A 144179-nucleotide genomic window follows, 5' to 3' on the forward strand; every position below is an offset into this window, starting at 1 on the left:
TCTCTGTCCCTCTGTTTCCTCTTCTGTAAAATCAGGATAATAGAGGGCCTAACCATCTGAGTGTTATGAGGATTAAGTGAGTTAGCCCTTGTAAAATGCTTGGTAATCACTCAGTCAGTATTAATGAGGATTGTTGGCAGTTAATGAAGAACCTTGAAAGAATGTTGACATGGGTGCTTTAGGAAGATTTAGATGGAGATGGTTAGCAAATATTGGGCCGCCAAAATGTTCGTTTGGGTTTTCCGTAACATCTTACTTTTTGGCCAGCCCAATATTTACCTACTAGTTACCACAAAAATAAAGTTGATACTTATTCTGTATCGCATCATCATACAATTAAATTTCTAAGTCTGTTTCCTAAGAAGGGAAAAAAGCTTTCTTATAATTGTAGAAGGTCTTGTTATAATTGTTGCAAGGACATCTGACTCGAAACCTTGAGACCAAAGCATTTGGAGGCAGAACCAACAGGATTTGCTGTTGACTGGATGGGAGGAGATGGTGGGAGACAAGGCAAGGAATCAAGGATGACTGTTGATTTAAGCAACCAGAGCCCTGAGCCTGGAGGGTGGGAGGCCTGCAGGAGTTCTGGTTTGGACCTGGTACATCTGTTGGACACACACGTGCAGTGGTGAAGATGCTACGTGTGCTGCTCTGTCCCCTCACATCCTGAACACCGGAGTGGCCTTTCACCTTGCATTTAGCCACACGTGCTGGGTGAATACCACACCCCACCCTCAGCCATTTTTTGGATCAGTGATTTTGTTTCATTTTATTATGAAACGTTTCAAGCACAAAACGTTTCAGGCAGAAAACTGAAAGGATTTTACAGGGGAAAACGATATAATGGGGGAGGAGAGTCAAAGCTCCCATGCAGAAAAATTCCAAGAAATATATGTAGATACTTGCTTCTAAGGAGATGGAGCCTAACCCCCACCCCTTGGGTGTGGGCTGCTTATATCGACTGCTTCCTAAGAGGACAGAATTGAAAGAGGGAAGATGAAAGAGCAGCTTTGCATTGGAGAAACCTGACAACACTAGCTCAGCCAGATCAAGGTCAGCATCGACAGGAATAGGTCCTGGTGACACTGTGCATCCTTGATATGCTGTGATGAGGATGTCTTCCTCCCCTAAACCCATAATCTCATTCGCATCATGAGGAAAACATCAGACAAATCCCACCTACGGGAGATTCTACAAAATACCTGACCAGTGCTCCTCAAAACTGTCATCAAAAGCAGGGAAAGTCTGAGACTGCACAGCCAAGAGGAGCCTCCGGGGACATGATGACTAAATGGCATGTGTGATCCTGGGTGGGGTCCTGGCAGAGAAAAAAAGACGTTAGGGGAAAACGAAGGATACCTGCATAAAGTATGGACTTTAGTTGATAATAACACGTAAGTATTCGCTCATTAATTGTGACAAATGTCCCATCCTAATTTAAGATGTTAATAATAATAGAGAAACCAGGTGCGGGGTATAAGGGAACTCTCTATACTATCTTTGCAATTTTTTTCTGTAAAACTACAACGCTTCTAAAAAGTAACGTTTCTTAAAAAACACAACAACTATATACCCATCATGTAAATCCTGCCCTTCACACTTTACTATCCTTATCACACTTCACATCTTTATCACACATCTGCCCTAGCCTTTTTTTTTTTTTTTTAACAGCCTCGCTTGACTACCTCTTCCTTTTTGCTCAAAACGGCACTCAGGAAGCCCGGGACCACCCAGCACCCAACTGCCACAGGATCTCTGGGTCCCTTCACATTTGTTAGGCTGGATTTGCTTTCTGGATGCCCCATGCCCCAGGCTTGGCAGCTGCTGAAAACAAAGAGCTCTACTGTCACCTAGTGGATCTTTAGAGGTAAAGCGTTGAGTGCAGGAAAACGGGAAGGAGGCCCAGAGTTGATTCCACCCTAGTCCCTTCCACACTGATCCCCATCTCAATTCTAATTTAGACCCGGACATTTCCTAACTCTGGCCCCGATTCCCAACTGTGCAATCATTTTGTAGGGTCATACTATACTTTTCTAAAAAAACTCTTTTGGAAGCGGGCAGAGCATGAGGGGATTGGGAATTTCCGTTTTGCTAGCAGTTTTGACGACCGTGGAGAACAGTTTTGGGGCCGTGGGTGTGCCCTGTCCAGCCGCCCCCTCCGGCAGCAGCAGCGATGGTCCTGAGCGGCCTCGCTGTGCCGGCCACGGTCTCTCCCCGAGGCGAGCGGGCCAGGAAGGGAGTTTCCCGAGGGCGGGCGGCACTGCTCCGCCGTCCCAGGCCTCCTTTTTTGAGGGAGGCCCCTCACCTGGCAGCCCGCAGGCGTGGCAGTTCATGCCCCGGGGTTAGAAGGAACACAGCAAGCACGTCTTAGTGGGGTGTCCCTGTAAGCAGAGCCTGGGACCAGGGTTCAAATGCTAGTCATTTCCTTGGGTCTCAATCCCAGGAAACCCCGTACCGAGCGGGACGTGAGCCAGGGGAGGGAAAGCATCTAATAAAAGGTGTGTCAGCAAACCATGGACGCGGCGGCTTCGAGCCGAGTGCTGCTGGGGAGCACCCACCCCGGCTGAGGGGCCGGGCGCTGGCTGAGGGCAGCTTCTGGGGACAGTAACTGCTGTACTTCTGGTGCCCGGGGCCACAGCAAGCAGCTTCCGGAGAGCAGGAGGGGGTGCCAAGGGACTGGGGTGAGGCCCCGCCAGGTCCTCTTGGTGTGTCCGTGTGACGGGGGTCGCCACCGGCCCCCACCTACTCAGCCCCAGGGAGTTGGTCCCGGGCGGCCTCAGCCCAGCAGGACCGGGCGCTGTCGGGTTAGGAGCGGCGCCTCTGGGACCCTGGCCGCCTTCTGCACACGGGGGAGGCTGTAAGGCGGGGAGCTGCAAGGAGGGGCGTGTTGGGGGGGGGTTGCAGGGAGGCCCACCAGGGAGTAAGCAGAGGGAGCCGGCTGCCCGCCGCCTCTTAGGAAGCTTCCCTGGGCCCTGCCCGCCGCTTCCGCACGCGCTTGAATCTCCAACGAACAGAGGACCCAGATACTGAAAAGCGGAGCAGAACCGTGCTGCTCGCACGGAACAGCGAGTGTGCAGGTGATACAAGAAACAGGAATGCTCACGGGCTGCAGCTCATCTTGCGGAGGATGGTGAAAAACAGAAACCTTCCCCCAAATCTTGGTGCCTGTTTCTAGGGCTACCTAGAAACGTGTTTCATAACCTCAGAGCACACGACCTTCCGCGCAGACACCGCTGCTTGCCACGCTTGGGGACCGAGGGAGGGTCCCCGGGCAGCGCGCGGACACCGGCCTTCCGTGCACGCGCTGCACCCTACCGCCGCAGCGGGGACCGGAGCCGAGGTCCGGTGTGCGGCCCCCGCCCGACGGCCACGCGGGGACCCGGGCTGCGCCATCCCCCGAGGGTCACTGTGGGGCCTCGTGCAAGCGCGCGGCCCCCGAAGCAACAGCTGGCGCCCCGGAAGGCGTGAACTCCGGGAGGCGGCAGTGCCCGCGAGAAGGTGTAAGTCTCCGGTCGCGTTAACCGTCTGGGGCTAAGTGCCCGGCGGCTGCGAGGGACCGGAAGTGCGCGCTGGCGCCGGAAGCGGGGTCGCCGCTCGGCGGGAGGGAGCACCTTGAGACTGTGGTGGGGGAGTCTCACCTCGTCCTTCGTGCCTTCACCTCTCCGGAGGGAGGGTCGTGAGGTGTGGGGAGGACACAGGAGTGGCCGGTGCCCCGCCTCGGGGCCTCTGCGGGGCGCGCTGGGCGCGGGGACTCACGGCCTCCGGCGGCTTCCGCTTCCAGAACAAGCGCGTGAGCGCGGCCGCCCTCCTCGGGCCTTCGCCACCACGGTTTGTTTGACCGTCACAGATGAAGGGAGAAGCCGGGTAACTTCAGCTGCGGGCGTGGGGACGGGGGGCGGGGCGGGGGGCTGAAGGAGGAAGCGGAACTCGCGTGAGAGCCCGAATCCAGGCCTCGGTGTGGACTCTCCTTCCGCGTGACGCGCGGCTCCCCCGCTCACCCTGAGGAGGGGCAGCGTCGCCTGGTCCCGCCGTCGTCTTTGGAGAAGCGCGACAGACACGTGGGTCGCACTACCTATAAGAGATTATAACAAGCAAAACGCTGTTATTCCGATTTCAGACGAGTGCTTTTGGCAAGAACACGTCGGGGAGGATGAAGACCCCATCCGCTGACAAGGGTTACAAAAAAATAAACCTCGAGGGCAGAGTTGTGTGCCACGTCCTAGCAGGTGGCCCGGAAGACGGACCTCCTCGCAGGTGCCATTTAACACTGTGCTTCCTTTCATAGTTCTTTCAACCTTCATTATAGTTTCACTCAAGGGACTTCACCCGTGGTCCCAGGGTAGAGAATCCACCTTCCAATGCAGGGAACTCGGGTTCAATCCCTCGTGGGGGAACTAAGGTCCCACGTGCTGCTAGGCAGCTAAGCCCACGCAGAGCCACTACTGAGCTCCCGCACCTCAAGGCAGCAACTAAGATCCAACACAGCACCCCCCCCCCCCAAAAAAAAGAAGAAAATATAATTTCACTCAAGTAATTTATAAATAGTCCTGGCAAGCACTCACTTTTATCTTAGCGTATTAATAATCACAGAACCAGCGACAGGATCTACTCCCCAAATGCTACGGTCTAAGAAGCAACGCTTGTATAAGGCTTACTAATACTTAACTGTGAAAGGAAAGGCCAGGGAGCTATGACCTAAATGAAAACCACATTTTTGACAACAAAAATAAAACCTCGAAGGGGAAAAAAAAGACTTAGAGGCTTGTGTATTAACTGTTCCTGGGTACAGTTTGTGACAAAGTTTGTGCTACCGTGTCTCCTGATGGTGTTGTTCACAGTGACACAAATGAATTTATCTATGACATCATAAAACCAAAAAACCAATGCTGTTTCTCCAAAATTTTATTTTAATTTAAATTACAGGGCCAGCCAGATAATCTGATAAGAAATTTACTTTTCCTCGAGAGAAAGGAAATGCTTCCATGGCATTGTTAACAATTGTATACATCTCCACCTTTTTTAAGGGTTAAAAAATCACACATTGAGTAACTGACTTATGTAAAATGAAACCTTTATAACACAAAAAGAAACCACTTCCAGTATAATAGTTTTGGTAATATGAATATATTAAATGATCATAACTTCAAATGCAACTTTTCAACTTTGAATGTTTTCACATTTTAACAACAAAAACCCCAAAGTCTTAACTATCCCCAGATTCCAATGCAATAGTAATATATCAGTGTTTTCTTTGACACACTGCACCCCTGTCTTCCACACAGGCTCTAGTGCTATGACAGCACTGCCAAAGTGGAAGCTGTTGTTTCAAGTTCTAAGAACCAGCTTGGCAAGGAAACCTTTCTTCCATTTGGTGTAATTAATGTTTGCACACGGAATCCAGATACCCAGCACTGGACCACAAGAACCAGAATGATGCATCGCAGCCAAGTCTGCCTTCCTAAACATCTTGGATATTTTCATTTCAAGGAGCTTGGATTGCTTTCTCTAGTTCCGATAGAAAAACATGAATTATTTTACACAGATTTTGGTAAAGACAGCCTCAGGAAAACCAATTATAAGTGTAGACTGCCATTTCAATTAAACAGAATAAAATATATCTATGTTTTCTGGAGCTGTTTTCCTAACTGGTGCTCCTAGAAGGAGATCTTAAAGCCGCTGAAACATCAATTGGGAGTCTCACTTTACTGGCTGATAATTCAATTAGTAAGAGAGGCTAGCAAAGAATAATTATATAAATTTCTTAATCAGCTACAGCCATGCTGAATTCGAACTGACAAACTCTGATTTGTAAGTTGTTAGTTGTGATCTTCATATCACTAAGATGAACAGATACCATTCTAATAACTTTACATAGATATATTCTAGGAGACGTTGTTCTGCCGTGGTCACAGTAACAAAAAAGTGGTGCAAAATCAGTTACTTTATAAATACTGATAATTTGCAGCATTAAGGAACAGGACATTAAAAAAAATAAATTTCCCCATGACACCTATGACTAGGAACTCTTCTTTTCCTAAGAGAAGCCAAAGTTTTAATTATTCAGTTTCACAACTATTGTACTGGATTACTTTAAGAAAGAAAAGGTGCTCTACAGAGGTCTCCCCCACACACAAAGAATCGGCGTTAATTTAGCATAATCGGTATCATTCATAGATGTGGAGAACTCATGACTCATTTTAAATGAGTAAGGCCAATATTATGCAGGAAAGTGTAGCTGACTGAGTTCCAGATCTGTATTGTAGCCTACTGATGGCACCCCATTGGATAACTGAATACAAAGGACTGGTTTACTTTTTCTTTTAATGCTGTGATACTTAAATCAGCATTTTCAGGTGATCTGAAGTATTTCAATTACATATTATGAGCATTCATTTTTTGCAAAAACTCAATATTAGGTAATAGTTACATACTAATACAATAACATTCCTCTGCTGTACAAATTAAATCATTTAAAAGAAATGAGCATTCTAAGAATTATATACAAAAGGAAACTGTAAGCATTGTTGAAATGAAATGCGAGGTGTCGTTGCTAGCTCTACTGTTTTAAAATACCTTCAAAAAGTAAAATTAACAAATACCCTTCAACATATCCAGGTTTACAAGTCTCAAGAAAATCAAATGTCAAAAAATTCTAGAAAGCTGTGAAAAGCATATATACATTTTCCTTATGACCTTATGGAGCTTCACAATTTTGAGAAGCTGCTAAGTTTCAGTATCAATTTATTCGTGTGTCAACTTTATCCATCCAAGAAGCTCACATCTTGGATACAGTTCCCCTATGATTTCAAATAAAGCTCTGCACAGTCTTCCATTAGTGAAGGCATATAATCTTACCAAGAATCCACACCCAGATCTTTAACAAAGATAAATGCAAACAAGCAGGTCTGCTCTGATAGTATCAGTGCCCTCTTCCCCTAACACACACTATCATCTATGCATTTGCCTTCATGAACCTAGCCACGTTCAGAACTTCTACAGCAAACGGAGTCTTTGAATTCTGAAATGACACAGAGATCAAGAAAAAGTCCACGTGTGCTCTAGCGTGCAAGAAAGCAGCAGCTACGTTCTCCAACTTGGACTAAAAAACAAACAGGTAAAAGGAAAACCGTTCACTAACAGCAGATTAGCAGTAATGTTCCTCATGGACTGATAACAGTGCCTGATGCTGAATAGCTAACAGCAGATGCTGAATTTGGATTTAATATTTTAGATGTTTATAGGAAATTAGGCTTCTTGCTGAGCTGGTCTCTTCAAATCCCTGATCTGTTTAACTAAATAGGTCTTCTCATCGTTAAACTGTTCATCCTCGGTCCTGTCATTCTGGAACTTGCTGAGGAACTCTATAAGTTTGGTCTGGTTCTTGAGGAGGATGTCTAGGATGGGCTGCGTCTTGTTAGGATTGGCTACAAACACCTGCACAGAGAAAAATCAACATCAGCCAAAGGGAAAGAACAAGACACGGGGACATGTATGCCGCGGTTAGCAGAGCACGTGCTATACACATCCAATGCTTCCCTGGGGCCTGTGGTGAAGCCAGGATTATTAATTCAGAGGTGTTCGCTTTGGAAGACCTATTTTACAATTTAAAAAGGGGGGAGAATTACATGTTTTAGCACAAAAAGGACTGACATATTCACTCATGCTCTGAAACTAAGCAGTTGCGATTAAATATAGACTTTGATTGTAGAATAAAATGAGCAGGAGTTATTTCTGGGCAGAGGAGGTCAGAATGGATTTTAAGAACAAAAAGCTCCGTGGAAAGCATTAAGAAATGGATTACCCTTTACTTGAAGATTAATAATCTTCTATGCCAAAGATAAACGACACCCCTCTACAAATAAACTTTGCTTGTTCCCAAATGCGAATGGTATATACCCTGTTTCTGGGTCTATTTTTGTTTAAATGTTGTACCACACAACTATGAAAATTGACTGAACTGAGCTGTGTCACTGAGATTACCAAAATGAACCTAATAAAACTTTAGTAATTTGTAAATGAAATGGGATGAACAACTAGTGTTTATGCTTTTAGTACTCTACCTTAAAAACGTGGAAGGCCTCAAACTGGATGTTACGGCTTTTGTCTCGTAGAAGGTTCATCATTAACTTGAGGTTCTCAGGTTTACTGATGTATTTTGTCATAATTGTGAAGTTGTGTCTGTCTAATAGTAGCTCACCAAGAAGCTGAGAAGACAAACAGTTACTCTTGCATTATCATTTAAGATTTGAAGTAAACCAAAGTTTTAAAAACAATTCATTAAATTATCATCATTATTAAGCACAGAATATTAGTAGGCACTCAAAAGACTGATGAACTGAACTGAATTATGACCTAAAAGCTAACGAGTGCCTCCTATTTGTTACTTGAACACCTACCTGTTTCTTCTGGGGTTTAAACCTATGGTGAGTCTGACACTGCTCTCTGAAGAGGACATTCCAGTCACATTTGGCCCAGAATCTGAGACTGTCAGAACCTATTCTTTAAATATGCATTTGTGTTATCTCAGTAAAAAGAAACTGGTCAGACGATAAGTTACTGAATAACTATATACCTTAGCTTAATTTAAAAATAATTTTACTATTTCTTATTTTATTTATCTGAACTTTACAGGACAAAGGGTTTCATGTACAAAGTTTTCCACATACTTACCCCTAAACACACCAAACTTATCATTTTATCTTATCTGATTCAGAAAGGTTTATAAAAACAAATACTTTTCTGTTCCTTCTTAAGCAAGGTATCCTGAAGATACTCTAAGCTTTTCTTAGTGACTCCTCAACATTACTAAAAATGACATTAATTAAGCTAAAAAAAAGTTCATGCCTTCAGCTAAGTCTGTGCTTCCTGAGTTCTATGGAGTTGACTATACCGTATCAGCCCTTAATTTTAAAATTGTCCCTGCTTGTTCTAGATTTCTCTTTTTCTGAAGCCAGCAGTCACCTCTTCATGCTGTCAGTGTGCCAACTTCTAGTCAAGGACTAGTGTGCAGGTGGTATAACCTGCCTGGGGACAGGGAGCAAGCTGTGGTCCTTGTGGACACAGGCAGAAGCAGAGCAGTGGAGAGCCTGGCCCCTGGCACCAGCCTTCCTGGGTTCCAGTCCTGACTCCCTGCTCCCTGTGAGTTCTCTAACCTTGAGAATGTTATTTAACTTCTCTGTGCCTCAGTTTTATCATCTGTACAGTGGGAGTGGTTAATGGACCTGTATCTTATGAGAGTATAGTGAGAAGTAAAAGCATGAATACATGAAAAGCACGCTGGACCCGAGTCTAATAAGAGACATGGAGTGATGTCTAAGGGAAGGAAAATGCATGGATAGAGCTACTTTGCCATGGTTTACTTGCTGTTATTAATTCCTTTCTGGGTTCCTGGCTATGTTCTAGATACCTGAAGTTTCCAGATAACTGATCTCTAGATAAATAACATGTCATCATAGTAAATCAAAAATAACCTGATGTGCAGGAAAACAAATCTATTCTACTTAGGATTTATAAAGAATTTAGAGGCAGAATTCAAAAGCTCACATAGGTTTCACATCAAATCTGAATCAGAAAATATACAACTTTCAAAGTAAGAAGCCCAGTATTTACTCTTACGGAGGCTCAAAAGGTAGTATTAAGTATGCATAGACTTATTGGGTGTTAATTTTCTGTCACAGAAACCAAAGAAATACTGAAAATGACTCATTTCAATGTGATTATCTAGAGAAGGATGACCAGTAATTTAAAGAATTTCTTTGGACATAAAAAATTGGGGGAATTCCCTGGCGGTCCAGTGGTTAGGACTCCACGCTCTCACTGCCGAGGGCCAGGGTTCATTCCCTGGTCTTAGAACTAAGATCCCATAAGCCATGCAGCGGGGCCAAAAATAAACAAAAACAAACAAACAAACAAATAAATTGAAGCTTGGTACAGGGAATACAAATTTGCTGGTAAAATAAATATAGGGATAAATAAATGCCAATGTGGCAGCAAAAAAGAGAGTACAAATTAAAATACATTTTTAGAGTACCACTGGTCCTCAGAATTTCTCCATGTGTTCATGAGAAACTGTAGGAATGAAAGACTTGCTTCATATCCATTCCTTCGCTAGCCATAGTGTCTCTGGGGCAACGATTCAAATCTGCTGTTGTAGCCGAAACAGCCACAGACAAGATGTAAATAAAAGAATACATCTGTGTTCCAATAAAACTTTATTTACAAAAATACACAGTGGGCTGGATTTGGTAGTTTGCCAAACCCTGTTCTAGAGTTTTAAATATTTAAGTTTCAAATGGAATTGTCCACATCCTATTTTGATACAAAGCAGCCAAACTCGTCTACGGTTCACAGTGTCACTGCTCACGGCCACCCCTCTCCCCTCACACAGAAAGATTGTGCCATCTGGGCAGCATTCTGGGGAACAAAACACCTGCAGCGCCTTCAATTTGGTGATACGATTCTAAGTTTTAACAATAGGCTCCCAAATCTAAAATACCTCATTACTAAATGATTAAATCCTCTTCAAAATTCTGTATGTTCCATTTTGGTATCTCTAACACATGAGGAGGTGAGCAGGGGCAGCTGCCCCGCATGAACCACTGCTGAACCCCGCCTGTTCCTTTCCACAAAAATCTTGACCATGGGCAAGTGTATTTTCCCTGCAAAGGTCTAGAACCCATAGCACCATATCTCCCTTTCCCCAAACACACATTTCAAATAAGGGGTGGAGAGAAATGAATTACTTCAATAATTTGTCATACCTTGAGTGACTGTCTTTTTGTCACATAATTTTCTGAATGAAGTAACTTCTCATATTCACTGAAGAACTAAAAGACAAGAAAACACGTATCAGAGTTATTTTTTTAAAGACCAGTAATAACATTAAAAAGCTTGAGTACAAACTTCTAACAGCACAAAGGCCAATCGCTGCCCAAGCTCAGCCCCTCCTGTCTGCTTCACACCCATCCTCAAGGTGATACCCACTGGTTACCTCTACGAAGAAGGCTCCTGGCCCCCTCTCAGCTCTAGCCAGGTGCGCATATAGCTTAAATCTGGTCCTCTTCTGTCCAAACTCCATATGCACACAACAGAACTCCCTTTCCCCCCACTGTTTTCTCACTGTTGAGTCAGCTCTCATTTCCTGGTGTTAGATTAGAAAATTCCTATTTTTTTACAACTCAACTAGTCCAAAGCACAAGCACAAATAGAAAAGTTGCCTGTTCTTTCAAAGCAAGAAGAGAAAATAATTAAAAATAGAAGAGAGAAGAAATTCAGCACTTTTAAATAGGCAGGTGTCCCACAGAAGGTAGGACTTGAGCTCAAACTTGACTAATGGGAGAGATTTCGTTCGGAAATGGGGAGAAGAGATACTCTTGGGGAAAAGAAAGGGAAGAACACAGCATGAGCGAAGACCTGGAAAATGCAAAATGATACAGATATAAGAGCTGATGAATGTCCACTAGATTTACAAAATGGTGCTCCCTAACAAGAACAGTGTCCCTGGAATGGTGAGGAGCAGAAGCAGAGGAAAGCAGGGAGGTGGGAAATAGAAGTGAAGGGCACACAAGGGCTAGGGCCACACTTCCCAAAAGTTAGAAGAGAAGGCCACTTAGCTGTTTGTTTTAACTACAGACAGGTTTTAAAAGTTCCAAAGTTTTGCAGTACTAGTATGACTCTGCTGGGTATCAGTGCTTTACTGAGACCTTTCCTCGGTTGTGGTGGGTGGTAGAGAATGCCTGCTTTGTAATTTGTCCATGCTAAAACCGTTTCTACCTTTGCTTTATGATGGGTTCTCATCAGCCATTCGTCTGTGGTTTAGAGCAGGGGTTGGCAAACTACAGCTCATGGGCCAAATCCAACCCACCGTCTGTTTTTATACAAGTTTTATTGGAACGCAGCCATGCTCATTTGTGTATGGTAAACAAATTCAGTTTATGAACTCTTTATGGCTGCTTTTGCAGTAGAACAGACAGGAGAGCTGACAGAGACTGCATGGCTATGAAGCCTCAAATATTTACTATCTGGGTGGCCCTTTAGAGAAAACGTTTTCCAGCCCTTGGTTTAAAGCTAACCAGAACTGCCTACGCATTCATTCTGTTGCTTATCTCTAGGCAGAGGTGGGATGGCCATCTATTTAGTATGCAAGCAACTAAAACTTTTCTCTTCAGAGATGGCTGTTAACCCTACCTTCTCTCAAATGATCGTCAAGTCAATGATCAAACAATTGGGTCTGCCTTTAATCAATAATGCAGAAACAGGAACACCTCAAGTTCTCGACAGAAAATGCAAGTTACGATTTTCTGCTGCATAATTTTTAGGGTAAGCTTTGGTTGCAAGAAATTATTCTCAAGGAGAACTGCCTGGTTAGATTTTATCCCTGGGCCAGCAATAAAGGACTAGGAGAGACAGAGGTCAGGCACTGTTTGGCCCCCTCAAAGATTTGCTCTCCGTGAGCGCCATTCTATTTACTGCAGAGGCACGCTCGGTGACTGCGTCCACTACATGACACTGTAATTCAATTCCCGTCTAAGAATGTCGATGGGAGAAATTTGTTCCAGGTCCCAGTGCTAGAAAAGGCTGTTTCTTTTGAACAAGCTTTACAGATACTGTGAGCTTTTCCTTGGTTTTGTTTCCCTCTATGCTTTAATTATTAGAAAGCTCAGAGTCAAGTGTACAGATTCTAGAGCATGTGTTTTTGCCCAGTAACTCCACCTCGGCTTAATTTAAATTGCCTGCACCTCCCCACTTTCCTTCTCCTCCTTGGATCTGAGTGCACTGCACGCACATTTCTGTCAGCTGCTGCACATAAATTTGCTAAAATCCTGTTAACCAATGTCACCCATTAATAACATATAGGAAAATATTTTATCGCAAAATTAAAGCGACATCATTGCCGGTAGCAAATTTCTGGGAAATTAGTTTTTATCTTTGGTAGGTTTTCAATTAAGATACTCATATGTTTAATTAAAAAAAATACCCTTGAGACCATGTGGTAATAGAAATAATAATGCTAATGTTTATTAAATGCTTACTGTGTTCCAGGCACTGTGTCTTGCATTTGACACACACATTCTTATCTAATTCTCACAGCAACCCAGTAGTAAGAAGGTGCTATTATGAGCCTTCTTTTAGAGCTGAAGATCCTAAAGGCACAGAGGGTGAATGAAGGCTGCTGCCCAAGAGCTAGAAGCACACGGTGGAGCTGGGACTTGAAGCCAAACTCCACGCAGTCTGGTGCCAAAGCCCACGCTTCTAACTACTGTAAAAGGCACCAACAAAACGACTGTGCTTCCAATTTAAACCAACAAATGCACAGGAAAAAAAAACACACCCACATGCCAATGTACACGGGCAGAAAAAAAAAAAAAGACCAGCTATGTTTAAGCCATTGATGAGGCTATTTATGAGGGAATTAATATGTACTCAGCACTGTGTTAGGATGTTACTGGGAGTGGGAGGGAAAGACGGGAAAAGGAACACAAGGAATTAGAAAGCATAGGTTTTGCCTCCAAGAATCTTCTAATTTAGTTCAATGGCACAGTGAACAATGAAGTATTAACAATACCTGGGATTTTAAAAATTCAAACAACTAGTGGAAGAATGAAAACCTAAGCCAAATCTTGGGGGAGAGATAGAAATTTTAAGTGGATTGTTACTATCATAACTTCTCCAGGAGCACCTATGAGATCTTGGACAATGCCTACATTAAACTAGTATGGCATAAGGAAGTGCTCATGGGAATTGTGGAGAGCAGAGCTGACACATGGTGGGAGAGAACACATGACGCTACTGCTGTGATGATCAAGGGCAACCAGGTTATCAGAGCACCCAGCACTATTCACAAACCTCTGGGGGTTCTACTACTAGCTCAATCTGGAGGGGGCCTTAAGGCTGGGCTAATCCAATGTCTTCATTTTACAAATAAGGACAGACTTCTGAGTCCCCCAGCGGGCCTTGGTCTTGGTCACAAGGAGTCAGCAGCAGAGCAAGGGCAGAACTGGCTGCTGCATCCTCTAGGCTAGAGTTCTGCCCATCTACCTGCTGCTGTGCCCCTTTCTCTCTATTTGTAAGCAGCAGGAATGTGAGCAACTAACGGAAAGTAAGGGGAAGATAAGAAGTCAGACGGTAATTTTCTTTTTATCTTAACTGTATATTATCATTCAGCAGCAAAGTGCTTTATTTTCCTCTTCTAAAGCGAGAAAAGATGCAAAGTGCAGTGTGTCATCAAAAAGATAAAATGCTGTTCTGACCACGTAACGCTCTATACCTTGTTTTAGGAGAGAAATGATTACAGCACAAATTAAAAACATTGTATTTCCAAAATAAATACTCTGGTACAAAATCTAATTAAAATCTTTCATTTCTGGTAACAAAACTTACAATGTGCTATTTTAAAATAGTGTTTCATGTACTTACTCTATCATAATGTTGTTCCAAAAATTCTGCGCTGAGCAATTTATGTCTTGTAAGTAAATCCTAGGAAAAGAAAATACACTTTTTACAGTTGTTTGGCATTCAAGTTCTTTTAGAAAAGAGAATCCTAAACATTCCACGCCATTTTACCTGATAAAAACTGTTGTTAAAAATTACTATACTTAAAAACATTTGAGCATGAGTCGTACTGAAAATGTTGATTCTATGTAAGAGCAAATAAAATCATTAATAATCAAATTGTGATTGTAATGATTGAGTGTCACAGGTCTACAGCTCTTAGAAGGAAAAATTTTTTAAAAATTTATAAGGCAATGGAGATAAAAACTCAAAGAAAGGGAATCAAGAATTGAAATGAAATAAAAGTAAACGGTTGTGATAAAATGTCAAATAGTATACTGCTCCTGGTGGCGAAAGAGGACATTTCTTTTATTAGAAAAAGTACTGGAGGTTCCATCTTCTTCCTCCTAAATTCAGTTACATTCAGTTTCATACTGAATGCAATCTTTTTTCAGAGGTAGAATGTTTTTTAAAAGCCCCATCATATTATAAACATTAGCTCCTAAGTAAGCAGACTAATGCTGCAAACATGTAGCACCAGAAGTTAGTATGACCTAGAGTCCAATTGTGCACCCCTATGAAATCGAGCTTATGCCTCACCCCATGAATTTCCCTGGAAACAACTCAAGGATCATTCATTCAGAAAACACCTACTATGTGCCAGATAAAGTTCTAGGTGCTGGGGCTACAAAGACAAAAAGATATGGTCCTTGCCTTCAAGGACATAGAAGTTAGCAATCAACTAGGCTTGGTCTCACCACCAGGTGGGAACAAGAATGGAAACACGTGACAGCACGAACAGCCAATTCATCTTTGGTGAATTAATGAATTAAATTCCTTTACAGCTGCCCACTGGAGGTCACTGCCAATAATCCCCTTTCTGCAAACCAACTTTCCTTTAACTTGTTTTCTTTGCTGTGTATGTTTGACTTACCCAGGTTACAAAGAACTAGTGTTTCCTGAAGTTTGTCCTGAGAAGTACTCTAAGGAATGCTGCATGGTCAACGAATGAGGAAAGAGCTACAGCTCTGGTACCCTCGTGGGGATCCATCAGGCTTCAAGAGATTTTGCAGGGAGCTCTTTTACTGCCTGCTTGTTAGTACCCTTCCCTGAAAGGCCTCCTTTGCATAGGCTTTCCCCTGGCCTAGTTACTTCCAACCTTTGGACCTCGACTCAAACATCGCCTCCATGGGGGACCCTTCCTGACTGGTCACTGGCACCAAAGCATGGTCACAGTTATGACTTGACATCTGTGGGATTATTTTATTAATGTCTCTCTCATGATAGGCTGTAAAGTCTATAAATACAAGGGTCATGTCTATTTTTACTAATCTCTGAATCCCCAGCACCTATGCAGTATCCAGCACATAGTAAGAGCTTAATATTTAATAAATAAATGAATGAACCAACAGAATCAGGGAACATGTTTGGGAAAACAGCACATTAAGCAATCTTCAAAGTATGTTTTTAAGAAGGCTTCTAACTCTACCCCAAAGACTTACAGGTGTTCAAACTGCTGGATGGGGTATGTGTCCTATGCCCATGGAAGGTCTACCCAATTTTTCCTAAATCCCCCTTGGAGATTAAACAGGCAAAATTAGAAAACCTGGAGTTTGAGTACCTTCAAGCATCTGGAAAGAAATGCTATGAGGCTTCCCCACATGGAAAGGAGGAGATGGCAGGGCTAGAAGAAATTATCTATTGGTCCATGGGGTCAGATGTGAGGGAGACAGGAACATGAGAACCTTATGGGAATGTATCAAGCATGCTTGTTAAAGAGTGTGTCCCGCCTCTAACATGCAACTGTGTGGTCTATGACGGTCTCCCCTGAGTTAGGAGCCTCAAGGGCAGGGGTTTGTCTGGACAGATCACTGCTGAACCGGGAATTCCCTGGCAGTCCAGTGGTTAGGACTCTGCACTTCCACTGCAGGGGGCCCTGGTCAGGGAACTAAGATCCCCCAAGTCGTGCAGTGTGGCCAAAAAAAAAAAACAAGAGATCACTGCGGAACCTCAGGACCTAAAGACACGAGCAGGCACTCAGAGACTTGTGGAATGAACTGAATGAACAATGAAAAAGTGAATTTAAGGACTGCTGTGGCTAGATCCATGCAAGACTGAGTGTCACGTCTACTTTTTGTGGCTGGGTCTTTCTGAAGGCCACTGTGAGGAAGTACAGAGCCGGGAGCCAGGTGCTCACCGCTCTGTCATGATATGACGAATGAGAATGCCAAAGGAGGGGGTCTCAGAGACAACGGCTCTCCACTGGGGTTGGTTTCTTAGAAACAGGTAGGTAGAAAGTATTACCCTGAAAAGCAAAGATCCTAAATATGCTGCACCAGAGTTTTTTTCTTTAGGTCTGAGTAAGGTGACTATTTACCTTGAAAGCTGTATCTCCAGCAGCAGCAAGGGGCTCACAGTTGGGCCACACATGACAAGGGGGAACCTCAAACATCTCCCCATCAGAGATTCTACTTGCTATCATCTGGTTTAAAGAGACCAGGAAGCTCAGGAAACCACTGCCAATCTAGGAATCACTTCTCCATGGCCTTGGGGTAGGAGAGACTGGAAAGGGGTGCTGAGGCTGCTAAAGCAGCCCTTCTTTAAGGAGAGGAAAACATTAGCAGGGAAGGAACAATTGCTGGGAGCTGGCACAGAGTAAAAAGGCTGATACTAAGCTGGGAAAAGAGGAAGTGGGGACTTGCGCAGAGCCTCTGTCTCCTGAGAGGTGGGAAAAGACCTTACCCTTGGAACTAGAGCCGAGAGCTCTGGAGAGCTCAAACCAGGCTGGGGTGGGGTTTGGGGGGGGGCAGAAACCAACAGATCAGAAAACGAAGGCAAGTGGTCATGCAGCCAGCATCTGGTAAGCGACCTGCAGAATGGACAGGGTGCACGCGGTCCCAGATCAGCAGAGCTGCTGGGCCAGACAGCAGGGGGACAGAAAGAACCTGTTAAATTCCAGTACAGCCGAGACCCTGGTATTACCAGGAGAAAGGTCAGGGATTCATCTCCCAAGTCCAGCAGGTTGAGCAGCCGACTTTTAGGGTGGGCTGAATTAAAAAGATTCCTAAAAGTTATGTGAGTTTGGGTCCCGAACATCATGTCACAAAGACAGCCCTGGAATCCCTAAAGAAATGCTGCTCACCCGGGGGCTATTTTCACAGAGGCTTGGCAAGTCATGTGGCCCAATTTCATACTTGATGACTGTCTATGTCCAAGGACAAGAGACTCAGTTCTTCCAACTGTGTGGTTCACCTTTGGAGCTCTGAAAGTCAGAAAGTTCCTCCTGTGCTAGAGAGTCAAAACCTATCCCCAGGTTATTTCCAGAAAACTGTCAGACTCAACAGAACTAGGTTTAGTACATTTTCTCTAGGACCCACTTTAAATACAAGTGGTGCTCCCACACAAGTCCCTACCGAGTCTCCTCTTCTTCAGGCTAAATACGTCCAGTTCCTTTAACCACTCCTCGAATGACAGGTTCTCAGTCCCCCTCACCATCTACTGTCTTCTGAAAGTCATCTATTTGTCTATGTGCCTCTTAAAGTGTAGCGCCTGGAATGGAACACATTTATGTGTTGTTACCTTATAAGCTTATAGTGGGGTTGAGACCATCGACAGCTCCTTAGGTCACATGTTATGTGGTCACAGGTAGCTTAGGGGCAGGGCAACAACATCATACTGTTTAATTTTACTGGACATACTCAGAATTTTGTTTACTCAGGGTGGGCTCTCTAGTCAGACTGCCTGGGTTCAAATTCCGGCTTCCCCATTTATGGTCTGACTTCCCCCAACATTTCTAGGCTTCAGTTTCCTTATCTGTAAAGGAGATAATAACAGTATCTCCTTCATAGGGTTGAGTGTGATATGACGTTACCTGCCTTTTAGTCATTATTACACTCTGTAACAATTACACCTAGCATTACCTATTATTATTATGCCTTACTCCCACATCTCATATTGACAGAGCTGAGTCCTCTGGAGGACGACCTCAGTTCATCCGTATTTAATGTCAACCTGTTATCTTCTGGCCTCTCTGGATCTTTATGAGGCCTTATTTCAGGATCTCTGTTATCTGCCTTCTATCCCCTCATGGCATACATTTGTTATCACCCTTTATCTAAGTCTTTAATAAAAATGTTCAGCTGTGCTGAGTAAAGACAAATCCACTAAAAATTCTGCTCCAGGAGGGTGGCAATCCATTTTCTGGCTCCTTATGGATATGGCGTTCAATTATGAACTGCTACCCTGAAACTCCATCTAGCTCCTATCTTTTCATTGTTTCCATGAAAACAGACCTGTACAATTATTCAACATCTAATATATCCACATTGTCATAAAGGAATAATTCTAATAGCTACTGTTCACTGCACCCATACTATGTGAAGACACAATAACCCTGACATACTAGTATTACCTACATTTTGACAGATGAAAAGACTGAGGTTAAATCAGCAGCAGAGCTGGGAACTGAATCCAGGCAGCCACACCCTTAGCCCCCTGATCTACTGGCGTCTATGAGATTAGTATGACTGAACTTACTCTTAGTGAATCCATGCTGGCTGTGGGTACACGGTTTCCTTTCCAAAATGCTCAGAAATCATCTCTTTAGCAATACTTTCTAGTACCTTACACAGGTATAATATCGAGCTCCACCAGCCTCTCTGGGGAATCTACCTTCTTTTACTCTGGAAAATTGGAAATATATTTGTTGGCCTTCTGATGTCCCTCCCCATCTCCTTAATTCCTCAAAAAAAAAAAAAAATCACGAACAAATATTTGGCCACTGATTTACTATCTCAGAACCCCATTCGTTCAAGCTATCAATCTTAGACATATTTCACGCAGGTAGTTTTAATTTCCTTTTAAGACTCAGCACCTGTTCCTTGGACTTTAAATCCAGGGTTATGGATAAGCTGCATTTGTTTCAAAGTTTTTGTGTGTAGAGTGCACTTTCTGGGAAGGTAGCTCTGGTCATATTCTCGAAGGAGAGCACGAACCATCTACTCTTTTCTGATATAAAAATGTTCTTTGCAAAGAAGACATTAGCAAACCAGAAGAGGAGCGGTCCTCCCTCCCTGCTTGTCAGCACCTCTGGTGTGAAAGTGAGACCAGAGCCGACCAGACATTTTAAAGGAGGGGTGGGTGGTACCTTCGGCGTGTTTGGTAGGTCTGTGCCTCTCTTATATTGTCTTAGTTTTGGGCTCTACTTAACTTTGCTTCTTGGAGAGCTCTCCATTCAGGAGGCTCTTTAATTAGCTCTGCCCCTTCTGAGTCAACGGGAGCAGCTGAGATACAGAAGCCAAGCTCGCTCCTCACTGCTCTCTCTTCTAGAGCTCATCCTTAGAATCCTACATGGTTTTAAAGTTTTTCTTCAGGTAGGGAATACCTGCCTGACTCTGCCCAATCCTTCCCTCTCTGGCTACCACGACCTGACAGGGCTGCTTTACCCACAGTGATTCCATCACCACCGTTTTCTTCTTGGTGAGAATTTCATTCAAAAAAGCAATCCTATCTGAAATGGAATTATCAGCAAGGCCAATCAGGGACTCACATCTGTGGCACAGAGTTAGCACATCTCTCTCACCTCTGAGCCAACTGCGCCAGGAGCGTGTGACCTGTGCTCTTCTTGGTCAGGCGGTCTGGCTGCATTCTCCGACCCCACTGCTGCTCCTCTCCTCTGCCCTCACCCTCCTCCTCCCAGAGTGTCCCACGCTGAGGCTTCTGGCTTTCTTCCCACCCAGGAGTATCCCTTCCTGACATATGGTGCTGCTACATCTCCCTTCATTACAGGTCTGCTTCTTTTGAATGGGGCGTCCCCTTCCATCAATATATCCCAGGTCATGAGTCCCATCCCACCAAGTGCAGTGATACCTAAGATGTCATATTTTCCACTCTATGTTATAATCTCATATTCATTTCATTTTGCTTTGTACATTAACATATAAATATCTGAGGTCTTCTGACATCCTCTCTAATAATCCCTAGGCGGCCAAGTTCCCAGGCTTTCATCCCATTTTGAGGGTGTTCATTCGCTCTGAGGGACAAATTTTATTCAGAGACCAAGACGTGCTCATTATCTCAATGGCTCTTTATACATAAAAGTGAACCTTCACAAAAACAGTGGCCACTTCTCACTGTGACAGTGTTCATGGTTTCCGAGCACAGCAGTCTGCAGGTCAGTATATTAAATTCTGATTATATTAAAATTACAGTTCTAAATATTCACTTATGAGGTCAGACATTTTACATAAGGGAGTATAACATATAAAGGCTTGCTCTCATTGTGAAAAACACTAAAAAACATTACTGCTTTATCTACGTACCTTAAACAGCACAGAACTTTGCATTTCAAAACAAAAATGTGCATGTTGTACAGTGGTATCGTATCATCTGTGTATTTAATTTACACAACAGGGAGACAAGGTAGGCAGGGGAGGGGGGAGTAGTAGTGCTGGTGATTCTGCACCCCCACCCCTTGTGTTTAATAAACAAGCTCTGGCCTGAGCAGGAGATGGGAGAGAGAAGTCCACTGTGCCCTTGGGCCTGTCCACAATAGGGAAATCTCTGTCCTGAGTGTGGTTCTAGTATACTGCGAATTAACAATGGCCCTGAACAGAAGCCAACTACTTTGTCTGATGCTTAATCAAAGAAACTGCTGCAGTATGTTCCAACACAGGAGAAAAATCTGATTTTCACATGTACTGCATATCTATATACTGTACTTGATGGGTAATTTAACAGAAAAGTGTACTTTTGACCGTACAGGACTTTTGCCTTTTAGACAGACTTTAGAATCTAACTTTTCTACCCTTTTTAAGCTGTGACTCTACTGTGTATACCTGAGTCACAATACATATTTAAATATATCTTCTCTCTTCCCGCTAGAGGGCAGCCATGTATGGACTTGGAGGGTAGAGAAGGTTTAGGAAAAACAGCACACCTATTAATCTCACTTGTATGTATATTTAGAATTCTACAGTTTTTATGTTACCTTGAATGTGGCAAATGCATCTGAAGCTATATCAAATGTTGACATTTCGACATATCTGAAGAAATCATAAAACTGTTCTGACCACAAAATGATTTTTGCAAGTGGCTCATGTCTGATGCATTCTCTCAACATTATTCCACAATTCAGAGCTATTTCTGGAGACTCATATCTGCAAAAAGAAAAGACAAAGATGACTGCTTTTTTCCCCCATCACTGTTCTTTTAAAAACTCTAACAGTTCCAATTTTTAGAACAGGAAGTTTCAGACATGTCCTAATTAAGTGACAGAGCAGGTTACGAAATGCATCTCTCTCAGAGTAGAATATGTGCTCAGAGGGATTTAGTCTAGAGGGCACACACACATTAGTTGGTGGTGACTGCTTCAACCCGAAGAAAAATAACAGCCGTGAGAGCGATCATGAAAATAAAAGCTTATTACTTAAGCTAAAAGATCTGAAGAGACGTCTACAGGGTCACACCTCCAAATACGGTTTAGTTTTACATGTGGTGCTCTCACCACTTCAGAAAAACCAAAAGCTGAATCAAAAAACAATATGAAATAAGCAAAATAGTTTCCTAAAATTCATAGTATCCAAACGGGTCTATCAAAAATACAGCATTTATACTTGTTTCAATTCAGTACTCAAAATAGTACTTTCAAGACCGTTGGCAGCAACACATAAATGCTACAAAGGATGTCACCAAGTGCCTAGTCAGGGATGGCCCGAGGGCTCTCGCAGTGGACACAGGGGACTCCACTGCATCCCTCATCAGCTTTCCGCACAGCCTTCCTCTACACCCACCTCAATGTCTCTTGCCTCTTCCTTCCCCGTGATCAGAAAGAGAACCTTGTTTTCCTCTCAGCCCAGCAGACTCTTCCATTCTGATGTACATCAAACCCCTTGGACTGGACTCTGCCATTCTGCTCAAACACATCACTCTGTTCCTCCACCTCCTTCCAAGCTGCACACACAGGCTTAATCTCCTTCCCCACTCAGTGTCCTCTACTTTCCTGCCACCGAATCCATTTCCTAACGTTTTACGAGTAAATGCCTCCGCTTCGCTAAAACAAATGGTCTTTTCTCATAAATTCTGCTGTTTAATTTCCTGACAATGCAGATCGTTGCATCTCTCTCTTTAAAAAAAGAAAAGTTCTCCCAGCTCTCCTTTCTACCTCCTCTGTTTCTATTTCTTGCCTGGCTGAGGTCCTTCCTCTGTTGCCTCTGGCCTGCTAGTGAATGCTCCTACGACCTCATGGTTCCCTCCATGGCTCCTAAATTGCCCCAGCTCAGATCTACCCTGGGCTGTAGTGAGGCATTTTCTGTTGCTTCCGTACTTCAGTTAAAGGCCTACCATAAGCTCTACAAGTCTAATATGGCATCACTATTTTGCTTCAGATACCTGGGTCTAAAACAGGTTTAACAGAACTTTCTTTGATAATGGAAATGTTCTATAACTATGCGGTCTACTGAGCACTTGAAGTCTGGCTAGTATGACTGAGGGACTGAATTTTAAATGTCATTTAATTTAAATTAATTTAAAATTAAATAATTACATGTTGTTAGTAGATACAGTATTGATCAGCACAGTTCTAAACCTTCCCCTCTTTACCTACTCCCAACCTCCCCATCCTCAATGTCACCACTCCTTTTAAATACTTCTTTGCAATATCTCAGTTTCATTTTCTCTTATCCATTCCCAGTGCTGCATGAAGTCACACCTAGTCACTCAAGTGACCCCTAACCAGCACCTTTGTTCAAGCTCTGTCTTAACAAATCTATCCGACGACTAGTGTTATCAATAGCCTTTCCAGCTTAGGAGCTTATGATGATTTCTTCTTGCTAATCAAATAGACGAACTTTGATGCCCAGGCTTCCCCACATCATAGCTACTCTTCTGGTACAACTCCTCTCCCACTATGCCATAAAACACTCTATCTCCTTCCTGTTGTCAATCACTGTGTTCATTCCTGCCCCTGTACTCACTCTTTTTTCTGCCTATGCAAATTTGAAACTATCTGGAATCTCAATCCTAAGTCCATCTTCTGTTACCAACTCTTGCCTTATTGACTAAACCCACATTTTATCCCCTGAAATCCACTAGTAGTGTTATCTAGTAGAATTATCCTTCTGTTGTACATATGTTCATCATAGATCCTCAACAAGATCAAAACCACGTTCCTTTGTGTCACTTGTGGCATGGCAGCTAGAATGCTTACTGGCTCTTAGGTGTTATTAAAATGTCTGCTCACAACATGGCTGATCACACAATTCATCTCTGCTGATCTGTAACAGGCAGGAGACTAGAAAGACAAGGGTAAGACACTTTGGTACAACAAGTTGGGCAGGTTTTGATGGCAGTTTGTCAAGCCTGTCTTAAACGATTAAATGTAAACCCGTGAGTACAAGGTAAACAGTTACGCTGTACAACCTGTTAGCACATTAACATTTAAATCGCCAGTGGAAAAATGATTGCTCCAGATTTAGACTAACACTAGCAACAGGATTATTTTCAAATGCATACTAATATTGTTAGCATAACTCCCCCAAATGTCTAACATCAAAGTGTCAATACTTATAGCCCGAGTGGATAATCACATTGCGTTAAAGTAGTCCAAACTAATTCATCAACAAAAGCAGAAAAATCTTTTTATTTTTTATTTTTTTGGCCACGCTGCATGGCTTGCAGTATCTTAGTTCCCCAACCAGGGATTGAACCTGGGCCCTCAGCAGCGAAAGCGCCGAGTCCTAACTACTGGATTGTCAGGGAATTCCCAAAAAAGCAGAAACATCTTAAACAGGTAGTTTCAACAGGGCCTCTGGAAGAAATGGCTGTTTCCGGGTCTGAGGCAGGATCTGTACAAAATGAGCAAGGGACATCTTGTGCCAGACAGCAAGGAAGCCATCAAAGACGAATGGGGTCTTGCCAAAAGGACATAGGAGCCAATTTGAAGGAGCTCCCAATAGCCCAAGACGGGGCAATTTGGACATAAAAATTTGGTCATAATGACTGCAACGGACTGAGACACATCAAATATATTTAAAAAACCCCTAAAACTTGAGGTCATAATGGTGCTTAAGACAATAACATACTCATTGCTCATCTAAGGAAGTGGCTAGGGCACCAATCGATTATACTAAAAAATGATACAGTGGAAAAAATCAAGCATCTATTCTGTCTTTCCTATAGAAGTCACTGCTGAGGAACAAAACACATTTAATATACAGAGAAGGAATAACAGAATTAGGAAATCACCATTTTGAACCTAGACAATGATCCTCAGTGGATACTAAAACCATTAGGTGAAGGGTTGATGGAGAACTTTATAATGGACAGACTGACAACACCTACATCCACTGATCAATCTAAATATCACCAGAAGTAGGACAACCTGCGTTGCCCAACAGGAAGCAATCCCATCACAATCCCATTCATGAAGAATTCCTGCCCCCGCAAACTGAAGCTGAATCTAGTCAAACTAACTTGAAAGAATAGAGGATAGAGGAACATGGTTACAGGTGAAACCACAGGATGCAAATCCCAAATATGTGGTTTCCCTGCAAAACAAATGACCCAGATGCTTCAACAAATGAATGGTGTTAAAAGAAGGGGGCAGGAACTATTATAGATTAACAGAGAGTTAAGAGTCATATCAAACAAATTCAGTTTGTGGACCTTGCTTGAAAACTGATTTAAACAAAATGAAAAATGACATTTTTGGTGACAATCAAGGAAATATGAACAGTGACTGGGCATTAGATAATATTAGGTTTTTAAATGATATTATGGTTATGTTAAAGAATCCTTTATTATGTACTAGGGATGCATACTGAAGTGATGTTATGTTTGAGGAGGAAAAACAAGAGGCAAGGAATAGATGAAACAAGAATGTTAATAAATGTTAGTAATTGTTGAAGCCTGGTGACAGGTAGGAAAGGGGTTGTAAGCGGTGGGGGGACGGCTTCTGTGGGATCCCAACACAAATGGCTTCTCCTCGCCTCCCTAAACTGAGGTTTCTGCTCTGGTCAGCTCAGTTGAGAGCTTGAAACCTTTCTTTAAATATTACCTCAAAAGTCTTACTTTACATGACATTAAACAATGTTCATATCATACCCCTGGCCACTCTGAAGTGAAAACACAGGCAGAGTTAACTAATTCATAGATTTTAACAACCACTGCTTTCTATGGAAAAAGGAAGACTGGCTTTAAAAATACACAAAGGCATCTGGCAGCTGCTCTAAGAACACTAAAATTTCAGACTACTCACTACATGTTCATACACGCAGCTCTGGACTGATACAACAAAAAATCAGATGCCAAAAATTCCGTATGGCAACATCTGAAGAAGCAACATAGACAGAACTAGAAAGAAGGAAATAGAATGCTGGCATCCAACACATGCACTGACTCATGCTTTGTCTAAACGAGTTTGAACTTGGGGCAAGTGTTAAACCACAGAGATATGAATCAGAGTGAGGCAAGCTATAAAGCTGGGGTAGGAGAGCAAGCTGATTCACGCCACCAGTCATGCCAATAAAACAGCTGCCCGCCAATTTAACAGAACACCACCAGTGCACACGTACCCAGAGCTGGCAAACAACTCTGGTGTGAAACAACAGGAGGTTACCTTGCCAATCAGTGATGAGAGAGAAGAGGACTTTTTTTTAAACTTTTAGTTTTAAGGCTTTTTTGGTTTTTGTTTGATTTTTTTTTTTTTTTTTTTTGAAACTGACAGGCTACCCAAAGATAAATGCCTGCTTAGTCCAACAGTAATTCCAGGAAGATGCACTGTGAATTACCAGATTAAGTGGGTGAGTGGACACACACAGGTGAAAAGCAAAGGGAAGTACGTCATAAACATGTACTTTGTTGACTGTTGACTGAACAAGGTTAAGCTATATAGCATCCAAGCTCCATTTACTGGGAAGCCTTTACTGCAGTACCGTGTGCATGTACGTCCAAAGAAGATGTCTTTAAATACATGATTTAGCTGATATTTCAACAATTAAGGTTTTTACATCTTAGAGAACAGAAACAAGAACACAGAGGACTTATTTTTTTCTTCAGTCATGTATGGTTTGAGAATTTAAAGGCTCACAATTCACTTAACTTTAAAATCCCATGGGCATTTTCAAATTCAGTTTAGCTCACAGGTTAAATTTTAAGGAGGGAAATGTGTTCCAGAACTATGGGAAAATGAGCTGATGAAACTACAGAGGAAATGCTTTCTGACATTCACCATCCTGTTTTTGCCCAAGACCATCTTTCCTTTTTATTTTTCAAGTCAAAAATATAAACCTTATTACATTATACTTTATACATACCCTTTCAATAACATGAACAAAATATTCTGTTGGGTGCAGATGTATTCAACAGTAGGAGTTCTTGTACCAATTTGTCTTCTGAGAATATTGTTGAAAATCTGAGCCACGTCTTTCTTGCCCTATTAAGGAAGACAAAAATATCAAAATGCCTGACTAAATGCCAAAATGCCCTAAATAAACTCAAATCTAGGTACTGTATATTTATAATTATGACTGAATATCTGACTTTAAAATGTTCATAGACATTAAATTTTCTTATTTTATTTCTTCCTTCATAATTTCAAATTCTAAGTTTTAATAGTGAATTTTTTTTAAAAGATTTTTTTGATGTGGACCATTTTTTAAAAGTCTTTATTGAATGTCACAATATTGCTTCTGTTTTATGTTTTGTTTCTTTGGCCTCGAGGCATGTGGGATCTTAGCTCCCCGACCAGGGGTCGAACCCACACCCCCTGCTCTAGAAGGTGAAGTCATAACCACTGGACCATCAGGGAAGTCCCTAAGTTTTAATAGTAAAGTATTTTTGACATGAATAATGTGTTGACAAAGTGAAATCTTACTATATATAATTTCAATGATTTCTAACTCTCAGAATCATGCTGACTCAGATATGAAAAACAAAACCTTGCTATATGCTTACATTGTTCAGGGATCTGATTCCCACCCAAGCAGCTTTAAATAGGATGCTTGTATTGTAAACAATACATACAGCTTCCTTTTATAGTGGTGGAAGGAGGAGAAACTGTATTGTTAGTGTAATAAAAATGAAAGAATTCTGTAAGAAGTAGAGCTTTAATGGCAAGTAGACATATCCTCCTACTAAACTAGGTGTAATTGGGAAAAACTTTATATATAGATAATTAAGGTACTAAGTATCACATGATGCAATAGTTCAGAGATCAGAGTTACACCACTGTACTTCACTAAACAAAATAGTCCTGTTAACACAGTACAGCGAAACTTATAATCAGAAAGCTGCACAAGAAAGTAACAAATGCAGAAGTAGACCCCAAGAGATGTTTCAGAACTGCCACTTTATAAGGCTGACAAGTCTGCAGGAGAGTGAGTGAAACGCTAGCCTTCCAGCACTAGAGATGACCCTGGGGCCTGTGCTAGGTCAGGAGTAGTAATGGCAATCTCGAAGAACCAGTCTCAAGGGCACACATTTCTTTTAAATTAAATTTATGTCTCTAAAGTCCCAAATGAATATTAAGTTCAAGGTCCAGGTTGGGGAGTGGGGTGGGAAGACGAAGGAGAAGGAACTGGATGGTCCAATGCACTCCCACCTTTGTAGTGGAGATAAAAATCCTTGTTGTTGGAATTTGACACTCTATTAAAGATATATGAAACCAGCTATATAAATGGAAATATCATAGTTCTGTCTGTTCTAAAAGACAGAAGTAAATTTTTATTCTCTTTTATTATCTATTGATAATACATTCAAGTAACCTATGAACCACATCTTCCCCACCCTTCTCTAAAACTGAATCTAGCTACAGGTGTCTGTCATTTTCTCCCCTGGTTTTCCAAGTACCTGAATAGACATACAATCCCTCAGGACGATAAACACTGGGGCTTAAACAAAGCACAGCCATAACGAAGAGTCAAAGAGGAGACTGCTCACAACCATGCCAGAGCCCTTCATTACACACTTCTCAGACTAGTTTATTCAGACTGGTATCAAGGACCATTCTTCTCACTAATAAATGCAGTAAATATCCAACATGGGATGATCTGGCTGTATAAGCCTGGGCACCAATCTCAAACGCCTACCAGGGACGAGCAGGAAATGCAAATGAGCGCAGCAGGCCGAGGTAGAAAAAGCAAGCTGTGCCTTCTGTGGCACACCCAAGTGTGGATGCCAACGTCATGGGCTGAGGGGCCACACAAGACTACAAGGCCCAATGTTGCCAAATTTTCCAAGGGAAGCCAGAAATTCAAAATTGTGTATAAAATCTCCTGCTGTTTTAATGTTATCCTCATTTAAATGTTTAAAAGCAGTGCCAAGCAAACAAAACACATATAATCTCGACTGTAGTGAGTTCTCAGCAGGTTAAAAACAAACAAACAAACAAAACCTAGATGTTCTCTAAGATCTCACCTACCTCAAAAATTCTAACACTCTATGGTCTTCTTTAGATTGTTTTTTCCTTGAGAGCCAAGAACCAGTGAATTATGTAAACCAGCAGCTGTTTATTAAATATAGCCTAAATGAAAGGGCATAACAAATACCTAAAAAACTTCATATATGATGTCGTGAAAGAGGGGGAAAAAACCTGGCCTAAGTCCGAGATACCCTTGAGTTCCTGAGTTGGCCCCGCTAATTAGACAGGCAGCCCGGGTATGCTTACAGGTCAGTACCCCTGAGCCAAGAGCCCAACAGGAACCTTAAAATGTTTCAGAGGAGAGAACATATGGAAAATGACTACGAATAGTTAGTGTTTTTGAAAAATAAAAAACTGATTTCTTACCTCAAAGTCAATGAGCTGTAAATCAGCTACTAGGGTGCTAAGGAGCCCACTATTATACAGTTCTTGAGCGAGCTGTGCCACCGCTTCTGTCTGTGGCTCTTTTTCATTTGTGCCATACAGAATTTCTTTCATGGCAACCAGATTTTTGGAAACTTCTTCTGTAGCCTGATTTTGGGGGAGAGGAGAAAATTCATTTTCACAAACATATATAACATACCTACACTTGCTAAATACCTTCTCTATATATTACATACCCCCAGACCCCTGTACAAGACACAAAGGTGGGCAAGGCCCATCCTGGCCCTCAGGGGTCAAAAACTGCATGTGTGTGCACAGGTGGGGACTGACATATGTGCTCGACAGGGAAGGCCAGCAGATTCACAACCTGTATACTTGAACGCTGAAAACAATGTTGTTGTAGTAGAAACAGAACAGGGAGAAAAAGTTCAGTTCTGCTCAAATGGGAGGGAAACAACATGGAAGAGGCACCTGAGCTGACCATGAGAATGGAGAGACACTGACAAGCAAGAACTGGCTGGGGAGAAGGAGACTGAGGGGAACGAATGGCATGAACTGGGGATGAGGGAGAGGAAGCAGCACAGGGCCTGTCAGAGAAAAGGTGCGGAGGGAATAAGGGAGTGACAGAAGAAATGAAGCTGAAAGAGGCTTTGAATGCAAAGCTAAAATACTGGCAATAAATAAAAAGTCACTAAAAACTTCCACTTCTGGCAGGATGAAAAACAAGGGTCAGATTTACCTTCCCCCATGAAAAAGACCAAAAACTGGAGGGAAATATTTGAAACAATGAATTTTAAACACTGAACTTCAGGCAGCACAGGAGAGTGATTCCTGAGAGAAGGGAAACAGACGAAACGAACTTCACAATTGCCCCAGCTTACTGCCTGCCCTGAGAAAATTTCCAGGCCGCGTCACAGGGAGAGGGAAGCCAGGCAGAACAGGCAAACTCCACGTGAGGAGACAGAGCTGGTAATCTATGGAGGCCAAGGAGACTTGGAACATCCGCAGGGCCAAGTACCAGAGAGGAGACAGCTACGCTGAAGAGAGTGTTAGAGACCTGCAAAGACTCACTTGCTACTCTGAGTACTGGTAAGCACATGCATGCGAGTAAGTACCCAAGGCCAGGGAACAGAGCCATGGAGCTCACGCAAGGCTCCCATCAACCTGATGGAAAACCTCATATTCACAGGCATAAAGCAGAGCTCTCAAAGGGTTTTGTCTCTGCTGTTATAAAAAATTAGCCCTGGACTAAACTCTGCTCTCCAAAAAGCTTAAAAGCAAGCCTGGAAAGAATCAAAACTGGAAAACACAACCAATAATGAGGAGGAAAAACAGTCAACAGTAACAGCCCTGCAAAGTGGTAGTGGTAGTGGCAGATGGTAGAAATCAAACAAGGACATTAAAAGTTACTATAACTATAGTCAGTACATTCAGGGAAAAAACGAGCATGTTAAGTAAAGGTATGGAAGACGTAAAAAAAACCCCACCAAAATCAAACACTTAAAAATAAAAACTAAAATTTCTGAAATAAAAATTACACTGGATGGGATCAATAGCAGAGCAGACAGTGCAGAAGAAATGGTTAGTAAATATGATGACAGAGCAATGAAAGCTATTCAAAATGAAACACAAAGAGAGGGAGAAAAAAGACAGCACAGCAGTGAGCTACAGGATGACTGTAAGCAGTCTGATACATGTGTAACTGCAGTCCCCAAAGGAGGGGGAAGGACAGACAAAATATGTGAAGACATAATAGCTGAAAATTTTCCAAATTTGATGAAAACTGTAATCCCATGGAGCCAAGAAGTTCAAAAAAAATCCCAAGCACAAGAAACAGGAAGAAAACTATGCCAAGCCATAGAATAATCAAATTGCTTAAATTCAGTGAAGAGAAAATCCTAAAAGCAACCAGTGGGGGGAAAAACATTACAGACAAAGAATCAAAAAATAACAGACTTCTTGACAGAAATGATGCAAGTCAAAAGATAGTGGAGGAACATCATTAAAATTCTGGGGGAAAAACAAAACTAAACTCCCATTGTAGAATTCTATACCTAGTAAAAATATTATACAAAAATGAAGGTGAAATAAGAATTTTTAAGACACAGAAAAGCTGGAAGATTTTGTCACCAGCAGACCTGCACTATAGGAAACGTTTAATGAAGTCCTACAGGAGGAGATTCAAGATGAAAATCTGTGTATACAGAAAAGAATGAAGAGCACTGGAGACAGAAATGTGGATAAATGGAAACGATTTTTCCATTATTAAAAAAAAGTCTCTAAAAGACAACTGTCTGTTTAAAGCATAAATAACTGTATTTTGGGGTTATGCCATATGTAGAACAAGAATATGTGGCAACAATAGCTCCAAGGGGGGGCAGTGTTAAGGTTTTTATACATGAAGCAGTATAATATATTTCTTGAAGACAAACCACAAGTTAAAAGGCATACACTGTAAGTCCTAAAAGAACCACTAAAAAAACCAAAAGAGTTATAGCTAATAAGCCAACAAAGTAGAATACTAAAGATGTGTGAAAAACATAAAGGCTGTAAAAAGCTAAATAAACGGAAATATTTATGACCAGAAATTACTTCAGGAAGATTACTTAGCACAGATTCAGAGGACATCAGCCTTTAATGGTACCTAAAGAATCATCTAGGTCCACGGTATTCCCTTCTACAACCTTCTAAATCTTCTTACCAAATGACCACATTGCTTCACCTTAAATATTTCCAGTGTCCAGTAATGCAGGATTAGCAGACTTCAGAATCAGACAGCTGTTACAAAATTTCATAGTGAAACGAACATTGCCTCACTATAGTGTCGGCTGGTCCTGGGTCTGCACTGCAGATAAGGTAGTATCTTAACTTCTCTTCCACATAAAGGCTCCTCATTGAAAACAGCTTGCCTGTCTTCCCTAAATAGTCTTCTCCAGAAAAACCTCCTCTCAGCTACTTTAACTATACTCCTAAGAAAGACAGGATTAATGTTTGAACTCTATCCAGATGGAATGATGCACAGGACACCGGACCACCATTTCCCTGCAAATGTTGCAAATTTGATGTAGCTCAGGGCTACCTTTAAGAATTTTTGCAATTATATCATATAATTCATTCAAAGCCAGATCTTCGGAATAAACACTGCAATGATGGCTTTAACTCTTCTCACTATTTAATTTAATCTCATTAATAGCCCATCATTCAACACTGTGGAGGTATTTCTGAATTCTGAAGGACATCCAAAATGCCAGCTATTGTACCCATATTTGTATCATCTGAAATCTGATAGATAGGTATGCCTCGCATGGCCTCAATCATTAACCAAAATGCCGAAAAGGAAGTAACTGAATGGAGCCTAACATTATGCCTTTGAATCATCATGCTCTTTTCAGTAATGATCTATAAATAATCTTTGGGCATGGCTGCTCAGCCACTTACATATACACTTATTTCCAAATGATATTCGAAAGGCTTTTTGTTAAATACTCTGATAAAATAAGAATATACTATTTCCTCCACATTTCCTGAATATAAGGAAATGAAATAAAGTTAATTTGGTACGACCGTTTTACTTAAGTCTATGCTGATTTCTACTGACTACTGCTTTCCTTTCTAAATGCTTACAAAGTATCTTCCTAATAATCCCATTATGAAACCTTATTCAGTGTCAATGTAAGCAGACCCTTTACCTCTCTGAGTCTGCTGTCACTACCCTATTCTGTTAATGTCTTAGATTTCTGACAGCAGTTTGTTGTCATCCCATATATAAATTGTAAGTACCCCAGAATCTACTTTTTCTGGACCAGGAGATAAAAACCATTTATCAACAGTAAATGTTCTCTTATAATCTAATTACATGTGTTGCCTTTACAATTTCATTTTATTAATCTCTATTCTTGAGATGATTCTCTTTGACAGGGAAGTATCTGACATTTAGTAGGTTTTCTGAATATATTATCTGCTGAATTTACTCAGTGACCCTACTACGTCATAGACCTTAGCCCCGTCTGCTTCTCTGACTAGATCAAAGTTTTGAGGTTCTTAATAACCCTTCATGTGTCTCAGTTTATACCCTGCTTTGAAAATCTGAGATCAGACCATACTCTATGCTTTCTGATAGTAAAGGATGAAGAAGTGCTCACTATGAACAAAAGATGAAGATCAAAATGCTCACTATGTTGGGGGGAAGGGAAGTGATAGCTAAAGTATGGGGTTTCTTTTTGAGGAGATGGAATTTTAAAAATTGATTGTGTTGTTTGTGGTTGCACATTATCGGTGAATAAATTACAAACTACTGAATTGTACACTTTAGATGGGTGAACTATGATATGCCAGCTGTATCTCAAAAAAGCTGTTTTTAAAAAATGGAGGAGAGAAGCAAGGAAATAGAAAGCTACTTATGGTGCTTCTAAGAAGAAAGGCACCCTGGATTCAAACATAAAGCCCTCTTCTTCCCTTTCAGCAGATGACAGTCACCTACATTATGAGCGGGGAGGAAAACACCATCGAATTCTCTCCTCTGCTAACCATTATACTCACCTACCTTTATTAACCCTCCTTGCTTCTGGATTCCACTCATCTCTTGCCTTCTCAGGATCTCATCCTGTCTGTTACCTTATCTCCTCATATAGTCGACTCCCCTCTTACCTGATTCCTCCAAACTCAATTTTAAATATGATCTATTAGATTCCCACTAACAAAACTAAACAAGCTCTCCTTTGACTCCATAACCCCCTCCCAGCTACTGCCAGCCATAATTAAGCCTCTCAGAACACCTCCCTGTGTCTGTTACTGCCCACATCTCTTTCCCATTCACTCTTCAGCCCAATCCCGTGAGGCTTCTACAGCCAGTACTTTATAGCTTTCAGACAGCCACCAATGACCTGCCTGCCATTAAAGACAATTTCTAGCCTTCATCACACGTGAGCTCTCGGCAGCATTTGAAGTTGGCTACGCTCTGCTTTTAAAACCGCTCCTCCCTGTCCTCTGTGACTTACCAACACCCTACTTTTTTTCTTCCTGTCTCCCTGGTTGCTCCTCTGTCTCCTTTTTGGCTCATCCTCCTGGAGTGGGCCATTTAAATATTGGGAATTCCTCCAGGCAGAGTACAGGGCCCTCTTCTCATTCTATCATCTCTCCCTAGGTGACCTCATCCACACACACAACTTTAATGAACACCTCAATGCAGATGCCTCACAGATTCCTATCTCTAATCCTGTTCTCTTACTAGTATATTAAGCAACCTGCTAGAAGTGTCTCTACTTGGATGTCTCAAGGTACCTCAAACCTAATGCATCTAGAACAGAACTCATGCTCTTGCCCCAAAGCCTATGTTCTTCCCTTGTTCCCTATTTCTGGGAATGAGATGCCACTACTGATGCTTTTAACGTGTCAGAAACTTAGGATTCATCCTCGACTCTTCCCTCTTCCTCACCCTGACCCGATATCTAATCCATCACCAAGTCTCCAAAATCCATCCATTTATATTCCACCATCACCACCCAAGTCCCCATAACTCTTGTCTGGATGACTAAGGAGCCTACTGACTGGTTTGCTTGAATTCCCTACAGTCCATTTTCCACATCACAATTAGAATGATCTTTTCATAACACAAATGTGATTAAGATTTGTGCTTAAATCCTTTGTCTTAAAATGCTTAAATCTTTGTGTTTAAAATGCTTCAATTACCGATTGCTCTTAGGATGGAGAAAATTCCCTTTTAACATGGCCCATAAAACCCTGCATGGTCTGACCCTACCTCTCTGACCTCACCCTGCACTGCAATTCCTCCCCCACTATCTATACACCAATGCTCTGGTCACACTGGGCTCCTTTCGGGCCCCTGCACATGTGGGTGCCTATGCCCACAATGCTCTTCGTGCTCATATTCCGCCCCACCTCCCGGCCAACTCCCGCTCTTCCTTCACTGCTCAGTTCAACGATCACCTCCTCAGAGAAGTCTTTCCAAGTCAATTCTATCATACATTCTCCTACTACCTGGTACTGCTTCACAGTGTTTCTCACAGCTGTATATAACTCTGCTTTTCCTTGTATTTCTAATGAATGTCTGTTTCCTTCTGCTCCATTAGTAGCCCAGTGCGTGCAGGTGCTCCATTCATGCTCGACGAGTGGCTGAACATGAGTATACGTGATCACTGGGATACAAAATCCAGATGAACACTGGATGTAGGGAAATGTGATGTTCTCACACCATAAAGTCAAGGAATTCCTCTAAAAAAGTAGTGCAGATCCAGGGACCTGAAGGAAGGACACTCTGCAACACCTCACCAAGAAAAGTTGAGGGAATCTACCTGACAGTTTCAGTGGTGAGCAAGGAACCTAACTCCCTGTTTCCTCAGAGAAAACAGTCTGGAAGGATACACACCAAACTGAGTACAATATGCTCAGGGCAAGGGGAGGGGCAAGAAGAGTACTTTCACTCTGCACTTTCTGTATTTCAGATTTTTTTGAATGTTTTACAGTTCATATTTTAATTTTTTAAGAGCAAAATGACAAAGGGAATGAGAGAAATAGATCAAAGTGTTTACTAAGTTGGTAGCAATTGGCTTATCTAATTTCTGCTTCTGTTTCCCTCCTTTCACTCCTCCCCTCACATCACCCCTAAATTTTTAAGATTTCTAACAAATAACTAAGTATTGTGTATAGGTCTACACACGTAAATAGGCCGACCAACCACGCCTTGAAAACCAGTGCCACAAACACTGCCAGATAGAAAGCTAAAGGCTAGAATTGGGCTTAACAGGTAAAAGGCTACTCAAACTACTGAGAAGTAGAGAATGGCACTGGGGACAAGTGACTTCCAAACCTGGGTATTTCCATGGTTAGTTACCATCGACACAGGATAATCAGCAGCATGATATAAAAGAAAAACTAAAATTAATCAACTTTATTGTTTACTAACAGTCCTGATACATGAGAGCAATCAAGTTCATATTCCAATTGACAACTTCTAATTTTATATATATTTCAACCATTTGTGTGAGTTCTGTTCCCCATTACAAGTTGAACACAATTACAAGGTGATTTTTAAAAAGCTTGAAAAAGAAATAAACATGACCAAATATTACTAAAAGATGATCAGAAATGCTTATGAAATTAAGTGATTCACCAGAAAAGGCGATGCAGCAAGAATGTGCTGAATGAAGACGCCACATACAGAGTAAATAAACTTGGCTGTTCTTGTTTAGATTTCACCTGGTCCCCTTCATCAGCATTCACATTAGTGACCCTGCCCAGTCCCCCCTCTCCGGCCAGCCTGCATTATGTCAGCACGTTCTCTGCCTCTCTGGCCACATCCTCCTTATCTGCCACCCCCCTGCTTGTCTCCTCACACCTACTAAGTAAGCTGTTCACACAGCTCCTCACACACTGTGCCATGGTCAAGCTGCTGAGATCATGACACCTAATCCACCGGGCTCCCTAAGGACCACGTGACCTGTCCTGTTAAGACAAAGTTTCAGGGCTGCCCGTGCTCACAGCTCCAGGTCTCCTGCTCCCCTAAACAATGTGGGGTGTCCTTTACTGAAGACTTTCTCTACTTCAGCCCCCAGGGTAGAGAAGGTGATGGAACCTGTGCACACCTGGTTCCCTAAAATTCATGCTGTTCAACTGCTTTCACTCCAGCCAGAAACATTCCTTCAAACTGGAATGATTTTTCAACCAGTTACTCCCAGCAGCAAATACTTCAAAACTGCTTCACTTTCCACAACAGAACTTAGTTCTCTTTCTCTGTTCCGTATCTGAACATCTAGCTTCACCTCCCCCATTTGGAAATAAGACTTCCTAGTGAAAACATCTTTGACTTCTTTGATCCATCTTGATGTATTTCTGCCATCCTCTGTCTCGACCCTGGAGATACACCAGAATCACCTGGGGAAATTTTAAACAAAGATGCTCACTCCCCTAAGAGACTTACTAAATGACAAAGGAAAAATAGTACTTTTACACAGAGACGCCACTTAACCATGTGATCATCATGAATGGTACTGAGACTACTGGCCTCGTGTGCCTCCTGAAAGGACCCGCTGCAAAGGGCATGGCATCACTTCTGTGGTCTTTCTTGCCAAAAAGGCATCACCTGCATTGAATCATGAGGAAACATCAGCCAAACCCAAATTAAGGAACATTCTACAAAGTAAGTGGCCAGTATTCTTCCGAAGTGTCAAGGTCATGATGTCAAAGACAAAGAAACTGTTCCTGATTAAAGGAGAGTAAGTAGATGTTACAGCTAAAAGCAATGTGTGATCCTGAACTGCATCTTGGTCCAGAAAAAGGACATTAGCAGACACTGTGGAAATTTGAAAAAGGTCTGTGGATTAGTCAACAGTATTGTATCAATGTTAGCTTCCTGATTTGATCATTGCACCGTGGCTACATAAAATGTTAACATCTGGGGAAGCAGGGTGAAGGGTACTCTTTTGCAATCATTTTATCAGTCTTAAAAGCTAATCAATCCTCTTATTTTGCTTCTACTTCACAGGTAAGAGGCAGCCTTCCGTAATCCCCAGGCTGATGGCTCTATATATGTGTGCTGGGGAAAGGGCCCCTACATGAAAAGGAGGCTGGCCTTGCCTCAAGTCCCCCCTTGCAATTTTGCCAGTTGTGTGGCCTCATGCAAGGTTGCTGGGCCCGACGCCTGGTGGGATCTATTCCATTTCTTAAGATCTCAAATTCCAAATAAAGGTTCTCCCAATTGTCTTCTGCCCCCTCATCTACTCTCACTCTCTCGCCCTGGAGGCTTTGTCTCTTCTCAAGTGACCCCAAATGCTCACCCTACTCCTCTCCCCTCTCACAGCCCATTCCCCCCTCCTGCCATTCTCCTCCTGATGCCACAGCAGCTGCTACCTTGTCTCAGCCCCTGGCCTTGCAGTGCTCATCTGCACCTCTCATTTCCCTAACATACATTCAAGGGCTTTGGAAAGGGCTTGCTTACACTTCTTTACACCCTCCTCCCTCCAATGTGACTGAGACAGTGATTTACACACGGTCTGACTTCATGATTTTGTTAAATAACTGAATTGTCTAGGACATTTTGTCAGTAGAACATGGTGTTCTGAGACACAGATGCTACACTTATGTGGCCAGTAAGCCTTATATTATGTTTCATGGGTACAGTCTACTAACAGTAGCCAACTGTTTTAATAAATACATGGTGATGAAGAGAAACATGTGAGAGAAGCACCCCCCTCACGATAAGCCCATTCACTTGACTGGAAAATGATGTGAACTGTGCCTCACTAACTCACACACTGCTGACTCGTCTAGGTGAGAGACACAGAATTTTAAGTTCCTGATTGTTTTCTTGCGGCTTCTGAGAAGTGGTTTACCCTGTATGATTCTACAAAGCAGCCACATATATAGTGGGAGTCTGGGGACACCCAGATGAGCAGAGTCATGGAGGAAAGAGTCTGAGGCTTGGCAGAGCTTCTCAGAGTCAAGGCCGGGGTAGGGTGCGGGGCAGGCATACTAATCTTGTACCATGAAGCCTCACTGACTTCCACAAACAGTTGATAACGACTTTATTTCTACTTAGGATCTTTTAAAAATACTTAAAAATTAAACAATTTAAGGTACAGGATCTACTTAAGCAGTAACCAATATTCCAAAGTTCACACCTACTACTCTCACCTCACTAGTAACAATATCAGAACTATACTTCTTCCCCTCCCAGGGTGAGGAGACAAGTAACTACCTCAAAATTTTAAGCATCGTGCCCATAATGATATCCCCAATTAGAAGTAAGGCTGTGAGACTTCCCACTGCCTGTTTTCTCTTTAAAAAAATACAACGAGGTGGAAAAAAAGCAACTAGCAAGCCAAACATTTGTACAAGTGGCCTATTTCAAGACTTCCAAGAATTCAGATTTCATACTAAATCTCTTGCCTTAAACCCAATGTTTCCACAGTAACCATCCCTGTACCATTTTACCGTCATCAGTGGCAACCACTGAGATACCAAGTAGTGATACAAAAACACATTTTTAGAAGACCAGAGGAGCTACTCACTCACCCGCTAATGCTTCCAGACCACATCCCTGAAGTGCTCATGGCCCTTATCACCCACACGTCTTCTGGACCCAACAAGGCCCAACTACTCAGTAGATCCCAAACTGGCCTTACGGTGGGAGGTGTCTAATCACAGATGGAGGTACAGGGTTTATCTGCTGGAGTACAACACTGGGTCTGCCCTCCCCTTGGCTCCCAAGTTTTAACAGATAAAGTTACTTGTTAAGCCCAACTTACCAATATATAAAGCAACTTAAACACAGCAAGAGTAAAACGCTTAAAGTATAGATATGGCTAATTGAGAAATTAAAAGGCTAATAACCTTAAAAGAAAATATTCTACTTTATCGTAATATTAACTTAAAATGATGAAACACTTTTCCCCTCCTATTAGAGGCAAAGACTTCTAGAAGATATACTGGTAGTGGAAAAATATATTCGTACAACTTTATTGGAGGGCAATTTAGCAAAATGTATCAAAAAGCCTTAAAAGGTGCAGTCCCTCTGAATCACCCATTATACGTTTAGGGAATTTACCCTGGGGAAACATAATTACACAAAGATGTTAAGTACAAGCAGTGTCATTTACAATAGCAAAGGATCAGAACTAAAAGTTATCCCACTGAACTGGTTAAATAATGGTGTACCCATAAAATGGAAGATTATGGCAAGCTTTAATAACAATTAAGTAGATCTATACTGACATGCAAAGATGTTAACATTAAAATTAAAAAACAGGGACTTTGCTGGTGGCACAGTGGTTAGGAATCCACCTGCCAATGTAGGGGACACGGGTGCGATCCCTGGTCCAGGAAGGTCCCACATGCTGCAGAGCAACTAAGCCTGTGCACCACAACTACTGAGCCCGTGTGCCTAGAGCCAGAGCTCTGCAATAAGAGAAGCCACCGCAATGAGAAGCCCGCACACCGCAACAAAGAGTAGCCCCCGCTCGCCACAACTAGAGAAAGCCACACGCAGCAACGAAGACACAACGCAGCCAAAAATAAATAAATACAATAAATAAATTTTTTTTAAAAAATTAAAAAACAAACCAGGACCTAGAATAGCATGACCTCGTGTTTAGTAACTTACCGGCCCCAGAAAGAGAGGGAGAGAGCTAGAATATGCATGAGAATCTGCGAGGATATCCCATTATCTTAACAGTAGTCATTTCATGTGGGAGTGGAATTAGGATGAGCTTTATTTTGCCTTTTATACTCTGTTGAATTTTCTGAAGTTTTGGAATGAACATATTACTAAAACATAACACTTCATATAGATAGACATCAATTAAGACTATCAGGCTTAATGAAGGAAGCATAGATCTCTTGCACACACATATGCACCCACACACCACGTTCCCACATTACCTACAGAGTGCTTACAAAAAGGGAAAGAGGGAGAAGCTGCAAATTTCGGCCTCCTCTCCCCTCACGTAATGGTTTCAAACGAACAGGACTTCGTCAAAAAGATACTTAAGTAAAGAGAAAGAATCTGATGACTCTAAGGTTTTGAGCCAGAAAGGCAATATTTCTTAAACCAGTCAGTCAGGAAGAGAGAGACCAATTCTGGGGCAGAGAAAATGAATTTTTGAGTTGAATATGTTAAGTCTGAAGGGATGCCTCAGTATGGAATCACAATATCTTAAGTGTTGAAGAGATGTTAGAGGTCATCGAAATCAGTGGTTTTTAAGTGCTTTTGGGGGCCACTGATAATCACACTTCCTAATCCTGCTGCCATCATTTTTCAAAGTAAAGATCTTGTGTAGAACCCTAATATACAAATAAGGATAAGGTAAAATTGAAAAAGTGGATAAAGGGAGAAAGAACACCTGAAACCATGGCCTGCCTGCTTCTCCAGAGCACCCTTTGCACGTTTGTGGAACATTAAGTTTAAAAGCAAAACAAGAATATTACTCAGCCATAAAAAAGAATGAAATAATGCCATTTGCAGCAACATGGATGGACCTAGAGATTATCATACTAAGTGAAGTAAGACAGAGAAAGACAAATATCATACGATGTCACTTCTATGTGGAATCTAAAAAAATGATATAAATGAACTTATTTACAAAACAGAAACAGACTCACGGACACAGAAAACAAATTTAATGGTCACCAAAGGGGACAGTGTGGGGAACGGAAGAGCAATAAGTTGGGAGTTTGGGATTAACACGTACACACTACTATATATAAAACAGATAAATAACAAGGATCTACTGTACACTACAGGGAACTATGTTCAATACCTTGTAATAACCTATAATGGAAAAGAATCTGAAAAAGAATATACACACACATATATATTTCTGAATCACTTTGTTGTACACCTGAAACTAACACAACATTGTAAATTAACTATACTTCAATTTTTAAAAATGGGTAAAAAAAAAAAACCCTTAAAAAACAAGGCGAAACAAACACAGAACAACACTTGCCTTGCACACCACACCCCCGATTTCTAACGAAATAAGAATCCTGTTATAATCTATCTCATCAAGAGTATCTTATCAGGACTTCTCTGGTGGTGCAGTGGTTAAGAACCCACTTGCCAGTGCATGGGATATGGGTTCAAGCCCTGGTCCGGGAAGATCCCACATGCCGCAGAGCAACTAAGCCCGTGCACCACAACTACTGAGCCTGCGCTCTAGAGCCCACATGCCACATCTACTGAAGCCTGTGAGCCTAGAGCCTGTGCTCCCCAACAAGAGAAGCCACTGCAATGAGAAGCCCGCACGCTGCAACCAAGACGCAACGCAGTCAAAAATAAATAAATAAAATTTTAAAAGAAGTATCTTACCAAGTTTCTTTAGATATGTAGGTAGCTCTCTTTTTGTGGGTCATACGGTTTTTGTCACAACTACTCAACTCTGCCACTGCAGCAGGAAAACAGCCACAGACCATGTGTCAATGAATGGGTATGGCTGTGTTCCAATAGAACTTTATTTACAAAATCAAGTAATGGGCTGACCTGGGCCACAGTTTATTCACTCATGCTCTGAAAAATATCTGGTGGGTAGAAGGAAAGGCCAAAGGATATGTGAACCTGAAGTTAAATGTGGACACCCATCAAATCCTTTCAATCCTCCCTCAGAAATCTAGTCTCACGTCTTGCTTCTCCTCCTTACCCTTAAGCTTTCCTTGTCATCAGAGTCCTCTTATCAAGTTAATCTTTTGCCATTATGTCTATCTTTACAACACTTCCAATCTCACCCCATTTCTGACTTTGAAACATTACTAGTGGGAATGTAATGGGAAAGAGGTTGGTGGGTTTCTTATAAAACTAAACATGGGGTTTCCCTGGTGGTGCAGTGGTTGAGAGTCCGCCTGCCGATGCAGGGGACACGGGTTCATGCCCCGGTCCGGGAGGATGGGCCCGTGAGCCATGGCCGCTGAGCCTGTGCGTCCAGAGCCTGTGCTCCGCAGCGGGAGAGGCCACAGCAGTGACAGGCCTGCGTACTGCAAAAAAAAAAAAAACTAAACATGATCTTACCCAAGAATTGTACTCTTGGGCATTTATCCTACAGAAAGGAAAACGTATGCTCACACAAAACCTGTATGAAAATGTTCATAGTAGCTTTATTTGTAATAGCCCAAACTGGAAACACTCTAGATGTCCTTCAAAGGGTGAATGGTTAAACATTTACCCTATGTACACACTATGGTACATTCATGGAATGGAATACTACTCAGCAATCAAAAGTAATTATTGATATTCACAACTACTTGCACAGATATATGGGGAATTAAGGTGAATGGGCAAAAAAGCCAATCTCAAAATGTTACATACTATAGGATTCTATTTACAAAACATTCTTGAAATAACAAAATTATAGGTTGGGAGAACAGATTAGTGGTTGCCAGCAAGGGTTAGAGATGGGGGAGAGGAGATGGGTGTGGCTATAATGGGATAGCAGGAGGGGGCCTTGCGGTTATAGAAGAGCTCTGCATCTTGATTGTGGTAGTGGTTACACGTGTGATAAAACTGCACAGAGCTACACACATACACTCACAAAACCGTAAAGCTGGTGAAATGTGAATAAGGCCTGTGGACTACACCAACGTCAACTTCCTGGTCTTGATACTGTATATAGTTATGTAAAATGTTAACATTGCGGGAAACTGGGTGTAAGGTACATGGGATCGCCCTGTATACTTTTTTGCACCTTCCTGTGAATTAAAAATTATCTAACGATAAAGATTTAAAACAAAGCAGGACAACAACAACAACTGCAGATTTCTTCAGCTCCCTCAGTCTATCTTTAGGTGGTAAATAAGGCACTTTTCAATCTACTACAATCTACATCTCTAGCTTCACTTCCTACCATTCTCCTCTAGTAACTCCTATAGTCACCCTAAACTTGTTACTGTTTTCTGGATATGCCATGCTTTAGTCTGTTTCACATTCTGTTCCCTCTCACTCTCTGCCTGCCAAACACCTTTAAACCACTTCAAATGTCACCTAATGCTATCTAATGTACCCGTCTCTGACAGAGGTAGTAACTGCTTTATCCTCTTGGTTCCCATAGAATTTCACTCATACCTCCAAGTATCTCTACACTATATTGTTTTACATACCTATTTCCTCTACTAGCTTATAAACTCCTTAAGAACAGGGACAAAACTTGATCCACGTGTCCATCTATCTGCCCATATATATATAAGGGCACTAAAATGTCTATGGATTCAATCAAGTTGGGAATCTTCTGCAAAAGATGACAATGGAAGTGATGACAGTAATTACTCTTATTGTTATCTTTTGCAAAAAAAACTGTCCTGCTAACTACTGTAAGAATGGAGCTCAGCATAAGGAAACATAATTCAAATGCAAATCATTCTTTATAGTCATCTTTTTTAGAAACAATTTTGAAATGATTAAGCAGAATTTTCCTTGCTTCTGTTCCCTATTAGTTTACATAATCAAGTGTATAATTTACACGTAACTTATAATTTACATGTATAATTTACACGTAACTAGTTATTATTATTGAGAAATGCCTCTAAGAACCCAGATTTTTTGAGGAGGAGGGGGCTTAAATCATTTATTATTTTGTCTTATATTCTTCTCTTTTTTTGAGTTTCTTTATACCCACTTTTTTTTTTTACATCTTTATTGGAGTATAATTGCTTTACAATGGTGTGTTAATTTCTGCTTTATAACAAAGTGAATCAGTTATACATATACATATGTTCCCATATCTCTCCCCTCTTTCATCTCCCTCCTCCCACCCTCCCTATCCCACTATACCCACTCTTTAGCAAAAGAATCATTTTAAACAAAGTCCTCTAAATATATATCAATCTATTTTACTGCCTTAAATATTAATTCATTCTCAAAGAGGGATTAGATGATCTCATTAAAAAAAGGAAGTTCTTAAAGTAAATTAAGATAAAGGATGTGAGATGGAATCTAAAAGTAAACTGAGAAATATTGCTGGTGCCAAATACTTAATAATGAGACCAATTCTATTATCATATTAATTTCTAAATTAAAAAAAATCCTACACACTTATGTGTCTCTCCACTGAAGAAAATGTCTGAGTATACTAAGCTGAAAGATCATGGACTAAAAAAAAAACCTATTAATAACCTTCTGGTGTCAAAGATTACTCTAAACAAGTATAGTAACTATGAGTCACTGTTAAATGGCTATGCTATGAAAAGGCTATTCCCTTCCCCCCTCTTAAATATGCCAGCAAACTTACTGCTCTCATGAAATGAGTGAATGTAGCTATTCAACACTGTGAACACATGCATTCACAGTGATGAAGGGAACCAAGGATAAGCTGAGCAAGGCAGCTATACCTTCTTTACATAGCATGCAGTGGGCAGTGTGTAACCAGTCATTATGTATGCAGATCTATGGGGCTGTCAGCAATGAAAGAACAAATTCCACTCCACCCCACGCCCATGCCCCAATTACCTAAAAATAGGGATGGTAAGATAAACCGTGTTTTCTAAAAGTATAAGGAAAGTAGTTTTCAAATTCTCTTTAAAAGGTATGGCACAGTTCCTAAGGGAGTAATCTATTTGTATTATAGACAAGTCTTAATATGGCAACCGTGTACCTACCATACAGAACAAGTAAAAACATCAACACACTACAAAGAAAGAAACACTCGAACGTTATATTTATCATTTTGTCTACAAGATCACAAGAAATGAGTGAGAAAATGCCCATGGATATAATGAATAAAGCAAAAACAGACAAAATTTTACCATGGGTTTGGCAGAGCTAGGAGTGAATACCACCTCTGATTCTAATATAACAGGTGTTCTAGGAAACAAGAGCTTTCTTCATGTGGATCGTGAGAATAATAACAACAAATAATTCTACCTCAAAATAAGACGGAGGCCTATTCTCTACAAAGGCACCTTGCAAAATATGGCGTTGGATATAACAATGTGTCAATCGTACAAAGCTTGAATTCCTTCTAAAAGACCTAAGTGACCACCTAGCCCACACCAATACACATCCAGAAACAGGAACCTTGCGATCTCCCATGGAAGCCAACTTCTACTTATTATTTTCCCTAATATCAGGATGAAATTGGACTCCCTGTTTTTCCTCCACTCACGGGGCCTTAATTCTATCTCCTGTCACTGTCTGGAAGCTTCCCTTATCTGATATTAGATGATCCCCTAAAAACATTTTACTGAGAGCTCTAGGGCTCAAATTTTATTCTTTCTCTACATCACACCTCCAGTTCATTCAACTGTTTCTCATGGCAGAACTTTGAATTCTGTACTAACCTGGTCACTCCCCTCTCAATACACTCTGGTTTCTCTACATCCTCAAATATGGACTTATTATCTACACAAAGCAGATGATCATTTTGAATTTAGTGTTTTTCTATTATTGCAACCTAGGTTTTCAATAGTCTTTTTTAGGTGCTTTATTACATGATCTATTTATTCTCAGGGCAAACATCTGTGGTTTCTAAGCCATCTATATCTCAGTTGGTACACGGATAGTCTTTTACTCTCTTCATTGAGTTATAATTAACATACAACAAAGCACACATATTTAAAAGAGTAAAATTTGATAACTCTGGTCTTTTGTACACACCTCTGAAGCCTTCGAGACAGTGAACATGCCCATCACCACCATGATTCCACTGTAATCCCCTCATACCACCAACCCCACTCTAACCCTCCACATACATCCCTGCCAACCCCAAAGCAATCACTGATCTGTTTTCTGTCATTATGGCTATTCACAGAGTTTTGTATAAACAGAATCATACATTATGTACTCTTTATAGTCTGGCTTCTTTCACTCAACACAATTATTTTGAGATTCATTCATATTGTTGTGTACAGCAATAGTTCATTCCTTTTTATTGCTGAGTAGTATTCTATTCTATGGATGTGCCACAACAGGTTTATTCACAGACCTGGGCAAATAAAGTTGCTATGAACATTTATGTAGAAGTCTTTGTATGGACATATATTTCTTGTTCTCTTGGGTAAATACCTAGGAGTGAAATGGCTAGATGTAAGTTTAGCTTTTCAGGAAACGGCCAAACTTTGTTCCAAAGTGGTTGTATTATCTTACATTCCCACCAGCCGTTCCAGTTGGTCTGCATAACCACCAGCATTTGATGTAGCCAGTATTTTCAATTTTAGCCATACTGATAGGTGTGAAGTGGTATCTCATCATAGCTTTACTTTGCAATTTCCTAAGATTAATATCTTTTCAAGTGCTTATCTGAAATCTGTGTATCAGCTGTGGTGAACTATATACTTAATCCATTTTTTTTTTTTACTGGATTGTTTGTTTTCCTTTTGAGATTTCTTCACATATTCTCGATGTAACCTTTTATCAAATATATGCTTTGCAAAAATTTTCCTCAGTCTGTGACTTGTCTTTTCATGCTTTCAACAGTGTCTTCTGAAGAGCTGAAGGTTTTAGTGTTGGTGAATTCCAACTTATTATTTTTTTCTTTTATTGAGTATGCTTTTGGTGTCATATCTAAGAATTCTTTGCCTATCCCAACGTCATGAAGATTTTTCTCCTGTTCTCTATAAGCTTTATAATTTTAGGTTTTACATTTAGTTGTGTGATCCATTTGGAATCAATTTTTGTATATGGTATGAGGCATGGGTCCAACATATTTTTTGCACGTGGCTATCAAATTGTTTCAGCACCAATTGTTGAAACTACTGTCCTTTCTCCACTGAATTGCATTCTCACCTTTGTCAAAAATTGTCCATACATGTGTAGGTTTCTTTCTGGATTCTCTATTTTGTTCTACTGATCTATTTGTCTATCTAATATGTCTTTATGTTGATATCACACTGCTTTGATTACTCCAGCTTTATAATTCTTGAAATCAGATGGTGTGAACCCTCCAACTTTTTGTTCCAAGCTGTTTTATTCTAGGTCTTTTGCATTTCCATATATATTTTAGAACCAACTTGTCAATTTCTATTAAAAAGTCCACTGGGATTACAATGAAGTTATAAATCATTTGGGAGGGAACTGACATTTTAACAATATTGAGTCTTCCAACCAATGAATAAGTTGTATCTCTCGCTTACTAAGGTCTTTCATTCTCTTAGCAATATTTTGTAGTTTTTAGTGTGCAGGTCTTTCATTTCTTTTGTCAGAGTATCTCTAAGTGTTTCATATTTTTTGATGCTATTCCAAATGATACTCTTAAATTTCAACTTTGGTTCTGTCATTTCTACTATAGAGAAATACAATTGCTCTTTGTATATCAATATTATAACCTGTAACCTTGCTAAACTCATACAGTAACTCAACTATGGTTTTTGTAGATTCCTTCATTTCTGAGTAGGTGATCATGTCATCAATACAGGTTTTTACTTCTTTCTTTCCATGCCTTTTATTTCTTTTTCTTGCCTGACTGCATAGTCTGCAATCTACAAGTACAAAGTTGAATAGAAGAGGTGAAAGTGGACATCCCTGTCTTATTAGTGATCTTAGAGATAAATGAGCCTTTCACCATTACATATAATGCTACCCATAGGATTTTTTTAACATCTTTATTGGAGTATAATTGCTTTACAATGGTGTGTTAGTTTCTGCTTTATAACAAGTGAATTAGCTATACATATACATATATCCCCATATCACCTCCATCTTGCGCCTCCCTCCCACCCTCCCTATCCCATCCCTCTAGGTGGTCACAAAGCCCAGAGCTGAACTCCCTGTGCTATGCACCTACTTCCCACTAGCTATTTTACATTTGGTAGTGTATGTATGTCCATGCCACTCTCTCACTTCATCCCAGCTTACCCTTCCCACTCCCGCTGTCCTCAAGTCCATTCTCTACCCATAGGGTTTTTATAGATGCCCTTTACTAGGTCAAGGAAGTTCTCTTCTATCCTAGTTTGCAGAGTTTTTATCAGGAATGCTAAAATTTGGTTTAGAATTTTTGCGTCTGTATTCATGAGGGATATTATTCTGTCGTTTTCTTGTAATGTCTTTGATTTGGGTATCAGGATAATCGTGGACTCATAGAATGAGTTAAGAACTATTCCTCATAAATTTTCTGGAAAAGTTTGTGTAGAAATTGTGTTATATTTCCCTTAAATGTTTGGTAGAAATCTCTAGTGAAGCCATCTGTGCCTAGATTTTTCTTTATGGGAAGATTATTAACTAAATTTTGAATTTTTAATAGATACAGGGCTATTAAGGTTATCTATTTTTTTCTTGAGTGAGATGTTGCTAAAGCATTACTCAGAAATTTTATAGCACTAAATGCATATGATAGAAAAGAAGAAAGGTCTCAGCTTCTACCTTAAGGAAGTAGAAAAAGGAGAGCAAATTATAAAGTAAGGAGAAAGGATATAAATAAAGATCAAAGCAGAAATTAGTTAAATAAAAGCCAGAGCAAAAAATAAAACCAAAACCTGACAATCTCTGCCTTTTAATTGGGGTGTTCAGACCATCTATACTTAATGTGATTATTGATATGGTACATTTGAGTTTATCATCTTGCTATTTGTTTTCCATTTGTTCCATCTGTTCCTTAAAGCCATTTTCCCCTCTTTTTCGGCCTTCTTTTGGTTTAATCAAATATTTTTAGTAATTATGTTGTATTTTCTCCTTTGGTATCTCATCTGTTTAGACCCTAGTACAGAGCTATACTTTTATCTGTACTGCATTTTATCAGTTACAATCATGTCCTTCCTCCAACTCCTGCCCCACTACCCCCAGCTAATTGACCCTTCTTTGGTGCCTGATTTAGTCACCTATAGAGTTTCCTATCCTTCTCCAATTTTTATCATTCACAAGCTCTGCTAATTAAACCTTTTAATTCTCCTCAGATAAATCAGTGACAATAAATGTTATTAAAAGTTTAAAGTTGGGGACAGTATCCTGCAACAGATCACCAAAACCCTGCCTAGGTGCTCAGAGTTATCCACTAATCAGATCCACTGGGTATAATTATTCATCCAATCAGGAAAAGTGTCCACTAAGCATCCTGAATTACAGGGGAAGATAATTAATAAACACAAAACTATATGGAAGATACTAGGACCAACAGGGTAGATCTCTTGAGAAGGGTCATTTATCTCACTATTTCTGTGGGTGGTAGCACTACAAGGGAATGTGATACTTGGTCACCATCATAAAGCTCAGAAGATATCTGGCTGGGATACCCTCTCTTATTGGTCATAAACTCAACATACAAATTATTACAACATTCTCAGTAATACATGTTTTATCCTATTCAGTAGAAATTAAGAGTTTAGAAGAGTTACCTTGACAGAACTATGTTAACTCTGTATTCCATTATCAATAAATAAAAAATAATTATTGAGCTGTCTTTGGAAGGCTTATGTTCTAACAGAGGGAAGAACTAGTAAAAACAACAAAAAAAAATCATTAAGTATATTAAAAGTGTTAAGTGATACACAGAAAACCAGAGCAAGACCGGGGGAACAGGAATGCCAGGGACTAGGCTGCATTTTACATAGGGGGTTGGGTGAAAAGTGACATTTAAGCAAAGACTTGAAGGCAATAAGGGAGTTAGCCAAGCAGAGAGTTGGAGAAAGAACATTCTAGGTAAAGGGGACAGCCCAATGCAAAAGCCGTAAGGCAGGAGTGTGACCGAAGTACACAAGGAAAAGCAAGCCAATGTGGGGGGAATACTAGGAGAAGGGACCATTGAGGTCACGGGCCTGACTGACCAAGGCAAGGGTGGGCATTTATTTTTTGGTAAAAGCACCAGACAGGAAATATTTTAAGCTTTATAGGCCACATAAAGTCTCTGTTGCATAATCTTCTTTGCTTTTTAAACCAACCCTTTAGAAATGTAAAAACCATTCTTAGCTCATGAGCCTTACAAAAACAGGCCTAGGCAGGATTTGACCTGTAGAACTTAGTTCAGCCCTTGTAAGGATTCTGACTTTTACTCTAAGGGAAATATTATTTGACTCATGTTTTGAAAGAATCACTATGGTTGTGGAAAGGCAAGGGAGACCAGTTAGAAGAATACTACAGTAATCCGGAGCAAAGATAATGGTAGCTCAGACCCAGGTGGTGACTAAGAAAACGGGGTGAAGTGGTCATTAGAGTCTGGCTTTTTAACACCCCCCTTCCCCCCTGCAATAAAGTGGATGTATTTGCTCATGAATTGGATCTGGGAAGTGTGAAAGGAGTCATGGGTGACTCAAGACTTTTGGCCTGAACAAGTAGAAGGATGGCGTATCATTAACCATGATTGGAAAGACTGTGAGTGGATGTGTGAAATGTGTGTTTTGCTTCAAAACAAAGTAGAATTCATATTCCTTAAATTCCAGCACAACTTTGTAGCTACTTTATTAACTCTTCCACAACTTCAGAATCATTTTTTGTCAAGGTACAAAAAGATCCTGCTGTGATGTGAATGGAACTGCTTTAAGCTTAAAAATTAAGTTGATAAGAAATGGCATCTTAACTATATTCCATCCAATAACATGGACCAAGTATTCTTTTGGACCTCTGAATAAGGTTTTATAGTTCTCTTCATATAGGTTCTGCATACTTCCTGATGAAAGTATTCCCAGACACCTTATTTTTTTGTTGTTGCTACTGTAAATAAAATACTTTTTAAAAAAATTACAATTTCTAGATCGTTTTGATGGTATTTAGGGAAGCTATGCATTTTGTATTTAGCTGCCCTAGTGAACTCTCATTTTCACACTGATTCTCTTGTGTTTTGTAAAGATATATGAATATCTCAACATTGTAATTTCCCCTCTTTATTTTAAATAGCTGTGTTTTTTATTTCTAAACTGTTTCTTTATGCGTTGCCTAGAATATCCAGAACAACTCTAGATAAAAAGTCATAGCAAGCACCCTGGTTTTAATGGGACTACATTCAAGTTTTCAGTCTTAAGTATGATGTCGAAGTTGCTTTTTGTGGTTTTTAATTTAGAGGTTATATTTTCATCTCTCCATTGTTTTCAGGTCTCATTCCCTCTTCACCACTTGCATTAGTGCTATTTCCTTCTGAATCTTGATAAGACAGTGAAATCAGAAAGTTCAGGGTTTTCCTCCCTATTTCTAATCTATTTCAGGATAAGTAATTTGCATTGATTGCTCCTCAATCTTCAGAGTTGTCCCCTTCCTTTGAAATAAAATTTATTTTTCATAAATTTAACTAATTTTCTTTGCTTTATTTAGCAGCAGGTCTATTCTTGCTTAGGTTTAGAGCAAGAATTCTCAACCTCTGTGTTACCAAAAAAGGTTCCCTGAGACCCTTTCAAGGGGTCCATGAGGTCAAAACTGCTTTCATATCAATGTAAACACATAATTTGCCTTTTTCCACCGTTGCCATTTGCACTGATGGTGCTGACCTCTAGCCTGAGTCAAGGCAGTGACAACAAACTGTAGTAGTTATCGTTGTAGTTTTCATCATCACGCACTCAGCTTCAAAAAACTGTTTCACTTAAGAGTGTCATGAGAAAGCAGGAAAAAAATTCATTTTATTAAATTTTGACCTGAGTATACATACAACTTTATAACACTTGGTGTGATAAATAGGAAGTACACATAAAGCACCTTCTGCCCCTTACTGAAGACTGCTTGTCTTGAAGAAAAGTACTTGTATGATAATGTTTGAGCTATGAGCTGAACAAACTATTTTCTTTATGGAACATCACTTTTCCTTGAAAGAAAAACTAACAAATTATTCCGGCTTGTATATCTGGCAGACATTTTCTCAAAAATAAAGTGAACTTGTCTCCTTAAGGAAAACAACCAACGAACAGTATTTGTTGCCAGATTTGAATTTTGAAATTTGAATACAACATAAGTAAGTTTGACCACTTTCCAAAATTTATACTTTTCTGATGAGATCATAGCGGTGCTATTTTAAAATGTGAATTTTTGATATTGAATAATGTGTCAACGTTTGGAAGATGTATGTAACTCAGTGATCCAATATTTTCTAAATGACCAGTGCGTGTTACAAAGTCATGCATGGATAAAGGACCTTTTCAAAGTACTGAGTACGAAAAGTTCATTTATACAGTTTGAGTCTATTACAACCAAGAAACTATCAACTGTTGAATTTTGCTGTAGTATCAAAAAATATTCAAAATTATCTGAAAGGCTATTAAAATACTCCTCTCTTTTCCAATTATGCATCTGTATGAGGTCAGATTTTCTTCATATACTTCAACCAAAATAACATAACAGCCATCTTTAAAAGAAGTTAGTTTCATCATATTATTAACATTTATCTACATCTCTTACTAAGGTACGCAAGAAACTGTCTAGAATTTCCATGGAAGATCTAAAGTAAAATTGAATTATAGAAAATTTCACTAATTGTAGATTGCTTCCAATGACAGAAAGATACAACTAAATAGCCTATAATTACAAATCTTAATCCCACGAGTGCGAAATTCCTTTCTTTATAAGAATACAGGTAAACCACAGTCTTAGACTTAAAAAGATGGTAGAAATTAAGCAGTTTAAGTGTCAACTCAAAACAAAAAACAACCTGCTAAAATAAAAGATAGGATGGAAAATCCTGTTCCAATCAAAACACTCATCCAGTGAATCATCAGGCATCCAGCCCATGGGAGACAGGTACTGTGGAGGGCACAGGTGGGCCAGAAATGACACATGGGTCAAAGAGCTCAAGGTCTAGTAAGGAAGAAAAAATATGACACAAATAAATTCATGTTGAAGATGGCAGCACTCCTGCCATTTCCAAAGGAGGTGGCCAAATGGTAGATTCATTTTAGAGTGTAAGGGTAAGGCCGGGAGACGGAATATTCTGGGAAGCCATACAGGAAAAAGAAATGAATTGGGTGGTTCTGAAAAATGAATGGGGGCTGAGGGGAAAATGGTGCAGGGGTGAAAACAAGACAAAGACAGTATGGCTAATTGTTTGCTATTAATTGCTTTCAATGAACAGAGACAAGCTGAGATTGTTAGAGCATACAGAAAAAGGGAGAAAGGGGTTGAAATTCACCTAGAGAAGCACAGGCCAGGTCACAAAGGGTCTCGTGTGCTATGTGAGAAGGCTGAACTGAAGGTTTAAAGCAGGGGAGATATTTCAGAAAGAGCCCTAAAGAGGCTACTGATAAGGTCCATAAAAAAGGTCATGAGGATTTTCGTGAAGTAGGAATGGAAGTCGGGATCAATTCATAAACCCCTTAGGAAGTAGGGGTTCATACTATTTATTGAAAGATGATTTTTTTTGGGGGGGGGACAGATTGGTATGAAAGTCAGGTTTTGGACTGTGGTGACTGGGTAGAAGAAGATACTTGTCATGGATACAGAGAACACAAAAAGAAAATCAGGAGAGGTTATCTCCCTAAGAGGACTACCAGTGGAAACACTGATTTCAGAAATGAGATAAACTACATCAACAATGAAAAAAAGAACCCGAAATTTAAATAGAATTGAAAACCTCAAATGAAAAACTGAGAAAAAAGTCAAAAATGTATTTGTTAGATGGCAGTACAGGAGAAAACACGTGGTGTTTAAGCACCAGCAAATGCCACTTTAGGACTAAATTTTAAAAACCCCAAATAAACCCAAATTGGGATTTACTGATTTTTAGAAATCACTTCATAACTTGTCTTACATTTGCTCCTAATCAAAAGATTAAAAATATAAAATAAAGCCAAATACATACCTTTTCCGCTTTTTTGTCAGAGATGTCTTGCTTTTCCAGCACGGCCATGCTCTCCTTCAGGTTCTTCACGATGTCTGCAGGAGATTTGTGAGATTTTCCAAATGGGAACGGCATGGCGGCAGCGACCAGCGCCTCACTGCGCTCTGCCTGCTTCACCTGGGGACACAGCACATGGTACAAGTGAGAAAAAGTGAGGTGGATAGAAGACATACGTTCTAAACCCTAATCTGAGAAGAAAAACAGTGTTTGAGAAAGTTACTTTATATCGCTTTCAAAATCAGTTACTAGGAAACCCACAAATATATAAGAAATGATAATAAAATTACAGAACACTTCGTACTTTCCAAAATACCTTTTTAATCCCTGCTCTCCTAACCACCCATTTGAGGAGGAACATGATGGTGCTGACGATGGAGGGTAACTAGCACTGCCAGGCCCCCTATTAAGCAATTGAATCCATCATCTATGGGATCTTTTCAAACAATTCCCCGAGGACATTAATTCTACTCCCATTTACAGGCAACGCTGAATGAGTTGAATGACGTTAAGAAACTGCCTCAAGGTACTAAGGGGTAAAACCAGCTCAGGTCTGTCTTGATCCAAAGCGTCCTTAATCACCACACTATACCTCCAATTAACAGATCTCTCTATTTCACAGTTGAGGAAACTGAGGTAAAAAGTTAGGCAAGGAGCTTAGCCAAAAAGCACTAGCAACAGACCCACTCTCTAGGTCTCTCCAGATGCACCTTTTCCAGTGTTCATGCTGATGCTGCTTCCTCAGCATCCTGTGGGTACACCCTTCCTCCTCTTCAGTCAATCCTATGGTCTCAGGGCTGGAGAGAACCTTGGACAGAGCCTTGGACAAATCTCCCATCAGATCCTCAAATTCTTTAAGTAACGGTTTCAACGTGTACTTTTTCTGCCTGGATATGACTATATCCCATGAAGGAACTCACTGTACAAATTCTGGGGACAATGAACTTCTGGAAGTTCTTAAAATTTTGCAGGTAGCAGAAAACAACATTTCAACCACATAAACCACAATATTACATCATGCAAAAGGAGGACATCAACTATTCCAAAAAGTCACCATGAAAAAACAAAGTTAACAAGATAAGCAATGAAAGTAACTTGGGAACATGTCAGAAGTTACAATTTCTTTCATTAAATAAACTAAAATAATTTACTCTCACAGGCATTAAACAATCTCATATAAGATACCAAAAGACAACACTTTTCCGAAGAACCTTATAGATCACTTAGATGAGTGATTTTCAAACTGTGAGTTCCAAACTCCTATATTTAACCATCCCTGGCACCCACTGCCCACCTCTGCCAAAGTGGGGAGAGGTGGGTCTCAGATACCTCAACCCTACTTTGGTTTTTTCCCCCCATCAACATAAAATATCTCTGTTGAACAGCATCATAACACTTCCTTTGACCTATGCCTAAGAATTCACTGGAAGAAAGTATTGGAATGTTTTTTCTCTAAAGTATGAGATACAGTGAACTGCATATATGTTTACAAATAAACATTTAGGGGAAAAGAACGTGCAAATGAATGCTAACAAGAAGCTTACAACTAAATCATGAACAAGTATGTTATTTCTTGACATGCTTTGATATGATCTGTTTTGACCAATCTCTATACCCAAATATCACCTATATAGTTCACCTTCTGTCAGCTTATAAATCCTCTTTTGTTCACATTAAAACCACATCTTCATTAACCAAAGGGAAATGTCCTCAAACACAGGTTCTAAATTTACTTCTAAATATTTTTTCTACGACAAGAAGTTTGGATCAACTACAGGTGGCTGTTATATTTTTCTCTCTGATTACCTGGCAAGATGGGACCCAAATTCTGGATCATTCTTTTCCATTACTTTTTTCTTTTTATTTATTTATTTAATTTTTTTTTTTTTTTTTGAAGAAGGGTAGGGGGCAATGCAGCCTGCTTCTCTATAAACAGAGTGGATTCACACTCACGATAAGTCCTATGAAAACATAATCTTCTCTGTTTGTACTCCACAAATAATAGCAGTGATCTACAAGTCAATGCTGGGTAAAAGGTGGGAATGTTTAATGGAATTTTGCAGGAAATGTTAGGGTGCCATGCAACAGAGATATTTTCAGCTCTGACTCAACAGTGGAAGAAGTGACTTTCCAGGGCAAAGGGGGTTTTAAAAAGTCCTACCAAAAAAAAAAAAAAGTCCTACCACACACCAAATATTGGTCATAGCAAAAAGAGTACAGCTGCAGAAGAGAATACATATATAAAATGCTTTTGTTGAGGGAAAGGGGAAGCATGACACAATCATTCCTCTTAATTAATACACTGGGCAGTCAAGATTCTGCAGAACATACAAACTAATAAAACTATACTTTGGGCTTCCCTGGTGGCGCAGTGGTTGAGAGTCCGCCTGCCGATGGCAGGGGACACAGGTTCGTGCCCTGGTCTGGGAGGATCCCACATGCCGCGAAGCGGCTGGGCCCGTGAGCCATGGCCGCTGAGCCTGCGCATCCGGAGCCGGTGCTCCGCAACCAGAGAGACCACAACAGAGAGAGGCCCGCGTACCCCAAAAAAAAAAAAAAAAAAAAAAAAAGTATAAATAAAAACTATATCATATAGTTCTTACTTTAAAGCCTGAGTGCAATAATTAAACAAATCCTTTTATTTCTTTCATTTACGTCCTCAAACCCACCAATTCTTGATCAACACAACTAAGACAGACTTGGGGGGTCAAAAACAAGGAAATAATACCCCTTAAAACTTCTGCATTAGAATTTGTTTCTTATGTCTAAGTTTGCTTTGCATTAAGCTTATGCTAATGTATGCCACTCAGCATTCCAACTTTTTAAATAATTAATTGAAAACATAGAAAAGTTTAAAATTCTTGAATGGCTGCTAAGTTATGACCAAGTAGGTAGCCAATACATGTGCCTAGAACACTGCTAAAAGGCTGAGAAATGCTTTAAGAAATAAAAGTTTTAATAAACATGTCAGATTAATATGCACAGAGCTACTAAGCATTTATCGTGTTCCTGACTTTAATAAAGAAAACAAAAGCAGCTATTGAGGCAAATGTTATAATATGGTGAAATCATGGATGTGTCATATAAGCATGTTCATTAAAGATGGGGAGAAAGATCCCAAAACAACTGATCAAAAGAGGGAGTACCTCTGGGGAGCAGGAAGAGAGTGGGGGACTGGTATTTTTTCTTACAAGCTCTTTTTGTAACCATCTGCGTCCTTCAATTTCACATGTGTAATGTGATAAACATAAAACTAAGTGTAAAGAAATCAATGAATAATATAAAACAATCTATCCTTAATACATAAAAAGTACTATTCATAAAACATTTCCATGGAAGGCTGAATGACACAGAAAAGTAAGGCTGTCAGTTTACTAATCTTACTCATCTCCAAAGTCAGAGCCAATAAAACCAGCAAGCTTGGATCATGATCTGTAAGTAAGAAAGCTATTTAATGTTACACACATGTGCACGTGCACACACACACACACACACACAGCTAAAAAAAAATATGGATGACTAACCTAGATTTCATGAATCATTAAGCTTAGAGACAATAAAGAACAACCTGAAATCCACACGAAGATTTGGAACCACATACAAACTTAGTTTAAGGGTTGAACATGAAGCTTCCGTCTCCTTACTTCAGTCCTTACAAGCAATAGAAGTGAATCCCTTCACAGAACAACTCATGACCTTCCAACAGTGCTCAAATGATAGCAAAGGCACCACTGAGAGTGAACTCTCCAGCCCACACTGCTTTCTCCCAGGAGTGGAGACGGTGCCTTGAAAGGAGCCTGGTCCACCATCAAGCAGAACTATTCACAGGGTTCTGTCTCATTGAAGGATGTGAAACACCCAGGTACATGTCTGAGTTTTGGAACTGACAATCCCAAGAGTATGAAGATGCCAAAGCTGGAAGCAGCAATGGTTAAACAAAGGATAAGACGGTTACAAGACACCTTTCACCTGCCTGACTCTCATTTCCCACTTTCTTCCTTTGTCATACGTGTTTGAGAGAATTCTAGGGAACAATAACAGCAAGAGTTCACTGAGCAAGGCCCTTCAATAACTTTTCATTGCCCTTATGGTAAAATCCAAATTCCCTACCATAGCTTTACCCATCTCCAACTCGCACAGCCCACAGAAGCTCGCACAGCCCACAGAAGCTCGCACAGAGGTCCAGCCACGCTGAGGTCCTTTCTGTTCCCCAAATATGCCAACTACCTCTAAGCCAGAGTACCACAAACTTGCAAGTATGGTAAAAATCTTAATTTTTAAATCTAAATGGACATATGGGTTTTCACTGCCACTCAACTATTCTGTACATTCAAATTTCTTCTTAAACTATGCTTAGCCTAAACTATGTTTCAGACATAACTAGAGTTCATGAAGGAAATGGACAAAAATAGGTACTATAATTGAAAAAATTCATTTAGTTTTCAAATACTCATTTCCCCATTCCTTCAAAAAAAAAATTGGTTCATAATAAACCTCAGTAGGGTTCCTTGGGCTGAGTCAAAACTACCAATGCCACTGGCAGAACGCCAGCCACTGTCCGCATTTAGAGGGCTGTGGAAACCCGTGCCTACCATCTCGCACACTGGCGGTAAGCGTGCTCCTGATGGTTTATTAGTGGTGTATGCCTGAATCCCAAAGGTAAAGAAGAGTTAGAGGGGAAATATAACTTGAAAATTGGGAGGAGGGAGGCCAGGGGTGGGGAATAATTTAGCATGCTTTTAAACTGAAATTAATATTTATGAAATAACATGCTAAATCTGCATGAAAGGAATTTGCAGGAACATTTAGCACTGTTACACCTCTTAGGTTTCACGCATTTGTTTTTCTGTCTTTCCAAATGCTCTTTCTTTCTGCCTTTAACTCAATGACTCATCTTTTTTCCAATGGTGATGTCCTTTAAGGTTCTATCTTGGCTGTCTTCTTACCCTATATTCTCTGAGTGATCTCATCTACCCACGTTTTCAACAACCTGAAATCTACCTCCAGCCCCGACCAATCAGCCTACATTTCTAACTACTGCTCCCGAAAGATGTCCTCAAGGCAACTCAAACCTCATCCCCAAGTCCTGCTTATTTTTCTAAATTCCCCTTCACAGTGAATGGATCCATTGTTCACCCAATCACAAACCTGGTCACCATAGCAGACTCTTTCCACTCATTAACTCTTCCATATAATCAGTTCACAATTTCAGTAAATTCTGTTTTCTAAATCTCTCTGTCCCTACAGACATCAAGTGTAGACCCTCGCTATTCTCCACAAAGGGCAGTGGTTGTCAATGGGGCCAATATCACCCCAGGAGATGTTCTTGAAAATTTGGTCGCCACGATGACTGGGACATTTACTGACCCACTGAAATCACTTTAAAAAGGTGGGTGGGGTTGCTTTTTGTGCCACTGTTCACATAAGCACAGTCCTTAGCTAGCTTCTATATCCTTGGGGTAGGGAGGAGAGGGCTAGGCTGGGAGTCAGAATAAATGAAGTTTTTCTATCTACTCCTGCATCTATGTCCATCACTGAGTGTTAAACTTCTAGCTTTTAAAAAATGGTTATACTATTCATCATGCAAAATTCAAACATTAAAGGACTACTCAAGGTAGAAAGTGAAAATCACCCGCAAAGCCTATAGGGACAGCTAGTATTAACAGTTTGATATATATTTTTCTTTTTATTACTTGCTCTATATTTGTGGTCTTTCACATGGGGACTCTTCTCTAAAACAGATGGAGACCAGATGATAGCAGAAATGGGCACCTCCATCTTACAAAGCACAAAAACTTCAAGTCACTGGTCTGTTAGGTTAATACTCCTCAGAGTACAAAGCTCCATACCAAGAAACCGCTGGAGAACATACAGAACACCCACTGGGAAACTAGAAGGGTAACACCATTAGTTAGGACTGTTAGGCACTGACCTTCTTAGGCAATCTGACTGCTTTGGGCTCATGCAACATACCCCTAACCCCTAAATGCAGCTAACTCTAGTCACCTATGTACTGATAAATATTGAAAAGTAGTCAAATGGTCCATAAGCCACTAATTAGGACATTCATTCATTCAAGTACCAACCGTGCACTCACTATGTACCATACAAACTTAAGGCACCAAGAGTGGCTGCTCTCAAGAAGACAACATTCTGGCATATATGGATGTGGGTGTATGTTTTAAGACAATACAGAAAAGCTCCTGAATGACAACACATTCCTAAACAGCTGAGTTCACAGGACTCTGTGCTAACATATATGTTAGATCTGACTCATAAACTTGGTGGTCAAATGCAAAAACTGCAAACAAAAAACCCCACATACAATAATAAGACTGTTGCAGAGGACTATCAAGGTACTTAATTAAGCAGTCATGGAAAGTGTGAATTGTAGTAAACATCTGAATCCATTTTTTAGATAGCTGGCTCTGAGACCTAAATCCCCTGCTTCTAGGGTTAATGTTACTTGATTCAGATAAATATTAAATATCTACAACATGCTAGATCTTGTGTTAGGTGCTAGACTACCCATATAGTAAGGTAGGGCAATTATATAAGGCACAGTAGTTAATTACATGGGCTTTAAAGATAACCCGGGTTCAAATCCTGGCTTCACCATGCCTTAGCTGACTTAGACTTTTCTAAGCCCCCTTTCCTCATCTCTAAAATGGGAGAAACAATAGCAACCTAACAACTTGGTATAAGAATTGCATGTGTTTCAAGTGTTTAGAACAGCATCTGCATATGGTAAAATCTGAATAAACAGCAGTTAAGCATAATTACATGTTTTTTTTTTCCTTCTAAAATCTGATTCATGACTACTGTTTCCAAAGCCAAAATGGGTTTTAAAAAAGGTATCCAGGGCTTCCCTGGTGGTGCAGTGGTTGAGAGTCCGCCTGCCGAAGCAGGGGACACGGGTTCGTGCCCCAGTCCGGAAGGATCCCACATGCCGTGAAGTGGCTGAGCCCGTGAGCCATGGCCACTGAGCCTGCGCGTCGGGAGCCTGTGCTCCGCGACGGGAGAGGCCACAACAGTGAGAGGCCCGCGTACCGCAAAAAAAAAAAAAAAAGTATCCACACAGACTGTATAGCAATGTAAGATGAGTGATCTTATCCTTTTAAAACCTGCATCTAAAAGTTCTGATTCAGTTTTTGGAAGGATAGGCTACATGCCCTTCTAAGCTGCAAATAAGATGCAATGACTCAGCTCCATTAAAATAAACCATGGATAGCTTTAAGAAGCAACTGGACCTTTGGTTAATTACCAAAGCTACCATATACAAAGCTCATCATCAACTATGTCAAAACCAAAATTAAGTGTTCAAGAGCATACAAGACGACCTGTAAAGTGTGCTTTGCAATTAATGTATCTTGATCAGACTTTCAGGGGCCAATGATGTGCAACACTGGATACTATGCAGGAGTTAGACTGACATTTTTTTATAGCCTAGATGGTAAATCAGATGGTTGCCATGGTGGTAATAGTAGCAATATTTTAAATAATGTAAGATCTCTCCTACAGTACTACACTTCACAGTTTACAAAGCCCCGTCACTTCTCTGTTTAATCCCTCCCCCAATGACCTCTCATTTCATTCAGAATAAAATCCACACTCCTGACCAAGGCCTGCAAGGCTCCTTGTGATCTACTGCTCTCTGTCCTCATCTCTTACACTCGCGGCTTTAGCCACACTGTCTGGCTTGATATTCCTGGGCCCGGCCTAAGTACATTCCCCATACTGTTCATGGAGAGTTCTTCGCTCAGATCACTATGGCTGTCTCCCTCATTTTACTCACAGGGCCTTCCCTGACCAATGTTTCCAGAAGAGCACCTTTCCCCTAATCTCATCTCCTTATCCTGCTTCATCGCTCTTCCAGTACTTGTCACCATTACCTGACATATATGTCCCAGGAAAAGGACTCTGTTTGTTTCACTCATTCATTGTTGTATACCCAGACCCTGGAACAGTGTCTAGAACATACTTGTAGAATATCTGTAGAATGAGCAAACTAACTTTTGATTCTCAAGGAAAGAGTAGAACTCTTTTGATTCATTACTAAGTTTTATTTTTTTTTCTATTCTATAGATGAGTAAACTAAGGCACAAAAATATTGAATAATTTGTTCAAGCACCATGAAGCTAGTTAGTAAAGTGGAAGAGAAAGGACTTCCAAGGTTTTGACTCCAACTCTTAATGCACCATCTATCAGATTAACCAGTGTCTTTCATATGACAATGAATATGTTCACTATGTATCAGGAGACTTAAAAATGCTTCTCTCTTAAACCTACTTCTCTTAGATTTATGTACCAAGATGGCAGCTGAATCATTACTTAAGACAGTTGAAAAAAAGGGAAAAAGCCCCAGGAAATATAATGGAACATTGTGAACTCATTTAAAAATCAATTCTTCTGAAGATTTCTACTGACGTGAAAAAATGCCCACAATTCCTTTTAACTGAAAACACTTTAGATACAAAGGTGCATATATATATTTATATGCACCACATATACATATGGGTGTATATATGTATATAAAATAGTCATGTATTCTATATATGCAAACACATATGTTGACTAAGAGAAAAAAAATCAGAGGTTAATAATGGGTAGTGAGAATGTGTGTTCCATATTAAATTTTTCTTAATGTTAAATATTTACAATGTACATGTACAGTTTTTTCCTGATTATAAAAGTGCTATTAAAAAAAATTAGTACAAGATCATTCCCAATAAGAGGAACCAGGGCTCCATGAAGGAGCAGGAAAATATATAAGATGAGCCGAGCCTAGGGCATGTTACCTCAGAAAGCAAAGATGGATGAGGTCCTGCCAAAAAAGACACAGGAGCCAACCTGAAAGGCTCCCACAGGCCTAAGATGGTACAATTTTGGCATAAAAAAGAAAAATTATTGCAATGAATTGACATGCAAATTAAAATTTGCATATATAATATGTTATTATGTATTTAATAGTAGTACAAGTTACAATAATACAGTTAATATAAAACATTAAAACCCATGAAAATTATAATACTAAAAAAGAAAATTCAATGGTCACCTTAGTTTGTGAAAACTCAATACCCCCCAAACTGGTAAATAAAAGAAAGGGAATGGCACATTTAGCCTGTCTTTACTGCGTAGCCTGTATTTGAGGGTAGCCAAATAGTTGAAAGGGAAAGTTTTTTTATAGAAGATTCATATAGTTAATAAATGTAGAAAGAAAAGTAAAAAATTATCATTTTGTAATCCTTGATGAAATAAGGGATCTAGGCAACAATTATCAACAGCCATTAAAATCATAGGTGAAAGGTTGATGGAGAACTTCATAGTAGATAACTGGAGCTGATAACTTGGAACACTGATCTATCATTAAAAATAGGAAGGGCTTCCCTGGTGGCGCAGTGGTTGAGAGTCCGCCTGCCAATGCAGGGGACGCGGGTTCGTGCCCCGGTCCGGGAAGATCCCACATGCCGCGGAGCGGCTGGGCCCGTAAGCCATGGCCGCTGGGCCTGCGCGTCCGGAGCCTGTGCTCCGCGGCGGGAGAGGCCACAGCATTGAGAGGCCCGCGTAACGCAAAAAAAAAAAAAAAAAAAAAAAATAGGAAAATCAGACATCAATGTGTCTCATGATAGGATGCAATAGGAAGTACAAAGGTCCATCTATAAAAATATTTGATCTCCTTTCCTCCACTTAAAAAAAAACTGAAGCTAATCAAGTTCCTAAACCTATCAGTCTATAGGAAACACAGGAGATGAAGGAACAAGTTAAACATCACATGGAATCACCAAGTCAAACCCACAACAAGGGCCCCTCGACAAGACGAATATTGGGTTTCTGCAGCAAATCAAATAGCATTAGCAGAGCGGGGGCAGGAAAGGCAGTGGAGAATGTTAAGTAATAAAAGAAACTCACTAGACATAGTCAAATATATGGCTCTTCTCTGGAGCCTGATTCAAATAAACAAACTATACAAAAGATACATGGGCAAGTCAGGAAAATTATACTGGGTAGGATAATTAAGAAATTACTATTAATTTTGTTAGGTATTATAATATAGTAGATATGTAAAAAATATCCTTATCAATTAGACATACATACTGAAATACAGGTGATTTGGGACTTGCTTCAAAATACTACAGCACCACCCCTCCCTAACAGTAAGGTGGGGCGGGATAGATGAAACAAGGTGAGCAAAATATTAGTAACTGTTGGAGCTAGAACTTCATTATACTAGAGTATTTGAATATACTTGAACATTTTCATAATTTTTAAAAATCAGTAATAGAGAACATTTTTTACTCTAAAGAATTGTTATGTTTCTTGTAATTGGTATGTCCATTGTGCTTTGCTTTTTTCCTCTTTACTTGCCTAAACGGTCAAAGTTAAATTTATGTATAACTGCAAAGTGATCACCTTAAACCATGTTTCTGACATAAAAACAACCCTTTCTCCTCTATAGTCTCACAGCTCTTACTTAACTGTTCCAATGTATATGTGTTGTAATTCTGTCCACTGTAATTCAATAAACTAACTTATCTGCTGATGGCACAGGAAAAGAATATCTACAGAGGAAATAGGTACACACAGGCAATGCCTTCAACAGCTGACTTATAGTGCCCCTCCCTGAAATTCTTGGAAAACTACAGCAATGCCAGCATGAGTATCCCCGCCTTGGGAATGCCCCCCTTTTCTCTACTTGTCCAAAATCCTGCCCATGTCTAATTCCACTTTTAAATAACAGCTCCTCCATGAAGACCCCCACAGTAATCTTCCTCCTCACTCCTGAGCTTTCAAAACCTTGATTATAGTGTGCTTTTATTATTTACATATGTATCACCCTCAATGAGTCAGGAAGCCCCAAAACTGAATGTGGCAAAACTGAATACCAGCCAACATGTTACATTCTCGTAACATTTGGCATATTGCTTTGCATAAGACTCCAGACACATGTATTGACTGGAACTGAAAAACAGTTCTCAAAACAAAAAAGGCCACAGAAACGACTGATACATAAACAACCAGGAGTTAACCAGAAAGTTTTAATCTGAAACCCAGCCAGAACAGGGTTAGGGGCCACCACCTAGTTGGTCTTGGAGGATAAGTGAGCAGGAAATCTAGGTAAGCACCTATAACTAGCTATTGCTATGTACAAAGTTGGACCCACACCTGCTCACTTAACTGTTCCAATCTGTAAGTTGCCACCTGTATGTTGTTTGTGCCATAAATATAACATGGCAAAATTCTGACTAAAGTGTAATAGATTCATGTAATTAACCAAGATGAAATACTGAAAGGGTGGATCTGGGTTCCCAAGATTGTGGCACAATTTGTAGAACCATCCTGTTTTGGATCTTCACACTTTTTTGCATTGACTTTTTATTAATGTTAAATTAGAATGAACTTCATTGACTGATCACTTGGGCATTATATTGTGATGTGTATTCTCTAAATCCAACACTTTCTATCCATGAAACTACCCCTTCCCACTTTCCCCAATTTCTATGGTAAATACTTGCTGTATGTCTTTAGATTCACATAAAAGGTCAGCCCTGAGATCCCATGTTGAACGTCTGCATCAGAATTCAAGGCAAGTCTTTTAACTTCAAATTCTCTTTGTATTTATTTGTCCTATCATCTTACAAACAGATCAAGTATCACAAAATGTACAACATGGAAGTATGACTTAATTATCAAAAAGTAATCAGAAATAAATGTTCACAAGTGTCTTTTTAAAAATATTGATCTTTGGGCTTCCCTGGTGGCGCAGTGGTTGAGAGTCCGCCTGCCGATGCAGGGGACACGGGTTCGTGCCCTGCTCCGGGAAGATCCCACATGCCGCGGAGCGGCTGGGCCTGTGAGCCATGGCCGCTGAGCCTGCGCGTCTGGAGCCTGTACTCCGCAACGGGAGAGGCCACAACAGTGAGAGGCCCACATACAGCAAAAAAAAAAAAAAAAAAATTGATCTTTAAATTCTGATCAAATAGACAAAAGGCAATTTCTAAGATTATTATGAGTTAAATAAATATGAAAAGGATACCCTTGACTGTCCTCTCCCCCCCCGAAAAAAACCCCCACAATATCAAAAAACAAAAATTGGCCCACATCTCTGTTCCATATGCTTTGGAGAGGATTTTTATTGCTCATCATTGACAACCCACATTCCTTTTTTCTATTAAATAACAAGTGCATTGCACAGAGAGCTAGGAACTACCTTCCAGTTCCAACTAAAATCTCCCAAACACATGTATAGGTCTGAGTGACCACGAACTTCTCCAGCCACTCATCTTTTGGGAAAATGTCATATTAACTAAAACAAATCTCCTTTAGGCATATGCCTAATATTTTTTCCAGATCACTTTTTAAAAAGAGAGTTTGTTGGAGACCTCAAATCTCTAACATTTTCAGAATTTAGAAGTGTAGGTTAGGGTAGACTATTCTTGGTGGAACTTTCTCCATGACCCTAAAGCTAAATGTGCCAATTACGTACATCATAAGGACCATTAATTCTGTTTTTTGTTGTTGTTATTGTTTTTGGTAATCAAAAGTAGTAAATAATCATTAGGTGAATCAATCTTTAATAGTATTCCCATAAATTTAAATTTCTAGAAAAAATTCCTATTTTAAATTAATAGCTTTTGTTATGTATGAATTACAGATCGAGAACTTAATGAAATGGGCTTGGTAAATACAATGTTTAGAAATCATTTCACTTTTGTGTTCTTCTAATAGGCTTTCTATTAACCCTTGAAAGTTTCTTTTACTCACACTAAACATGCAAATGTCAAATTATGAATGTTTATGAAATATGCTCTAATGATAAAGTTCATTCTTTATTTGAACAACAAAGCAAGAGACACCTGTTTATAGGAGAGAGCTTTGCTTCAGACAAAGTAATTTTTAGACAAAAGTAGTTTTACAAGGATTTTTTAAAGCACCAGCTCTTGTTAAAAAAAAAAATCTGTGTATTAATTTTACAAACAGGAATCTCATATTAAGCCTCAAACACTTTTTAAGAGAACCATACTACTAGTGTCAAGTTTTACTGTGGTAATTTCAGTGTATCATGCAGTCATTAAGGATTTCCAAGACTAAAATTACGATAATTAAGTAAAACAGAATACTTCAAGCTACCTTAAATCCTTTCTGGAACAGGGCAGGGCACATATAAACAATCACTTAAACAGTTCTAGAATTCACTTAGAGATATGGTTGGAAGTATTTTAACCAAACTGGAATTAGCTAAGTAATTCTTAGGAGTTAAGACTGTATCATGTTTCAGAGCTCTCTGACTTGTTTCTTGTAAGTTTAAATTTTAACCTTAAAAATACACACACACACACACACACACACACACACACACACACACTAACTTGAACCTGGCTTCTGCAGAAAAGTTTGCTCTTATACACCTGCTTTTTGCTCCATCTGAGTATTGGCCCCATAATAGTTTTCAAATATCTTTTGTTGTTTAAAAGAAAGGTAGTTTGCTCAGGACTAAAATAAGTTTCATGAATGGGACTACTCTTCTAAATGTTTTTTAACTTGCACCAAAAGCTTATGCCAATTTACACTGTCATCAACAGTGGATGACGGCAGCTATTTCCTCACCAGCCAACCAACACCAGCCCTACTAACCCTTTTGATTTTTGCCAATCTGTCAGATTAAAAATGCTATTCTCTTGACCTTCTCTTCCCCACACATCAACTTGATTCTTTGAATTGCTGATCACTGATGACAGTGAACACATTTTCATGCCTATTATCCATTTGTATTTCCTTAGCAAAATTGTTTGTACATCTCTAATGCCCATTATTCTACTGGGTCTGGAGTCTTTTTCTCATTGATTGATAGGATACTTATAATTATGAACATTATCCCTTTGTCTTTTTTTTGCAAATATGTTAGTTTTTCCATTTGCATTCCAACTTTTTGTCAATGTACAAAGTTCTCATTTTCTTATAGCTTTATCTATAATCTTTTTCTTTATGAATTCTGGGTTTCCTATCAAGCTTGTAACTGCATACTGACTATGATGCAAGATTTCATATTATAGATATCAGACATTACTTACAGTTAAACAATGGTATCCTTTTCTGAAATTAGTTCTAGTAGAATCTAATTTAACAAACCTCACTATGATATCCAGTTTGACAGTGAGGCAACTTTCACACTAGCACTGCTTAGTTGTGGGAAAAATCAATCAAGAAATCCACTATAGTAACATGAATTAGTGACCTTTCTCCAATAGCCACCTAATTAAGTTATTGGGGGGTGGGGTGGTACTGAATGTATTCTTTATAAATGGTGACTATACTAAAATACATGTTAAATAAGGATGATGCCAAATAAACATTTAAATGATATATTTTTCAAAAATACAAATCTGTGATTTGAGAATATTTTTAGATGTCATGTAGAAAGAAGAACTCAAAGCACTTTGAACAGCCTAATCAGACATATTAATATATAAATTACCATCACCATGCTAGCCTGTGAGCTGTCTGGGAACAAGAGCCATAATATTCCCATTCAGTCTGCGTTACATTTAGCACTGTTGGCAGCCAAATTCCTATAAAATGTATCCAGTTGTGCTTTTGTTACAGATAAAGAAGATAAAACTTGAAGGAGGTGACTCAATCAGAGGACTCCCCTCAGTTATTCTCCAGGATTCCAGCTTGTCACCACCCCTCTTAAAAGTGTGGTGTTCCAAACCAGACCCTGTACTCCACATACGATCCAGGACTACCTATCCATAGATTTCATAAATGTAGTCTTAAACTCCATTAATAGTTTTGATACATTACATGGCAGCTCTCTATTGAGCAACATAATTGACCTGTATGTTCTGTAGTGAACCACATCCGCACCCATTGTTTACTACTGCCTTTTGCGACATAACCTGCTGGACTGAACAATTATTCCTATTAAATTGCTTCTGATTTAGATTCAATATACATTTGACATTTAAAAATTTTTCTTGGATCTCTAGTTTGTTAACCAGAGTATTATTAGCTTTCCTTACCAGATTCCTGTCAAATACAAATCTGTTCAGCAAGTCACACAGGTCTTCCTTTATTCCCTGTTAAAAGCACAGTACAAATACTGGAACCTTCCAATTAAAGCCGGCCATCAGTTTGTATTGTGTGTACAGTTGTTGATTTTTAAATTTTTCTGACATCAGTCTTAGCGGTTTTATTTTTTTTTAACATCTTTAATGGAGTATAATTTCTTTACAATGGTGTGTTAGTTTCTGCTTTATAACAAAGTGAATCAGCTATACATATACATATGTCCCCATATCTCTTCCCTCTTGCATCTCCCTCCCACCCTCCCTATCCCACCCCTCTAGGTGGTCACAAAGCACCAAGCTGATCTCCCTGTGCTATGCGGCTGCTTCCCACTAACTATCTATTTTGTGTGTACAGTCATTTAAACAACCACAAGGCCACCAGGTTACCTAACTCATTACCACTAGCAGTGATAGCGTACAGATTTCTCTGATTTCAAGACACATATATTCATACATAAAAAATATGTATCACATACACACAGACACACACAAAGTACCACCAAACAGCACTTATCCTCACTATGCAAAATTACACTGACATTCTCCATTCTATTTTATTCTATCCTAGTCCCCTGCTCCCTTCCCTCCCTTTTAAAATGCTAGTCATAGCCCACTAAATTGATTTCATAACCAACTGATAGGATGGGACGGGCAGTTTGTAAAATAGATTTATAATCAACCTGAGTAGTTCATTTACTAACGATAGCTATCTTGTTCACAATGCTTAATTTCTCAAATTATCACAAGGCAAAAAGATTTCATCACTTGGTTTAAGACTTGAAATCATAGTTACATATTACAAAGCATTATTTAGAAATACCTGTAATACATGACTAATTAACTGATTTCCATGAATATGTTAAAAGCCTTTTATCAGTATGGATCTGCCATCTTTAATTTTATCTACACCGATTCATTCACAGATATTCTAAGGAATTAAGTTACATTATCATAGTTGTAGAATTAGTTTCAGAAACATGAACTTCAACTATTCCTTGACAAATTAGCACTGAATTTAATAATATGAAAGGTTAATCAGTGTCCACATTTTTAAATGTGAAACCATTAATCTTCAAGGAAAAAATTATAAATCCATTTTTCTTCTGGTTCAATTTACTACTCACTTTGCCACAAGGTTGTGGAAGCACAGTCCATATGACCATGAGTAAACATCACAGCCTCACCCATGTTTGGTAAAGAAGAAAAAGCAAATAGCCAATCCTGCTCTTTTAAAAAGATGGTAATTCCTTAAAAAAATTGTGTAATTCAAAACTTGAACAGTAAACAAGTGAGAAAATTTGAAACAAAGTTCAAACAAGAAAAATAAAAGCCTTTTCGAAAATTATTTTTTTGTCAAAGAATTAAGATAGATTGAAAAAGTAAGAAAATACTGTGGTTCTAAAAAGTTACACCTGAGAGTGTTGAAATGATTTTTATTTTTTTCCTTTCAGTCATTCCAATTAAGAACTGTATTTTGAAAAAAAATTCCTTTTTAAAATTTATAACCGTAAAACTTATTTCTAGAGGATCAGATGTAAACCTGAAAAATCACTCTCCTTCAAGGTTCAGCATTGCTATTTCTGTTCTGGCTAAATGCCCACAAAAGCATAAACATGCCACAAAACCAGCCTGAGCTGAAGCACCATAGTTGGAGATTTGAAGGTTTGTTTTCTTTTAAAACTGCTCAAAGGCCACCGTATGGTGGTATTCAGTGTAAACAGACTTTTTCCAGCAGAAATATTTAGAGTCACAGAATACACAGTTGCATGGCCCTTTAGAGGATCATGTAGAACATTTTACCCAAAGATGATTTCTCTGAGAATTCTTCTAACCAGTCAACATTCCTTTCCACCCCTCCAAATCAACACACTAACTGGCATATGGAGGCTTGATCCTGAGTTGAGAGAAAAACTCTAGATGAAATAATGAGGCTAAAAACATTTTATATCAGAGGAAGTAACTGAATTCATTTGTCACCTGATTGGCATGATTGTATATAAAAACTCTTGCTTGTGTTTTTGGAGGGTAAAAGTTCTCAATCCTACAGCCAAAACTCAGCTCGTGGACCAAAAGATGTGGTCATGCCTCATGTGGTACACACAGGAATTCTTCCAGGACTCAGAATACAGCTAGGGAGACAAGGCACACACAGGAAGAGTGAAATCTATGGAAGACTAATACATGCCACCAGATCCTGCATGACAAAACCCAAATAAGAGAGCCGAGTTGCAAGCTCAGAGGACAGACAGGGCACTGTGTGTTGAAGGTCTCACACTTCATTCAACAGGGGAGATGATTCTTGAGCTGCATTTTGTAGACAGAATAAATTTGGATGAAAGTCAGAAAATGTATTACAATTGATTAGAGAGCTTTATGCAACAATCTGAACTCTGATAAGGAAACAAAAATTATTTTGTAATTTCATCAAGCTCTGGTGGGTAATAAAGTGCTTGAATGAAAAGGAAGGCAGAAGGCAGTGAGTTTACAGAACTCACTGTAAACTTAAGTGCTGTTTACAGAATAAACACATGGCTTCTTTTATTGCTCAAAGAACATTCCCCACTTTATGGAGTGGTGCTTTTTAGGTGAGTGTTGACATCACAATATAGTCACAATGGAAAACTTGCTTTTTATCTGAAAGCTGCACACTCTTCCTGTGTGTGCCTTGTCTCCCTAGCTGTATTCTGAGTCCTGGAAGAATTCCTGTGTGTACCACATGAGGCATGACCACATCTTTTGGTCCACGAGCTGAGTTTTGGCTGTAGGATTGAGAACTTTTACCCTCCAAAAACACAAGCAAGAGTTTTTATATACAATCATGCCAATCAGGTGACAAATGAATTCAGTTACTTCCTCTGATATAAAATGTTTTGAAAATGCACAACAGAGACATCTTATATCCAAGGGAGTATAGACAGTTAAGTTTTAGGTAGAGGCCGCAAAACATTCAGGAAAAGCTACAACGGATACATTTTCTTCCATTAAAAACTTATTTCCTTCTACAAAAATTCTGAACATGGGATTCTGTTTTTCCTTTACTGTTTCAGCAGAAGAATGCTACCAACTCAAGTGAATATGATTACTAGGCCTCAAAAATCCACCTTCTTAGTTTTTAACTTGATCTACCAAATATTTGGGTTATTGCTAACCATGTCACCAACCTATCAGAATCACAGTGGTTTAAACAGGAAGTTAATGAGTTAAATGTTAAAATTAGGCTTTCTACAGGTATTCTGTGGGTAGGGGGCACACAGGGTGAGCTTGTTCCATAAAAGTGGGAGTCTGGTGATCCAGGCTTTCTTGAAGTTTTTCCAAACTAAAATGGTGTTAGCCTTGAATCTCACAGTGGCTTTTAAACCTTGCCCTAAGGTCTGGAGCAGGTGAGGGTCCACCTCATCTCTAGCCCAAACACCTCACTTCTATCAGTTTTTTATGTTGGGCTTCTGTGTCAGAAATTTAACAAATTAAAAAAAAATTACTACCTTATAACGTAAAACACTATCCATTAAACATGTTTGGGGGACTTCCCTGGCGGTCCACTCGTTAAGACTCCATGCTCCCAATACAGGGGACACATGGGTTCGATCCCTAGTCAGGGAACTAAGATCTTGCATACCGCACGGTACAGCCAAATAAAATAAAATTTAAAAAACAAAAAAAAAAAACAAAAAACATGTCTGCATGTTGGACATAGAACTGTTTTCTGAGGAATTCAATGACCTGGCCTCCAAGTCAATTTATACAACTAGATTTGAAATCAAGTCCTGGTTAAACTCTTCAATTTTTCAAAGGCAGATGATTAGTGCTGCTGGCCCCCTCAGTTAATTGTTAAAGCAGAGTAGTTACTAGAAAACTATAACCTTGGACCTCTTTGGTACTCAATTTTCATAAAAAGTTCAATGGCATGAACGATTATAGGGGGCCATTTCCATAGCTATAGAGCATCAGAAAAGTAGTGATTTAATTAAACTGTGCTCCAGTCTAACATTATTCCTATGTCTTGTACTAAGATGCCTTATACTTGAACTGGGTACTTTTACAGACACTTCAGAGAACAGAGAGAAGTGTACCAAGGACCCAGAGCCTTCATTAATAAAGGATCCACAGGGTCTCAATTCCTGGAAAAATAATTCTTCTCCTAAGTGGCTGGTTTACTTTTTATCTCATGAACACAGCCTTGCAATTGATCGATTTCTTCTTTGTTTTGGCTTCTAAAACTCAAAGCCAAATGGGTGGTCCCCAACTAGCTAGTGTAAAAGACATGCATTTATTTGTGTACTAACCCTGCCCCAGGAATCATTTTGTCTTTCCTTATTTTTCCTTTGCTCCTTATCTAATTCTTTGGGGTGAGGGAGAGGATGAGACAGAAAGGGGAAAAGAGAAGGAAACATACCCCTATTTTTTTGCATTTCCCTAAAATGGAAGGCAAGAAACATGAAAAAAAAAATAACTAGCTAATCTTAACATAAGGGTGTGGTTTTAACCTTACCACCATGATAAACTTGTTAAATACTGCAAGATCTAGTGTGTCAATTTTCTCGCTCAGGTGGAAATAGGTAACACTGCTAAGGGGACATCCCGTCTGGGAAGAGATTACGAAATTAAGTCAAACACGGAAAGTGTATTGAGGCAATCAACGTGTATGGTGTGAAGCAAAATAAAGTACTTCCATCACTGTTCTTCAGAGTCAAATAATTTCCGTGAATAACAATGGCCCCAGCCTCTTTTCTAACATAGAGAGATGGCTGTCACAGCTCCTCCATCACTCAAAGAGCTCTGACTCCAGCATGCAACTCCTATTCAGTCCCTGTCATTTGGTAAGTAAGGATAAATAAAAAATACTTCCAAGTTTATTCAACATATTTTTCAAGCCCCTATTACCTATGAGGCTTTACAGATACAAGGTCTGAATGGCTGTGTTTACAGAAAATATTTTTAGCCAGTTATACAAAATGTATTCTATTCAACTAGTGTAAAAAATACCATTCATAAATTAAAATAATGGCTGAATTATACTTCCAAACCTCTATTCTATTCCAATGTCTTCTAGGAAATTAGGAAAAACAACAAGAATGCAACTAGGGGTCAGGGCATTTGGGGCGGGGGGGGGGGGGGCGGTGCAGAGGCAAAGGGCACTTCACTGTAGCTGAAACAAACTGAGAATGATGCGATAAATCAAAATGCTACTCAATCAACAAACATTGCTGGTTTAGACTAAAAGCAGAACACCCAGCCCCTCCTTCTGTATTTCCAGGATTGCTGATACAAATGCAGTAGCTTTTTAGTCAGAGGTGGATTTCCTTTAGGATACTATGGTCCAATTCTTTACAGACTCCTCTGGGCCTTGAGGGTATCTATGGCCAGAGGAGCTAAGATGGAGCCTGTTTTTAAGGCTAAAAAGAAAGATAAAGGACAAAAGAATAGCAAGAAATATGTGGCCTCAGGGCAGACAAATAACCAAGAAGTCCTTTAGAACTTGCATCTTGGACACCTAAACAAATCAGATAGGAGGCTAAGAATGCCAACAATCCTCACAGCTGGGAACATCACAGGGTCACTCTATAGGGTCATAAGGTCCCCAGCACCATCTCCTCTGGCAACTGCCCCTCCCACCCCACACCATTAACATAGCTCCAATAGGAGGTGCTATAGTCCTATAAGAACCATACCCCTGCTGTCCCCAGCAAAGTAACCTAGAGAGGAAGGTAGACCCCGGGCTAAAGTGTCTATTTATGTGTCTATTTCATGGGCTGAAGCTCCATGAAAGAAATGTAGGTGACCAGGCTTTCTCTATCAGGTGGAGAAAGCTGGTCTGCAGAGAGAGGATGCTGGGGGGAGGGGGGCCACGACAGTGAGTAAACAGAGAAACACAGTGGCAGATGGACACTCACAATAGAGTTTGTGTCCCTGGTGAGAACTCTTGGTGAGACCCCAGTGCATTTCTGCCTTGAGTGTTTGACTCCTCCCTGAGATAAACTTTCACTAAATCTCTGCCTTGTTGGAAGAAAGGGAGTTCCGAGTAACATAGGGGCTACTTCCTAGGCATCACTGCTCCAGGCCTGTGCCTCAGAAAGGCAACTCTAATAAGGGTAGGGCTTAGACATTGCTCTCTCAACCTTTTAGAGGCCAAAACTGGAGTAGTGAAGACTGAGAGTGGCACCATCTTTTACTCTACCGTGTACTCCACATACCTACTTTTGGGGCTGGAGATCTGAAATGTGTCATTAAATGACACAGGAAGTAACATAAAAAAATGAAAATGTGTAAATAGATATGTCCATTTATTGTCACAAACTGAGAATAAAGCTCAATATTATATAAGCAAATGCAAATTAAATGCAATTTTTTCCCATGGACATCCTAAAGTGAACTCTCAAGATGATTTTGTGAAACCCTTTATCTTTCCCTTGAAAACAGTTGCTCTGAAATGTGGAAGAAATATGGAAAAGTTTAAGAATTAAAGATTATATAAATATATAAGTGTAGTGAATACAGGTATATCATCTCTTTAAACAGTCCTTTTAAGAAACCATAAACAAAACGAAAAGACAACCTACAGACTGGGAGAAAATATTTGCTAACGATGCAACCGACAACGGCTTAATTTTAAAAATACACAAACAGCTCATACAACTCAGTAACAACAAAAAAAAACCCAATTAAAAAATGGGGGCTTCCCTGGTGGCACAGTGGTTGAGAGTCCGCCAGCTGATGCAGGGGATACGGGTTCGTGTCCCGGTCTGGGAAGATCCCACATGCCGCGGAGCGGCTAGGCCCGTGAGCCATGGATGCTGAGCCTGTGCATCCAGAGCCTGTTGCTCTGCAACAGGAGAGGCCACAACAGTGAGAGGCCCGCGTAACACACACAAAAAAAAAAAAAAAAAAAAAAGGGCAGAAGATTTAGATAGACATTTCTCCAAAGAAGACATACAGATAGCCAATAGGCACATGAAAAGATGCTCAAAATCACTAAGTATTAGAGAAATGCAAATTAAAATTAAAATGAGGTACCACCTTACACCGGTCAGAATGGCCATCATCAAAAGTCTACAAATAACAAATGCTGGAAAGGGTGTAGAGAAAAGGGAACCCTCCTACACTGTCGGTGGGAATGTAAATTGGCTCAGCCATTATGGAAAACAGTATGGAGGTTCCTTAAAAAAACTAAAAACAGAGTTGCCATATGATCCAGCAATCCCACTCCTTGGCATATATCCGGAGAAAACGCTAATTTGAAAAGATACATGCACGCAAATGTTCACAGCAGCACTATTTACAATAGCCAAGACATGGAAGCAACCTAAACGTCCACTGACAGATGAATGGATAAAGATGATGTGGTATATACACACAATGGAATACTACTCAGCCATAAAAAAGAATGAAATAATGCCATTTGCAGCAACTTGGATGGACCCAGAGATACTAAGTGAAGTAAGTCAGAAAGAGAAAGACAAATACCATGAGATCACTTACATGTAGAGTCTAAAATATGACACAAATTAACTTATTTACAAAACAGAAACAGACTCACAGACATAGAAAACAAACTTACAGTTACCAAAGGGGAAAGGTATGTGGGGCGGGGTACATTAGGAGTTTGGGATTAACAGACACACACTACTACATATAAAACAGATAATCAACAAGGACCTGCTGTATAACACAGGGAACCCTACTCAACATTCTGTAATAACCTACATGGGAAAAGAACCTGAAAAAAGATGGATATATGTATAACTGAATCACTTTGCTGTACACCAGAAACTAACACAACATTGTAAATCAACTATACCTCAAAAACAAATTTTTTCTAAAAAAAGTCTTTTTCAGAGTTATATGGCATCCAACAACAACCACTGAAAAACTAGAACTCCACAACTTCTCTTTCTTCAGTAGTTCCTGAGAAGCTACACATATGAGTGGAGGAAGAGTGAAAGAGGGAATTGGGGCAAAAACAAGGTGTTTACACTTAGAATCTCTCCATTCAAATGTCTGACTTGAGGTAAAGCAGAACATTTTAGAGTTAGAACATCGGAGTTCTCATTCAGAGAGAAAAGTCTTTTGGTTCAAAAGAAGAATCAGATAGCTGCCATGGCTCCAGAATAAATGTCTCAAAAATCAAGCTACTTTAGGAGGAGACACCTGAGGATCTGAGAGACAACCCTGCTCTTTAAGCATCAAAAATAATAAATAAGTAAATAAGGCAGGGAAGGGGTCCAAGAACAGCTAGTTTTGCAATTGCTAAATGTTAGATGACATAATTTATCATCCAAACCAGGACAATTCAGGGAATAAAGGGTGACACAATGAATAATTATGTGAGGACAACAGGCATAAACCTGGACTTTTCCTGGCAAGCCAAGACATTTGGTTACCCCTACTAAACTATGGCCATCTTGCCTCCCCTATGACCAGACAACTTTTCTATTTCATTTACTCTGATTTAGCAAAGGCAAAGCACCCTCCACCTACAGCAAGGCCTAGCAGGGTCACCTGCATATAAATATTTGTCAGTGATGATGAAAATAAGTCTTTCTTAGCAAGAAAAGTATTTTTTGGTATTTCAAAAATCAGCAAACATCTACAATTCACCAGGAAGAATATGCCCATGTCATGGAATAACTTAACTCTTGAATCTCCCACCAACTACTCTGCTCCAGGCCAGGTAGTCAAAAATCAGCAAACATCTACAATTCACCAGGAAGAATATGCCCACGTCATGGAATAACTTAACTCTTGAATCTCCCACCAACTACTCTGCTCCAGGCCAGGTAGTCAACAATTTGCCAGTTCCCCTATGTCTTAAATATTATCCTGACTCATCCTATCCTGCTCTCATTGCTGAAGGGATCAGAACAAGCTGATCCAATTGATCTAATTTGCCCCAAAGGTTAATTGTACTCTGTATTTACAACATTTACATAGCATTTACATTGTATTAGGTATTATAAGTAATCTAGAGATGATTTAAAATATACTGGCGGATGTACAAAGGTTATAGACAAATACTATGCCATTTTATACATAAGGGCATATTCTGGTATCCATGGGGGTCCTTGGAACCAACTCCGCTCAACCCCTGCCTGTGGATACAGAGGGCCAGGCTGTACATAAAATTGCCTTATCTCACGTCTCAACCCACCCCTAGTAGCATAAGCATTATCAGTTTTTAAAATCTCTATTTAATAGCCTCTGCCCCATTGTTTATTTGAATTTCTTTTATTTAGCCACTATCTGAATTGACTACTCATTTATCCAGTGCTTTTAGTCTTACAACCTGTTTGAAAAACAACATCTTTTAAGAGCTGAGAACATAAGATCTTATCATACCCAAGTTGGAATCCAAGACCCGCCATTTAGGACAAGTGTGCACAAAAGCTCTTGGGCAAAACATTTACTTTCTGAGTCTCGATTATTTACATAATGATAGGATGACTATTAAATTTTTAACATGAATAAAATGCCCAGGGTAGTACTGAAAACACAGGGAGAGCTTACTAATAAATGGCAGTTATCAGTCTGTATGAGCTTTTACTATTACTGAAGTAAATATTAACCTTTTGTCTATCATTATGCAAAGTTTTTTCACATATTTACCTTAGTGTCTTTTCCCTTTCAATCACTTGACAGCAATGGAAATAAGCCTGCTTCTCATCCAAAGGTCTGATAAATATTCAGATAAATGTTCTCTCTAATTTATGTTTTTATTTGTTTTCTCATTCTCCCATCAGATTTATTTTCATAAAGGGGTAGCTTAATTATCAAACTCGATTTTCCCGAAGAACAAATAACCAATTATCTAAAAATCTTTTGCTAAACACTCCTTCCTCCTTCCCCACTGATGTATGATTTCACTTATGTATTAGGTGCATATATACCTCTCACTGAACTCCCTAAGTTGACTTTTTAAAAATCTGACTGTATTCTCTGGCCAAGAATACACTAATTTAACTTGGGAAATTTTCTTGCTTCATAACATTCAGTACTCACATTCAAGAACATGGTAACTCTCCATTCTTAAGTCGTTTTTTCACTCAGTTAAGTTTATACTAGTTTTCTTCAGAGATCCTAAACATTTCATATCAATACCCCCAACTTAGGAATTTTATCTTTTGTTGCTATGATGAGATTTTTCTCCCAGTATTTTTATAACTGGGTATTGCTAGCAAGAAAAATGCTACCAACATTTAAATATCTTTTTGTGGTATATACCTATCTCATTGAACTCTCACTTTTAGTTTTTCAGTTGATTCTGTTGGTTTTCCTAGGTTTAAGATTGCAACATCTGCAAATATTGCTATTTTCCACCATTTTTTTCAAGCAGTTATACCTTTTATTTGATGCATTCTTGCATTGGCCAGGATAATATCAAACATCAAAGGTGTATGGCACGCTTGTTTCATTTTCTGATTTCAAGGGGAATTCCACCAATGTTTTCCCGTTTAGTAGGTTGTTTGCTGTTGGTTTAAAACAGATATTCTTTTAAAGAGTTCATAATCAGGAAGAACTGTTGAATTAGCATTGTTATCTTGGCACATACTGGTATGATACCGCAGGTTCAATGTATGCTGATACCAGACCTCAAGGGTTCAAAAACTAGGCTCTGTGACTTACTGGCAATTTATCCTTGGACATGTAATTTAACTTCTTGGCCTAAATTTCTTCACGCATAAAATGAGGGTAATAATAACAACCTCTTTCTTAGGGCTGTTTTGAGGACTGTTAACTGAGATAATATATTAGAGCAATGCCTGGCACACAGTAAATACCAAGCGTTATTTGTCTTCTTTAATTCAGAGAATTTCCTATTTAATTAAATTTGCTGGTGTTTTACTGAGAATTTTCATGGCTATTTCCACAAGTGAAATCGAAACATAGTTTTCTTCTTTTGTAGTGTCTCAGCAGGTTGTCTCTCTTATATTTTATTGTGTTTTTAAGAGTTCATGCTGGTTTTTAAACATGAATTTTATACCTCCTGGTATTTTTGTAGAATCTAGAATAGATGAGATAGTTTATTGATAAGTTTTTCAAGATTTTTAAAAGAACTTATCCTGTCTATTATAGAGGTCTGAAGATTCCCTCCTTTTTTTGGTTGGGAGGCCACGGCCTTTAATATACATGTAATATATTCCATGATTAACAATCTATTGAAGTGCAGTAGCTCTTAAGACAATTCCTAAAAGCAACCAGTTCCACCTTTATCGTTAGCTCTTTCAAAGTTGCACATGACATACAAATTTAGAGCTACTGTCTTTCTCTCTGGTCACTTCCTTCCGGATGCACTGCTATGCCTTGTTCCTCTTCCCTATTCCTTCCTCTTCTTAACAACAACAAAAGCATCTGCAAAAGATAGCTGTGCCCTTTCCAAACACCTATGATAGCCTAGGCTAAGGACACTCATCCCTCACTACATTTAATTTTAAAAGTGGAGGAGCTTTCATAAGATAAAAGTGAAAAAAGCTAACCCCCCCCCCCCCCGATAAGGTTTTAGCTTTTGTGAGGATGGAGTGCACTCCCCTACTGTCCAGTCCTCTTCCATCAACTTACTTCCAGTCACTCACTAGGTAGTCTTCAGGAACAAGAGCAAGACTAGCTCTTGAGTAAACAAATGGGTTATGACCAATCTTAAAGAACAGGGGTGAATGATTCTAACAATATAAAACTAGGAAGTATTTACTTTGCTGTGTGCACATACAGGAAGATGGTACCAGTTCTAGTTTCTCCTTGCCTACTTGAGAAGGCAAGGCACAGGGATGCAGGCCACTGTATCTGCAACTGATTTGCCAGATGCAGCCTAGGAAAAGTGTATTATTATAAAGCTATATTCTAATACAATAAACATAAGTAAAGTGATCTTGTAAAGACATCAAAATGACTTCTAAGTCCTAAAAAATATTCCAACTTAAATTATACGATTTAACATTTTTCAGACAATCTCAAATATGAATGAAACTATGAATCCTTACAGATCCATATCTTGGCTACATCCTAATCCAACACACTTAATAGAATCCTATTAGGAAAAGAAATAGTTAATAAATGGACAGTAGCTTCTAGAAGTCAACACTCTGCTAAGGACTCACCCCTTTCTGGAATCTGTCCAGCAATCATCAAATTCACTGTCTATGACTTGTGGATTCCACCTTTTCCTCTTTTGGAAGAACAGTACATTAGCTTCTCTCCTCTGCCTGCACAGCTCTCTCTCTTCACAGCTCCTCAAAGACCCCTGACAGCTACTCAGTAATGTACAAGTTGTCTCAGTGTCCTAGGATATCACACATCCTGACTAAAAAGACTTGATCTCATCTGTTTCTGTAACAGAAATTTCCTATGTTCCAGGATGATTCTACATTTCAATACCTTGTGGTGAAGGCAAGAGAGTATGGTGGGATACAAGTACACCCTCCGGGACCAGGGTTTCAAATTTAGGGCCCCCTTCTAGGTGTATGATTTCAGACCAATTACTTAGTTTCTTTTTCTCTGTTTACTCAACTGAAAATATGGTAATGAAAATAGGATTATTAAAGGAGTAAATGAGGTAAATATATATAGCGGTCTTAAACTTTATACCAGCAGGTAACATATATGTGCCATGTTAGTAATTATTTATTCTTTTTACCTCATTCCTCTTACTAACACAAGTACAGAATCTTTATGCTTCTTTAATACTGACTTGGTCTGCCTCAGTGATGCTGATTAGAACCTCTCATTTCAGAAACTTCAGGTCATACTGAGGACAAATGGGCAATAAAAGAAACAACAGGAGAAAATTTAATTAGGGATGGACAATGTAAATGCCTCAACAGGTGACAAAAATGACTGAAGCAGCCAGCTAAGTTCAGGACAATGGAGAACAGTCTACAAACTGGATTTGGCCCCCACCATTGTTAATATCCTCTAAATGTTCCTTTGCTTAGGTCAGGACACAAAAATTAAACCCTCAATAGCATTATAAAATACTGAGGATGGGGGAGTTTAAAAAATGCAGAAATGGAGATGAAACAGGAAAGAACAACTTTTACCTTGTTCTTCTTTTAGTGAACTACAACTGTAAGAATACTAAATTAACCACTGATATAGGTATGTACTTATTTGTATTTAATTACATGCTATAAAGAAAGATTATTCTAAACTTAAGATACTGTTAAAAATAGTTTAAAAAATACAATAATATGGCATGAAGCAATTATGAGTCCATTTACAATTAGGAGGCAAATCAACTTTAAGTGGGTCCTTACGGCTATTTTAAAGCTTACTATTCGAAAGGGCTGATATCAGAGCAAATGATATATCCAGCTACAGATCAAAAAGAGTTCAGGTTCACCCGAAGGCCACTTTAACACTTCCAACGCCCTAAAATATTTTTGAAAGTGTGTACAGTGCAGAAGGAGTTTTATAACTTCAGTTATCATAAAAGCTAAAAGGTATTGGGCACTTAAAGCATATCAGACACATGATGCAAAGCACTTCTTACTGAATCCTCCAATCCTCAAGATTACTTCATCCGTAGGTTCTACTCTTGCTATTTTACAGATGAGAAAGCTGAGGCAGAATGGACACAGAACACCCCGCCCAAGAAAACACAACCAGAATCTAAATCCAGGAATTGTAAAGCGAGAGCCCTTCCTCTTCTAGGCTGAGCTTTAGTTTTCTCACTCACAAAACAGTCTTGACAGTATCTTCTCACTCTAAATCTTAAGAGTTTATAAATTCATGTAACCTCACAGTGTTTCTCGAATTGAATGGTGAATTATTTCAGTAACTAATAACATACATTTAAAAATAGAACAAAATAAAAAGTATCAGAACACATGCACTGTACATAGGCAGGCCTAAGTATTGTTTCATGAAACTTCTTTTTCAGTTTTGACAGTGTGTTTATATATGTGCTGGGTCACTGATTAAAAATGGAATTTCTCACTGTGGGCTGAAGTTTAAAAAGGGGGGGGGGCGGAGCTTGAAAAGCCACTCACCTAAAGCGTTCATTCTTTTACTTAACAAAACTGAAAATAAATTATTCCAACCTTAATTGAATTCCAACTTGCTGTAAGTAATCATTCCAATTAAAAAGTAAATGCTTTGAATTCCATACTAATAAGTATGGAAATAAGAGGTTCTCCCAAATTATGTTCCAACAGAACCCTCCTTCAAGGTGTTTGTGGGTACTTCTTGGGGAAAGGAGGTGTTCTTGTTACCAAATAAACTCGAAAATTGGGAAATACTGTACATTACATTTCCCTCCTGGACAGTCAAAATGCACATCATTAAAAACTCTGAAAAGCTCTGCAGAAAAACAATAACACGACCATCATCAAAAAATAAAAACTGATTAACTGTTTTTAATCCAATGCTTTCTAAACTTAAAATTTCTCTGGAACCTCTCCTACCAACTACTAATCTCTCATAAAACCATATTGCAAACAGACAGCCAAAAGATCTGCAAGGATCATTTTAATGACCTGAGTTTCTGTCTCCCTGCTGGAGAATCCAGAAAAAGTAAACTGGCTGATAACATGCCATCAAAGAGGGGAAGAGTTGTTTACCTGGACTAGGAAACCTCTGAGACTGACATATAGGACAGGACCCAGCATAATGGGCAATAAAGACTGCCTGTGGAACAAATTAATTCAGAATAGATGTTTGAGGAGTCATAAATGCTCAGGGGTGGTGAATATCACTCTCATCTCTTATCAGTTACAGAACCCTGGGCTAGAAACCATCCTATGATCTAAGCCAGCCTACCACCCTTTCACAGGTAGAGGATTAGTACCAACTATAACCAAAGAATACTATCTTGAGCATGTTCTTCACATCTTCAAATCTGTTTCTACATTTTTTGGTCTTTTCTTTTCCATTCCCATTGCCTTTAGTTAATATTTTTCCTTTCTGCAAAACAAACAGCTCATAACACTTCACAACATATAGTATTGATACTTAAAAGCTGACAGTGAAACTAGATGTGAGGCTTGAGGATTTGTTAATCATTAACTTAATAAGCTTGTACTTCGCAACCACATAACACTAGTTCGTAACCATTTATTCATAAGTACAAAAGAAGAAAATTTGAAAAATAAATACATTTTGATGTAACATTACCTGAAGCAGAAAACTACTGCATTGTGAAATAACATGAGGCACCTGACCAACCAGAAGAAAAAATGTAAAAGCATGGTTACGTGCCACAGAGCTCACATAAAGAAACTGACTTCAAGACCACAGGCAAAAGGAGAGGTGTCCAGTAGAGGGGGGAAAAGCCTACAGAAAACTTACACACAGATCACTGAAAATAAGAGCAAAAGAGACTGAAAGGGCTTTTCGGTCTGGTCCCCTTAGTATAATAATGGGACGACTGAAGCCTAGAGAGGTGGAAAGACTTGCCCAGAGTGACATGATTAGTGAACGAGTCAGGACCCAGCCCAGATCTTCCAATTCCCAGGCTTCTGCATTGCCCACTATAACACAAAGCCTCCCATCTTCTCTACAAGACCAACATGAAAAATAAACACTACTTACTGGCCTAATAATCACTAATCAAATTATGACTCTATACAACTAGAGCATTTAGAAGAAAACATCTCATTTTGTGTTATAACATGTGGTTGCTGCCTAGAAACCTATTAATATCCTCTTCGGTATACTTACAAACCTTCATTCTAAAGTACTAAATCAAAAGAAGTCAGCAAGAAACCAAAACCCTATGGACTGAGATAAAACTATGTCATATGAGAGAGTCATACTGTTTCCGGGAGCACACATTTTGAGGTGAGGCAGATCTGGGTTCAAATCCTAGCTCAACTGTTCAATGTCTGTGTGACCTTGGACATGCCCTCACCTTGGCTTCCATCTGTAATGATGCTGGGGGATAATACCACTTGATTCTTCACCTATTTCAACTTTATATTCATACAACTACCCCCCTTCCAAAAAAAACTTGTCAGCTACAACGTGATTATAAACATTAGTATATTAAACACCTTTAAAAAAAAGGATTAAGTGCCATAAAACATTTAACATATGAATACAATCTTTGTAAACTTTTTGTGAAAAAATTCAAAGAAGACATTACTGCATAAAGTATAAAATTAACTTTCTTTCAAGCAAACTGGATAAAGAACAAAGAACCAGACTCTACAACAGTCCTACAACTAATAAGCAGCACAACCCTAAGCAAGTGACTCCACCTCGCAGAAAACTCCACCAGTTACAGCTCAAAGTGCAGGAAGAACCATTCGGACTACAGGGCTCCTAAAGCGCTCTTCTACTTGAAACAGTGTGGCATCAGCACCACCACAAAACTCAGTATGCATCGGCCCTGTTCTAAGCGCTCCAGACACAGTAACTCGTTTAATCCCCCTACAATCTCAGATGGTCTGTATCATTCCTATCCAAGGAATCTAAGTCAGAGAGAAGTGAAGGAATTGCCTGAAGTTACAGAGCCCATAGGAGGGCTGAGGGGTTCAACAATCCAGGAGTCTGGTTGCATCTGTGCTTTTAACCACAGGTAATACTGGCTCTCAGAATCCTATAAATCCCAGAGTGGGCCTTAAACTATAGACATGTAAACAGAAAACTGTTAATGCTATTTCTTCCTTGTGTCCAAATACAGCTGATACATAATCTACTGTGGAGGGAGAGAACAGTGACTAACATGTTAAGGGTACCCTGTAAAAGAAAAAACTACAGTTCATTTGACAAAGCTATAAAGTAGCAACTTAAGATCAAGCTACAAAATGTGTATTTTGGGGCTTCCCTGGTGGCGCAGTGGTTGAGGGTCCGCCTGCCGATGAAGGGGACACGGGTTCGTGCCCCGGTCCGGGAGGATCCCACATGCCGCGGAGCGGCGGGGCCCGTGAGCCATGGCCGCTAAGCCTGCGCGTCCGGAGCCTGTGCCCCGCAATGGGAGAGGCCACAACAGCGAGAGGCCCGCGTACCGCAAAAAAAAAAAAAAAAAAAAAAAAAATGTGTATTTTGTTTCTCAAACATGTTATTAAAATAATCAAAGTGTTGTGATATTTTAACATTATCATACTTCCTTGGTTATAAAAATTTATCTGCTGGATAATGCTCCTAAGGAATAATTATCATATAAAACCAGAATGCCACTAAATATTGGTTAGCTAGATTTTCTGCCTCTGTAACCATGCACAGGAAAATATATATATATATATATATACATATCAAGAAGCACATACAAACCTACAACTTAAACACTGTATTCTGAGTATGGAAATCTCAAATTAGACACAATGTACTAAGGGTTATGCAAATAGGTATGTGCCAGACACTGCCAACATAAACGGCCAGGGCAGGCTTGACCTCCCTCCTTTGGAGCTACTTCACACCTGACTGATTTCTTGCAATTCTCTGCATGCCACTCTTCCTTCCTCTGCCAACTTAACATCACAGTTGCTAAAAACCCACAATTCTGCCATCCCCTCACCCCTTCTATCTCAAGAGAAAAGTTAAAAGCACAGTGGCGCCAGGGCAGCTCAGTGGGGTAGAAAACAAATCACATTGGAGGACACACACATGCGTGTGCACACACCCCCGCAAAATGCTGACTGCAATAAGCTGTTAACCTTAATTTCATCACCACAGTCTATCATCTGCCACCTAGTCTTGCAATAACTCTTTTCAGAATCCTTGGAAGGCCTAAGAAACAGAAGCAGAACAAACATTTAGCGTCTACTCCCAGACAAGCCCACTCTATAAATGCTGGTAGTACAAATATATGCCTCACTGTGCTCTGCCCTCATACTCTGGACTGACAGGGTAGTGATTAGGGTCCAGTTGGATAGTCATTTGAGTGGTGAGACACATAAGTAAGAAGTCCCATAGATCAATACCTTCTTTAATTAAGGATGGCTCCAAACTAGCCTTCTCTCCAATAGAAAACAGATTACAGACCGATGACCAAACTGTTATGCAATGTTTAGGCTACTTGGCTTGGTCTGCATTCACACAAACACAAGATCTTTATATCTCAATAATTAAATAACAAAACAAGTCATAAGCAGCCTAACACAGAGGTTCTAAGATTTGATCTTCTTTTCCACAATTTCATCACACAACGAAGTTTTACCAACATTTTGCCATTATATACACTAATCCACCTATCAGACTCCTGCTTCTATTAACACCAGACAACACCCATAAAATCAAATTTCTAAATAAAAGAAGCCATGGAAGACGGAAATTGATGTTTAAAATGGAGACACCACCAGAAAGGTAACCAGAAGACACTACCTGAAATGATGAAATCCTGCTGTATATATTGGATTTTGTATTCGCCTGCTAAGGTGAGGTGGGTGGAGGTAGGGGGGTGGGATTTGGGTTTGTGTCTGTATTTTATGACAGGTGGCACAACTGTGAATGAACAACTCCTCTTGGAAAAAAGACTTGGTAAAATACGGCAGTAATTACAGAAATCTATAACCTACAAAAGTTGATCAAAAGAAAAATACATTAGTAAATATTCAAAAGTAATAAAGGATGCCTTGTGGTATACACATTTGCAATATACAAATAAAGATTCAAATTAAACCATACTAGGACTTCCCTGGCGGTCCAGTGGTTAAGACTCTGCGCTTCCACTGTAGGGGGCATGGGTTCGTTCGATCCCTGGTCGGGGAACTGAGATCCTGCATTCTCGGGGCGCAGCCAAAAAGATTAAAATAAATAAATAAAAATAAGACCAGATTATAAAACCAAGCCCCATACTTAAACTGGGCTTTCTCAGCTCTTCTTTTACAGTAACTTTATGAAAATTTATAGTCTAACTCAGCATCACACTTTAAATGCCATTAGAAAGAGAAACAGAGACCTCATTAATGCAGTTTAGATTGTAAAGCACAAGGGAAAAAACTGGTTTAAACGAGAACCTGCTAATGAACTAAAGTGATCTGCCTTGAAAAAAAAAAAAGTCCCTTTTGTTACAGCAGCAAATTATTTCACAACAAATTCTATATTTTACTAAATAAATACCGACAGAAAAATGAAATACACCTAGCCTGAATCTTTGTGATGTTATGATCAAAAAGTAGTTAACCTATATGGATGGTCTTAGTATAAAGACTATTTTTTAGGGGCGGGGGGAGATGGGGTGGAGTGGGAAGGGGAGGTGCATCACAGTGTATGGGAGATATTATACCAGCTATGAAAGTAACCTTTTTATAGTACCTTTTAAAAAAAAGTACATCCACTCATATAGCAGAAATGTGTGATCTCTTCCATACCTGATGACAACACACATCCCAAGTAATAAAACCTTTCTTCATTCAACAAGCAGTAGGATCCAAATCTTACAGAGAAGTTAAAAAATAGTCTTCAAACAAGAAGCCTTTAGAAAAATTTCCGTCCACAGCAACAGTTATTAAGCATGACTACTGCATTTTATCTGAGGTAAATAAGGCTATCTTGTCAGAAAAAATAATACACTTAAGAAGAAAGACTTCCCTTACACTTCAGTAAAACTATTTTTATATGAAGATATTCAATGACAAAAATGAAAAGCCTAAGAAAAGCTATATATACATAGCTTATTTCATTATGTAAAGAAAAAATAAACATAAAAAGACTGAAAAGGAAATATGCAAAAATGTTAATAGTAACATAAGTGGTAAGATTACATAAGATAATTTTTAAAAATTTTACAGTACTTCCTGCATTTTACAAGTCTTTTTTTTTAACTGAAAAAAGTTGGCATTCACTTGTCATATAAACAAACAACACATATGTCCTTACAAAACCAACACAGGTTCTAAGCTGCTTCCATAGACCATACTTCTAGACTTCGAATAAAGGTGTTAATTATTTGCTAGTAATCTGGAAAAAAGGAACAAAATAAAGCCAAAGACTTTCATTTCTGGCTCTCCTATAAATATTTTCATAACTAAAAACTAATAAAGAAATTTTTACCTTTCTAAGAAAAGGTTCTATGTCCAACTTTCTATTAGTGACAATCTGATTTTTTAAAGCATCAGTTTAGACTGCCTTACACAAAAACCATCTCAAAGAACTAAGTTATGTTCAGTTCAGTAGTTCCAAAATGTAGACACCTAATACACAGTGCGAGAAGTTTTGATGCATTTTAGTGAACTGCACCAACAGAAACACCTCATTTTACACATACCTTTCCATTACTTCTTAAGAGCCTTATATCTAAAGAAGTTTTTTGCAAAAGGTCCTTTGCTTAGCCTGGACGTGGATTTATTTGAATATCCGGGAAGCTGTCAAAATCGATCTCAAACTGCATTATATTCAAGGCACAGAATGTCACCTCTTTACTGGGCCTCCTTCTCTCCTTTCTTTCACAAGAGCGCCCTTAATATCCCCTAGCTTACATTTCCGGGCCCATGAGTCTCTGAGAAATCAGCTCTAAGTTTCCTTAAAATGCCACTCAAACGGCTCCTCTACAGCATTCAACGATCTGTCCCCCCAGCAACTCTTTGGCCTACCCCCAGTCCCCACTGTGGCCCTACGCAATAAACTGCACTATCTACTATTTCTAGACTATACCTTTTTTCCTTTGTCCTCTAGCTTTGCGGCTCCTCCACATACCGTTCTCTTCTGCAACCCTCCTCTCTCCCAAATCCCGTCGGGCCTTCAAGACCCGCTTTGTACCGCCTCGCCCAAGAAGCCTTCCAGATTTCTGCTAGGCGGAAGTGATCGATCAGTCCGGTCTTCCCTGGGTACCTTTCTAGCATTCTGTAGTTCTTTCACAGGACTTATCATCTCCTTCCCGGTATCGTGGTTATTTGTGTACTCGCCTTATCTCCTGCACCAGAGCGTAAGCTCCTCGGGGGAGGGGACCGCGGGCCCGGGTTCCCCTTTGAATCCCTCTGGCGCGGACCGACCAGGGCGCCTGCACGCACTCAGCGCGCAGGCTGGTTCAACAGAACTCGGGAACGCTCCGACCGCACAATTCCTAACCAGAAATCGGTTAGACATTTTCCTGAACTGAAGAACGCAGAGATGCTATCCGCCTCCTGATAACAGGAAGTTCACCATGGACCAGAAGCGAGGTGGCCGGAGCCCTTGTGCAGTGGGAGTGACAGTTACCCGTGCCCGCACTCCCCTGTCCTCCCGGCTCCGGCCGCAGACGCCCCCACGCCGCCAGCCCCGCCACAGAACCGCGGAAAGCTGGCAGGAGAGCACGGGGCCTCCGGAGACCCGGCCGCAGGCCCGTGGGCGCCGCGCCGGCGAGGACGAGGGGGTAAGGCTCCGCGAGGAGCCCGGGCCGGGCGGAGAGGGCAGGCCGGGCCGCTCCCGCCGACTCCCGGGCTGGGGCCGCCGCCGCCACCCGAGAAAATGGAGGCAGCCCCGGGGCCGGTGACGGGCCGGGGCAGGGAGGCGGAAGCCGGGCTGGCGTCCGCGCCTCGAAAAGGGTCGGACCGGGGGTCACTCACGGGGCTGGGCCGGGCGGCTCCCTCTCCGCCTCCGCGTCGTCGCCGTCTCCGTCCTCGGCCGCCGCCGCCTCGGGCTGCTCGCTCGGTCCCCGCGGCGCGGCTTGGGCGCTCGGCCCCTCCGTTGTCTTCCGCCCGCTCCTGCTCCCGGTGACAGGATCCCGCGGCAGCAGCGGCGGCTGCGCGAGCGGACGGCGGCCCAGGGGCTCCTGCGGCGGCCGCCGCACTGCTGCTCTCGCTCGCTTGCTCCGGCTGCGGCTCTGCTGCGGGGCCCCGCACAGCCTTCGCCCGGCTCCCGGAGTCTCAGTCTCTCCCAGGCCGCGCCGCTCCCCGCTCCCGGCCCGAGCCCGGCTTTGACGTGCGTCTGCGCAGCCGCCGAAGGCGCGACGTCGGGCGGTGCCGCAACGCCCCCTTCGGCCTCGGGCGCCCCCGGGCGGCCGGGCGGACTCGGGGCGTAGGAGTCCGCGCCGAGCCGCAGCGGGAGGGGGAGCAGAGAAAAGCGGAAGCAGAGAACGGGAGTTCCTCTCCTTTCACCTGCAGTTTAGATGTAGGCGCTCAGCCCGGTCTCGTCAGTCTGAGAACTCTAACCGAAGGAATTCTACGTCCACTGTCTGCGACCACTTCCTGAACTCTGAACAAAGGTCTATTTCTGCTAAAGGCCGGGGGCTGACTTGTGCAGACTCATTCCTTCCTACTTTCGAGGGACAGGTAACTCTCATTTTAGCATCCTCTGAGAGAGAGTGTAGAAAGTGATCGAATGACCCATATTAATAGGATTCAACAGCCTGGATTTAAATCTCAACTCCACCATTTAGTCTCTATGGGCTATTTCCTGTCCCTATTCCTACGTTCCTTCACATACACTCACACAGAAGTATAATAGCATAGTACCATGGGCTTATGAGGTTGAACGAGATAATGCATCGCAAAGCTCTGACAACAGACTCTGGTACATAAAAATGCCATACATGTATATTTTCATTTCTTTCTGTTGTTTTGCTTTTAATTTGTAACTGAACAGCTATTTTTGAGTATCTGTTGTGTGCCAAGCACTGTTCTAGGTGGTGAGGCACTGAACGAAACATTACCTGCTCCTGAGACAAACAACAAACAAATAAACCAACATATATATGATATCAGATGGTTTTTAGTACTATGGAGAAAAAGCACACAGGCTAAGGAGGCGAGGGAGTGCAGGGTATTGTTATTTCTAGCGCTCCTGCAGGGGGCAAGCTACTTGAAGAAAGAGCCTGCTGTGAGCTATGAGTATGGAAAAGCAGAAGGAACAGCAAGACCCAAGGCCCTGAGGTGGGGATGCCTTGGAGCCCAGCAAGGCAAGAGCCCTGAGGTGAGAGAGGAAAGATAAGAAGAGAGGGAGGCCATATAGACCAAAGTGAGGACTTTGGTTTTTTACTCTGAATGAGAGCGGGAGATATTTGGAGGGTTTTGAGCAGAGAAAGGATGTGGTCTGACATTTCAAAAGAATTACTCTGGTTGTGGTGTGAAGCCCAGCCTGAAGGGCCAGAGAGTTTCATCCAGACCAGTTGGAAGGCTTTGGAAATAGTCCAGTGACAAGAAGACAGACTCAGCCCAGTGGAAGACTAAAGAAGTAGTCGTGTTCTATACACATTTAAAAGGGAGAGCTGACATGACTTCGCTGAATTCTTTTTTTTTTAAGATAGATTTTATTCATTTAAAAAATTTTTTGTTTATTTATTTTTGGCTGCATTGGGTCTTCATTGCTGCGCACGGGCTTTCTCTAGTTGCGGCGAGCAGGGGCTACTCTTTGTTGTGGTGCATGGGCTTCTTATTGTGGTGGCTTTTGCTGCAGAGCACAGGCTCTAGGCACGTGGGCTTCAGTAGTTGTGGCACGTGGGCTCAGTAGTAGCGGCGCACGGGCTTAGTTGCTCCACAGCATGTGGGATCTTCCCAGACCAGGGTTCGAACCCGTGTCCCCTGCATTGGCAGGCAGATTCCTAACCACTGCGCCACCAGGGAAGCCTGATTTTGCTGATTTCTAAGTTTTTTTGTGTGTGTTTTTTTGTCTTTTGTTTTCTCAAGCAACTGGAAGATACAATTTGGGGAAATGGGGAAGACTTAAACAGAAACAGATATGAAGGGAGGAACTTGGAAATACATTTGGGGGCATATTAAGTTGAGCTGCCTGTGAGACACCCAAGGAGGGAGCTTGATGTAGAAGTCTGGGGCTTGGGGGAGAGGTCTGCGCTGGAGATAGAATTAGGGGAGTCCTCAGAGTAAGTAAAATCTCAATACAGTACTCAGGGAGATCCTTTAGGGAGAGAGGGTTAATAAAAGACAAGGCCAAGGGTGAGCCTGGGCCCCAACATTGAGAGGTCAGGGAGATGACAAGGAACCAGCAAAGGATACTGAGAGGAGCCAGCATGGCAGGAGGAGACCCAGGAGAGGTTCACATGCTGGAAGATCAGGGATGGAGGATGGATCCATGGCTCTGAATGTGGCTAATAGTTCAAGTAAGATTAGTAGTGGTGATTGGTCACTGGTGTCAGTGCCACAGAGGTAACTAGTGGCCTTGGGAAGAGCTGTTTCAGCAGAAGTGGGTGGGAAAGCCTGACAGGAGTGGTCTCTAGAAAGAATAAGACCTAGAAAGACCTCTGTAGAGAGAATTGGGCTCTAGAATGAGAGACCATGGGTGTAGACAATTTTTTCATGAAGCTTTGTTCTAAAGGAGAGCAGAAAAATGGGGCAGCAGCCAGAAGGGAGAGTGAAGTCAAAACAGATTTTTTTGTTTTATTTCATTTTGTTTTGTTTTGAGGATGGGAGCTGTTAGAGCCAGCTTCCGTGTTGACAGGAATGATTCAGTAGTGAGGGAAATTTTGATGATGACTGGGGTGGGGCAGCATTTTCTGGAGAGTTATCCTTGAGTGAGCAAGTAGAGAAGCTTGCAGTGCACAGTGGCGGGTCTGGCCTTGGAGACCAGCAAGGCAAGCGTTCCCTCACAGCAACGGAGGACAGGCAGCCCCGGGGATGAGGTGGCAGAACGTGTGGACGTTTCCTTTGAGGGCTTCTCTTTTCTCAGGGAAATAGGAAGCAAGCAAGGTCATCAGCTTAGAGCGTGGACAAGGTGGAGGTGTTGGAAGCTGGAGGGGAGAGGGGAGGGTGTACAGAAGGGCCAGTCAGCGGGATGAGGCTGTTTTTCAGAGGCCACAATTTGCTGGGATGGTGCCAGCACGGGATGGTAGAGACTTGGATTCAGCCGGGGTTATTTTTGTTAGATAATTCCATGGAGAGAAAAAGGGGAAAGGAAGGGGAGAGTATATACAAGGAAGTAATAATGATAACTGCTGACTGTTGCCTCCGAGCTGGATAGGAAGGAATGAGGAAATGGGGGAGGAGGTGGGAGCCATGGGAGGGCAGAGACTCTGTGGAAGTGGCAGCAGGATCTAAGGAATGATGGGTGAAAGGATGGTGTAATCAGCACCGTAGGCCAAGCGAGCTGGAAAGGAGGAGAGCCAGGTTGCTTACCATGAGACTATGGAAGAAGCAGTTTCTGGTAAATGTCAAGGCCTGGGACAGCTTCTCAAACTATAATGTCCACGTGCATTACCAGGGGATCTTGATGAAATGCAGGTATTGATTCCCTCGGTCGAGGGTGGGGCCTGTGATTCGCCATTTCTAACAAGTTGGCGGTGGGATGGGGCAGGATTATTCTTATTCCGGTTATAGCCTTGATACCAAAACCTCAATAAATGCAACACACACACAAAGAAAACCAGTGACTCTTGCCAGTGAATATATATAATCTTGCCAGTGAATACATATATGAAAAACCTAAACAAAAAGTATGAAATATAAGTAAAATAATAACACATTACAAGTAAAGTTCATTCCAACCAAGGACAATTGATCTCAAACATATTAGAAGCTATTAGAAAAACTATAGCTGTCTAGGCTCAGAGAGAAATCAACTGATGACAAGCCCTGAGCAAGCTGGTTCCTGAGGCTGTCTCTGCTTCTCTCTAGTCACCAGGGAAGGGAGGCGCCTCGCCCTCTTCAGTGAGCAGACTGCAAGTTTTATCTAATTTTGAAACTTTGTTCAATGAGGAGTTTACTCCCACTGCATTTTTTTTTTTAAGAGGAGTTTTCTTTCGAACCGCAGTCCCCCAAAAGGTGGTCTTTATTGTGCTGACATTCCACAAAAACAAGTAGGGACCCAATTTCCCACAGAATAAAAGAATGCACGGGGGTGGATAATCCCACATGCAAGGTTTGGATTCCTTTGATTTAAGGGTCAGAGCAGGATTCCAGATTAATCTTTTAACTGGGATAAGTCCACTGCAGCTGAGAATTATAGCAGCAAGATGGCAGAAGTTTCTGGAAAAAGGAGTTTGTAACAAATTCTGAAGCCAAAGTGAAAGAAGCAGTATCATCTGAGCACTTGACCATCTGAGCACTTGAATTTGCCCTTGGGGAGATACCTTTTCAGTCCTTCTACTGGACTCCAAGCCCTTTCTATTAATATAATATATATGTATTATATAATATACTCTATACTTTATAGTATATGAGGCATGACCTCTTTCTTGGAAATTCCTTGACCTCTTCACCTTGAAGCCCTCTCTACAGGGGCCCCTCAGTCTCCCATGCTATGTCCACAGACCTCAGAGTCACACAGGAGGGTCATCATTCTCCTGGAGTCCATATTGGTCCTGTGTTAATTCTTCCATCACGTTTATTTCCCTTCCTGTCTTCTGCTGAAGCTGGGCCATCGAAAAAGGCACCTCCCTGCCTTAATCACACCACTCGTGAAAGGACTTTGAAGCCTGACTCACAGCTTCCCTCCCCACCCCACCCTGTGCCTGACTTCTCCAGGGCAACATAAGTGCCACTCATCTGATATATTAGGTCATGGTTCTCTCATACTCTCTGCCCCAGTGACCTTCACTTCCACTCTACTCACCAACCACCTGGTTAGCGCCATCCTGGTCTCTGCAGTCACCAAGATTCTACCTTCGAAGCCTGAACTCTGTAACTCTCCTGTTTAACTGCTCTTTCCACCCATTCACCCTTCCCACACCCTCATACCCACAAAACCTGCTCTGAATCTCTTTGAAACTTTGTTTATTCAACAAATACATATTGAGAGCACATAATTACTGGGCACAAGCCGTGGGAATGAGACATTGGGCCAATACATGGCCCCTGCATTCAGTGAGCCTGTGGTCCAGGAAAGGCACACAAAAAAACAGCAATTACAGAAGAGTGAGACTTGAAGTATAAATACGATTTAGCCAGTTGAAAATGGGGGTAAATGCTCAAAGAAAATCATGTGGATAGCACCCAACGCAGGAAAGTACAGTGAACATACAGTATATACAGCTTAGAGCTTGCGGAGGCGAATTTTATTTTTTTAATTTGTTATTTCTTTTTTTTCCCCGACTTCTGAAGTATTATTGACATACAACATATGTAAGTTTAAGGTGTACAATATGGTGATTAGAATCATGTATGTATTGCAAAAGGACTACCATAATAAGGTTAGTTCAGATCTTCACCCCCTCACATAATTATGATTTTGTGTGTATGTGTGTGGTGATAACATTTAAGATCTACTCTCTGCTAATTATAGTCACCACGCTGTACATTAGATATGTACATCTCTATGAGCATTACATATGTGATATATTATATGTACATTATATATATTATATTTACATTAGATATAGTATGAACATCTCTCCATTTCCCCCACCTGCAGCCCCTGGCAGCCATCATTCTACTCTCTATTTCTGTGAGTTCATCTTTTTTAGATTCTGCATATATAAATGAGAACATGCAGTATTCGTCTTTCTCCGTCTGACTTATTTCACTTAGTAGAATACCTGAATACCCTCAAGGTCCATCCATGTTGTCGCAAATGGCAGGAACACGGAGGGAAATTGGCACTAGATAAGGTTGAAGGATAAACAAAGTTCTAATATTTGAAGATCCATATCATCCATGTTAAGGAGACTGGATTTCAACATGAAGGCAATGGGGATAGGTTGGGTGGAATGAACGTTGAAACTTTAAGCCATGGAGTGACAAGCTCAGATCTGTACTTTAGATTTATAAACATCACCATGATCCTGCACGCACCGTGGGTGGGAAGAAGGCCAGATTGGAGGTAGTGAGGCCAGTGGGAGGCTATTTTCATTCTGGCAAGAGAAATGGAGCCTGAACTAGGGGGCATGGAAAAAAAGTGAATCAGTTAGGAAAAAAAAAATATCTAGAAGGCAGTAATTGGTGATTTGAAGGCTATAGGTGGTAGGGGAGAATATAGAATATAGGATGAAAACCTGGCTTTTGACATAGGCAACTGGTTGGATAATAGGGCTAATTCATTAGATGGATGCCATCTAGGAGAAGTCAAAAGATAGGAGGAAAACCAGGAGAGCATAATGTCCCACAGACACATTTCCAGAGAAAGAATAGTCAGCAGTCTAGTGCTACAGTAGGATCAAGTGATACAAAGTTGGAAGTTATCGGCTGGATGTGGCAACAGGAGGATTTTGGTGACCTTGGAGAGAGCAGTACCAGTGGAGTGATGGGTGAAGAGGCACTCGTATGGCAGTGGGTTTAAGGTGTGAACAGGAGCTATGGAGAGGGAAAATATGAGTAGAGGTTGCACTTTCAAGACAGGGAAGTGGAGAGGAAGGCCTGGTCAAGAGAGGGTCTGGGAGACAGCGGAGACTTGAGCATGTTTAAGTGCTTGTGGGAAGGAACAGTTAAAGAAGTTGAAGATACAAGAAAGAGAAGGGAATCACAGATGCCTGGAGGTCCCTAAGGAGGGAGGAGATTTCATGGGAGCATAGGAGAAGGACGAGGGTTCCCACTTTGTAATAGCAAAGACAGAAGAGGGTGGAGGTCCGGGAAGATGGTGGCTCAGTAAAATCAGGGGAATGTTTCTGGGAGTTGAGGTATGCAGGATGTGTTTTGTTAAGAAAAAAAAAAAGAGTAATTTTGTCCTAAAGTAAACGGACTGGTTGTTCCATAATGAGAAAGAGGAACGTGTAGGTTACAACCTGAATGGATATAGAAAGGTATAGAAGGTCTAGACAAGGGGATTTTTATTTGTCAAAGCTGGCTAAGTTTTGGTGGATTTTTTTTTTATGGATTTATTTATAAGATTTTTTAAAAAGAGTTTTAGTATCAAATATACGGACACAAAACTAGAATTTGTTTTCCTCTCTGTTAAAATGAGAAAATTATTGGTCTGCCCTTCGTGAGAGGTTTGGTAGATTGACTAATGGCCCCCTAAAGATGGCTATGGCCCAGTCTCTGGAACCTGTGAATATGTCACCTTACATGGTGAAAGGAACTTTGCAGAGGTGATTAAGTTAAGGACCTTGAGATGGAGAGGTTATTCTGGACATCTGGTGGGCCCAGTGTAATCACAAGGGTCCTTATAGGAGGGAGGCAGGAGGGTCAGAATAAGAAAAAGGTGATATGACAACAGACACTGAAAGAGATTGAAAGGTAGTTCACTGCTGGCTTTGAAGATTGGGGAAGGGGCCATGAGCCAGGAATGAAAAGGGCCTGTAGATGCTGGACAAAGCAGGAAAATGGATGCTCTCCTGAAGCTTCCAGAAGGAACCAGCTTTGCTGACATCTTAACTTTAACCCAGTGAGACTGATTTTGGACTTCCTATCTCTAGAACTATAAGATAATAAATCTGTGTTGTTTTAAGCTCCCAAATTTGTTAGAGCAGCAATCAGAAATGAATATGAAGCTGTAAAAGGTTATTCTGTACCTTCTGTGTGGTTTGCCAAGGTAACAGATTCTGTGTTTTGCCAGAATAACTTTTTATGGTTTATGCTGACTTTATTATGTCCCTGATTCTTTAAGAGAACGAAGTTTTCTTACTTAGGAAAGAGCTAAGATTCTTTACAATCATGTTACCTCCTATGCTTATTTTTAAAATCCTTTCTTGTCACTTTAAGTAAGTACCAAGTATTATTTCTCAGGAACTCATGATCCTACCTTATTCAGGTGTTCAAATATCCTGACAACTTTTGATATTTTGTCTTACCCCAAATTGATCCTAAATAATACCTTTTGCACCCAAGACTGTCTTTAAGATTTCCCAAAGGAAAAAGCACAAAGGATTTGTTCTCTCATTGTAAAAAGAGAAAAGGCAGGAAATAATTGGGTTTATTTGATGGTTACTACTGATGAGTTGCATAGGAAGAGTTGTTAAATCAGAAGAGATCCTGCTTAGCATGTCCCAGGGTAATAAATCAGTTTGGTAAATTGTAATTAAATTCGGATTTCAGGAACTATATGCTCTGGGGAAAATTCCTAGAGCGTTGTCAATGCTCTCATTGGCCCTGTTGTTTCTTGGTGCTGCTGTACCTGATTGTACAGTCATCCCTCAGTATCCACAAGGATTTGGTTCTAGGATCTCCCACAGATACTAAAATCTGTGGATACTCAAGTCTTATAGAAAATTGCAAAGTATTTGCATATAACCTACTCACATCCTCCCGTATTCCTTAGATTACTTATAATATCTAACACAATGTAAATGTTATGCAAATACAATGTAAATGTTATTTAAATAGTTGCCAGTGTGCTGCAAGTTCAAGGTTTGCTTTTTTGGAACTTTCTGGAATTTTTTTTTTCCAGAATATTTTCTGTTCTCGGTTGCTGGAATCCACAGATGTAGAACCCGTGGACACAGGACCAACTGTAGACAACCACAGGAGGTGTTGTCAGTCATAATTTAGCTATTTCTTAAAATGGTAACTCAGCCATAGCTTCTTTAACTTGAATTTAACTACTACAGTGGCAGTTTTCAACTGGAAACTAATATCCTTTACTATGGACTTATATTAATATGCAGAGGTTTAGGACCAATTCCAGATTTACAGAGTCTCTTTACTTGATATTCTTTATATATTCTTAGTGTATATTATGTCAGGATTACTATATGTTATATCTGAAGATATTTTTCCTCTGAAGATTATGTTCCTCCATTTTTATAAATTGGATATAATATCTACTCTTCTTTGAAAATAGAGTTACTCGTTATGTTAACAGATATTTTGCCTAAAACATTTTCTGGATTGACTTTTTTATTTTGGTCTCTATGCTGTAGAAACAACCAAATTTCCTTGTCAGTTGTATTATTCTTGTTATGAACTCCCAGCCGATCTTTCACTTTTGAAAATGTCAGTAACAGGTTAACTACAGCCATCTTATTTTGTCATCTAAAGATAGTTTTTTGGGTTTCTCTGATGCTTCCCTGAAAGCACTTACAATCAGCTATAGACTAGAGTGCTTGTCTTTGACAAAGAAGGGCTGTCTCAGAGTCCTGTGGAAAAGGACTGTGCTAGGCACTTTGGGGTACAGGCTTCTGATGGCCTTATTTAGACAACTGTGAGACCATACCAGTGGGCTGAGTCAGGATTTCTAGAATTCTAGCTGAGACACAGATGAATTCATGAGAATACAAAACCAAAATCCAGGGCAACAAGAATTCGTTACCTAGGACTGAATGAATGAATGAGGGGTGATGGTGGGTTTTGTTTGGAATATTGTTGATGTTGTTTTAATGTTCTGTTTTCTAGGTATATAAGGAACTCCATTCTCTTTTCTCTAAAGCTATCTATAACTCATAATAATTCAGTAGACTATGCTTTGCTAACCAGAAACAAACCATGTGTAAATATCTTATGCTCCCTCCTTGATGGTTCCAAAATTCAGAAAGTCTTGTGAGTATTCTTAATTTCATGGCAATATAGTTATTTGCATAGGTTCAATAAGAATCTGTCTTCCTTGTTAACAGGACAAAATTGGAAGCACTGGTTATGAGCCCAAGGCTTTGCCTGGAATATCATATTTGAGAATGATGTTCATTTGATCAGAAATGACCTGACACTTTTAAGGAACTAAGGTTGATTTTATGGAGCCAATGGTTACAAAGCCTTCTTGGGAAAACTGACCTGGTACTTGTTCACCGAGTTCCCAGCCTTACAGGTGAGTAAGGAAGGTCACTTCCTGGCAGGCCCATGAGCCTTAGGATAATTGGGCAACCTTGAGAAGAGAGGAATTTGCTCAAATTTATGAGTACTGCAGGTGAATTTGATGGCAAATCCTTGGCTTGGCTTCCTAGCCTGAAGAGGCTTTCAACAGTCCAATCTGAGATACCTTATTAGAACTTCCAGCAAACGAACTTAAGCAGGCCTATGTGGAAGATCGCCATTCTGGAGGTACCTATGTAAATAGGCCAAATCTACTGAAACCAGCCTTATTTTGTGATCAAGAAAAATCTTTCTTTGAGGTTATCTTTGTCAAAAGAGGGGTATCAAAAAAGAGAATATTTGTGTTTCAATTACAGCACACCCTTCCAGGTTATCAGACTCTCACCCTGTTCGTTGCCTTTGAGTTTCTTTTTCTTTTTAGCGATTCTTTGTACATTGCAGGTAGCTGATGGCTGTGCAAACTCTGTCTTGTCTGATGAGATTTCACTGACCTCCTTCCCCCACCCCTCATGGAAAAACCAGTTTTGGTACCTTCCTTTAAGTTGGACTGGATCTGTTGCCTTGTCGAAATTGTCGATCCTTACCACATTTTCAATTCTTTCAGTTTTCTTCAGTATCTGACTACGATCTTCCAAACTAACTTTTCAAATTTTTCTCCCTCCTGCCTGACTCAGCATTACCAAGAACTAAAACTTGGCTACCTGGATCCCTATCAGCACTTCAGGTTGCCTTGCAGCTGGCCTTTCCCCCCAAAATCTGAAGAAGCTCTGCAAGCTGTAGCCTAGTGACTTGGCAGCAACCTTTAAGGACCCAGCTCCACAGCAGACCATGCACAGGCTGGAATTCTCCCTGGACCAGCTGCTGCTGGACCACTAAGGAAGTCCGACAAAATACTTGGATCACACGTGCCCGTGAATGAAAGGTAGCCAAGACTACGCACGACATCACCAAGAGTATGGCCATCTTAGCTTTGAGAAACTCAAGGAGTGGTGCCACAAGATTTCCTTCCTCTAGAATCCCCTGGACTGGTGAATTCTCAAGGTTCAACTCCTGGCTCTTTACCTTAGTACAATTCTTATACTATTATGTCTCTATTTTAGGCATCCCTCTTTTAAGATATCTGATCTCCAGGACCATAAAACAACTGACCTCTGCCCCACCTCTCAACAGATGCGCCTCCAGTTTTAGAAGAACAACACCAGCAAGAATGCTGGAGAGACTGTTTCTTAGGCCCTGCTTCATGCCACTCGGGAGATTTATGCTTGCCTCTGAGTTGTTCAGTGACAAAAGATAGTCATCTGGAACGGGGAGGCGGGACTGACATTACTGAGCGTTATCTGAGCTCTGTGCAACTTCAGCAGTGATGGTTAAGAAATCCCCCCTACCCCTTTGTGCCTTGGAAATGACAAACCAGCTAACCACAAAGGACCACACTGCCCTCAGAGTTTCCAAGGGAAGTCTCAACTCCATCCTTTCTCATGACTCCTGTAAGATTCCAAGATGACTCCCTTGTTTACCTGCCTCTATAAAACCCCTGGTCCCCTTCCTTTTATTTGAGATGTTCCTCATCAGTGGATGTTCTCCTTATTGCAATCACCTGAATAAATCATCTTCTTAATTATCAGGTGAGTTTTTTCTGTCACAGCTCCAGTGAGGACCTCCCTTTGATGGCAGCCGGCACGTTGCCCCCGACTGCCCCGCTGGAATAACAACCAACTGTGCCCTGATACTCTGTTCAGCCCTCCTGAGGACAACCACCCTTTTGACAGCTCAGGACATGAGTAAACAGAGAAGGACAGCATGGCCCCAGTTGCCTCAGGTAGTGTTGGAGTTACGGAAGGAAACTCTCACGTCCTATGTTGAATGGGACAGCAAGGAATCAGTCTGGGATACTTCTGAGATGAGCTGGGGGTAAACACACCCAGGGATGTCTTTAACATCAGCTGGACAGGTGCCGGGCAGGGCGCAGGCTGAGACAGAGCTGGAACGCAGCAGGTGCTGCTCACGGGGGAGCTGTCGGACTGACCATTATGAAGGGAAGGGTGAATCTGAAAGTCAGAAATGCCAGAGGCAGCCCTAAAAGCTGGGAGGAGGGGAGATCCCAAAGAGGGAAAGTCCAGGGGAAAGACTGGCCAGGAAGTAAAAGGTGTACAGGCCTTTAGCCAACCCTGACCCCGTCTGATTCCTCTTCCTGGAGGGGAGCGAGGGCAGGCAGGGAAGGCTCCACTGGGCAGAATATGTACCCTCAGGGGTCTCTGATGGCAGCATGTGACAGGATTCACCACCTCTGCAACTTCACAGGAAGTTGAATCAGAAAGAGGCCTTCCAGATTTCAGCAAAGGCACGATGCTGAGAAGGGCGAGGAGACCAGATGATGTCTCCATTCTGGAATTGTCTCTCTTGTAGCCTGAGAGATCTAGACATCTGTGGTGTTTTTTTGTTTGTTTGTTTGTTTTTAATGTATCAGATATGATTCCCCTTGGTGAAGCAAGCATGTCTGGGGCGAGGTCCTAGGGGACAATGATAGCCAGGAAGCTCGTGAGAATCCTCAGGGCCCTTGGGTATTCTCTGTGCTGTCCTCAGGCCTAGCACAGTGCCTGGGACTGAGGAGCCATTTTAAGATGCTTAAGAATCTGTACTTACTGTACAAAATTGTGTCCTGGGTCATAAAAAATTGACAAAGTTAGAAAGCTCATTAGAGGCAGGATGAGGGAATGGGTCATGCTGACTATATGACACGCAGCCAGGAGTCATATTAAACATGTTTATTCACCAGAACTACACTATTTCTACAAGTATATACTAAGCAGAATGGATTCTGGCTAAAAATCATCTCTGTGTATAGCAATGGTAGGACCTCTCTGGGCTCTGGCTCACTTATTATTTGAATAAAACGAGGGGACAGAGAGGTGGATTGACACTCATTGGGCTTTGAACTGTGCTTCCAGAACTGGGGTGCAAACTCAGGCCACTAGGTAGTCAGTGGATTAGAATCTAACCTTGACCAATAGGGCTGTGATGGCTGGAAATGGGCTCTGGTCCAGGAGATCATGTGCATTGTCTTGGTGACATCATCCATAACACCAGCAATTCGAGAGGCCACAACCATTACAGAGTCCGGTTTTTCAGGGGCCTCTGGCATCCAAGGTGAATAGGGAGCCTTTAGAGTCTTCTTGGCCCTTGCCTGGACCTGAGTATATTCTGCCAGAAACCTCACATCTGGATGTGTCTGGGTTTCTGTCCTGGCAGAAGTACAGGCCTGTGTGCTGGCTCTTCCCCAGGGAACATGCTGAAGGGGTCATAATGGCAGAGCAAGCCTCCCCTGTCCTCTGTCCTCTGGAAGTCCCTACCCAATGGTACAGGACCTTGTCCAGGGGCTGCTGAATGCAACACTGGCCTGTTGCTGGTATCTGGTCATGCTGGAGGTTTTAGGAGTGCTAAGCTATGATTTATTTAGAATGGAGGACCTTCCTTGAGTTAGGCTGGCCTCTGCCAGCTCCTGTTATTTGGGCTCATATGATAAAGGTTTAGCTGAGAGGTTGCCTAGGCTACCTGTTTGAAAACCCCGTCTTTGAAAGTTAAGTGCCCACTCTAAGTGACCAGGGCTGAGTTTTCCTGTCTCTGAGAGCTGTTTCCAGACGCTGTCGTTAGCCTTTGAGGCCCAGTATGTCAGATTCTGTTAAGTTCATCTCTCCAAGCCTTAAAACCTCTTTTAATGTTATCTGTGTCCTGGGAGTTGGTTTCTCACAGAACTAGATTCTTTGAAAAATTGGCAACAGAGCAAAAGTTTTCTAGCAACACGGTGGCCCCATATATATGTTTGGAGGCTTCCAAGCCAGGCGGACATGGGTGGGCTGAGTTAGAATAGGCTTGGATGAGGGCAGATAAGATCGTGATTTGGGGAGGAGTTTTTGCTAATTTGGGGGTCCAAAGAATATTCCTTTTATTCTGAGGAAGTCTGTTGACAGGATGGTAATGAAAAAATGAGGTTTTTTTTTGTTTTTTTTTTTGCGGTACGCAGGCCTTTCACTGTTGTGGCCTCTCCCGTTGCGGAGCACAGGCTCCGGACGCGCAGGCTCAGCGGCCATGGCTCACAGGCCCAGCCGCTCCACGGCATGTGGGATCTTCCCGGACCGGGGCACGAACCTGTGTCCCCAGCATCGGCAGGTGGGACTCTCAACCACTGTGCCACCAGGGAAGCCCCAAAAGTGAGTTTTTGAATACCTATGGCAACCAGAGAAGTATTATTCCTGATGTATAAGAGTTTTGCCCCTTGAGTGCAGAAACCTGGTCAAGTCAACCTTAAGTATTTTGCATATACATTTTGGGGGAGGGGACACTGGCCCACACGTAGTGTAAAGACAGGGTCCAGGAAATAACTGTGGGTCAGAACATCAGTCAAGTAGGGCTTTGCCCCTGACAAGGAGGCCTTGGAGGACTACACCTGTGAGTCCTCAGAACCCACCTGGTGTGGTTCAGGCCTCAGAAGTCAAGTAGGGCTTTGCCCCTGACAAGGAGGCCTTGGAGGACTACACCTGTGAGTCCTCAGAACCCACCTGGTGTGGTTCAGGCCTCAGTGTATCACCGAAGACCTGGACTGATCCCCGCACGTCCAGAAGGCCTTCTCTCCTGGCCCACAGGCCCACATCTGAACTGTTTGTCCTCAGAATGTCCAGCTTAATGGATGCACTGGTTCCTCCAAATTGACTTCATGAATTGAAAATGATTGGAAGTGAGTATCTTACTGTGACCACCTTGATAGGGCCACCATACAGGGTCTGGGCCTGGTGAGAAAAAATAGAGGCAGGGGTTTGAGGGCTAAAAGTACTTACATGGGATTTGTATGAATATGCAACCTAGTTACATCCTAGTTTCCCTTCCAGACTGATGTCTCCTGTCTTGGTGGACCCAGCCCCATTCAGGGCTGTCCTGTTTTATCTGGAGCTCCCAGTTTTTCTTCTTTACAATGACATCAGTCCTTGCTGGGTGTGGTCAAGGATTTGCTAACTCCCCATTGTAAGTTTCTTCTAGGTTGTCCTGGACGGAAGACCTGAGCTTCAAAAGATGAATATACTCTTCAAACTCTGCGTCTTGTGTAATCTGGTTGAAGGACACCTACCTAGGAGAGTGCTGGGTGCAGGAACTGGACGAGGCTCTATGTTCAAGTATCCAAGTGAGACTGAGACCAACGGTTTCCAGTTGGGTGGCGCCAGGAGCAGTGGGGCGTCCAATACGGGTTACAGACAGCAGCTGAGGAGCTTGTAGGTGTGCTCTCGGTGGCAGAGGGGAAGCCCAGTACAGGGACTCATCTGTGCTATCTGTCTATAGTGGTGTGAACCAGAGTTTAGAAGCCTCTTTGACACCCTGTAATTTGTCATGAAAAAGATCATAGTTACCTATGAAAGGTAGCCAGATCCTTCCTGTCCTTGATTTTAGGGTGAAGAGTTGGATCTTGATTTCTGTAAATGACATCTTTCTTGGGGGCTGGGAGGGGATAGTTGGGAAAGAGCATCTATTAAGTTGAGGAAAGTGCATGATTCCCTTGGGTGGTTTGTCCATTTGGCTGGTGGGAGTGTGTGTGTGTGTCTGTGTGTGTGTGGTGCATACAGGTGAGTGAGTGTATATGAGAGTGAACATGAATGTGTATAAATGTGAGGGAGGTATAGCAGGAGGTGGCCTGTAACACTTACACAGGAAGCTGACTGACCCACCCCAGGTAGTGCATGCTGGGCTGGTCAGAAAGGCAAGAAGATGTTCAGTTCTATTAACCTGTTGTCTTTTACCCATTTCTTTCCCTACCTCTCCAAAATGGGTTGAGTTTGGCAGGTAGGACAAGCCTCAATACAGGCATACCCGACCTCATACTGAAGGGTGACCAATGACCTCTGCCAGAAGAAGGATCCAGGGGTCAAAGCCTTCCAGGGACTAGAATGGAGGTACCAAGCCCTCACTCAAGCATCAGCCTGGGCTGGAATCTGGCCTTCCCAAGATTCTGTGATGGTGGAAGAGAGCTCAGGGAAGTTGCCGGCTACTGTGGTTTAGTCCCACTGATTCCAGAAAGGATTGTTCAGACCTAGAATGAAGAAGACTCTCTCCAGTCCAGGCATGGTCTGAGTGACAACGCGCCATGGCACATGCCCAGACTGGTGCAGCTAGATGCAGCTGATGGACTTGGCACCCGGCCTCCACTTGCCATCAGGGCCTCCAAGAAGGAACTGCAGTATCTCCAGCTATTTTAGGATCGATACAGAAGATGTTATTTGCATTGCCACAGCGTCTGAGGAACGGTACATAAGGTACGTAAAGTGTCCTGGAGATGGCCCAGAGCAAATTCATCAAACTGAAACTTGATTTCTTCCAGGCTGAGGATCTGTGTGTATAGTCTCGGTGGGGCTTCTGCAAACCCCAGTGCATCCAGCCATACCAATTCCATATTCACAGCACACTCTACTAGCCACTCCCAGGATCATGCAAATAAATTTCCAGTCATTTGTGGAACCAGCCCAGGGATAGGGACAGACTATGCCGTAGGCAAGTTTCATATGAAAAGAGATAAAAATTATTTTCAAAATATATAAAGTATCAACACTGTAACATCTTCATTAAAAGTGTTTGTAGGGCTTCCCTGGTGGCGCAGTGGTTGGGAGTCCGCCTGCCGGTGCAGGGGACGCGGATTCGTGCCCCGGTCTGTATCCCACGTGCTGCGGAGCGGCTGGGCCCGTGGGCCATGGCCGCTGAGCCTGCGCATCCGGAGCCTGTGCTCCGCAACGGGAGAGGCCACAGCAGTGAGAGGCCCGCGTACCGCAAAAAACAACAACAACAAAAAAAAGTGTTTGTAATCTCTTTGTAGATCTAAGTTGATCCAAGTGTTCAGTAGCCCAGGCCTCTTTTACAGTGATTACATCGCAAACCACGTCAGAGCACAGGCCAGATTATGGGTAGAGGAGGTACCGCTAAAAACATAAAATCCCATCAAGTTCACCAATAATCATTACATGCTCTCATTCAAATTACCAAGCAAATAAGCTCTAACACTATGGAATGTTTTAAATTAAAATTACATTAAAACAGCCCAATTTCTATCTTACTGTTTCAAATGTAAGTTCCATCACTGACTGTTTTAACAAAAATGATCTCTAAAAAAAAGTCATCTTGATTAAATTAAAGGACAAATTGCATCATAGAAAGTATTTCTAAGCATGTTGCTATTTGCCAAGCTATCTTATGATAAAAAACTCAGTTCTGCATTTTTGTATAATCTATATTTTCTAAATATAAACCTGTTATACAACTTTATACTTTCCTTGAGTAGAATTGGGCACACTTACACAATTGTATGCTGAATTATAAACAAAACTGAGCATTTTCACATTTGCTCTATTCAGCCATAAAGGTAACATAACAGTTGGCAATTCTACCATTAAAGTAATTCATTAATAATTCCCTTCTCCTAAGATAATGAATGTCCTGAGTCACTACTTACACAAGTTTCTCTGTAAGCTTATTTATCTTGATTTTTTTTTTTTCTTTCTTTTGCGGTACGCGGGCCTCTCACTGTTGTGGCCTCTCCCGTTGCGGAGCACACGTGGGATCTTCCTGGACCGGGGCACGAACCCGTGTCCCCTGCGTCGGCAGGTGGACTCCCAACCACTGCGCCACCAGGGAAGCCCCTATCTTGATGTTTTAATGTCTTTCCCTAATTCTTATAATTGGGAACTGTAAAACCATAAACATTTGACATCCTGCAGAACTTTTCCAGATCAGTGCAGATCAAACCCTGATTTTACTTTAAATATTACCCTGCTCCATTAAGCAATGAAATCCTTTCCTAAAAGGCATTTCGAAAAGCACACTAAACATTCAGATCTTAAAGTCAAATACAAATACCCAGATACTCACACACTAACAAAATTTTAACAAAACTGATACAATTCATATTGAACCAATCATCTGGGGGTGGGGTGAATGAGGGCAGAGGGAGCTGGGTTCTACCGGGGGTAAATGCAGGCGTTCCTTCCAGATCTACTCCCGTGTACCTAACAGTGTTCCTTCATTTCTTTAAAGATTGATAGGGAGCTTTGCACCAAACAACGGTCTCTCTCTTCCGGTTAAAAAGAAGAAAGGAAAGAAAAAGTCTTAGATTTTCAACTTCCAACTTTACAGTAATCAAAGCTTATGGCTTCTCAACTCTTCCAGGTCTGGCGGAGCTTAGCCTCTGGTTCTCTAAGGCTCAGGAAGATTTGTTCTGCATGTTCTTCTTTGCTCCTTGCTGAGTCATTCATGAGGCTCCATCACTTCATTTGAGCTCATTTGCCTTTCCCAGGCTTGGAACTGGCATCACTCACATTTCAGTTGCCATTGTAAAGTTCCAAGGAGACGATCGATTATTACTTCACTTTTAATTTCTCCTCCTGTTAATCCCTCTCTGTTTTCTACCCCTGCCCGCCACACAGCCCCGCACCTGTCTTCTAGTCTGTATTCCAGTCCTGCCTACACATCAGAGCACTTCCCCCAACAAGCCTTGCAAGGGCACCTCCTAAGGCCCGTAATGACAGTTGTGCAGAGTCTGAGGGTAGGAATCAAACAATTCGCAAAGACTTTAAGACTGTTTTTTAAAATCTTGAAGGGATAGTATTAAAATCGCAAATTTTTTGAAAACTACTCTGCACAGGTCCTGTGCCAGAGGCTTTACCTATGTGATTGCTGATCCGAAAGCAAAAGGGAAATGCTGCACTTCATCAAATCAAATGCTACTCTGTGTAACATTAAGGACAAAAAAACCCCAACAACACCTTGTCAACTGTGTTGTAACCTGACACTGATTGCAAATTGCGTCCTAATTTCAGAGATGTTAAAATGTGAAGGAAAAAAAAAGTGCATCTTAGACTTGATGGTGAGGAGTTGTACAGAGAAAACTGAAGCTCAGAGAGGCTGGGTAATGTGGCCAGAACCACAGAGCTAATCAGAGGCAGAGCTGGCTTTAGATTGTGCCAGAGTCCATTGCCTCTCCAGACGTTTGAAGGCTTTTTCTCCTGACTGGTTTCCTTTTCCTTGCCTGCCTGTGTCTCAGGAACCAGTCCCTAAGCCATCTGTCCTGGAAAAAAGAGCCTCTGCTTTCAGACAACTGACAGAGCTAAAGCAAGTGTCCTTTCGAGACTGCGTCCCCTCCTCACGGTGCCTAATTATAGAGACTGCCCATTCTGCTGTCGTTAGGTTATTTTTGGCAGGGGGAGGGTGGGAGGGGAAGGAGTGATGGCCATGCAGGCTTCCCCTTCTCCCCCAGCTACTGGCTTCTTTATCTCTTACCCTGAGGCAGCAGCGGAGGGGCCATAGCCCTTGCCAAGTGGATTAATAAAAGCTGATTTAGGGGGCTAGAAGCTGCTGGGGAAATCTACCCACCCCTCTCCTTATCAGGTCTTCTCGCCCTACTCCATCAAAATGTGCTGCCCCTCTGATCCCAAACTCAACATCACCTCTTAGACTTCAAAGTTTTGATTCCCTCTGAATTGACGTCCTGTGTTTCCCGAGATGAACTCCCACCTGCTGAGGCCACTTCCCATTTACTTGTTTATTCATTGGATGATTTAATAAATATTTAGTGAGCACCCACTACATAGTACTCTGAAAATGAGTGATAAGCCAGCACACACACAGTTCCTGCCCTCTTGGGGTTCACAGCCTAATGCGGGAGACGGTTGTCAAAAAGAAGCTTGTAAATTACTGTAGAATGACAAGTGTGATAAAAGTTTCTCAGGAAGAGCTGCAGCTGAGCTAGCACTTCCCCAGTATCCTGTGTGCTCCCCTGCATTTCCCAACACCCCTACTCTTGCAGTTTCAGTTGGGGCCAAGTGATTAATTCTGGCTAAGGACCATGAGTGGACATGATGTGTATCACCTCCAGGGAAAGACTTTTAAGAGCTGGGGTGCATCTTTTTCAACTCTCTTTGTTCTGTTTTGATGACCGTGGGCACCGTGTAGATGGTGGAGCTACAGGATTAAGGGGTCTACCCAACCCACATTGAACATTACATTTAGGGGAAATAAGCCTCTATTGTGCTTGTCCACTGAGACCTTGGTTTGACCCCGTAGCTAGTGGTGATTGCCTTCACAGAATCACATGTTCCTATGAGGGAAAACGGGGAGACAGCTGACCAGGCAAAGGGCCAGGAAAAGCATCCTTAGGAAAGTGACATTTAGGTCAGGGTCCAAAGGAAGAGTGGGAATTAACTTGGAGAACAGTGTGTGTGTGTTGGGGGGAGCATTCCAGACAAACTCACAGCCTGTGCAAAGGCCCTGTATACATTTCAGTCCTTATCTTCCTGGGTCACTTTGTTGATGTGACATCGTGACCACACTCTCATTTTTCAGACTTCTCACTTCCTTGGCTTCCAAGACAGTCTCTCGCCTGGCGTTCCTCCTAGTCAATCAACCAATTCTTACAAGACTCTTTTTTTTTTTTTTTCTTTTTGCGGTACGCGGGCCTCTCACTGCTGTGGCCTCTTCCGTTGTGGAGCACAGGCTCCGGACGCGCAGGCTCAGTGGCCACGGCTCACGGGCCCAGCCGCTCTGCGGCACATGGGATCTTCCCGGACCGGGGCACGAACCCGTGTCCCCTGCATCGGCAGGCGGACTCTCAACCACTGCGCCACCAGGGAAGCCCTCTTCCAAGACTCTTTGATGGAGGCTCTGGATCTTAAGACCCGAGTCTTGCTCCTTGGAGTTCTATGCTCGGCGTGGTGCTCTTTTCCCTCCTCTTCTGTGTCATTTCTCATCCATCTAAGAATTTCTTTCACTTCTATGTTACCAATGCTCAGATAGATATTGATATCTTTAGCCCTGATACTGCCTGTAAGGGTTAAAAAAAAGTATTCTATCACATATGGATCGCATTTCTTGCTCCTCCATGAACATGGCTGACCACCACGTCCAGGTTCCTCGGGGTATGTACCCGCAGGTCTCAGCTCCTGCTCTTTCTTCAGTCTCACTCACTGTCTAGTCATCGCAGACTCCAGTACACGCCATGTTGCCTCAGGTGTCTCTTCTCATTCTTACTCATCCTCAGTGCTCACCTTAGGCATCACCTCTCTGCCAGGAACCTTTGCCCGTCTGGCATCCTCAGGCAGAGCCATGAGCTGCCCTTCTGGGCATGCCTCCACCGCTGCATGTAACACAGCACATCAGACCCAGCCGCTCTCTCTCCCTCTCTCTGTCTCTCTGTCTCTCTCCACCTCTCCATCTCTTTGTCTCCGTCTCTGTCTCTCTCACAGCCCCCACCCCTCTGCACACTTGTTACACTCTCCCCAAGACAGCTGGGAAGCTTTGCCTTTGCATGTGGCACTGACCCCAGCCTATGTCACCTCCCAGCTGCAGTGTCCACGAGCCAGCTTCTAAGCAGCAGCACCTCTGGGACTCGGGACTCACTTCTGCAGTCCCAGGAGAAAGTGATTGGGCCACTTTGGGTAAGGGATGATCCATGGGCAAATTAGAGTTGGGGGTAGGAAAGGGATCTCTTGGAACACAGAGGTGCCTATCTGAGCTGTGGCCAGCAAGGAAATGATACCCATCTCTGGTAGAGCTGATTTGAAAAATAAACCATGAAAGGAAACTTCTAGAAAGAAGCACTAAAGCTGGGTCCTCTTGCCCACGTCCTGAGCTAGCCTCTTTGAGTAGACTGTGGCTCCTGTGAAGCTCCCTGGGCAGCGCCTTCTTCTGACGCATCTGAGTGTTAATGCTACATTGTGATTCACATGTTTGTTGAAAATCAGAATTTTGTGTCCATTGATTCTTTGCCTGAAGTCCTCTTCTATAAGGGTTCACAGAAATGATATTGGCTGGATCCCCAGAATTGGCTTCAAGAAAGCCTGAGCTGATGTTCCTTGGGTGGTCCCAGGATCGTGTGGAGGCTGTGTCTTGACCTTCCCCGGGCCCTCACGCCTTGGAGACTGGCTGGTGATCATGGATTCAGATACTCAGGGGATCTGGGTGCTCTCAAGGGGCAAGTGTCCATGCCTGTGACAGCACTGGGGAAAAGGACCAGTCAGCAGGATGCCCGGCTAGGCCTGGAGCCCCAAGGAGAAACCCAACCAAATGCCCATCCCACAGGAGCACGTAGTGAGAGATACACATAAATGACCCCCTGATGCTTCATCCCTTTTGCTGCTCTGTGTATCTTCATAGAACTCTAAATCTGATATGCCATGTAGTTTACTTATTTATTTAATTTATTTTTGTCTCCCTCCCATACACTCTGAAATGCAGATTCCATAAGGGTGGGGATTTTTTGTTTGTTTGTTTCTTTTGTTCACTGCTACACTCATAGGGCTGAGGGTAGGTGCATAGTAGATACTTAAGTATTTGTTGAAGGAATGAAGTACTAGGAGTAAGGTCTGGGCCAGGTGCTGGAGAAGTTTAGTCCATACTAGGGATTCTGAGACGGCTTTCTGCAGCCAGTGTGCCTAAGCAGTGTCTCTCAGCACTAGCCAGGTGAGTCCAGGTAGGAGGAGGAAGGAGGGTGTCACAGGCAAAGGCTCAGAAGGAGGGAATACCCTGACGTATGCTTGGACTGGCTGCCCTCAGTGAAGAAAGGCTTCTGGATGTGGGTGCAGCTGCAGGGGCTGAGTGTACAGGGACCCAGACATACAAATACTGAGTGGGCGAAAGTAGAGCTTTGGGGTGGGTGAGGCTGGGTGACACACCGGCACTCACTCCTGTGTTGGAGCTCAGCATGGGCCCAGGAGGAGGGTGTGCCATGTGGAGGCCTCTCCCAGTAACCGGACAGCCAAGCCCCTCTTGCAGTCAATCCCACTAGACACAGAGCAGGAGCTCAGTCTGTAACAGGAGAGAGGCTTAGGATCTAGGTCAGCAGAGGGACAGAAGGGGCCAGGACCTGGCGACAAGCACCCAGGTTGGCACGGGATTCCAAATGTCAGGGAGAAAGTGAATGATGGCGACTTCAATCTGTCCCTCGTTTTGACTGGGGTGGCTCGGCCCCTGCCACAGGGAGATGCTGCTGGGAAAGCGTTCCCTGCAGAAGAAGGCTTCCTTGTTCTCACTTGGGATGGTGCCCTTGCTCCGCTTTTAGCCCGATGGCAGAAGAGCCCCACCCTCAGCTACTGAGGTATGAATGTTCCGTTTACAGGCTCGCTCTCAGCCTCTGTCTCTGAACGCTACTCCCAGGAGAAGCCGGGTCAGTCCACAGGCTGAGCCCCGCAGGCTAAGCCTTCCCGTTGAACCCAGGTCCTGAATCACGTCACCACCTGTCCTCATAGTGAATTCCCCTCTCAGGCCTTTGCCGCCACTAGCTGTCATTTGGGACTGCCTCAGTTCATCAGAGATGCCCTTGAGATGCTGAAGGTCAACAGGCCCAGGGGGCCAGGGTCAGAGTTGCTTTTGTTCTGGGAGGCTTCTCGGCCCTATGCATATGTGCCCACTGTCCCCAGGCCAACTCTGCAGAGCAAGGGCACAGGGCAGTGACGTTGAACACTGTGGCTGCTGCATCCTCGGAGACCACTCTGTGGCCTGCAGTGCTCCCAGGCGTGTCACACCGCACAGTGGCCCACCCAGCGCCTGTTGGGGCAGGAGGCCCCTCTGCGGTCAGCCTGGTGCTTGCACTTGGTTCTGAGTTGGCAGTTCGCTTACACCCTAACTCCTGTGCTATGATGGCCCCTCCAGGAAGCACCCTGTCTAGACCCGCAGCTCCTACAAAGTCTGGCCTGTGGCCCCAGGATCCAAGGGTGGATCTGGCAAAGCTCAAATGTGGGGTGGGCCTCAGCTAACCTAGATGCCCCCTCTGGTTGGCACGGATGCAGCTGCATCCCAGGCAGGTAGAGGCAGCCTCTCTGCAGAGGCCTGAATAAGGAGTAGGGGTGGGGAGGCCGGGGGATGAAGCAGTAGCTTCCCTCTTCCTCCCACCTCGCTCTGTTTTATATCCTGTCTGCCTCCCCCAGACTGGGGCACACACTGGGTTGCTTTGCTCCCTCGCTCCCCTCTCTCTGCCCTCCGCTAAGCTACTCACTATTCCCTGGGCTGGCTCTTCCCTTGTCTCCACACGGGATGGGGAAAGCACGTTCTGCTGAAAGCTAATTTAGGGGCATGGGGTGGTGGGCTGGATTAAGTAATTTAGAATTCTTCTTCAAGGTGATAGTCTGACTTTCAAGACGTTTTTCTTTTCCCTGTAGAAGTTGAATAGCACATAGATTTTTTTCTTAATTTAACTCTAGTAACAAATCCTAAATTTTCCCTAGGCAGAAACCACACAGACGAAGGTGGAAGTTCCAGGTCTCACTAATATTTTTCAAACCCATCGCATACTTTTCTACTCATACATTCATCATGTACAAGGTTCTTGCTCCAAAAAATAATAATAATAATAATAATTTAAAAGTTTTATTTGGCTGCTTGAGAAAAAGAACTGAAATCTCCTCTTTGTTTCCCGCTTCATATTTCCTGGATAATGAATGAGTCACACCATGAAGGAGTCTGTTGGGGGCAGCCCTTTATTCTCGTGTCTCAAGTCCCACCATCCCTGCTCCGTTTCTGGCCTCCCTTGTAACCCCACAGCTGTCCTACATATTCCAGAAGAATGTGGGGTCTCTCCCTCTGGTCGTCTGCTGTGGAGAAACTGTTCCCCAGGAGACGATGGCAGGATGTCAGGACACAACTGGACCAGCGGAGAGGGGCGCCCTGCAGTTGTCAAGGGGACACAAATGGAGGTCACATCTTCCCCTGCACTCTGCTGTCTGGACATTTGCTTGGGGAGCAGGGGGGTGATGAAGGAGAAATAAGTCACATTTCTTCATACCTGCCTGTGATCATTGAGTATTTATGGAACACCTGTTGTGTGACATCCAAGGGTTAGGCTGGAAGAGACAATTGTGTCTCCAGCTCCGTGGGCCTCCCTCTGTAGGAGGATGCAAACCTTGCACTGGGAACCGAATCACTGCGGCGCTGGAACAGCAACTCCGTGCGTGTAGCCTCAGTCGTCTCCTCCCTCACCCACTCCCATCCCAATCTGCATGGGAACCACCGCAGCACCCTTCGCCTTGCATCCCATCTCTGAGACCCAGTGGTTAAAAATCTGGGCCTTGGCTTCTGAGTGACCAGTTCAGATCCTGCCTCTGCTACTTAACTAGTTGTGTGACTTCTGTTAATCTCTCTGAGCCTCAATTTTCTCGTCTATAAATTGGGGATCACACTAGGTCTCCCGGGCTTCCCTGGTGGCGCAGTGGTTGAGAGTCCGCCTGCCGATGCAGGGGACACGGGTTCGTGCCCCGGTCCAGGAGGATCCCACATGCCACGGAGCGGCTGGGCCCGTGAGCCATGGCCGCTGAGCCTGCGCGTCCGGAGCCTGTGCTCCGCAACGGGAGAGGCCACAATAGTGAGAGGCCCGCGTACCGCAAAACAAAAAAAAAACCCAAAAATCAAAAAAACTAGGTCTCCCATCATAGGGTTTTGTGAAGATTAAATGAGATTGTGTTGGGAAGGGGTTTAGCTAGGGACCTGGCTTGTCAGGAGCCAAGGATTCTGTGATCCGTCACCTGCCTGGAGTCTGTAGCCAACTCTGGCTGGGAGCTCTGAGCTGCGGCAGAAAGAGGAGTGTCTGCAGCTCTGGTTGGGGAAATAAGACCAACCCACGGGGAGAAAATAGAGGACAAATTAGGAGCTAAATTGTGATATGGGCCACAAACAAATTAGGATTTATATAAGATAAGGGAGGACCTGGGTGCCTAAGGAGGTCTCAGAGCGTGTAGAGCTGGTGGCTGATGGGACCAGAGGAATCTTTGGTTAAGTAAAGGCCATTCTTGTGAAGCTGAGTTAGGGCCGATTCAGGATGAGCCAGCCCTGTGCAGCCCACCTGGTGGGCTCCGAAGACCTTCTACTGCCCCAAGGCAGTTTGCACTTGAATTTATTAAGCACCTACTATGTGATAAGCATACATTTACAGAACATCTCTAGTTTCACAAAACATTATTTTGGGAAATATAAATATATGATTTGGAGACTTGCTGTTAAATATATACCTAGAGGCTTCCTGGGTAGATGTTTGGCAGAGCTGAAAAGCTCACTTGTTTTCCTGTGATGAGAGCCCAATTTAGAAGTTTTTCATTCTAGGCTTGGCTTGGTATGATTTTACTCTGTAATTCCCGGCCTTCCCTTATTTTTCTAGTCATGCAAAGCTTCCTTATTTAGAAAAAAATATTAGTTACAAGTTGTTACTTTTTTTAAAATTCAAATACCCATTACACTTGGTTTTGTGGTTACGTTGGAGAATGGACCATTCTTAGGAGATGCAGCTGAAGCCTTTAGGGCTGATGATGTGTCACCATGACTATTCACTCCCAAATCCTGATAGATAGAAAATATTAGCAATTGTTGAATCTAGATGGAGTGTTCACGAGCGTTTCTTGTCCTATTCTTTCCATTTTTCCCTATGTTTGGAAATTGGCAAATAAAAAGATAGAGAAAACCCATCGAACTATAGAGAAAAAATGGAGTAAGAGGAATCGCTGTCCTTTCTTGGCTGGTAGTTTTAGGATCTACCAGCCTAGAGCACTTCCCTTTTCATGCCTGGAGCTGGAGGGTATTTCCCCTCATACTTCAGCGTTGTTTAAAATTTGGGCCGTTCCTACAGGCCTCCGATTTCTGCTCTCTGCCTTGAGGTCTCCTCTGTGTCTCTCACTGGCTTCATCCTCAGCCTGCTGGTCTTTCTGAGGATTTGCCAGACTGTACCCTGGCTGCCATGGCAACAGAGGAGCAGCCCCGGAAGAGGCTGAGAGGGGATGGAGAACCTCTTACTTCTGAGAATTCTAGATGTGGGTTCTTTTGGGGACATATTGTGTGAACCTCAAGAATCCCTGAGCAAGCACCTGTCAGCCTCAAGTTTTGGGCAGAGGACTGGGGTTGGGGCTGGGGAGAGGACCAAAACCCTCCCCTTAGCTTTGGGGGCGGGGGTCTGAGGAGGAAGTATTGTTCTGGGCTTACTGAGAGATTTATGTCTTCCTGATGGAGTCTCAAGGGTGATTTAAACTCTGAGCTCTTTTGACCTTATTTGCTAACTTTAGACCTAACCTCCACGTAGCCTGCGATGGCCCCGGGTAATAAAGTGCTCATTCATTCCTTCCACCCATACTGACTGAGTGCTTATTTTCGGCCCCATACTGTGCCAGCACTGGGGACACAGGGCTCCACTGTGCCTTCAGACTGCAGTTGCCCCAGGGGCTGGGAGAGGAGGTAGGGGTCAGTGCGGGTTTCCTCAGAGGGGTGGGACCCGGGGCAGGTGAAAGAGGGCTTGAAATTAGACAGAGGGAGGTGCTTTCTTAGCGGGTGGGGGTCACAGTGAGTGAAGGCGCCATCTGATCAATGCACATTCTCTGGGTGAATGGAGATTAGTGGGCCTTGGTCAAGCTGTGAAAAGCCTAAAATTAGCCTGACCAGCTGGGCCCAGACTGTGCAGGACACCCCCTTACCCCCCTGGCCTCCTCAAGTTTCAGAAAGCACGAGTGTGTGCAGGAACAGCATGCTTTGCCCAGGTCACAGCAGGCAGACAGGGCACCCGGGGCCAGGCTGGGCAGGGGTGCATCTCCCAGCAGGGATGCGGTCTCCACGGGGCCTCCTAGCCCTGCAGGGCCTGAAAAGAGGGAAGGGGGAGCCCCTGTCCTTCCCCTCTCCTTCTTGACACAGTTTCCTCTTTTGCTTCCCTGTTCTCCTTCCAGACCTGCAGGCCTGGCAGTGTGGCCAGCGACAGGTCAGAGCACTGCCTGGGCCAGCAAACCAGAGCCTGGGGCGGGGCGAGCCTAACGGGGTTCGGGGCAGGGCAGAGGCCTGGACGGGCAACTTCCTGGGGTGCTGGGGGAGGAGCAACCAGAATACCTCATCCTTCCCGCATACTCTGTGCCAGCCTCCTTTCTGACCTTGCCTGAAAGTCCCTCCATTACTCACCATCGGGTGCTATCATCAAGCCTGAGAAGTGGTTTGAGAAGCTAATCTTGTCTTAGAAGGCTCTGGAGCTGGTCTGAGTGGTAGGGAGCAGTAAGTAGGGGGGTGGGGAGGTAGGAAGGAGATGGCTCAGCCTTGTGGTGGTGGCAGCAGAGTGGGGCTGGGTAGCTGGACAGCATCTTGGTGTCCTCCACCCGTTTCCCATGCAGGGCCATCCCCGTATCGGACATCCGCAATGTGATTGCTCTTAGGGGCTGTATTATGTCTCCAGCCCCACCCCCATTCATTTGTGGAAGCCCTCTTCCCTAGTCCCTCGGAATGTAACTTTGAGAGGTACAGTCTTTAAAGAGGTAATTAAGTTAAAATGAGGGTGGGCCCTAATCCAATATGACCACTATCCTTATAAGAAGAGGTGATCAGGACACAGATACACACAGAGGTATGACCCTGGGAGGACACAGGGAGAAGACACTATCTGCTAGCCAAGGACAGAGGCCTCAGAAGGAACCAGCCCTCCAAACTCAATCTTGGACTTCTGCCTCCAGGACCGTAAGAAAGTAAATTTCGGTCGTGGAAGTACCCTCCCCCGCCCCCAGTCTGTGCTGCTTGTCATGGCGGCCCTGGCAGTCTAAAAGGCCCTCAGTCCCTCTCCCCAGAATGCCCTGCCTGATGCCCTCTGTCTATTCATCTTCTTCCCATCTTTTCTCCTGGGTCACCAACCCCAGCTTTCACATGGCTCTAATTTGCAAATGCCATCTCTGGTCCCGAGGTCTTCTTATCTGCAGCTGTGCTGGAAGATTGTGGAGAGTTAAACAGCACTGAGAACAGGCAGGAGGGCCCAGAAAGGCGTCCGCAGAAGGTGTGATGATCGCAAGCCCCCTCATAAGTCGCTCAGCCTAAGCTGATGGCAACGAAAGCCCGTCAGTACGGAGCTGTCGGAGCCCTACCATGTCCCCTGCACCTGCTAAGCATCCCACATGCCTGGCAGCATAATTCACTGAAGTATTAACTTGGGGCTCCTCCTTCCACCTGCCTGCACCCACTTTCCAACACAGCACCATGCTTGTATGTCCTAGCCTTGGACGTTAATGGAGCCTAGACTTTAGCAGGTGGCAAATGGGCTGTGATCCCCTAGGAATAATATTAAAACTGGTACACAATCTCCACACCCCAGCTTCACATCCCTTCTTTGGCAGAGTGGAGGGGGAAACCTCCAAGAAGCTGTGATGAGGGGCAGTGGCCAACCCCTCCTTCCCCAGGCCCCCTCCCCCAGCTGCCATGGGCACCAGGCTCACAGTGTCCGGGAGACCCCAGGGCAAGCAGTAAAAATGGATGCTGCAGGATGCTGGTGCATAGGGGCCGCACGTATATGAATGAGACAGGAGGGTGCATGGTTAGAGAAGCAAAAAGTCTACCCACCACTAGCCAGCCCACACCACGCAGTCCCTCCAGATCCACAGCCCTAGGCCCTGCCCCTCTCAGTTCTGGACTCTCCTGCCAGTCTTGGGGCCATTGTTGCTGGTGGGAATGGTCTTGGGCCAGGCTCTTGGCTACAGCACTGACCTTACCAGGGGTCTAATGCATCACTCACCCTCACTGTACTGAGCTCTGCTGAGAGCAGTGTGCCAGGCACCTACCCAATGTCTATTGTCCCCTTCTTTCTACTAGCAGGACCCTGAGTTGGGGAGAGGGGTAGCAATGTACCCAGCTAAAATACTTCCTAGGATCCTTCGTAGCTAGTGGTGGCCATGTCGATCCAGTTCCGCCCAAAGGAATGAGAGGAGAAGTCAGCTAGTAGATACTGAAAAAGGAACTGACTCAACAGACATGTTTGTCAGTTCTTTACCTCTGATTGCTGACTTCACCCTTTCTCCTTTCTACCTTCCTGGAAGACAGTTTGGAGGCCTGGAGGTGCAGCAGCCACCTTTCAACCATGAGGACAAAAGCCAGGTGCTGAGTGTGGTGGAGGAGAAATAAAGAAGGAATCTGGCTAACAGCCCTAAGTAGTAGCACCGGCCCTTGACTGCCAACTCTGAATTTATTTTTTGCAAGAGATTAAAAAAGATCTCTTCTTTGTTTAAGCCCCTGTTACTCTAGTTTTCAGGTACTTGCAGGTAAACATAGTCCTAACTGACACACAGCCCTTCCTACACAAAATCTGGTGGCTCCTTCTGAAATCTCAGCACCTACCCCAGCCAACCCTAGAGCAGCCCCACCCAAGGATGGCCGTGCCTCTACCCTGACCCCACCACCCTGAGGTGGTGGCCCAGAGTAGTGCAGGAGTGTAGGGCCACAGGCTCAGACAGGTTAAGTAACTTCTCCTGCATCACATGGCTAGTAAGAGAAGAGCCAGGATAAGATCTTCTATCTCAGAGGCACTGTTTCTTCTCCGATACTAAGGTGGGTGAGGTTGGGCAGGGATGTGGGAGTTTGCAGACCAGCGAATCTGCTGTGATTTCCTGGGAATCATCATCGTCATCATAAATAGATCAAAGCCTCACTGAAGGCTTTGCAAATGTTGCCTCAAGGAAACCTAACCTGACTACTCTATTTCAGCTTTCAACCCCTATTTCCTGATTCCATTATCCTGCTCTATTTTTTTTTCAATAGAATAGCTCACCTTCTAGCACAGTATTTAACTTATTTTTATTATGTTGGCTGTACATGTCTGTCACCTCTCTCCCCACCCCAGGTTTAAGCCCCACACAAATAAGGGTCTTGGTTTGCTTTGTTTATGAATACATTCTAAGAGCCTAGAATAATGCTGGCCTAAAAAGGTACTTGTTGAACTGAATTAAATAGCAATGTTTCCCGAGCACCGCCTATTAGGGGCTTGTGTCCTCCCCAAAATTCATATGCTGAAGTCCTAATGCCCAGTACCTAAGAATGTGGTTATATGTGGAGACAGGCCTTTGAAGAGGTAATGAAGTTAAAATGAGGTCATTAGAGCGAGCCCTGATCCAACATGACTGCTACCCTTATAATAAGAGGAGATTAGGACACAGACACACAGAGAAGGAAGACCATGTGAAGACAACAGAGAGAAGAAGCCCACCTACAAACCACGCAGAGAGGCTTCAGAAGAAACCAATCCTGCTGACACCCTGACTGCAGATTTCTAGCTTCCAGAATCATGGGAAAATAAACTTCTGTAGTTTAAGCCACCCAGTCTGTGGTCCTTTGTTATGTAGCCCTAGTGAGCAAATACAGCACCCATGCTTAGCTCTGTGTGAACGGCTTTGTACACGTCGTCTCATTTGATCTTAACCACAATCCTAAGAGATAAGTTCTTACTTCTCAGGTGCGGAAACTGAGGCCCAGGAAGTGATGATGGGGGCAGGCGCTAGGGAAAGGCTACATCTTGGTGTGTTAGGCCTCCTGGGGCTGGGGGGAGGGAGCCCCAGCTGCCGACTCACCAGGGCCCCCTCCTTATCCGGAGTTCTGCGGGAGGTCAGGCCGGTCCTCCATCTGCCCCGCTCCCATCCCCACCCCTAAATGGGTCTACGTTGGACCCCTCGCCCTCTCACCCGCTCTCTCAGCAGCTTTGTGCAAACCCGTGATCTGAGATGTTGCTGGTGCCACCCAAAGAAACCAGTCTCTATGGTACAACTTCAGACACTGAAGCCAGTGGAAGGAGGAGAAAGAAGACAGCTTTGGGGGAAAGCATTTCCTCAGTGTCCCTGGAAGCAGTTGGTCCTGAGGGACTACCTGCAGGCCTGCCCAGGGGGGCAGACCCCCCAAGATTAGGGTGAAAGCAGCCCACTGGTTCTTCAGCTGCCACTTCTAGTCAGGACAACAGTCGTGGTCGGGGTTTATTGAGGTCTAGCAGGTGCCAAGCTTTGTCCTCAGTGCATGATGTCGAGTTTCTCGTTTAATCCTCTAAGTAGCCCTGCGAGATGGTCACTGATACTATCACCATTTTACGGGTGGGGACACAGAAGCTTAGAGAGCTCAAGTGACTAATAATTGGTTGGGCTGGGACCCCGTCTGATTTCAGTGTTAGGTACCTTCACCGTCAACTGACACCGGCTGTGTACCTTGCCATGTGCTGCCTTAGGCTGCAGTTGGTCGAGCCTGTCCCCCAAACTCCTTGCTCTAGAGAATTAGGAAAGAGGACAGAAACTCTGACAGCTAGCGGGACAAAGGACTGAACTCCTGAACACGTGGTCGGTAACCTCTCCTGCCTCTGCCCACCCGCCCCCCCCCCCCCACCACCACCAGATTGCCTCTTCCGGGGAGTTGAGATTGTCTCCTCTTCCCCCTCCAAGACCGCACCATGCCCATCTCAGCCAGGGTCACGGGGAGGTGGAAGTGTCCCTGCCACCAGCTCTCTGTCACCAGTAGCTGGTTGTGGAATGGCCTGGTTACTCCACAGCAGATGGGGATCGTCCAAGGCATCCCGGAGGAACGATCACAGTCTGGGGACAGTGTGAAGCCAGGCCTGTGGGGCCTGGGTGGAGGCCCTGGTCTCTGCCCTCGGGAGCCCTCCCCTCTGGTCTCCAGAGCCCTTGCCCTTTCCTCGTGCGGGTGTTCCCTTCGCACCAAGGAGGGGCCTTCTGAGACTTTCTGACTACTGACTTTGTAAGCTTGGTTTCGGGAGTCTGGCTGGGAACCTCTGTCCTCCCCTGCTGGCCTCACAGCCCTGGACACTCTGCAGGTCAGCATCTGGATGAAGGTGAACCAGGGCAGGGCCTTCTCCACCCTGTCCCCAGAGCCAGAGGGCAGCTGCCTGTGACCCAGCCACCTCTCCCCGGCATGAGTGTGGCAGACTGATGCGGGTGGCACACCCTCTGTGTCTGCTGGGCCCTCTGCATGTGCAGGGGGGCCTAGGGATGGAGCCCATGCGCCCGGGAGCACGGCCCGTTCCTGTTGACAAGACTGCCTGGCACAGTCCCTGCCCCCAACAGGAAGGTGCCTGGCATAGGAAGAGGGCAGTGGCATCACGGGGCTGGATGCAGAGGCAGGTGGCCTGGATGGCCTTGGTGGGAAGCCAGAGGGCATGACGAGGCTGCCCCAGGCCACACCCGCCTGCCTGAGTCTGAGGAGGTGGCAGGGCCCCGGCTGCAGGTGCCCGCCAGCCACCCCGCTGGGCAGATGCCTTTGGCGAGGGCTGGACTTGGCGTGGACTGACGGAGGGTCACAACGAGGGCGTCCCCGTGCGTCCCGGTGGGGCTCTCCTACCTACGCTTACCCTACTGACGGGCTGACTCCTGGGCTCTTCTTCAGACAAAGTAGTGTAACTGCCTTTCCTTCGGAACCTGTCATCCGCTAAACCCCTATCTTCACTTATCAGACACCCAACACCCTGTTTCTCATTTTCAGGGTGATTCTGCAGTTCTAGAAATTAAAACCTGCTGCGTTCTGAAAAGGTGCTTTATGTCTTCCCTGGGAAGTGGGCGACACATCCCTCAGGATTCCACGGGGCACCTCTGGCTACCTACAGCTAAAAGGGTAAAAAGAGATGATCCAGGGCTTGAGCTAGACTGGCTAGGCAGGTTGGGGTCACGGAGAAAACTGGGGTTGCTTGGGGAAAGCTGGGCAGGCAGGCTGTGAAGGGGGGAGTGGGAGGGGTCTGGGAGTTTGGGGATGGCAGCAGAAGCCTGGCTAAAGGTGCTGAGGGCACACCAGGCCGGGCAGAGCCATTCTCAGTGGGAGCTGGAGTGTGGGGCAGGGACGGTCCCAGGGTTTGTGGTCACCAGGGCTGTGGCCAAGGGTCCCAAGGACATACCTGTGTGGCCTGTGAAGGGCCTGCTCAGTGCTGGTGCTGTTTGCTCCATGTCTAGACGGTTGAGGGGTCACTGGAGGCCTGGGAGGGAGCAGGGAGCCTGAGCCTCTATCTGCCAGGTGGGGAACTTTCCTTTGGAAGAGCCTGAAGAAGGCATAGTGGCTGCAGGGGCCGTGAGTCTGTGATGGGGTGCTATCCCTAGAGCAGGGCTGGTGGCCAGGGAACGGATGCTCTGCACGTCCAGGAAAGGGTCTTTGCAGGGTATCTGCCATGTGGTCACCGCCGGGCTGTGGCAGAAGCCTGTGGGTTGGACACAATGGTCAGCTGCCCCAGCCTGCAGTGCAGAGGTTACCACTCGCCCACTGCTACCTTTTGCAGGACACTTCCCTTCATGAAGATGCCCATGAAGGCCCTGATGTGTGCAGGACATCGTGGGAGAAGGTGGACACGGCAGAGCCCTGCTTTCAGCCCCAGCACGAGGCGGAAAGGCCTGTGCGCCCCAAGAAGCAGACTCGGAATTGCGGGCTCCAGAGTGGGGTCATCAGGTGGTCTGGGGCCGGGGAGCAAGTGGCCCTGAGCTAGGCCTTGAGGGCTGTGTGGGCCACGACTGGGAGACCAGGGCACAAGGATCACAGAGCGAGGGGTGGCGTGAGAATGGCCTGAGGGATCACAATTAAAATGACATCAGCTAAAGTAATGAGGGTTTGTACTTGCACCTCAAGTGCATAAGGGTGTGGAAGAGGCTCTGCAGTGCTGGCTTCAGGCCCAGCACAGACTTGAGCAGCTGGTAAAGCCTGGCAAATGGCAGCCGTTATCTCTACCAGGAGGGGGCCCCCAGCAAATTGTGAAAGGCGGCCTGAGTTTTGAGTGTCAGTCAATTTTGGAGCCAACCTGGGTGCCCTTTGGCACATTTTCTGCCCTGCAACCCCTTCATTGCCCCCAGGGGCAGGGCTGGACCCTGGGTGGACCCAGCCCTCTATAGCGAGTCTTCTCCGAGCTGCGTTAGCCCCATTGCCCTGTGAGCCCTGGCCCCCATCCCAGACACCACCACGTTGAGCCCATTCCACAAAGTATTAAGATGTCTTTTCACCTCGCCTGGCCCTTTTCACTGGGGGTGATTCCAGGAGAGGGTCGGGGACCAGCTCCTGTGAAACTTGGGGCTTCAGCCTCTGGAGAGATGCCTTCACTGCCCGGAGTGAAGTTGGGGGAATACTGGGCGTCCTTTCTGTTACTCCAAGGGCACCCAAGGCACTTTGGAGAGTGTTGCAGAACGCAGATGAGGAAACCCCACCCTGATCCCAACTCAGAGAAGCCGGGGAATCATTCAAATGACAGTCCCTGCCTCAAAATCTGCTCCCTAGCCAGAGATGTAGCCCTGTGGCCTACCCAGATGTTAATCTCCTCACCTGCGTTGGGACTCCCCTCCCACACATATTCGAGTGACCACGGTTCATCTGACCCTTCCAGACTCTCCCTCCCCTTCCTCCCCCCCACCCCGCTCCCCCAGGCCCTCGTCTTCTCCCTCCTGTTGCCTGTTATTACATTAGCCTCTCAATGCCTGGCTATCCTCCAGGAGCTCTCCTTTGGGGCCAGTCTCCAAAGAGCTAAGGAACAATCTTTTAGAAATGCAGCCCCCACTGCCAGAGTTCCCCTTAGTCATCTTCACTTACCTTCTAGCTAAAACCCCAATTCCTTAGCAAACGAGGCCTCCTTCCTGTGGTCGGCTTCTCCTTCCCCTTCTGACCCATCCACCTCTCAGACCTGGGGGCCCAGGCCCACTGAAGTCTCCCCCTGAAACCCCTGGACCTTGCTTTCTTGGAAACAGCACATATTTGTACCTGGCCCCTCTGCCTGGAACACCTAGCCACCCCAGACCTTTTTTCTCCCCTAACTCCAAGTTACCTTGAATTTCATTTTCAATGTTTATGTCACTATCTTCCTTGTAGTTCTTTTTTTTTTTTTAAGTGGAAATGTCTATAGTTCTTGCTGGCAAAACAAATAGACAATGTTTTGCATTGTCTATTTTGCATGGTCGTTCTGGTCAGGGTCCCTGCACGGGGATGCCTTCCTCTCTCCCCATCTGGGTGCTTTCCACCTGGGCTCCCTGGTGCCTCTGATGTGCACACAGGTAGTTACACCTGTACTTGTTCATGCCTGTTGGTTTCTCAGTGTTTTATTCTCTGCATCCTGCAATTCCTGAAGCATGTTGGGTGCTTAATAAAGATATTAATCAAAATATCTTTAATGCATCTTCTATTTCAAAGCTATAGATCCAAGTGTCTGAATTTTTTAAATTAAAATTTAGAAGAGTTTAATTATTCTGCAACTCAGTTGCTAGCTCGAGCCCTCTTTCTGCCTCATGGTGGATACTTTAGCCAATCCCAGGAAATCCACCATTTCTGTGACACCCCCTCTAGTCCAATTTATGCTTTTTATTCTATTTTCTCCTCCTCACTTCCGTAACATGATCCAAGTTAGGGTGCCTCTCTGAAGTGTCTGGACACTGGTGGGAAGAGCTGGGTCCTTGGAGGCCATGCTGAAGCTTGGCTGGCATCTGTCTCGCAGTAGGCGTCTGTTCCCCAGCCTTTGCTGAGATACCTTCTCAGCATGTCGCAGAGGATAGACGGGGGCAACCACTGAGTGTGGGCTGGTGCCCTCATTCCTATCAAAGAGCCCCTTCCCTTTACAAATCCCAAACCTCAAGATGCTACCTTGCGAGGGGCCTTAGTGTAGAAGGGGTGGATGTGAGTAAAGATCCACCCACCTCCCAGCTCCTTCCTCAAAAGTGGGGAGAGGCTGGAAGAGAGGCTGAGCCTTGGAGAAGGTGCCCCATTATCTGGAAAGGCACAGTAACGAGTCTCTGAATATGCAAAGAGTCCTGTGGGGCCCAGGTTGGTGGTAGGAGGTCTTGGTGGTAGAATGGCTCAGCATAATAAAGAGGGGAGGAATATTTGTGGAGTTGGAGTTAGGGGTGGGGTTCAGGGGTTGGCCAAGGGTGTGAGTGGGGAGGGTAGAGCCACTGCTGACAGAACGGCCAAGGGAATTTGTAAGACTAGGAACACCTACTTTGTCCCTGTGATGGGGTGGGCCCTGTCTGTCTCCGCAAACTTTCAATCAAGTAAACTGCACCCAAATTGGAGTGCTCACCCTGGGAACTGAAGGGAGGCTGTTTCCATCTCAAGTTCAAGCTCCCACCCTTTCACCCTTGGGAAGACCCTGGGGGACATAGCCTGCAATCCTGATGTGACCCCAGCAAAATGATCATTGGTGTTCTCTGGGCAGACGGTTCTGGGATGGAGTCACCTTTGAGGAGTGGGGTCACTTGGACAAACCTGGGGTTAGGAGGAGTCAGCGCCCCTTCCTCCTCTGCGAACACATTTGCCTCTTTCATCAGCACCTGGGGGTGATGCCAACAATCTGTAAAAGAAAAAGTGTCCCCAAACTGGTCCGGGACAGAAATTTTTTTGTGTGATTCAATTAGCAATTTCCTTCTGGAAAGAAATCAGCATTCCTGGTGAAATGCAGAAGCAAATTTCTGATGAGCTTTAATGGAATTAAAACTGGTGGGAAACCAGTGCCCAGCCCACCCAGCTGCCTCCCAGAAGGAAGGGGCAGTGGCCATGCCTGTCTGTATCTAAGGAGATATGGAAATAGTTCTTTGCCAGCTACTTGCACAAAGAGAGAGGCTATAACAAAAAATCGTGCCCTAAAATAGCTATAAAATATGTGGTAGAGGGTCCACTTGAGTCTAAACTGTGACTCAGACCGAAAGGGGCTTATGGGGACCTGTAGAGTCAGATGGGTTCTGGGAGGGATGAGGGAGCTGGACACCATGAGTGGGAGCCTTGCTTTCTTCGTCCACACGGATGAGAGTTGCTTTGCCTCCCTCCTTCCAACGCTGCGATGATCAAGTGAGATAAGGATTAGACGGCAATGTAATTGGAAAAGTAGAAGGTGGCTTGTAGATCAGGGATTTATTATTACTGTCATCTGATTCAGAGATGATCTGCCCCTGCCAGAAAATCTCAGGATGCAGATGCTACACCGGTGTCCCTAACATAGGCCTGCTTTTCAATGATATGCAATTTCCCCATCGTCCAAAGGTGCATCCCCCCCTCTGCATTTTCTCTGTGATTGCTCCAGCTCTGAAGCCCTCTGAAGTGCATGGCTTCCTTACTCCCTGCAGCAGCTTCCTGACCCTCCTCCTGTGGCCTCCTGTCCAGTCTCCCCAACAGTCAGACCAGACCAGGCACTCCCAGCCCTGTTTACAGCAAAGCCAAGGCCACTGGAGCTGCTATTGGGAGAAAAGGGTTAGTCGCCTTCCCAGCCCATGGCAGTCCCAACCAGGCCTCTCCCCACGCTCAGCACAGGCACAACGAAGTCTGTCTCTCTGCCGATTATGAGATAGCTCATGGCTGTTAGGTCTGCTTGAATAAGGTCTTTTGTCCCAGAGAATTTTCCCATGTCGTACATTTAGTCTGTTGTGTTATGGGTCAGTGAGCAAGGAGATAAGTCTGAATTCTTAAACAACCTTGTGAACGCAAGACATCTGTCTGAAAGGCAATCAAACAACATCTGTCACGCTCTCTCCAACTTCTAAGACCCTTTCTTAAAAATCAAATCATTGTTGTATGTTTACGTTTCTTTGAAAAATTCAGCTACTACCGAGATATATACTTTGAAAGATGAAAGTCCCTCATAAATCTTCACCTCCCTTCCCCCCTCCCCTCAGTGCCAGAAAACTATTGTTAATACTTTGGTGTATATTGCCCAGATTTTTCTTCTCTGCACCTACTAACACAGATAGTATTATTATTACCTTTTTCTTTTATTTTTTATCATTGTAACATAGATATTGTTTTGCAATTTGCTTTTTGACGTAACATAGAACTTCTTCCAGTATTAGGATCTCATTTTTTAAACAATTGTACAGTGTTCCATCATGTCTATGAATAATCACTTATTTAATGAGTTTCCTGTTGATGGATATTTGGAATTCAACCCTTTCCAACACAATTTTTCCTTTATATAAACAATACTGCAATGGATATCCTTGCACATGTTTTTGTATACCTGTGAGAGGGTTTCTATGCGTATAGGATGTAATATTTCTAGAAACAGAAATGCTAGATCAAAGATATAAACATTTAAAATTTAGTAGGTATTACCAAATTGACTAGGCAAGCATGGCTAGGGTTTGGTTTGTAGATTTCTTGAAGGTAGAGAATGCCACTGGGCACCTAGAGGGGTTAGTGCCAGCAACAGAAAGGAGTGGCAGTTCACCTTGGGTACACCCGGGAGTGTTTCCCCAGCTGCCTGCTAGACTTGAGACATCTTAGTGTATGTGGACTAATCCAGGAGAGGACAAGGCATAAACTATTGGTCTGGAAGGGACAGAGTCATCAGTTGAGTGAATCCCAGGTAATGTGAGGCCTGAATGGCATGGACATTTATGAAATTGTGCGTCTATCACAATCCCTTCGAGAGAGACCTCTTCCCACTCCCCAAATCCAACCACTGGGCTCTCGTGGGAGCTGCCTATGCTATTGTTTGCCGGCCTAGCCAGGGGTCAGCAAATATAATCTCTGGCTAATTAGAAGTCTTCCCTAGCATTTTTTGAATGGGAAGTGAGGGAAGAGAGGTCTTGTTGCAGGTGAGGGAGTTGGAAATACGTGTGTCCAGAGTTGACAGGGGGTCATGGTTTCTGCACTGTAGAGGAAGACATTTGGAGAGACCGAAGCTGACTCCCCAATAGAGGATGAGACAAGAGACAAAGAAAGTTCCAGAGCCCAGGTGGTGACGGAGGCTCTGATTCTTGCCATTCCCAAGGCCCAAGGGCTAATACTTTTGGTATGAGCCAAAATAATTAGTTTTGCCTGTTTTTGACCTTTGTATAAATGGAATTATACAATCTGTACCCATTTGTCCTCGTCTCTGTGATGCAGCGGTACATTGGTAGATTCATCCACGTTGTTGCACATGGCAGTAACTTTTTTTCCTTTAACTGCCTCATAGTATTCCAGTGATCTTGAGTATATACCTCTGAACAGGATTTGGGGGCCATGTGATAACTCTATGGTAACTTTTTTTTTTTTGGGGGTACGCGGGCCTCTCACTGTTGTGGCCTCTCCTGTTGTGGAGCACAGGCTCCGGATGCGCAGGCTCAGTGGCCATGGCTCACGGGCCCAGCCGCTCCGCGGCATGTGGCGTCTTCCCAGACCGGGGCACGAACCCGTGTCCCCTGCATCGACAGGTGGACTCCCAACCACTGCGCCACCAGGGAAGCCCTATGGTAACTTTTGAACTGTTTGCCCAAATAATTGCACCCTTTTAAGTTCCCACCAGCAAAGTATGAGTTCCAGTTTCTTTACACCCACACCAATACTTCTTATTGTGTGTCTTTTGATCACAGTTCTCCTAATGGGTGTGAAGTGGTGTTCTACTGTGGTTTTGCTTTGCACTTCCCTGATGGCTAATGATGTTGAGCAATGTTTCGTGCATTTATTGACCATTTGCATATTTTTTTTGCATATTCAAATCCTTTGCCCATTTAAAAATTGGGTTACTTGTCCTTTTTATTGATAAGTTGTAAGAATTCTTTAAATATTCTGGATCCTAGACCCTATCACATGTATGACTTGTAGATATCTCCCCCCATTATGGGGCTGACTTGTGTTTTCAAAAGATCACTGTGGTTACTATTTTGACAGTAGGTTGTGGGGAGAGGGCAGAGTTAGAAGCTGGGAGAACAGGTAGGAAGCTAATGTAGTCATCCAGGTAAGGGATGATGGCGTCAAAATAAATTCTGACTCTCTAAGTTGTAAGACAGAGCCTTGGGTCTGCTCTAAAGTCTCTGTCTGGTTCTGGCCCTGGCACTGCCTTTGACTCTCCCTGATTCTGACCTGGTTTTTTGCCTACAGCTTTGCTCATTCCTCCCTGATTTCAGTTTATGTCCATGTCCCCATTTTCCCTTCAATGTCCTTAAATGTTAATTTCATCTGGCCACATTGTAGGCAGTTTTGTGAATCACCCCTTATCCCATTTGTAATGGGCACTAGGCGTGGAAAAATAAAGAGGTGGTAGATAGGGAGATGGGGGACAGACTCCTGGCTTTCGTGGACTTCCAGAAGCTGGGCTTCTTCTTCTGGTGCTTGCCCTTCCACAGCTGTTTACCTGGCTCTCAGTTCCGGTTCTACTTCCTGGATCCCCAGTTGCCCATGATGAAGCCTGGTATGTGACTCTGAAGTGGAGGGATGCAATAGAGAGCTTTGGAGGACAGCCCACAGATGCCTAAAAAGGCAGACACTCCATTCTCTTTCAGTCTGTGGGGCAGCCCCTTCTGAATCTGCATATCACTGAACTTTAATAGACACGAGTCAAGCCATGGATGCCCTATTCTCCTCTCTGGGAGTTAAGAGTCGGGGCTACAAAGCTTGCTGGACACAAAGTCTTGTATCCAAGATTCAAATGAATTTTTAACATATTGGAAACAACTAAGTAGAAATAAAAATTCTAATTAAGTATCATGTAGAACAGCCAGGGCTGGGACCATGGTAAAGTTAGAGCAGGATCTAGGGTGCAAAATTTATGGAAGCATAGAGGCGGGGGGGGGGATTAACATACACACACTATTATATATAAAATAGATAAACAAGGACCTACTGTATAGCACAGAGAACTATATTCAATATCTTGTAATAACCTATAATGGAAAATAATCTGAAAAAGAATATATATATGTATATATAAAACTGCATCACTTTGTTGTACACCTGAAACATTGTAAACCAGCTATTCTTCAATAAAATAAATAAATAAAAAGTTTTTTTTAATTTAAGGAAACATTCATTCTCCTCTCGTCTCTTGCCTTACTCTAGTCCTGGCCTTAAGAAAGTATCAGAAAATATCAAATTGCCAGGAAGAAAATCTAATGAAAGTTATTTAAGATTTCTAGAGTAAATACACTGAACATTACTGAGAGAATTTAAAGAAGGACAAAATAAGTGAAGATCTATACCTTGGTTATGGATTAGAAGACTAAATGTTGTTCAAAACTAAATATGTCAGTTCCTCCTAAAACTACGTATAGATTCAGGACAATCCCAGTAAAAATCCTAGCTGGTTACTTAGTGGTAATTGAGAGATGATTCTGAAAATTTATATGGACATCCACATAATTTAGAATAGGCAAAGCAGTTCTGAATAAAAAGAAAGCTGGAAGACTTATACTATCTGATTTCAAGATTTACTATAAAGCTAAAGTAATTAAGACAGTCTGGTGATTGTACAAGAATAGAAAAATAGACTGACGGAATAGAAAAGAGAGTCAAGAAACTGTCCTCACATATATGGTTCCTGGATTTATGGCAAAAGCTCCATGGCAAATCAGTAAAGAAAGATTTTTTTCGATAAATGATGTGGGTCAATTGAACATCCATATGGAAAAAATTAATCCTGACCCTTACCTCACACAATAAATTACTTAATTTGAGATGGATCATAGTCCTAAAGGTTAAAGTTGAAAATAAATAAGTGTGATGGCCTGTGTTGACCTAGGTGGTGGGGTATACAATTGTATGAGTTTGTTAAAAGTTTGTTCACTTTGGGACAATTCAAGCAACTGTATGTTTTATGCTCGTCTAATCATTGAATTATAGTGACAATCAAATTTATTTAAAAAGCAAAAAAGAAGTGTCCAAACTGTACATGAAAATGATTACATTTTACTGTGAGTAAATTACACTTTAATAAGAAAATGAAAAAGCTAAGTAAGTAAGGCTATGGGGCTGATGAGAGCTAGCATCCCTGACATAGATCAGTCAACTTGATGAACTGCACATCCTGTGAGCCCTGCCCCCCATGCACAGTTCGTCCCATTCTGAGGTCATCATAAGAGGAAGCAGAAGTTTCAGTAGGCAGGAAGAAGTCGGAAGAATGGTGTGATGAGTATCTGACTCTATTCAGATTCCATTTCAAGATGTGATGAGCGTGCGGAAGAGAATGGAAGACCCCCACTGCCTCCTGTCCCCAGATTTTAGACAGGAAACTGAGTTATGAGTAAAACCAGAAGGCCAGTGTGACTGATGTGTTGAACGGATAAGCTGCAAGATGCCATTTGGTCCCCTCATGACAACTCAAACCCGCTCTTTGAAATCATCTGATCTTTTCCTGGTGTCTTGGTTTGCGTCTCCCCAGAAACAGACTCTGAGACAGAATTTGAGTGCAATCAAGTGTCCTAGGACACACAGGTAGGAGGTGAGATAAGAAAGGGAATGGGCCAATGAGGAGTGAGTTTTCAGGCCAGGTATCACTGAGCCATCCCAGCTGTGGTGCCAGGAAGCTGTGGTACTTAACCAGCAGCCTCCTGTCCCTCCCTAACTGCAGGCTGCTTCCCCGTAGATGAGTTCTGCAGCACTTCTGGTTCGCCTTGCTCAAGGCTCGGATGTCTGCCCCGTCAGATAAAAGCCCTCAGCCAGAGCAGCAGGTATTGGCAACACACAGCCTTCCTGCGTAGGGTTAATTCCAGGGGATATGGCCATGGCAGAGCCCACTAAAACTGGTTAAGATCTGAGGAGGTCCCATAGTTTTTCCAGGCGTTTTTAATCACAAGAAAAGACTCCTCTTAAAGTCTCATCTGCTCTAATATTCGATACTTTATTGTACCTAAATCCTTGCCCTGACATCAACTGGGGGCTGCCGTAGTCTGGACACCAGCAGAAAAATGATCTGATTGTTTTTCTTTCTGACTCAATCTTTTTCCTCCTTTACTACCTGCTCTTTTTGGTTTCTGCAGGGCTGAAGTGAATAGGGGAGGAGAGGCAAGGGGCAGGAAAGGCTTTGCTTGACTAGTTCCGTTGTAATTTGGCTCTGATGTTCTCTGCATGGGGTAGATGCCCAGTTGCTGGATTATTTTCCCAGGAAGTTTTTTTGGGGGGCTCTTCAGGGATTCTACCTTTGCTGGGTATCTTGCACCTGCAGTTCCCTTAAAGTGGGCAATGGCTCCACCTGCTGGCCACCTGATTATCGGTGGAAGGATCCCCCTTCTACTTTCTGATTCATTCCCCTGCCGTACTCCCATGTGGTTCTTGCGGGCAGACTGTCTCTCAAGAAGACCTGGTCCGGCTTCCTTCAGCAAGTCCATCCCTGGCCGGTGGGAGATGCACATCCATCCTTGTCCTGTCAGGCTTTCTCAAAGTGCAGCCATTCCCATTCCCACTACAGTCAGGTCTCTTCCTACAAGCTGCCAGCTTCCTACAACTCACAGGAGGAGTTCAGCCACAGCCTCCAATCTTTAGATTTTGTGGATGTGGTTCCAGCCCTGTATCTTTCATGTCTAGCTTTCCAAAGGTTTCCCTTTAAAGCCCCTCTTGCTGGCTTGAGGTGGCACATACTGCCTTGTGATGCCAGCTTGTCAGCTAGAAGCTTTGGGTTGCGAGGAATGCAAAATCCAAGTCACGCTGGCTTAAACTATAAAGCTTCTAAATTATGAGTGGAGTGTCTCAGCGTAGACAGATCTTGTGGTTTAAAGATATTTCCAAAGACTCAGGGGCTTTGGGTTCTCTGCTGTTGCTCACCCTGTGGGCTGCATCTGAAGATGGCTGTTGCCAGATGCAATTTAGGCTTCATGTTTTCTGCTTCACATCTAGCAGTTTACATCCTTCTCCAGAGATCCCTCTGTCCACCATTCTAAGTGAGGGTCCTTAGGGTCACTCTGATTGGCCCAGTTTCACATGTCCAACCCTGCACCAGTGACATACGGGTGAGGGAATGGAAGATGCTGATTGTCTAAGCCTATCAGGGTCCAACCTGGTATTGGAGGTAGACCACTTCCTCCGTAATACATGGTTGGTGTGCAGAAGGGGTAAGTACACAAATGAAAATCTGGGCATTGTTAGAAAGAAGGGAATGGATGCTGAGTAGACAACTGTGTTAGTTTCCTAGGGCTACTGTAACGAAGTACCCAAAACTGGATGGCTTAAAAGAACAGAAATTTATTGTCTCACAGTTTTGGAAACCAGAAGTCTGAAATCAAGATGTTGTCAGAGGGCTTCCCTGGTGGCGCAGTGGTTGGGAGTCTGCCTGCCGATGCAGGGGAAACGGGTTCGTGCCCCGGTCCGGGAAGATCCCACATGCCGTGGAGCGGCTGGGCCCGTGAGCCATGGCCGCTGAGCCTGCGCGTCCGGAGCCTGTGCTCTGCAATGGGAGAGGCCACAACAGTGAGAGGCCCGCGTGCCACAAAAAAAAAAAAAAAAGATATTGGCAGAGCCATGCTATCTAACAGCTGTAGGGGAGATCCTTCCTTGCCTCTTCTAGCTTTCAGTGTTCGCCGGCAACCCTTGGCATTCTTTGGCTTGTAGTCACATGGCTGTCTTCTCCCCTTGCGTCTTCATGTTTTTTTCTCTCTGTGTGTTTCTGTGGTCACAAGACGTTCTCTTCTCTTACAAAGACACCAGTCAGATTGGATTAAAAGCCCACCCTACTAATGTATGACATTTAAAAAAATTAATTTATTTGTTTATTTTTGGCTGCGTTGGGTCTTTGTTGCTGCATGCGGGCTTCCTCTACTTGTGGCGAGCGGGGTCTACTCTTTGTTGTGGTGCGCGGGCTTCTCGCTGCTGTGGCTTCTCTTATTGTGGAACATGGGCTCTAGGTGTGCAGGCTCAGTAGTTGTGGCTCGCGGGCTCTAGAGCCTGCAGGCTCAGCAGTTGTCGTGCATGGGCTTAGCTGCTCCGCGGCATGTGGGATCTTCCCGGACCAGGGCTCGAACCCATGTCCCCTGCCTTGGCAGGTGGATTCTTAACCACTGCGCCACCAGGGAAGCCCTAATGTGTGACATTTTAACTAATTTGCAATGACCCTATTTCCAAGTAAGGTCACCTTCTGAGACACTGGGGATTAGGACTTCAACATATCTTTTTTGGGGACACAATCCAACTCATAATAACAACAAATATCTGCTTAAAACTATTCTCACAGCTTATTCTTACACAAAATTATTTAGTTTGATCATACTTACTCATCACACTTGAATCCAGAATTCAATTTGTCTATTTCTTATAAGCAGTTTCACTTAAAAAAAGAAAAAAGAAGAAATACTAACCCTCTCTGAAGTTATTCAAAAGCACATGCTATCTATTCTTGAAGATAAATTCCAAAGAGGAGTATCAAAAATATTTTTATCTTGTCGATATCATTAGAATATGGGCAGAGCCCCCAAAGAATGGTGTTGCGGCCCCTGATTCATTTTGATAAGTACCTTCTGGTGAGTTTGGGGAATAGTCACTGTCTTTATTTGTCTCTGAGATGAATCTAGAAAAAGGTCAGAAGAAAATCTCAGTGGAGTGATCTCTTCAGCTGCTCACATCCCAAGAGCTTCTTAACTGATCTGCTTCCCAGTGGTTACTCTGAATATCTTGTATATGTCCCACTGTTCCTCTCTCATATCTATCATCTATCTGCCTATCTATCTATCTATCTACCTATCATCTACCTATCTATCTATCATCTATCTACCTATCATCTATCTATCTATCTATCTATCTATCTATCTATCTATCTATCTATCTATCATCTATCTACCTATCATCTACCTATCTATCTATCTATCATCTATCTACCTATCATCTATCTACCTATCATCTATCTATCTATCTATCTATCTATCTATCTATCTATCTATCATCCACCCATCATCAATGTTTCTGTCCAATCCATTTAACTTTTTCATTACATAAATAAATCACGTTTACTGTAGAACAGGGTCTGTGGGTGGGTCGGGGTGTACTTTTGCTCCCTAGGGGACTTTTGGCAATGTCTGGAGACATTTTGGTTGTCACAACTGGGAGATGCTACTGGCATCTAGTGGATAGAGGCCAGGGGTGCTGCTAAACATCCTACAAGATGCAAGACAGCCTCCACAATAAAGAATTGTCTGGCCCCGAATGTCAGTGGTGCTAAGGTAAAGACATCCTTTGTAGAAAAATAGAAACTTTGAAGAAACAAATGTAAAAATAATTTTCACTGGGGATTTCTACAATTAACATTTTGGCCAAATTCTTCCAGACTTTATTTTTTTAATGCACAAAAATACATTTGGAAATAATTACAGATGTGTGAAGAAAGAAATGTGATTATCATATACATAGTTTTGTAATCTTTTTTCACTTAGTAATATTATTCCATGTCAGTGGTTTTATATCTGTCACATCGTTTTTCTCATTAAAAAATAAGCTTTTAAAAAACAAAAGTATTACATTCACGTGGTTAAAAATGAGAATTGCAAAAGTGTGTAAAGTAAGAAAGTTCTTCCATAGAGGTTATGTACAATTTAGTACATGTGACTTCTTTAAACACCACACATTGGATTGTGCAATGACACTGTTGTGTACTCTGCTTTCATTGCATAATAACGTATCTTAGGACAATTTCCATATCCACACATATAGATCCATCCCATTCTTTATACTGCTGTGTAGTATTACGTATAACGTGGGTGGGCCTCACCCAATCAGTTGAAGGCCTGAAAAACACAAAAGACTGACCTCTCTCAAGGAAGAAGGAATTCTGCCAAAGGACGGCCTTTGAACTTGAACTACAACATTGGCTCTTCCCTGAGTCTCCAGGCTGCCAGCCCACCTCCAGATTTTGGACTTGCCAGCTCCATAATTGCATGAGTAATTCCTTGAAATAAATCTCTTTCTCTCTCTCTCTCTCTCTGTACACACACACACACACACACACACACACATATTCTGTTAGTTCTATTTCTCTGGAGAACCCTAAGACATCAGGCTTCTGGCCTCAACAACACTAGAACTGATGGAAAGTTTAAATTACCTTGCCCCCACCCCACATATAATATTTTAAGGAAGGGAGAAATAGAAGAATATCTTGGTCAATTCTCCAAGAGTCAACAGGGTGGGAGAGGATTTTCCTGTTGAGCTTTGGTGCAGAGTCGACCCAATCTATAGTTAGCAAAGAAAGGCCTCTCTAGAAGGAACATTACCGCGGAGGTGAGGCAAATATCTCCTGTTTACAGTGGTCTAATCAGAGGGGCTGTTAGTCTCCTGTCGCTGCTGTAACAACCCACCACACATTTAATGGCTTAAAACAACACTAGATTTATCCCACAGTTCTGTTGGTCAGAAGTCTCAGCTGGGCTCAGCAGGGTCCTCTGCTTAGGGTCTCATAAAACTGAAATCAGGGTATTGGCCAGCTGCCTTCTCATTGGGTGGCTCTGGGAAGAATCTGCTTCCAGCCTCATTCAGGGTGTGGGCAGAATGCAGCTCCTTGTGGAGAGGGGCCAACCAGGAGTTCCTAATCCAGGGGCGTAAGGTTTCAGTGACGACTTAGATGAGTACTAAGTCCTAGAGGTCTGCAGTAGAACCTTGTAGGTATCTTTCACCACACACTGTCCTGTCCACTTCGAAATGTGTCAAGAGGGTCAATCTCCTGAGAAGGGTTCTCATCCCGAGAGAGTGATCGATAGATAGACTGATAGGTAGATCGATTGATCAATGGATCGATTTGGTGGGAAGAAACAAAGATGGGTGAACGGGAGAGGAGGTGCAACCTCGCCTTCCCCACCCCCGCCCAAGTTGTCGTTGCAAGGCTGAGGTCCCCATGTCCTCACTGGCTGGCAGAGCTGGAGGTGGTTCTCAGCTTCCAGAAGCCACTGCATTCCTTGGCTTGTGGCTCTTTCTTTATCTTCAAAGCCAACAGTGGTGTGTTGAGTCCTTCTCAAGTTCCAGATATCTCTGACTTCCTCTTCTGCTTTCAAGGACTCATGTAACCACATTGGGTCTACCTGGATAATCTCCCTATTTTAAGGTCAGTTGATTAATAGCCTTAATTACATCTACAAATTCCCTTTTGCCTTGTAAGGCAAAATAATTGCAGTTGTGACACCAGAGCGTAAAGGTCATGGGGGCCAAAATTCTGCCTACTTCAGTGACCTGGAGATGGTTTTCCCAGCCCAGAGGACAGGCCTGGTCCAAAAGTGTGTTCAGATCTCACTTCCTGGGATACGGAGAACTGCTTATAAATTTCAAGGCACAATTTTCCCAGCTTGGAGGGCTCAAGGGCTGCAGTCTGTGGTCCTTCCTCTGCTTGTAGCAATTTCTGCAAGAAGCGAGCTTCTTCCTGGTGCGGGGCCTGGGATAGGCTGGGTGTGATGACATCAGAGAACTCATGCCCCCTGGACCCCTTGCAGGTGCCATTGCCTTTTCCCTGTGTTGTGATCCCTAGGATCATGCTAACGACATGGCTCGAACTTGCAAAGTGCGCAAGACACTTAATGCATTTGGCATAAGCAGTTTATACCTGGCATTCTTTTTTTTTTTTTTTTCTGTACGCAGGCGTCTCACTGTTGTGGCCTCTCCCTTTGCGGAGCACAGGCTCCGGACGCGCAGGCTCAGCGGCCATGGCTCACGGGCCCAGCCACTCCGCGGCATGTGGGATCTTCCCGAACCAGGGCACAAACCCGCGTCCCCTGCAACAGCAGGCAGACTCCCAACCACTGCGCCACCAAGGAAGCCCTACCTGGCATTCTTTTTTCTGGTAGGATACTTTTTTGCCCAAAATGTCAGAGACAGAGTCATATTTCACTGCTGTGTAAGGACGTGGCTCGGAGCCTCTACGTGGTAAACAATGGCAGAGGAAAAGAGCAGGAACGACTGGGAGAGATCCAGTCCAAGGGAGAAGACAGAGAAGCCAATAAGGGTGATGGTAGAGGCCTGCAGATGGGCTTATGGGGTGTTTAGCAGAAGAAAGTTCGATGTGAGCAAGAGAGGCTGAGGTTGAAGGGAGGCATATGGAGGAGCTGGGAAAGAGCGAAACCCCGGGGAAGCAGGGACAGAGGGAAGGAGCGAAAGCCAAGAAAAAGCTGGAGAGAAAGAGGAAATGAGAAATGCAGGAGGGGGAGGTAGAAGAGTTTCCAGAGGTGAAAGGAAACTTTGCTTCACATGAATATGATACAGAGCACGAAACTTTTCAACTTAAACCCCTCCAACAGGGCTTCCCTGGTGGCGCAGTGCTTGAGAGCCCGCCTGCCGATGCAGGGGACGCGGGTTCGTGACCCGGTCCGGGAGGATCCCACATGCCGCGGAGCGGCTGGGCCCGTGAGCCGTGGCCGCTGAGCCTGCGCGTCCGGAGCCTGTTTTCCGCAACGGGAGAGGCCACAACGGTGAGAGGCCCGCGTACCGCAAACATACAAACAAACAAACAAAATCCTCCAATAAATTCCATCAATTTCATGTTAAAGCCAAGCCCTAAAATAGCCTCCCAGGCCCTCTGCCGTCTGTCTATCTGCCTCCTGTCTGAGGCCATCTCACCATCTCCCCTTCCCGCTGCCCAGCAGACGCATCAGTCTTCACCGCGGGGCCTTTACACCGAAGCCCTGCGCGTTCACACCGCTTATTTGCTCGCTTCCCTCTGGGCTCCGCTCAGATGTTACCTGAACAGGAAAGCTGGCCCGTACATTCTGTAAAACAGCCGCAGCTCCTTGACCTCCTCCTGCTTCCTGTTTCCCTTACTTTCCTTTATTTCTCTCTACTTAGCACCACTTGACATGCTGATTGTTTCTATTCATTTTCCGCCTCTTCCCATTTGAATGTAAGCTCTGTGATTTTCATCCCAGTGTTTGTTTTTGTCTGCTGCTGCATCCCAGTGACTAGGAATGTGGAAAACTGTATTTTTCCATAAGATGTTATTCACTTAATTTAAGACATTAGAGTTTGATGCTCACGATTATGATAATAATAATAACCAGCTAACACTTGCATGGCACTTCATGGTTAAGGTGTGTGCTGCTAGATAGCATTAACTTGGTCTTTGCCCAGGGCACCTAGAAGCAGGTAAATCCTGCCCGCAGACCACTGACACCCTCGTTCTTCATGAGATCCCCACATGGGGTCCATGCCCAAGGAACGATGGGAGAGGAAACCAAGTCCCACTTTACTGTTGATGGGACTCAAACCCCGATCCCCAAAGCAGAATCTGAGAGGTCGGGCTGAACCACACATAGAAATCCTCGTTCATTAATTGTCAGGCTTTAAATTGAAGAATAAGATGACATAGCACAGTTCCCTACCTCTTCCCTTCTCCACTGCCCTCTCCCTGCCCTCTGCCTCACCAAGGGCCCTGACCACCACCCAGTGCCCCAAAAGGGGAATCACATGTAACCATTCTTTGGCTGCATTGAAGGAAGGGGCTGCAGGGAGTCAGGTAGTTTGGTCTGATCTGAGGCAGCAAGACATGGGGATATTGGCTAGGATTCTTTTGAATGAAAGTGATAGAAATCCAATTCAAAGCTTAGGGAAAAGATATGTACCTTAAGCCTGCCCCAAAGGTCCCACAGTGAGAAGCTATGGCTGTGGCTGATCCAGGGGCCTGGATGATGCCATTGTGTTTTCTGTCTCAGGCTCTTTGTCTCTATCATGGCTCTGTCTCTCTCCAATTCTCCTTGGGAATTGGCCTCATTTTCTTCTGTGACAGACAGGGGTGGCCACTAGTGGCCATTTAAAAATGACACTTGGGGCTTCCCTGGTGGCGCAGTGGTTGAGAGTCCGCCTGCCGATGCAGGGGACACGGGTTCGTGCCCCGGTCTGGGAGGATCTCGCATGCTGCAGAGCGGCTGGGCCCGTGAGCCATGGCCGCTGGGCCTGCGTGTCCGGAGCCTGTGCTCCGCAACGGGAGAGGCCACAGCAGTGAGAGGCCCCCGTACCGCAAAAAAAAAAAAAAAAAGACACTTGCGTGATTCCAAAGGAGGAGAGATGGCTGCAGCAGGAAAGTCTTGAGGAGGACTGACTGTCTAGCTCAGGTCAAGTGCCCAGACCTGCAGGAGACAGAGTGAGACACCATGACTGACAGCTCCACTGGGCTGCGGGAAGAGGAAGCCGGTTTCCCAAAGGAGCAACAGAAGGGGATGGAAAAGCCTACTGAGCCCTTCTGGGCAGGCAAGGCTGGAAGTGTTATGGCCCCCATATTGGCTGGCTTACATCCTTTCTGTCTCTCTCTCACTCACTCACACACAGGCAGAGCCTCTGAGTGCCTGAAGTGTGTCTCTGAGAAAAAAGAGGGGAGAACCAGAGACATTTTGGGTCAGTCTCAGTGTTACCTAACAGGCACCTAACTCATTTTTTCAACAAATATTTATTGGGTATCACCATTTCCCAGGCACAGCTCCAGGCTCTGGGGGTACAGCTGAGAATTCAGCAGGGAGCTCCCATCCTGGGAGCAGGGCTGGGCAGACACAAAACAATTGCACGGGGACACGAGGGGCCACTGGGAAGGGATTGAGCTCCACCTGCCAAGACATTACAACACGAATTCAAATAAGAAAAACATAAAACCTCAGACAAAGAACTGGCAATGGTGTGGGCTCCAGGAACCTCCCTCTGCAGGGACCTTCAGTGAGGAGCTACGCGGAGGTGTGACTTGGAGGTGAACCTGAAGGAGGCGGAAGAAGAGGATCTTAACACACTCAGCAGTCTTCCGCTTGACGGAAGGAAGACTCAGTGGGGATAAAGAAGTAAAGACACAGCAGAGGGGGAAGGAGACACCCAGAGAAAGAGAGAAAGATTGGAAGAAAGTGATGGACCCAGGGGATGAAGGCCAGGGTAAAAGAACTAGGGGACAGAAACATAAAGTCGGGAAAATATGGGGCAAGGGAATATTTGAAAGGAAATTGCCATGAATAGCATTTATTTTTTCAAGAAACCTGTCCTAATAGCTTTATTTGCTTTAACTCTTTTTTTTTTTTACATCTTTATTGGAGTATAATTGCTTTACAATGGTGTGTTAGTTTCTGCTTTGTAACAAAGTGAATCAGTTATACATATACATATGTTCCCATATCTCCTCCCTCTTGAGTCTCCCTCCCTCCCACCCTCCCTATCCCACCCCTCCAGGCGGTCACAAAGCACTGAGCTGATCTCCCTGTGCTATGCGGCTGCTTCCCACTAGCTATCTATTTTACATTTGGTAGTGTATATAGCATTTAAGTCAAGTTTTCAGATGTTTGCTATCCATAGCCCCCAACCATCAGAGGCTGGAGGGGGCTCGTAGCTGACCTGAGACCTCCCTCGCCCTCCCCAGCGGAGGCTGTGGAAGACTTTCCAGCATCTCACAGCTTCCTCCGCATGTGCCTGGTTGCTCCCTTCTCTGCCTGAGGGATTTCTGGGGCACCTTGGGAGCTGGCTGGGCCGCAAACAGCAGGACTTGGAAATTCTGAGCAGCTATTGCCCCTGGGGGCAGCCCCAACCTGTGGGGGACAGGAATGAGCCCATGGGTGCTGTCACCTCCCCACTTCACGGGCCAGTTCAGAACCGTGTGCCACAGTTTCTCAGAGAGTTCCTGGGGGACAGAGCCCCTGATGTCCACACTTTCAAAAACAAGCCATTTGTTCTGTCTCTTCCTCCCCCATCTCATCCTCTCCATCACCTGTGTGTTCTAGTCCGCTTCTCAAATAGATGACCTGCCCCAGGTCCTTGTAGGGGTCACAAAACCTTACCTCTACTCATCTTAAGTTTTCAGTGGGGGCTGTGATAAAAAGACAGATTAACAAGAGAAAAATGGTTT

At 42.9% G+C, this 144179-nt stretch overlaps 1 protein-coding gene across 3 annotated transcripts; it reads right to left on the bottom strand.

Annotated features, from left to right (window-relative positions):
- Window positions 1-4884: 4884 nt before the first annotated feature.
- Window positions 4885-91312, bottom strand: CAB39 (calcium binding protein 39). Of its 3 annotated transcripts, none has more exons than XM_032636821.1 (9): window positions 90941-91312; window positions 54427-54582; window positions 29273-29437; window positions 26802-26920; window positions 21479-21647; window positions 14416-14475; window positions 10761-10826; window positions 8061-8204; window positions 4885-7434 (listed from the first exon to the last, which is right to left on the bottom strand). In XM_032636821.1, exons 2-9 carry the CDS (start codon window positions 54538-54540, stop codon window positions 7246-7248), a joined length of 1026 nt encoding a protein of 341 aa, XP_032492712.1. In that variant the 5' UTR covers window positions 54541-54582; window positions 90941-91312; the 3' UTR covers window positions 4885-7245. The 3 variants fall into 3 exon arrangements, with proteins under 3 accessions (XP_032492712.1, XP_032492713.1, XP_032492714.1); XM_032636822.1 differs by lacking the exon at window positions 90941-91312 and adding an exon at window positions 90051-90181 and having other exon boundaries at window positions 6304-7434; XM_032636823.1 differs by lacking the exon at window positions 90941-91312 and adding an exon at window positions 79864-79883 and having other exon boundaries at window positions 6304-7434.
- Window positions 91313-144179: the final 52867 nt, after the last annotated feature.

This window comes from Phocoena sinus, chromosome 7, assembly GCF_008692025.1.
Source record: "Phocoena sinus isolate mPhoSin1 chromosome 7, mPhoSin1.pri, whole genome shotgun sequence".
Lineage (NCBI taxonomy): Eukaryota > Metazoa > Chordata > Mammalia > Artiodactyla > Phocoenidae > Phocoena > Phocoena sinus.

Coding starts and splice junctions, on each gene's coding strand:
- CAB39 (XM_032636821.1), bottom strand. CDS start 54,540: ATGCCGTTCCCATTTGGAAAATCTCACAAATCTCCTGCAGACATCGTG. Junction 14,476..21,478: donor ATGCATTTGCCACATTCAAG/GTAACATAAAAA, acceptor TTCTTTTCCTAG/GATTTACTTACAAGACATAA. Junction 7,435..8,060: donor AGGCCTTCCACGTTTTTAAG/GTAGAGTACTAA, acceptor TTCTCTGTGCAG/GTGTTTGTAGCCAATCCTAA.